General features: G+C 41.7%; 3 protein-coding genes across 6 annotated transcripts; 1 reads left to right on the top strand and 2 right to left on the bottom strand.

Moving 5' to 3' along the window:
• Window positions 1-10,811: 10,811 nt before the first annotated feature.
• LOC130291904 (protein shisa-1-like) lies at window positions 10,812-13,221 on the bottom strand. The gene is made up of 2 exons (XM_056541338.1): window positions 12,939-13,221; window positions 10,812-11,569 (listed from the first exon to the last, which is right to left on the bottom strand). The coding sequence occupies exons 1-2, from the start codon at window positions 13,219-13,221 to the stop codon at window positions 11,025-11,027; spliced, it is 828 nt and encodes a 275-aa protein (XP_056397313.1). The 3' UTR covers window positions 10,812-11,024.
• Window positions 13,222-19,524: 6,303 nt separating this feature from the next.
• Window positions 19,525-21,937, bottom strand: LOC130291903 (protein shisa-1-like). Its single transcript, XM_056541337.1, has 2 exons — window positions 21,655-21,937; window positions 19,525-20,282 (listed from the first exon to the last, which is right to left on the bottom strand). Exons 1-2 carry the CDS (start codon window positions 21,935-21,937, stop codon window positions 19,738-19,740), a joined length of 828 nt encoding a protein of 275 aa, XP_056397312.1. The 3' UTR covers window positions 19,525-19,737.
• A 58,042-nt stretch (window positions 21,938-79,979) lies between these two features.
• On the top strand, window positions 79,980-139,859 carry MTMR8 (myotubularin related protein 8). Of its 4 annotated transcripts, none has more exons than XM_056541516.1 (14): window positions 79,980-80,114; window positions 84,388-84,510; window positions 87,139-87,301; window positions 90,064-90,221; window positions 95,159-95,287; window positions 98,740-98,874; window positions 107,405-107,537; window positions 114,374-114,483; window positions 116,533-116,658; window positions 118,702-118,751; window positions 120,534-120,734; window positions 128,351-128,476; window positions 137,599-137,725; window positions 137,811-139,859. In XM_056541516.1, exons 1-14 carry the CDS (start codon window positions 80,058-80,060, stop codon window positions 138,108-138,110), a joined length of 1,938 nt encoding a protein of 645 aa, XP_056397491.1. In that variant the 5' UTR covers window positions 79,980-80,057; the 3' UTR covers window positions 138,111-139,859. The 4 variants fall into 4 exon arrangements, with proteins under 4 accessions (XP_056397491.1, XP_056397493.1, XP_056397494.1 ...); XM_056541518.1 differs by lacking the exon at window positions 137,811-139,859 and adding an exon at window positions 137,232-137,303 and having other exon boundaries at window positions 137,599-137,663; XM_056541519.1 differs by lacking the exon at window positions 137,811-139,859 and adding an exon at window positions 128,887-128,948 and having other exon boundaries at window positions 137,599-137,645.
• The last annotated feature ends 4,320 nt before the right edge of the window (window positions 139,860-144,179 follow it).

Genomic DNA, 144,179 nt, shown 5'->3' with positions numbered 1-144,179 from the left:
TGCTGTTCTGCTCACCTGCCCCGTCCTCCTTCGGCTCCAAACCGGCATGCGCAGCACCGCTGTCTAGGGCGTGCGCGCACCAGCTCTATGAAATTTAAAGGGCCAATGCACCACTAATTGGTACCTGGCCCAATCAGTGTATTACCACCAAACACTACATAAACCCACTTCCCCTTCCTGTCCTCGCCGGATCTTGTTGCCCTAGTGCCCTGACAAAGCGTTTTGTGTGTATCCCAGCCTGTGTATCCAGACCCTTTGCCGTTGCCCCTGACTACGAACCATTGCCGCCTGCCTTGACCTCTTGCTACGTCCGACCTTGCCTTCGCCTTATCCTTGTGTACCACGCCTATCTCAGCTGTCAGTGAGGTCGAGTCGCTATCAGGGGATATGACCTGGGAGTTACCGCCGCAGCAAGTCCATCCCGCCGCGGGCTCTGGTGAGAACCAGTAACTTCTTAGAACCGGTTCTCTGGTACGGCCCACGTCATCGCCTCACTGACACAGAGGATACACTACCCGTATCCTACCCGCTTACCAGTCCGGTTCCTGACACCTACGTTTGCTCCAGGGTTGGAAGCTGGAGAGCAGCCTGCCTGGAGGCCTGGAAAAGACTTGCTTCATGCCGCATGGCATGGTCTGAGGTGTGAACAAGCACCTAACAAGTACAGGTGGACTTTTTGTTACGTTTTCCTTTGTTCTGCATTTAAAGACTGTTTGCTGTGTGACAAGTGTGAATAAAACACTGAACTTTGATTTGGAAAATACTGCTTCCTTGCCTTTATACTGCAACCGCACCTATTTGCAAGAGCGAGCCATCACAATATATATATATATATATATATATATATATATATATATATATATTTATATAGATATATGGGATATATGGTGACCCAGTAAAGAATCACATGCTCTTTTGTACGCCTGCCCATCCTGTGTGGAAGATGCTGCTTTAATGTCCGTCATGGGCCTACTCTCCTCAGAACTCTCTATAATCTACAGTATTATGCAATGTTATATAAGGGTTAGTGTATTTGTATTTTCTATGTATTTGTTACCTTAAGAAACCTGTTGTCTAGGACCTTGTTGTTAGGGGAGTATGCAGAGGTGAACCAGGTGACTTATCCGGCCAATGGGATCTCTCTAAATTCCTCCCATATATAGTGAGGTCTCTTGAGCTCTTGCTCTAAGTACTGAGGTACAATTTGGCGAGGAGTGGAATCTGTCTGTGGGGTGATTTTTAAGTAGGCCTGAGGCCTAGTCCAGCAACCATGCATCTACTACCTGTTAACCCCACTAACCAGGTGAAAGTCAAAGACTTGCGGTAAGCACTACAGTCTTGGGGATATTTTCAAGTCAAGTACAGTAAGTTAGTCAAACTCAAGTCACTAAAGTCGGGTGGGCTGCATACAAGTCAAGCCAGTCATATACAGCACAATCAACTATAAGTCCCAGCATGCTGATAAGCTTATCAAAGTTCACCCTGTATCTCCTTCAGGCTAAGTTTCTACTTTTTATTTTTAATTTTTTTTAAAAGCCAAGAAAAACGCCAATTCTGCCGCACAGCGTTTTTTCGGCAAAAAAATGCTGCGGCCAGATGTTAGCTGTAAATCAATCAGAAATCGCTAAATTAATTTTCCACTTGGCGTTTTTTTTAATCCTGTTGGTATTTTTTCACTCTTTTTTCACATTTTTCAGCTCCTTGGGGATTTTGCAAAATCGCATCATGTTGAGCCACTGGTGTTTTTTTCCTGAAATCGTGGCGTTTTTTTTTCTCATAGAAGTCTATGGGAGTAAAAAAAAACTGCAAGAAAAATGCCATGTGGGTTTTAACTTTGGCGTTTTTTTTCAGGCGGTTTTTATTCTCTTTTGGACTTTAGCGATCCAAAAAAGTGATGGAGATATCTTTTTAATAAAATTTCGTAGGGTACCATTAAAAAAAAAAAGATACAGTAGTGATGGACAAAATTGTATGTAACAAAATGTATCTTTTTTATAACAACATTTTTATACATTTTTTAACAGGGATCAATTTATGTGGACGGGCGGAGACCTAAAAATGTAGCTGACAATAATAAAAATGTAGTGTGTGTACGTTTTTCACTTTTTTCTTTATTTTTTAAATTTTTTTATGTAGTACAACTACTCCCAGCATGGAACACACTGCTCCATGATGGGAGTAGCAGTACCTGTACTAATTGACAGATCGCCCGTTGCGATCCTCCTGTATAATGTATAGATGCGGCCATTCGTCCGCTCTTCTATGGTCCCCTACACTGACGTATATATATACACCTATACATATTTCCCGCAGAGAGCTGTGAACGGCCAGATGGTTCCAGTCAATCACAGCTCTCTGTGGGAAATAGGAATATGTGTATATATACGTCAGTGCAGGGGACAATAGAAGAGCGGCCGGCCCCATCTATACATTATATAGAGGACATCCACTGTTATCTTTCCTTAACTGCAGGTACTACTACTCCTAACATGGAGCACACTCTGCTCCATGCTGGGAGCTGTAGTAAATGCATTAATAGACAGATCGCAACAGGTGTCAGAAGTTACACTCGCTGCGATCTATCTATTAATGCAGGTACTACAGCTCCCAGCATGAAGCAGAGTGTGCTCCATGTTGGGAGTAGTAGTACCTGCAGGTAAGAACAGATCACAGCGGGTATCACTACTGACACCTGATGTGATCGTCCTATCTATTGAAGATGTGGAGCGGCTTTCTCCTGTACTCCGTATCTCTGCACTATGCTCCGGCCAGTGATATGAATAGAACATCACTCATTCATATTTCCCTCTGAGAGCTGTGATTGGCTGCAACCATCCGGCCCATCCCCACTCTGGGCGGAAAATATGAATGAGTGAAGTTCTATTCACATCACTGGCTGGAGTATAGTGCAGAGATGTGAGCGTTGTGTAGAGCCGTTCCACATCTCTGCTATATTATGGACGATCACATCAGGTGTCACGACTGACACCCGGGCGATATGTCTATTAGTACAGGTACTACTACTCCCATCATGGAACAGTCTGTTTCATCCTGGGAGTAAAAGTACTACCTAAAAAATTTAAAAAAATAGAGAAAAAAAGTGAAACACACACACTTTATTAAAAATTAATTAAAAATGTGTTATAAACATTTCGTTAAATGACATTTTTTCCATCACTACTGCATCCTTTTTTTTTTTTTTGTACCCAACAAATTTTGCGTACCATAAAAAACTGCCAAGCTGCAATTTCCACACAAATGAAAAAACACCAGAAAAAACGCCAGACGCAGGAAATTGCACTGGCGCATTTTCTTGCGTTTTTTTCAAACCAAAAAACGCAGGACAAAAAAACAAGTAGAAACTTAGCCTCACGCTAACCTGAGCTGTAACGGATTGTACCATCTTTCCAACCTCAGTAAAGCATGCCAATTATTCGTAACTTTGCTTCGGAGTGATTATTTGCCCAGTGTCTTGCACAGGTGAAGCTGGTGTAACTCTGCTGGTGTATAGTAGTGTTGCTCGCGAATATTCGCAAATTAGCGAATATTCGCGAATATCGCACTATATATTCGTTTTTTTTTTCCACAGTACACATCACAGTGATCACCCCTCTCTGCTTCCAGCTTGTGTGGTGTAAGAAGGCTCTAATACTACTGTGTGAGACTGGCGTGCAAATTTTCGTATGTGCGAAAATTTGCATATGCTAATTTTCACATATGCGAATTTTCGCTTATGCAAATTTTTTTATATGCTAATTTTCTCTTATGCCAATTTTCGCATACGCAAATTTTCGCAAATGCGAAAATAAAATGTGAATATTACGAATATGCAAATTTGGCTAATATATGACGAATATTCGTCCATATATTCGCGAAATATCGTAAATTTGAATATGGCCTATGCCGCTCAACACTAGTGTATAGTCAACCATGCCCTGGTGTCACAAAACGATTAACTACACATTACCCCGTCCGACACCACACACACACATATATATAAATATATATATATATATATATATATATATATATATATATATATACCAAAAAAAACACCCACTGAATGTTGGGACAGAAGGACGTAGTATACTAAGGAGGTGTTCATGATATTGTGATCAGCAATTGTATTCCGAAGTCTGTTAACTAACAGGTATTCTCTTCCTTATAAAATTTAAATTCCTCTATCTCAATAGAGGTATGTTATGGTATTGCTTGTAGTGATATACCTACAATAAAAAAAAAAATACTTCTACGGTCAAAGTGGACTAATAGATACACTAATATAAAAACCTGTCATCATTTGGGCGGCCTTTCAACAAGACTTGTCAGTCTGCACTTACATTGGATAGCTATCTGCCTGTGTAAAAGGATGTTTATAGCTCCATTATAAACTCTTGTCGTAATACTTTAAATCTATTTTTCCCTGAAAGGCCAACCATCATTGTCAGTATGTTCTTGGGTGCTGTTGTACCAGGCCATACTGTAGAGAATATAGGACAAACTACAGCCACTGAACAGTCTAGTTTGACAGCAGTTAAGCAATTGTGTCCAAAATTGTCAGTGATGCTTTTTGGAGGCAACCTGGTTGAAGTGTCTTTGGCTAGGAGGGACTTGATGGTAAATTAGCCGCACACTAGACATTTTAGACAGCTGTAAAGGCCAATTTAGACCATTTTCTACTGGCTGTCATCTTTTTTTGTAAGGTGAAAAGGTGTGATAAATGCCAACTAATACCTGTCAAAAAGTTGATCTGCTGTGTTGGGTTTTTTCAGCTATTGGGAGGTGCTGTAATGGCTTTCATGTTGAATAACAGATCTGCATCCCATACTAGATACAACTTAGGCCAAAGATCATTACAGAAATCGATAAATCTGTTGTTTTAACTTACAGCATTGTGGTCTGAGAAAACAGCCTTCACAGACCAACCCTGAACTACAAGTTATTCAGAAAACAGCTGTCTGCAATCCCTACTGTATGGCAGAGAAAGCTGAGAAAGACTACAGTAGTGTCACATCAGCTGTCGCTTCCAGACAACTTGAGGTGTATCTAAGTTATGTTGAAATGACAGCTGATCTGACACTTCTAAGGCTAAATTATACCTAATTTTAATCTGGTTCACCCACACTATACCCCACTGTATTGGTTTAGTGCAGGTAAACCATGTGTCAGTTTTGTTTGAACATATGCACCAACCTACAAAAATAGTTTTTTGGTGTTGATTGAGGCTTCCATTATTCTTTTAATATATTTTTACTAACAATATAAATCAATCACATTCACTGGGGCAAATGTATTATTAGCCTACGGCGGACACACAGTTCTTTCAGCCATGTTTTGGGTAGCGGGAAGGTGACCCCAAAACATCCCTTTTCTATACAAAACAATGGGCCAAAACCTAGTTCTACTAAACTCAATGGCAAAGCATCCCTTAGTTCAAGCATATCTTAATTTTATGGCCATAACTGTTTTGGTAGCAAAATAAAGCGGCAAGCCCCCCCTCGCCCCCCCCCCCCCTTTTTTTTTTTTAGCTATTTACTTGCCATAATATATTTGTATTTTTTATGTAAATGTGTCAAAAATGTCTCATCTGTTAAAAAAACAAAAAAACAAGATGATAAAAAAGACTTAAAAAAGCGCCCCAAATGCAAAAAAAACAACCCTTTTCAGACAAATTGTTATTGAAAGCCACAAACATTTATTGAGCTATATTTTTTTTGTTGTTTTAATTTATTTATTTTTATTTTTTTTGCAGAATGCATCCATAAACCCACATGGCACTGTAGCAGCAAGAAAAAACACAGTAATACAGATATACTGTATAGGATTTAGAGTACAAGAACTACATCTGTTTTAACACCTTTATTAATTTCCATGATTTTAGCTTTTTTTATTGTGAAATTCTCAACTTTGCATGTTTCTGTGGCCTGGCCGGGGTGCACCTGGAAATCATTTTAAGAAGAGAACTGCCGGACTGTGCACTGTGAATTCTGCTGCCAGTGAAAACTCTGCTGTTTACACAGTTGGTTCGAAAATCCAAGGGATTTCCTCACACTTCTATTGGCAGCACCTGGGGCTTAACTCTAGGAACAAAATCCCATGTGTAGTATTTACTTCAAGAATTAGAATAACAATACACGTGCAACCTAAGAACTGTTGTTAAAATGCTGCACCAAATATCAACATACACAAAAGCAGAACAGCGAGACATCGAGCTATATCTTCCTGGTGTACTGTAGAAAGCATAATACTTTCTTGAATTTTTAGGGGGAAGGGTATAAAAAAAGATCAATAAATACATATATATATATATATATATATATATATATATATATATAATTTGGTTGTGACATTTAAAGGGTTTCCACTTTTAAGCCCTTTATGCTGATGGATACGACAGGAGCACTAACATAGTGTAAACCTAGCCTAAGCATGTCCCTCAATCTTTTATTTTGCTTTCATGCCAGCATTCCACCCATTCGATCCATGGGGGAGATTTATCAAAGGATTTAGAATGGTTTTTCCCATCTAAAATTGTTGCACAGAAAGTCACAGTCTAAATATGTGCGACTTTTCCGTGACTTTTGCTTTAGAGGATTTTTAGTCCACAATACATTCTAGGTTATTTTAGACCGAAAAATGCATTGGTGCTGAATTTATCAATAGCGACTTTTCGGCAAAAATTCTCATCGGGTGAAAGTACGCTGAAATGTCAGACCATGCTTGAGTAGGTTTAACCCTTTAAGGACGCAGGGTTTTTTCAGTTTTTGCATTTTCATTTTTTCCTCCTTACCTTTTAAAAATCATAACCCTTTAAATTTTCCACCTAAAAATCCATATTATGGCTTATTTTTTGTGTCACCAATTCTTCTTTGCAGTGACATTAGTCATTTTACCCAAAAATCCACGGCAAAACGAAAAAAAAAATCATTGTGCGACAAAATCGAAGAAAAAATGTAATTTTGTAACTTTTGGGGGCTTCCGTTTCTATGCAGTTCATATTTTGGTAAAAATGACACCTTATTATTCTGTAGGTCCATACGGTTAAAATGATCCCCTACTTATATAGATTTGATTTTGTCGTACTTCTGGAAAAAATCATAACTACATGCACGAGAATGTATACGTTTAAAAATGTCCTCTTCTGACCCCTATAAAACTTTTATATTTTTCCACATACAGGGCAGTATTAGGGCTAATTTTTTGTGCCGTAATCTGAAGTTTTTATCGGTATTTTTGATCACTTTTTATTAATTTTTTAATGGTATAAAAAGTGACCAAAAACACGCTTTTTTGAACTTTGGAATTTTTTTACGTGTACGCCATTAACCATGCGGTTTAATTAACAATATATTTTTATAGTTTGGACATTTACGCATGCAGCGATACCACTTGTTTATTTTTATTGACACAGTTTTATATTTTTAATTGGAAAAGGGGGGTGATTCAAACTTTTATTAGGGAAGGAGTTAAATGATCTTTATTAACACTTTTTTTTATTTTATTTTTTTGCAATGTTATAGCTCCCATAGGGTCCTATAACATTACATACACTGATCTTTTACACAGATCACTGGCATGTATTAACACGCCTGTGATCAGTGTTATCGGCGCTTGACTGCTCCTGCCTGGATCTCGGGCATGGAGCAGTCATTCGCCAAATCGGACACCGAGGAGGCAGGAAGGGTCCCTCCCAGTGTCCTGTAAGCTGTTCGGGACGCCGGTCCCGAACAGCCCAACTGAGCAGTCGGGATAGTTTCACTTTCGCTTCAGATGCGGTGGTCAGCTTTGATCGCCGCATCTGAAGGGTTATTACAGGGCATCACCGCAATCGGTGATGTCCTGTATTAGCCGCAGGTCCCGGCCGTTGATGGCCGCCGGGACCGACCCGATATGGCATATGGCGGGAGCCGGCACAGGACTTAAACATAAGTTCTTCATCGTTAAGGAGATAAATACAGTCTAAACCGTAGATCCCAAAGTCCGTGCGCAAAATTTATCAAGAGCCGTGCGACTTTTGATAAATTAGGTGAACAATAGACTGGCCTTAGGCTCTGTAGGTTGGTCTATATTGATGCGGGAAATAGACAACTTTGACAAATCCCCCCAATGTGCAGTATACTCCATAAAGGGTTAATTCCTAGATACTTGTACTCTGCTGGGAGAATCTGGGAATGAGTTAGGGATCCACAGTTTTATCAAAATGTATACTACTGGATGTTAGTTGTTGAAACGGTGTTGTGAAGAAATAGATCAACGTACAACATGTGGATGTGCAGCTATGTCTGTCTGTCTTTTTCTGTGGAAAACTCACCTCATAAACTCATCTGCACAAAATCATGTGGATTTGCCACTGCAGATTTGTTAACAAAAACTATAGGGGGGAATTCATCAAAACCTGTGTAGAGGAAGAGTGGTGCAGTTGCCCATAGCAACCAATCAGCTCACTTCTTTCATTTTTAAAGAGGCCTGTGAAAAATGAAAGAAGCGATCTGATTGGTTGCCATGAGCAACTGCACCACTCTTCCTCTGCACGGGTTTTGATAAATCTCCCCCTATGTATTTCAAATCCACAGTTGCAGATTTTGACCTCCCCATCAAGGTCACAATAAACTCATTAAAAACAAAAATGAAATGTATTGTAATGGGAGTGAACATGACCCTGATAAAACTAAACTCGGGCTTCAATGATATCTTTGTACGCATCCACTTTCCTAAAGATTCTTTATAATTCAGACAGAAAAATAAATATATATTAAGCTGTATGTATAGTACATTGTTTCTAGGGGAGAATCTTTCTAGACATATTACGTCCAACAGAATCTGGTTGTCTTTACAAATGTGATTTCTCTCTGACAGAAGCTTGTCTTGTGTGAAATTCATGGCAAACTGCTCCTTTCTATTACGTGTGTGTGTGTGTATATATTTTAGTAAAACCTCTTTGGAACCAAGGATTTATTAAATGTTATGCATAGACTTAAAAAAAAAAAAAAAGGGGGGGTTATCCACTATTAGAAAAAAATATATTTCCAAATGTACAAAAATATGAAAACTAAAAAAAATAAAAAAATAAATAAAATGTACTCACCTGTGTGATCTTGCTTTTTAAAAGTGGATAACCCCCTTTAAAATATATACATTTTTAATTATTTCTAATAGGATTTTTTCAGTGCACATCAGGGATGGCCTTTTATAACAACATTAAAATATATTTTTTTTATAATATGAAATTTAATGAAAAAATTATCTTGTTTACTATCTGTATGTTCCTATGTTTTCAGTACCATCTACAAAACAATCATTGTTAACCATAGCAAATTTGTTCAGATAATTTCTAATTACCGTAATTTCGTTAAGAACATAAGACAGTAGTGAGGCACAAAGAGTGAGTCTTACAAGGTTTATACAGCAATACTGCCTTCATTCACTATAATGACCAATCCAGTCAAATTCTAAATAGTTTCTATTAGTTTTTGCATAAGCCTCTTAGTATGTAAAGCCCTTGGTCATCAGCACCTTAGTGAACACTATTGTTCTGGAGAGACTAGATAGCATCAAAACAAGAATCCTCAATTTTCATAGAGTAGAGTAATTGGAGCCGAGCTCTATGCTGGAGGCACCTGGATTGCCATAGTCAAGTCACTTCACCTTTGCCAGAGGGGGGCAGGTTGTGTAAACAATGGTTAATTTTAGCCACAAAGAAGCTATTAGAGGACCTTCAGGACATAATGAAAAGCACTGATTATCAATGCATAGCTTCTCCTGATGTTCTCCAGATAATGGAAAACCACTGGCTTGCAGACTGTAAAAGCTATTAACATGTAATCACTAGTACAACTATAGCCCACAATGACTAGTAAGCACACACACTTTAACAGTACATCTGTTTTATTTTACTGTAAAAAAATAAAGTGCAGTTAAACACTGTTACACAAGAACATAGAACGCTCCTTTTCCAGAAGCAAATACAAAACATTGAGAAAATTGTAGCTTTTTTTATGAGAAGTTTACAATCTCAAACTCCATAAGAGCAACAATTACAGAACAATATTAAATTAAAGGACTCAATAGGAGACTTGAACAAAATAGTCATTTCCAAGTTTTTCTTGTGTTCCAAGTGGAGTGCTAACACAGGAATACATTAGAAAGGGGCGTCAATGATTTATGGGCAAAAACAGCCTCACATCATGCTATTGCAGGGGTAAAATATGCATGTAACATGCACAATTTGCTGTAGATTAAACAATGCAATTTGTGGTAGATTTTTTTTTTGCCACGTTTAGACTATTACTAGACTGGGTTCACACATAGTATTTATATATGTTTAAGTGTGAACATTAAAAAGGACTTAAAATAAAGTAAAAAAAAAAATACTGTGGGAATATATTCTGAACATAGGCCTTTGGTCAGATTTTTTAGCTAAAATCTGAAGTGGGTAAAAAAAAAGTAGGATAAAAACCTTGTTTTGTCTAACTATACTGACCAAAGGACCATGTGTGAACCCAACCTTATACTAGTACTTTATTTCCAGGTATATACTTTGTGCAGCCAACCCCCCCCCCCAAAAAAAATAAAATAAAAAATTTACAAAGATTAAAAAACTGTGGGAACATAGCCTACATCATTTTTCCTTAAAAATACAATAATCTGTAAGGAAGGAGCTCCCACTGGTTAATAACTAAGCCTTAAAACTTTTTTTCTGTCATTTAGCATTTTTACATTTTTAATAAGGGGGAAAAAAGCCGCTTAGGAAACACAAGAAGGGGCAACTAATAAAGAGTGATTTTGACGTGATTTGCTCCAAGAATTGGTAGCATGGAGGACTTGGGTTGGTGGGAAGGTGGACGCGGCCTCACAGCACAAGTCATCTGTCACAAACATTACTAAAAACATAAGAGACGTAGCATTTACACCAGATATTGTGTCATTTCCATAAAAGCTTATTTTACCCGGCATAGTACCAAACTAGGTCCTGTTACTGTCCTTTGAGTCTCATCTAGTAAAACAATAAAACCTCCCCAGTGGGCTCAACACTTAGAAGGGGATTCATCTATCACAACCTGGTCAGTATGGTGGGCGAGTGGAAGGTAGTTTGTAGATTGGGGGTAGCTTGTAGATTGTGGGTAAAGGTTTCTGGCATCAATGTAAGAAGCTGGTGCCATTAATATGGTGTGCTCCCCTGGCACAGCATAGTTAATAAACTGTGGCTGTAAGAAAGGAGCGGCCGATTGCGCAGTGTGCATAAACTGTGCATTTGGCGGGCAGCCCATGACTGGAAATGCTTGTGGCATGTTCATATACAAATTGATATTTTCGGCTCCCAGACCACAGAGGTTTTGAGGACGAGCACTAAGCGATGCACGGGGGGCAGAGTTTGAGCTGGAGCTTGAGTGTCTTGAGACATCAGTAGATGGTTCGGTCTCCAAGAGTCGGCTTTGGGGAGCAGGCCCATTGATCTGGGTTTCTTCTTCAGGTTTAAGACATCTGCAACAGCATACTCCCACAAGAGCACCCACAATGACGAAGCTCACAAATATGGTGCCAACCAGAAGAAAGGGCAGGTATGTGGGCACTAGAAAGAAAAGAAAAATGGTTAGGAGGTGACTATGGTTAAAAAGGGATATTTAGGGTGCGTTCACATGCGGGGATTTTTTAGCGGGTTTTCCGCTGCGTATTTGAAAGGGGGCGGGCTCTTCTCGGCTGTCCGCAGCAGATTTTCCGCGGCGGAATTTACGCTTTGGAAAATCCGCCACAGTCCCTACTGACTTCAATGGGGCTTGTGGCAGATTTTCCGCAGTGTACATAACGCCGCGGAAAATCTTCTGCAGACAGCCGAGAAGAGCCCGCCCACTTTCAAATATGGAGCAGAAAACTTGCTAAAAAAAAAAAAAAAAAAAAAAGGGTGCGTGTGAACGTACCCCAACAACAATAGATTGGCCTGCCAATATATTAAGATAATATACTGGTCTTCCAGCCGTTATACTATGATATTCAGTTTTATGCATTTATAATACAATTACATAGGGGACAATTCCTGAACAAACCCCCATCCGACTTGGTTATGTTGCTACCCATTGAAGTCAGAATCCACAAGTGGATTTTCCTACAGCGAAAAAGTTAGGTACTCTAAAAAGAAATATACTGCAGAATATTTCATATATGTCAGACCCATAAGCATCACTCGCAGCTACTAGGCCCCATTGCAAAATCTGCATTAGGGCCCTCTGACAACCATGGGCCATTTAAAAAACACTGGTTATCTTATGTGGCAAAGGGGTATTGGGCCCATTTTTAAGATGGGAATACATTCAATGTTGGGAGGATGTCCAGCATAAACAGTAAACATACATAAAAACCAAGACATGAACACAGCATTGGGCTAGAATCACATATCTGGAATCAAGAAACAATTTCCTGCAATAAAACTTAATAAAAATATCGCTCTATTTCAGTGTTTCCCCAATCAGGGTGGCTCCAGCTGTTTCAAAACTACAACTCCCAGCATGCCCGGACAGCCGTTGGCTGTCCGGGCATGCTGGGAGTTGTAGTTTTGAAACAGCTGGAGCCACCCCGATTGGAAAACACTGCTATATATTTTTTTTTTTACGATTCCTTAACAGTACAAATATTTATTATATCACTGTTTTAGTACTATATAGACACATGAAATAACAGAAGACCAAAACGGGCACAAATGGGTGAATAATACAGATCTGACCAGTGTACTGGTAGTTGCTAAGGGGCCACACACACACCACAAGATATCTGCAATGACTGGCATTCCCTTGTGGAGTTAAAATTGCAATATTTTACATACATGTTCCTTCCAAGTAACAAAGTATCTAAAAATCTACTACTGTAGTGTACTAAACAAAATGTAACCTCCATCCGCTACTGTTCAATAGAGCAATTGTATACAAATAGCAACATTGGGCTTTTACCTGCAGCTGGCATCTCTACAGCCGACACTCCTTCCTTGAGTAGATCTTCCTGCTCCTCACTAGGACAGAGTCCTTGGTCCAGCCTGGCCTCACTGGCAGTACAGCAGTACCTTAGATTGCAAGACCCACAGCAGTAGGTAGATTCTACATGATCATATCTTTCTGGGCACTGAAACCCTGGGTGCCAACTTCCATAATTGTCCATCCATCCATGGCAGTACTCTCCAAACTGTGCCCAAGAACTACTTACATGCAGCAGCAACAGGATAAACAAAGGACACATGGTGCAAGCTGCAGAGGAAGACTAATAGCTTAGTGCTTATCCAGGGGGTAGATGAGTTTTATCAGCTGCTGCTATAACCCGCCTTCCCTGGGAGGGAGGGTCAGTCACCTTAGCCCCAGACACTCCACCCCTACCCCTCCTGTGCCACTTTTCATAAAGACATCAACACCTCAGAGCTGCCATCTTGTGTATTACACCTTACAACTGGTAGACTGTATAAACTGCTGAGCTTTTCATGCAGATCCAGTCTTATGGTAATTGTCCAATGATGTGCCAGCCCTTTTAAGTGTCCCTGAATTTACAAAGGGTTAATAACTCCAAATTGAATTAATACATGAGACTGACTCCCTTCTTACAGATAACAGCATCATTCTAATCTGCTTGTTCCCCCAGTCATGCAGTATATGTTACTGGTGCTGTGTGCTTTATCCTCACAATATGGCTTCATTCAGACTTTCTAAAAAACAAAACAAAAAACTATCAAATATGGATGTGTAATCATCATCATCATAAATAATCTGCTTGTCTCTGCAATCCGACAGTATATTTGTATTTTGATTTTCAAAAAAATTCCAGCCTGACATTCCGACAGGTTAGCACTAAGATTGCTCAAAAAACGTGCCTTCTATAGGGATTCGACAGAAAAAAATTGACATGTCAGTTCTGCAGAGTGCAGAACCGTAATTTCCACGAGCGATGTTTCCACCCTGTCAATTCCGCCATGTGCACGGTGCAGCTGAATCCCATTGAAAACAATGGGGCACATTTATCTAGGTATTTAGAGCCTTTTTTTTTTTTGCGTACAAAATGTCTCACAAAAAGTCTCACAAAAAGTCTCACATGCTCCTAAGCACTTTTTTGTGCGACTTTTGTGGGTAAATTAAAAAAGTTGCAATAAAGTCTCATCTGCAACATTTTTGTTTTGCTTATGTGCTCCAAATGTATCAATCCCCTGTGATAGTATGATAAATATGTAGCACATAAGCAAAACTAAAGCAAAAATAAATGACTTCAGAACTCGCTTACCAAAGCAACGATGATAAATATCGCCCCATGTGATTCTGCTGCAACAGAGTTTCCGTGCTGAATTTTTTTTAACAGATTCCACTCAAACTTGGTGGTGTTATTGGGGCCATAGGGTGTATTCACATACACCAGATCCGCACATCCGCACAGTTACAGATTTTACAAAGCGGTTAAAAATATATGAGTTGCCTTGTAAAATTTGCACTTGCTTATCTACAGTTGCAGATTTTACAACTATAAGGATAGGGTCACACGCAGGGCCCAAGGAATTTGGGACCCCAATCAACATAGACATGGAGGCCCCCCCTCCCTCCACACCTTATGCACGCAAAGCCTACAAAGCCTCTGAAATTCAAAACACTCTGTGCCCCCCATATATGATAATAATGCCCCCACATATAATAATTATAACCCATCCTGTTCCCCCCACACAATAATAATGCCTTCTGTCCTGTGCGTGCCCCTCGCATATAATGCCCCCTGTGCTGTGCCCTTCACATATAATGCCCTGGTCATGTTCCCCTGAGGGGTCATTATACGTGAGGGGCACAGGACAGGGGTAATTTAAGTGAGGGGCACATATCGGGGGGCATTATATGTGAGGGGCACATGACAGGGGGCATTATAAGTCAGGGGCACATGTCAGGGGGGCATTATATGGGCACATGACAGGGGGGCCCCCCTGTCATGTGCCCTCATATATAATACCCCCTGTCATGTGCCTCCACATATAATGCCCCATGTCCTGTGCCCCTCACATATAATGCCCCCTGTCTTGTGCCCCTCACATATAATGTCCCCCTTACATGTGCCCATGACTTATAATTCCCCCCCTGTTATGTGCCCCTCACTTATAATTTGCCCTTTTCTGTGCATGCCTCCCCCCCTCCCGCCGTTTTAATAATTCCCCTGTACCATAGTGCCCGAGCAGCTCACTCCAGCTGTCACCTTTCTCACACGCTGCTCCGTTCTTGCAGTTTGAGCCACGGGGACGTGATATCTGGGCGCCGGCACGATGACCTGCTGTGGATGGCGTCCACGTGGCTCACACTGCATGAATGGAGCAGCGTGTGAGAAATGTGAGGGAATGGTGGAGCGGGAAAGCTGACAGCTCCCACTCCACCATGCTATAGGACAGGAAGGGAAACAATCTCGGGGGGAGGGGCAATTAATGAACCTTTAGACATAAAATAAGTCAAGTGTATAAAACCTTTTATGTACTCAATACATGCACATGAGATCTGCCCTAAAATGTTATTCTTTTCCCTTGCACCATCTGGACCTTACCGAGACTCAGTCAGCTTTCTGGCTGGTAGTATTGGCTGGTAGTGCGGGGGACACTGATCAGTTTGGTCCTTACTGTGCCTGGATCCGCCGCGCCGTTCGGCCGTAATCTTCTATTTTCAGAATATACAAATGAGGTGCAAACTGGCACCGGCCTGGCTAACTGGTACTTTGACATCAGCGTTTCTGGCCGCAGCGCCGCCCAGCTCATCAATATTCCTCTCCTCCCTCCACCTCTCCCTCTTCTCCCCGCTCTGTAATGAAGAGAGAGGGGAGGAATGTTGATGAGCCGGGCGGTGCTGTGGCCAGAAACGCTGACATCAGAGTGCTAGTTAGCTAGGCCGGTGCCAGTTTGCACCTCATTTGTATATTCAGAAAATAGAAGATTACGGCCGAACGGTGCAGCGGATCCAGGCTTGGTAAGGACCAAACTGATCAGTGTCCCCCGCAATACCAGCCAGTACCTGGTTAGTGTGGGGGGAGAAAGCTGACAGTTTTCCTTTAAGGCTTGGTGGGCAGAATTCCTTTTCTTCTCTTTTACATGAAAAATATGCCATCCACATAAAAAGTGCATATAAATATGAAAATATGAATAAAACCATCTAAAATCTTAGCATTTTCTTTAAATGAGGAAATAATGAACTAGTACTGATGGATGTTAAATAAGGAAGTGTGAATGAGCCCTAAATCAATTAGCTTGTCTCCAGAGACATGTCCTCCAGATAATAGCATTAGTTCTGCATGGTTAATTGCACACTCCATAGCTCCACCTATTGTCTGGCATGTGCATGACACACTTATCTACCACATGATTTAAAACTACATTATACTAGTAGAGGGATGCAGAATCTCTGAAATAATCATTTTGATATGGATTTGGTGGGGATTTGCAGCTGCACATTTTAGGATGATTGTGCTAATATTTTTAAAGGAAAAAGTCAATTTATTTCAGTTCTGTGGATCCGCAGCAGCAGATTATGTAGTTCAACTTGCCCATTGAAATCCGCAATCGGTGATGTCCTGTATTAGCCGCAGGTCCCGGCCGTTGATGGCCGCCGGGACCGACCCGATATGGCATATGGCGGGAGCCGGCACAGGACTTAAACATAAGTTCTTCATCGTTAAGGAGATAAATACAGTCTAAACCGTAGATCCCAAAGTCCGTGCGCAAAATTTATCAAGAGCCGTGCGACTTTTGATAAATTAGGTGAACAATAGACTGGCCTTAGGCTCTGTAGGTTGGTCTATATTGATGCGGGAAATAGACAACTTTGACAAATCCCCCCAATGTGCAGTATACTCCATAAAGGGTTAATTCCTAGATACTTGTACTCTGCTGGGAGAATCTGGGAATGAGTTAGGGATCCACAGTTTTATCAAAATGTATACTACTGGATGTTAGTTGTTGAAACGGTGTTGTGAAGAAATAGATCAACGTACAACATGTGGATGTGCAGCTATGTCTGTCTGTCTTTTTCTGTGGAAAACTCACCTCATAAACTCATCTGCACAAAATCATGTGGATTTGCCACTGCAGATTTGTTAACAAAAACTATAGGGGGGAATTCATCAAAACCTGTGTAGAGGAAGAGTGGTGCAGTTGCCCATAGCAACCAATCAGCTCACTTCTTTCATTTTTAAAGAGGCCTGTGAAAAATGAAAGAAGCGATCTGATTGGTTGCCATGAGCAACTGCACCACTCTTCCTCTGCACGGGTTTTGATAAATCTCCCCCTATGTATTTCAAATCCACAGTTGCAGATTTTGACCTCCCCATCAAGGTCACAATAAACTCATTAAAAACAAAAATGAAATGTATTGTAATGGGAGTGAACATGACCCTGATAAAACTAAACTCGGGCTTCAATGATATCTTTGTACGCATCCACTTTCCTAAAGATTCTTTATAATTCAGACAGAAAAATAAATATATATTAAGCTGTATGTATAGTACATTGTTTCTAGGGGAGAATCTTTCTAGACATATTACGTCCAACAGAATCTGGTTGTCTTTACAAATGTGATTTCTCTCTGACAGAAGCTTGTCTTGTGTGAAATTCATGGCAAACTGCTCCTTTCTATTACGTGTGTGTGTGTGTATATATTTTAGTAAAACCTCTTTGGAACCAAGGATTTATTAAATGTTATGCATAGACTTAAAAAAAAAAAAAAAGGGGGGGTTATCCACTATTAGAAAAAAATATATTTCCAAATGTACAAAAATATGAAAACTAAAAAAAATAAAAAAATAAATAAAATGTACTCACCTGTGTGATCTTGCTTTTTAAAAGTGGATAACCCCCTTTAAAATATATACATTTTTAATTATTTCTAATAGGATTTTTTCAGTGCACATCAGGGATGGCCTTTTATAACAACATTAAAATATATTTTTTTTATAATATGAAATTTAATGAAAAAATTATCTTGTTTACTATCTGTATGTTCCTATGTTTTCAGTACCATCTACAAAACAATCATTGTTAACCATAGCAAATTTGTTCAGATAATTTCTAATTACCGTAATTTCGTTAAGAACATAAGACAGTAGTGAGGCACAAAGAGTGAGTCTTACAAGGTTTATACAGCAATACTGCCTTCATTCACTATAATGACCAATCCAGTCAAATTCTAAATAGTTTCTATTAGTTTTTGCATAAGCCTCTTAGTATGTAAAGCCCTTGGTCATCAGCACCTTAGTGAACACTATTGTTCTGGAGAGACTAGATAGCATCAAAACAAGAATCCTCAATTTTCATAGAGTAGAGTAATTGGAGCCGAGCTCTATGCTGGAGGCACCTGGATTGCCATAGTCAAGTCACTTCACCTTTGCCAGAGGGGGGCAGGTTGTGTAAACAATGGTTAATTTTAGCCACAAAGAAGCTATTAGAGGACCTTCAGGACATAATGAAAAGCACTGATTATCAATGCATAGCTTCTCCTGATGTTCTCCAGATAATGGAAAACCACTGGCTTGCAGACTGTAAAAGCTATTAACATGTAATCACTAGTACAACTATAGCCCACAATGACTAGTAAGCACACACACTTTAACAGTACATCTGTTTTATTTTACTGTAAAAAAATAAAGTGCAGTTAAACACTGTTACACAAGAACATAGAACGCTCCTTTTCCAGAAGCAAATACAAAACATTGAGAAAATTGTAGCTTTTTTTATGAGAAGTTTACAATCTCAAACTCCATAAGAGCAACAATTACAGAACAATATTAAATTAAAGGACTCAATAGGAGACTTGAACAAAATAGTCATTTCCAAGTTTTTCTTGTGTTCCAAGTGGAGTGCTAACACAGGAATACATTAGAAAGGGGCGTCAATGATTTATGGGCAAAAACAGCCTCACATCATGCTATTGCAGGGGTAAAATATGCATGTAACATGCACAATTTGCTGTAGATTAAACAATGCAATTTGTGGTAGATTTTTTTTTTGCCACGTTTAGACTATTACTAGACTGGGTTCACACATAGTATTTATATATGTTTAAGTGTGAACATTAAAAAGGACTTAAAATAAAGTAAAAAAAAAAAATACTGTGGGAATATATTCTGAACATAGGCCTTTGGTCAGATTTTTTAGCTAAAATCTGAAGTGGGTAAAAAAAAAGTAGGATAAAAACCATGTTTTATCTAACTATACTGACCAAAGGACCATGTGTGAACCCAACCTTATACTAGTACTTTATTTCCAGGTATATACTTTGTGCAGCCAACCCCCCCCCCCAAAAAAAATAAAATAAAAAATTTACAAAGATTAAAAAACTGTGGGAACATAGCCTACATCATTTTTCCTTAAAAATACAATAATCTGTAAGGAAGGAGCTCCCACTGGTTAATAACTAAGCCTTAAAACTTTTTTTCTGTCATTTAGCATTTTTACATTTTTAATAAGGGGGAAAAAAGCCGCTTAGGAAACACAAGAAGGGGCAACTAATAAAGAGTGATTTTGACGTGATTTGCTCCAAGAATTGGTAGCATGGAGGACTTGGGTTGGTGGGAAGGTGGACGCGGCCTCACAGCACAAGTCATCTGTCACAAACATTACTAAAAACATAAGAGACGTAGCATTTACACCAGATATTGTGTCATTTCCATAAAAGCTTATTTTACCCGGCATAGTACCAAACTAGGTCCTGTTACTGTCCTTTGAGTCTCATCTAGTAAAACAATAAAACCTCCCCAGTGGGCTCAACACTTAGAAGGGGATTCATCTATCACAACCTGGTCAGTATGGTGGGCGAGTGGAAGGTAGTTTGTAGATTGGGGGTAGCTTGTAGATTGTGGGTAAAGGTTTCTGGCATCAATGTAAGAAGCTGGTGCCATTAATATGGTGTGCTCCCCTGGCACAGCATAGTTAATAAACTGTGGCTGTAAGAAAGGAGCGGCCGATTGCGCAGTGTGCATAAACTGTGCATTTGGCGGGCAGCCCATGACTGGAAATGCTTGTGGCATGTTCATATACAAATTGATATTTTCGGCTCCCAGACCACAGAGGTTTTGAGGACGAGCACTAAGCGATGCACGGGGGGCAGAGTTTGAGCTGGAGCTTGAGTGTCTTGAGACATCAGTAGATGGTTCGGTCTCCAAGAGTCGGCTTTGGGGAGCAGGCCCATTGATCTGGGTTTCTTCTTCAGGTTTAAGACATCTGCAACAGCATACTCCCACAAGAGCACCCACAATGACGAAGCTCACAAATATGGTGCCAACCAGAAGAAAGGGCAGGTATGTGGGCACTAGAAAGAAAAGAAAAATGGTTAGGAGGTGACTATGGTTAAAAAGGGATATTTAGGGTGCGTTCACATGCGGGGATTTTTTAGCGGGTTTTCCGCTGCGTATTTGAAAGGGGGCGGGCTCTTCTCGGCTGTCCGCAGCAGATTTTCCGCGGCGGAATTTACGCTTTGGAAAATCCGCCACAGTCCCTACTGACTTCAATGGGGCTTGTGGCAGATTTTCCGCAGTGTACATAACGCCGCGGAAAATCTTCTGCAGACAGCCGAGAAGAGCCCGCCCACTTTCAAATATGGAGCAGAAAACTTGCTAAAAAAAAAAAAAAAAAAAAAGGGTGCGTGTGAACGTACCCCAACAACAATAGATTGGCCTGCCAATATATTAAGATAATATACTGGTCTTCCAGCCGTTATACTATGATATTCAGTTTTATGCATTTATAATACAATTACATAGGGGACAATTCCTGAACAAACCCCCATCCGACTTGGTTATGTTGCTACCCATTGAAGTCAGAATCCACAAGTGGATTTTCCTACAGCGAAAAAGTTAGGTACTCTAAAAAGAAATATACTGCAGAATATTTCATATATGTCAGACCCATAAGCATCACTCGCAGCTACTAGGCCCCATTGCAAAATCTGCATTAGGGCCCTCTGACAACCATGGGCCATTTAAAAAACACTGGTTATCTTATGTGGCAAAGGGGTATTGGGCCCATTTTTAAGATGGGAATACATTCAATGTTGGGAGGATGTCCAGCATAAACAGTAAACATACATAAAAACCAAGACATGAACACAGCATTGGGCTAGAATCACATATCTGGAATCAAGTAACAATTTCCTGCAATAAAACTTAATAAAAATATCGCTCTATTTCAGTGTTTCCCCAATCAGGGTGGCTCCAGCTGTTTCAAAACTACAACTCCCAGCATGCCCGGACAGCCGTTGGCTGTCCGGGCATGCTGGGAGTTGTAGTTTTGAAACAGCTGGAGCCACCCCGATTGGAAAACACTGCTATATATTTTTTTTTTTTTTACGATTCCTTAACAGTACAAATATTTATTATATCACTGTTTTAGTACTATATAGACACATGAAATAACAGAAGACCAAAACGGGCACAAATGGGTGAATAATACAGATCTGACCAGTGTACTGGTAGTTGCTAAGGGGCCACACACACACACAAACGATATCTGCAATGACTGGCATTCCCTTGTGGAGTTAAAATTGCAATATTTTACATACATGTTCCTTCCAAGTAACAAAGTATCTAAAAATCTACTACTGTAGTGTACTAAACAAAATGTAACCTCCATCCGCTACTGTTCAATAGAGCAATTGTATACAAATAGCAACATTGGGCTTTTACCTGCAGCTGGCATCTCTACAGCCGACACTCCTTCCTTGAGTAGATCTTCCTGCTCCTCACTAGGACAGAGTCCTTGGTCCAGCCTGGCCTCACTGGCAGTACAGCAGTACCTTAGATTGCAAGACCCACAGCAGTAGGTAGATTCTACATGATCATATCTTTCTGGGCACTGAAACCCTGGGTGCCAACTTCCATAATTGTCCATCCATCCATGGCAGTACTCTCCAAACTGTGCCCAAGAACTACTTACATGCAGCAGCAACAGGATAAACAAAGGACACATGGTGCAAGCTGCAGAGGAAGACTAATAGCTTAGTGCTTATCCAGGGGGTAGATGAGTTTTATCAGCTGCTGCTATAACCCGCCTTCCCTGGGAGGGAGGGTCAGTCACCTTAGCCCCAGACACTCCACCCCTACCCCTCCTGTGCCACTTTTCATAAAGACATCAACACCTCAGAGCTGCCATCTTGTGTATTACACCTTACAACTGGTAGACTGTATAAACTGCTGAGCTTTTCATGCAGATCCAGTCTTATGGTAATTGTCCAATGATGTGCCAGCCCTTTTAAGTGTCCCTGAATTTACAAAGGGTTAATAACTCCAAATTGAATTAATACATGAGACTGACTCCCTTCTTACAGATAACAGCATCATTCTAATCTGCTTGTTCCCCCAGTCATGCAGTATATGTTACTGGTGCTGTGTGCTTTATCCTCACAATATGGCTTCATTCAGACTTTCTAAAAAACAAAACAAAAAACTATCAAATATGGATGTGTAATCATCATCATCATAAATAATCTGCTTGTCTCTGCAATCCGACAGTATATTTGTATTTTGATTTTCAAAAAAATTCCAGCCTGACATTCCGACAGGTTAGCACTAAGATTGCTCAAAAAACGTGCCTTCTATAGGGATTCGACAGAAAAAAATTGACATGTCAGTTCTGCAGAGTGCAGAACCGTAATTTCCACGAGCGATGTTTCCACCCTGTCAATTCCGCCATGTGCACGGTGCAGCTGAATCCCATTGAAAACAATGGGGCACATTTATCTAGGTATTTAGAGCCTTTTTTTTTTTTGCGTACAAAATGTCTCACAAAAAGTCTCACAAAAAGTCTCACATGCTCCTAAGCACTTTTTTGTGCGACTTTTGTGGGTAAATTAAAAAAGTTGCAATAAAGTCTCATCTGCAACATTTTTGTTTTGCTTATGTGCTCCAAATGTATCAATCCCCTGTGATAGTATGATAAATATGTAGCACATAAGCAAAACTAAAGCAAAAATAAATGACTTCAGAACTCGCTTACCAAAGCAACGATGATAAATATCGCCCCATGTGATTCTGCTGCAACAGAGTTTCCGTGCTGAATTTTTTTTAACAGATTCCACTCAAACTTGGTGGTGTTATTGGGGCCATAGGGTGTATTCACATACACCAGATCCGCACATCCGCACAGTTACAGATTTTACAAAGCGGTTAAAAATATATGAGTTGCCTTGTAAAATTTGCACTTGCTTATCTACAGTTGCAGATTTTACAACTATAAGGATAGGGTCACACGCAGGGCCCAAGGAATTTGGGACCCCAATCAACATAGACATGGAGGCCCCCCCTCCCTCCACACCTTATGCACGCAAAGCCTACAAAGCCTCTGAAATTCAAAACACTCTGTGCCCCCCATATATGATAATAATGCCCCCACATATAATAATTATAACCCATCCTGTTCCCCCCACACAATAATAATGCCTTCTGTCCTGTGCGTGCCCCTCGCATATAATGCCCCCTGTGCTGTGCCCTTCACATATAATGCCCTGGTCATGTTCCCCTGAGGGGTCATTATACGTGAGGGGCACAGGACAGGGGTAATTTAAGTGAGGGGCACATATCGGGGGGCATTATATGTGAGGGGCACATGACAGGGGGCATTATAAGTCAGGGGCACATGTCAGGGGGGCATTATATGGGCACATGACAGGGGGGCCCCCCTGTCATGTGCCCTCATATATAATACCCCCTGTCATGTGCCTCCACATATAATGCCCCATGTCCTGTGCCCCTCACATATAATGCCCCCTGTCTTGTGCCCCTCACATATAATGTCCCCCTTACATGTGCCCATGACTTATAATTCCCCCCCTGTTATGTGCCCCTCACTTATAATTTGCCCTTTTCTGTGCATGCCTCCCCCCCTCCCGCCGTTTTAATAATTCCCCTGTACCATAGTGCCCGAGCAGCTCACTCCAGCTGTCACCTTTCTCACACGCTGCTCCGTTCTTGCAGTTTGAGCCACGGGGACGTGATATCTGGGCGCCGGCACGATGACCTGCTGTGGATGGCGTCCACGTGGCTCACACTGCATGAATGGAGCAGCGTGTGAGAAATGTGAGGGAATGGTGGAGCGGGAAAGCTGACAGCTCCCACTCCACCATGCTATAGGACAGGAAGGGAAACAATCTCGGGGGGAGGGGCAATTAATGAACCTTTAGACATAAAATAAGTCAAGTGTATAAAACCTTTTATGTACTCAATACATGCACATGAGATCTGCCCTAAAATGTTATTCTTTTCCCTTGCACCATCTGGACCTTACCGAGACTCAGTCAGCTTTCTGGCTGGTAGTATTGGCTGGTAGTGCGGGGGACACTGATCAGTTTGGTCCTTACTGTGCCTGGATCCGCCGCGCCGTTCGGCCGTAATCTTCTATTTTCAGAATATACAAATGAGGTGCAAACTGGCACCGGCCTGGCTAACTGGTACTTTGACATCAGCGTTTCTGGCCGCAGCGCCGCCCAGCTCATCAATATTCCTCTCCTCCCTCCACCTCTCCCTCTTCTCCCCGCTCTGTAATGAAGAGAGAGGGGAGGAATGTTGATGAGCCGGGCGGTGCTGTGGCCAGAAACGCTGACATCAGAGTGCTAGTTAGCTAGGCCGGTGCCAGTTTGCACCTCATTTGTATATTCAGAAAATAGAAGATTACGGCCGAACGGTGCAGCGGATCCAGGCTTGGTAAGGACCAAACTGATCAGTGTCCCCCGCAATACCAGCCAGTACCTGGTTAGTGTGGGGGGAGAAAGCTGACAGTTTTCCTTTAAGGCTTGGTGGGCAGAATTCCTTTTCTTCTCTTTTACATGAAAAATATGCCATCCACATAAAAAGTGCATATAAATATGAAAATATGAATAAAACCATCTAAAATCTTAGCATTTTCTTTAAATGAGGAAATAATGAACTAGTACTGATGGATGTTAAATAAGGAAGTGTGAATGAGCCCTAAATCAATTAGCTTGTCTCCAGAGACATGTCCTCCAGATAATAGCATTAGTTCTGCATGGTTAATTGCACACTCCATAGCTCCACCTATTGTCTGGCATGTGCATGACACACTTATCTACCACATGATTTAAAACTACATTATACTAGTAGAGGGATGCAGAATCTCTGAAATAATCATTTTGATATGGATTTGGTGGGGATTTGCAGCTGCACATTTTAGGATGATTGTGCTAATATTTTTAAAGGAAAAAGTCAATTTATTTCAGTTCTGTGGATCCGCAGCAGCAGATTATGTAGTTCAACTTGCCCATTGAAATCAATGTGAAAAATCAGTCATATAGCTGCAGCAGATTCTGCAGGTGATTTCGGCATTCTGCATAATTTTTCCTGCAATACGTGATTGAGATTTTTGAGATCTTATCCATTTTTCTGCTAATGTAAATGTTGCAGATTTTATGCACAGAAGTTTTGTGTGGAAAATCTGCAGGGAATCTACCATGTGTTAGGCTGGCAGCCAAGGCCAACTGAATCCGTCTGCTAGGACTGCATGGACATTGGTGATACCCATAGGCTGCAATGCATTATGCTCAGTATTCCAGTGAAATAATGAACAAGTTTGTCCTTTCGGTGAAGGAATTTCAGTAAGGGAAAGCACCACTGCTGAAATTCTGTAGTGTGCACTGTGTATTAGAATCCCATTCACATCAATGGGACTCTGCTGCACCGGAATTTCTGAGAGTAAATTCTAGACTGTGAACCCAGAGTTAGTTTATTACCAAAAACTTTTATGGACTTTTATGGACTGAAAACACTAATTTTACTGCCTAAAAAACACCAGAAGGAGTGCCCCTTTGATCCCCCATAATTGTTTTGGCCATATATTTATGTGCCAGGGACTTCATTTGGGTCATCGATATGCCAAAATATGGCCATCTTTTAGCATGTAATTTGGGACATGAAAACCTCTATTTTTTGGCTATACCTTTTGCTGTAGCTTAAAAGGGTATTCCGGGCAAAAACATCTTCTCCCCTATCGAAAGGATAGGGGATAAGATGTCTGATCGCGGGGGTCCCACCTCTTGGACCCCCCGCGATCTCCCTGCAGCAGCCCCCATTCTATGCGTAGCTGCATCTTCAGTTTCGGAAACCGCCGGGCTTCCGAGACGGGGACGTAACGTCACGTCTATGGGAGGGGGCGTTGCGGCCGTTACACCCCCTCCCATAGAAATTAATGGAGGGGGCGTGGCGTGACATCACGTCCCCGTCTCGGAAGCCCGGCGGTTTCCGAAACTGCAGACGCAGCTACGCAGGCTGCTGCAGGGAGATCGCCAGGGGTCCCAGCGGTGGGCCCCCCGCAATCAGACATCTTATCCCCTATCCTTTTGATAGGGGATAAGATGTTTTTGCCCGGAATACCCCTTTAACCCCTTAAGGACCGGAGGTTTTTCCGTTTTTGCATTTTCGTTTTTTGATCCTTGCCTTTAAAAAATCATAACTCTTTCAAATTTACACCTAAAAATCCATATGATGGCTTATTTTTTGCGCCACCAATTCTACTTTGTAATGACGTCAGTCATTTTGCCCAAAAATCTATGGTGAAGCGGGAAAAAAAATCATTGTGCGACAAAATTGAAAAAAAAACGCTGTTTTGTAACTTTTGGGGGCTTCCCTTTCTACGTAGTACATTTTTCGGTAAAAATGACACCTGATATGTATTCTGTAGGTCCATACGATTAAAATGATACCCTACTTATATAGGTTTGATTTTGTCGGACTTTTGGAAAAAATCATAACTACATGCAGGAAAATTAATACGTTTAAAATTGTCATCTTCTGACCCCTATAACTTTTTTATTTTTCCGTGTATGGGGCGGTATGAGGGCTCATTTTTTGCGCCGTGATCTGAAGTTTTTAACGGTACCATTTTTGCATTGATAGGACTTATTGATCACTTTTTATTCATTTTTAAATGATATAAAAAGTGACCAAAAATGCACTATTTTGGACTTTGGAATTTTTTTGCGCGCACGCCATTGACCGAGCGATTTAATTAATGATATATTTTTATAATTCGGACATTTCCGCACGCGGTGATACCACATATGTTTATTTTTATTTTTATTTACACTGTGTTTTTTTTTTTATTGGAAAAGGGGGGTGATTCAAACTTTTAATAGGGGAGGAGTTAAATTATCTTTATTCACTTTTTTTTTTCACTTTTTTTTTGCAGTGTTATAGGTCCCATAGGGACCTATAACACTGCACACACTGATCTTCTATGTTGATCACTGGTTTCTCATAAGAAACCAGTGATCAACGATTCTGCCGCATGACTGCTCATGCCTGGATCTCAGGCACTGAGCAGTCATTCGGCGATCGGACAGCGAGGAGGCAGGAAGGGGCCCTCCTGCTGTCCTGTCAGCTGTTCGGGATGCCGCGATTAGCCGCGGCTATCCCGAACAGCTCGACTGAGCTAGTCGGGAACTTTTACTTTCGCTTTTAGCCGCGCGGCTCAGCTTTGAGCGCGCGGCTAAAGGGTTAATAGCGCGCGGCGCCGCGATCGGCGCTGCGCGCTATTAGAGGCGGGTCCCGGCTTCACTATGACGCCGGGCCCGCCATGATATGACGCGGGGTTACTGTGTAACCCCGCGTTATATCAGAAGAGCAGGACCAATGACGTACCGGTACGTCCTTGGTCCTTAAGGGGTTAATAAACATTGAAAAAAGGGGTCACAAAACAGCCCAGATGCAAAAGCAAAAAAAAAAATATCAAAAAACTTCAAAGATTTTAAGCATGCTTTGCCTGTTAAAATTACAGATTTTTAGCCTCAAAATGAGCCTAAAAAATGGTGTGTAAACATAGCCTTAAAGGGAAAAGTGTAGTGTTATAACTGCATGTAAAATCATTTAAAAATACAAGGCCCAACCACATATCAGTTGATTAGTAAACAACTGAAGTCATTTCCATTATACCAGGTCTGATACAATTAGTTTACATGTTAAATGAGCACTGTCAGATACAAAAACTTTTGATATGTTGTAAAGCATGTAAAACCAATAGGTTTTGCAATTGCTTTTATTAGAAAATTTTCAGTATTTCATACTGAAAAAGCCAGTCAAACAACTGCCCCCCCTGCCTGCTTGGACACATACTAGTCCTGCTGTGTCCATGCGTCATCACCTATGTCATGGACACACTTCCTTGACTGACAGCTGTGAGCGCATGGCTCACAGCTGGAAGAAAAATCCTCCCACTGTCAGCTTGTGTCCCGCTACTGTCAGTGAGGATAAGCTGGGAGTTTTAGTTTTGCTAATGCTAGGGGAGATGTGAGCAGACAGCATACTGAGGGAGGGGGTGGAGACCTGCACAGTGAGGCCACGCCTCCTCCCTTTGAGAGGAATTCAGACTAGTGAGCTAAATTAAAAGTGTAATACAAAAATAAATAATAATGCTAGACACATAAAAATTAGATGTACCGTATTTACTCGAGTATAAGCCAACCTGAATATAAGCCGAGGCCCCTTATTTCACCCCAAAAACCCAGGAAAAGTTATTGACTCAATTATAAGCCTAGGGTGGGAAATACATCATCCCCCCATGTCATCATCCAGACCCCCGTCATCATCACCCTGTTATTTTCACCCTCGTCATCACCCCCCCCCTTCATCATCACCGCATGTCAATCCCTTCATCAGTGGTCTTCAACCTGCGGACCTCCACATGTTGCAAAACTACAACTCCCAGCATGCCCGGACAGCCATCGGCTGTCCGGGCATGCTGGGAGTTGTAGTTTTGAAACATCTTGAGGTCCGTAGGTTGAAGACCACTGCCGGGCCTTCATCCCATTTAATCATCCAGACCCCCACTCCTTTAGTTTTCTACTCACCTCCCCTCGGTGGGAAGTTAGGGTGAGCTGGTCCGGGCCATCTATGCTGCAGGGACCGTCCGGTGGGGAGGTTTAGTTGTTCCGGGCTGTCCATTTTCACCGGGCTGTCCAGGCATGCTGGGAGTTGTAGTTTTGCAACATCTGGAGGTCCGCAGGTTAAAGACCACTGAGAAGGGATTGACAGGCGGAGAGTTCACCCGAGTACAAGCCGAGGGGGGCATTTTCAGCGCGGAAAATCATGCTGAAAAACTCGGCTTAGACTCGAGTATATACGGTACATGGTTAGGATTAGGTACTGAGTGATATCTTTAAAAAAAATTTGTTGGATCTGACGGGTACACTTTAAGTCACTTCAAAGAAATCATTTCTTCTATGAAATGAACAGGATGTGCGGCATTCAGAGGCAGCATGTCAATAATTTGTCCATATTTATTTAGGATGGTTTTTAGGAGGACTGGGTTCTCTACTATTTCTTGGAGGAATCTTCCTTCAAAGATGATCACTCTGTAATCATTTCTGTGATCTTGCCATGATTTGGGCAAAATTACAGCAAAAAATTGCGCTATGTTACTGCCATTTTGTCAAAATAGCTGGAAAACCGCATCATAAATGTGGAAAAACCACACTGTGTGAACACAGCCGAAATCCTTTGTTACACTAAATCTAATTAATAAGCAAAGATATTATTACGTCAAATTTTTAACCACAACACAACATTTGTTATGCATAAAGGTGAAAAAAGCTGGTTAAATGTGTTCCTATAATGAAACCTGAAATCTTCCCTTCCTGCATGCTGGCAAATTGCTATTGTAATAATGTGATCTTTGTGACATTTCTAAAATAGGCAAGTGAACATGTGTCGGCTGAATCATTTGTTGCCCAGAGGGTTTTAGCAACTACGAGAGTTGGTATTAATGACTTCCATGTGGATACTTATTGGATATAGCTTGGACTATTCTAAAGTCTATTGTAACTTTGAAAAGCGTGAAATTGTGGACAGTGCTCCTGACCTTCTTTCTACTGGCTCTTTGGGTTATCTAAAATATCTGAATGTATGGACAGCTCAACAACAAAAATTGTATGAGGTTAACTGAGTACACCTATACCCGCAGGTCTGGTAAATAGTGGAATATAAAGAAAATCCCAGTCCCAGTCCTCTAATACCTCAACCAAAAATGGATGTACAATGGATATTTGATAAAAATTAGAATTTAATAATTCATTAAAAAGGTCACAAATAAACAGTCACAGGGCCCTTGTGATGTACAAATAGCCAATATTACAATAATTAAGAAGAAATGCAGGATTTTTTTCTTTATTATTGTAATATTGGGTATTTGTTCAGCACAAGGGCCCTGTGACTGTTTATATACTTTTTAATGAATTATTAAATTCAAATTTTCATCAAATATCCATTGTACGTCCATTTTTGGTTGAGGTATTAGAGGACTGGGACTCTGATTTTCTTTCTATTCCATCTTTGGGGTATTTGCTCACACAGGTCTGACAGTGAGTTTTATGTTCATACACATGAGAAGACCACACTGGGTGAAGCCTGTAATGTCTGATGGCAATCAATATGTATATGGCCGGGTCTCCACTGAGTAATTTTTCGCAAAAACGCTGTTAGAAAACACCCATTTTGCCGCATGGCGTTTTTTTTGCGAAAAAACGCTGCGGCCAGATGTTAGCTGTAAGTCTATAGGAAACTGCAGAAACCCTTATCCACTTGGCGTTTTTGAGTTTGGCATTTTTTTCAATCCTTTTGGCGTTTTTTAGTGATTTTGGTCAAAAACGCTGGATTTCAAAAACGTCTGCTTGCTGAGGGTCTGGCGTTTTTTTCACAAAAACTTTGCGTTTTTCCCCATAGAAGTCTATGGGAGTGAAAAAACGCAAAAAAAAAAAAACGCTATGTGGGTTTTAACTTTGGCGTTTTTGCAGGCGGTTTTTAATCTTTTTTGAACTTTAGCGATCCAAAAAAGTGAGGGAGATACCTTTTGTATTTAAATTTCATAGGATAACATAAAAAAAATTATAAAAAATATACATTAGTGTTAGAAAAAATTGTATCTAACGAAATGTATATTTAAAAAAAAAAATTCTATTTCATTTTGAAACAGTAAGCAATTTATGTGGGCGGGCAGGGCACTAAAATGTATTTGACAATTATAAAAATATAGTGTATGTGAGTGTCTTTAACTTTTTTATTCATTTTTAGGTAGTACTACTACTCCCAGCATGGACCACACTGTTCCATGATAGGAGTAGTAGTACTTTGACTCACTGTCAGATCGCCCGGCTGTCACATTTGTCAGCCGCGGCGATCCTCCAGTATACTGTATAGGCTGGCCGCTCTCCTCTGGTCCCTGTACTGCCGTATATTTACAAATATTCACATTTCCCGCTGAGATGTGATTGGCCAGAGGGTTCTAGCCAATCACAAATGCCTGGGAAATAGGAATATTAGGACATATACGGCTGGGACCTTAGAGAGGCCGGCCGGATCTATACTTTAAACAGGATGATCGCAGCTGATGTCTAGAGTGACATCAGCTGTGATCATTTCTACTACTACCCCCAACATGGAGCACACACTGTTCCATGATGGGAGCTGTAGTACCTGCATTAATAGATCGCAACAAGCGTCACCTCTGACACCTGTTACGACACCTGTTGCGATCTGTAAAAGTACTACAGCTCCCAACATGGAGCACAGTGTGCTCCATGTTGGGAGTAGTAGTAGAAATGATCACAGCTGTTGTCCCTCTAGACATCAGCTGCGATCATCCTGTATAAAGTATAGATGCAGCCGGCCAGCCGCTCTTCTAAGGTCCCTGCCGTATATGTCCTAATATTCATATTTCCCAGACATTTGTGATTGGCTAGAACCCTCTGGCCAATCACATCTCAGCGGGAAATATGAAAATTAGTAAATATACGGCAGTACAAGGGACCAGAGAAGAGCGGCCAGCCTATACAGTATACAGGAGGATCGCCGTGGCTGACAAATGTGACAGCCGGGCAATCTGACAGTGAGTCAAAGTACTACTACTCCTATCATGGAACAGTGTGTTCCATGATGGGAGTAGTAGTACTACCTAAAAAATGTAAAACATAAAGGTTAAAAAGTAAAAAAAAACACAAATACACTTTATTAAACACATTATTAAAAACATACTTTTTTTTTACATCCCTACAGCATTCTTTTTTTTTTTTTCTTTTTTTTTTTTTTTGGTACCCAACAAAGGGTACCAAAAAGACGCCAAAGTGCAAAAAAAAAGCTATTTCCAAATAAAGCCTCAAACACAAGAAAAAACGCCAGAAAAAAAGCCAAGAACGCACGCTAGTAAAACACTGCAAAAAACTCAGTGGAGACCCAGCCTTATGGTTTCATTTGGCATTGATGGAGATTTCTGTAAATAAAAAGCTGTTTAACCCCTTAAGGACCAAGACCACTTTGGCCTTAAGGACAAGGCCAATTTTGTTTTTGCATTTTAGTTTTTTCCTCCTCGCCTTCTAAAAATCATAACTCCATCCTCATACCCATATGAGGGCTTGTTTTTTCCGTCACCAATTTTACTTTGCAATGACATCACCCAAAAATATTTATGTGAGAAAATTGAAAAGAAAACAGCAATTTATCAAATTTTGGAAGGTTTTGTTTTTACGGTGTTCACTTTATGGTAAAAATGACATGTTTTCTTTATTCTGTGGGTCAATACAATTAAAATGATACCCATGATATATGCTTTTCTATAATTCTACCGCATAAAAAGAAATCTCAAACAATTTTAACAAAATTAGTATGTTTGAAATTGCCCTATTTTGAGCACCTATAACTTTCTCAATTTTCCGTATATGGGGCGATATGAGGGCAAATTTTTTTGCACCATGATCTTTCGTTTTTATCGATACCACACTTTTGCTTAGGTTTTACTTTTTATTAAAAAAATTTGGAATAAAATGTGACAAAAATGCAGCAATTTTGGACTTTATACCGTTCACTGTATGGAATAATCAACAATATATTCTGACAGTTCAGACTTTTACGCACACAGCGATACCAAATATGTTTATTAATTTTTTTTTACGCTTTTTGGGGGGTGAAATGGGAAAAACGGATGATTTATATTTTTATTGGGGAGGGGATTTTTCACATTTTTTTACTTTTTACATTTTTTACACTTTAATAGTCCCCATAGGGGACTATTCATAGCAATCATTTGATTGCTAATACTGTTCAGTGCTATGCATAGGGCATAGCACTGATCAGTGTTATGGGTCAGAAGATGTCGGGAGATGGACGGAGGCAGGTGAGGGGACCTCTGTCCGCCATTATGGATTATCGGATCCCCGCAGCAGCGCTGTGGGCGATCATCCATTTAAAGTACCGCACTGCCGTAGATGTCGTGATCTGTACTGATCACGGCATCTGAGGGGTTAATGGCGGACATACACGTGATCGCAGATGTCCGCCATTACCGGCGGGTCCTTGGCTGCTGATAGCTGCCGTGACCTGCAGCCCATTACGCGAACACCGGTCCAGTGCTCGTAGTCATGGCAGAACGTAAATGTACGTCATGGTGCGTTAAGTACATTTACCACCATGACGTACATTTACGTCCATTGTCGTTAAGGGGTTAAACGCCAAAAGGCCTCTTCGCTATAGTTACCTTTCTTTCCGCAAATCAGTGGCAAGCCATGTTCAAGCAATCCAACTTGTTTATTTAGGACCAAGATGCAATGCGTTTCGCTGCGCATGCGCAGCGAAACGCATTGCATCCTGGTCCTAAATAAACGAGTTGGATTTTACCCTGGCTCCTCTCAACTTCTTCCTGGTCAGCGCCATCATATTCCCACCTGTATGTAAGATCATATTTACTCTATTTTCCCTTTATGTATGCGGGACAACTACAGTGTACTATTGTATAGTACTGAATGGAACACATGTCAATCATATAGATAGAGAGCAGTCATTGACCATCCTCTAATTAGGGAAAACACCTTTATCACAAATCAGGCGTGTAATGAGGCTTTTCATTGAAAACATTGCATCTATTGTACTGGTTTAGGAGGAAGCCTGTATTTACACCACACAGCCCCTGAGGCCAGCCATGTGTAGGATTAGCAATTGCTGCAGGGCTTTACTTTTCTTGAAGGGAAATAGAGGGAATCATTTCTGCTAAAAAGTTTCATTGTTTTCTAGAGGCATCCTCTGGCGTGGAGGTTGTCTGTACATAGGGGCTAGCCTTTTTCCACATTTGATTAATCAAAGTTTACAGAAACGGTTTCACCCATGGCGTCTAATTTTGTAATATACCTTCTAGGTCCTTACTACGTTATTGCTTATGTCAGACGTATCTGTCGGAATGCCTCCAAAATGGGATGCCGATGTATACTGTAGCAGAGGACAACACATGCCATTCATTTCAAAGGCCTGAACGTGCATTTTTTTAGGCAGACTAAAAAGCCTGGTCTGCTGTATTGTCCAGTCTGCTAAATATATGTTCCAAACAAAGTCACTAGAGATGAACGAACTTACAGTAAATTCGATTCGTCACGAACTTCTCGGCTCGGCAGTTGATGACTTTTCCTGCATAAATTAGTTCAGCTTTCAGGTGCTCCCGTGGGCTGGAAAAGGTGGATACAGTCCTAGGAGACTTTTTCCTAGGACTGTATCCACCTTTTCCAGCCCACCGGAGCACCGGAAAGCTGAACTAATTTATGCAGGAAAAGACAGCAACCGCCGAGCCGAGAAGTTCGTGACGAATTGAATTTACTGTAAGTTCGCTCATCTCTAAAAGTCACTAATAGAGGGCATCCATTGCCCTGTATTACAGTTTTTGTTGGCATGCTGATGGATACATCTGATGGAAGCTCTAAAGCGGTGTGGACCTATCCTTAGTTAAGTGTATTGTTACCTGAAACCCTACAGAGATTAAAGGGGTACTCCGGTGGAGCAAAAAAAATTCAAATCAACTGGTGCCAGAAAGTTATACAGATTTGTAAATTACTTTGATTAAAAAATCCTAACCCTTCAAGTAATTATCCAATACTTAATCCTTCAAATATGCTCCAGAGGAAGCTGTGTAGTTCTTTCCAATCTGACCACAGTACTCTCTGCTGACACCTCTGTCCATGTCAAGAATTGTCCAGAGTAGGTGCGAATTCCCATAGCAAACCTCTCCTGTTCTGGACAGTTCCTGACACAGACAGAGGTGACAGCAGAGAGCACTGTGGTCAGACTGGAAAGAACTACACAACTTCCTCTGGAGCATAAAGCAGCTGATAAGGGCAGGAAGGATTAAGATTTTTTAATTAACCCCTTGACGACGCAGGACGTATATTTACGTCCTGCGCTGGCTCCCGCGAATTAACGTGGGGTCAAGCGGTGAGCCCACTTCAGATCGGGTCGGACCTGGCACCTATCAATTACCAGGACCTGTGGCTAATACTGGACAGCATCGATCGCGGTGATGTCTGGTATTATCCCTTTGGACTAAAGTGAAAGTAAAACCTTCCCGGCAGCTCAGTCGGGCTGATCTGGACCACTGCTGTGAAACCGCAGTGTCCTGATCAGCTGTACAGACATGAGGAGGGACCCTACCTGCCTCCTCATTGTCCAATCGCTGAATGACTGCTCCGTGCCTGAGATCAAGGCAGGAGCAGTCGAGCGCCGAAAACACTGATCAATGCTATGCTATGGCATAGCTGTGATCAGGGCAGGCAATCAGTGTAATGCATGTTATTAGTCTCCTATGGGGGCTATAACATTGCTAAAAAAAAAAAGTGAAAACAAAAAAAGTTAATAAAGATGATTTAACCCCTTCCCTAATAAAAGTTTATTTCACCCCTCTTTTCCCACTTAAAAAAAAACTGTGTAAAAAAAATAAATATAAACATATGTGGTATTGACGCATGCATAAATGCCCGAACTATAAAAATATATTGTTAATTAAAGCACGCGGTCAATTGCGTACACGTAAAAAAAAATTCCAAAGTCCAAAATAGCTTATTTGTGGTCACTTTTTATACCATAAAAAATAAAGAAAAAGCATACATCCCCATAAGAATTGCAAGACCAATAAGAAACACAGGTACAGACACTATATAATGAACTACACTAACTTTACAGCCCCTGTAGCATAGTCAAATAAAAAAAAAATCCTGGAATACCCCTTTAACACATGCATTTTTGCCATGTTTTTCCACTAATGACTTATCACATTTTGCATGATAATGGTAAAACATGTAATTTTCACCACAATTACAGACATTTGTGGCAAAAACAAATTTGTTGCGGTACCGCTAATTAGCCGAAACATGTGAACACAGCCTGTGGCTTACAAATTAATTATAGGAAATTGGAGTGTCTTTCTAGAAATATCCCTATTTGCTATAATTGCATGTTGAGGCTAATAAGCTGTACCTCAACTAATTACTGCGTGGCCATATTCGCAGTACTTAAACAAGTTAGCCCAGATGCAGGGTTTAAAGAGTACCTGTCACTAAACTAAACTTTTAATATATTGTTATATATGTAATTATACAACACTTTGCTGTTTACTTGCTGTTAAAATTCTCAACCTTTATATGTTTTTAATGTGCTTGAAAAACAGCTACTAGGTGGCCACTAGGTTTTTTAAAGGGGTACTCCCTTGGAAAAAAAATTCTTTAAATAAACTGGTGCCCGAAAGTTGAACAGATTTGTAAATTACTTGTATTAAAAAAAATCTTAATCCTTCCTGTACTTATCAGCTGTTGTATGCTCCTTTCTTTTTGAATTTCCTTTCTGTCTGACCACAGTGCTCTCTGCTGACACCTCTGTCCAAGTAAGGAACTGTCTGGAGCAGGATAGGTTTGCTATGGAGATTTGCTTGTACTCTGGACAATTCCTAAAATGGACAGAGCTGGCAGCAAAGAGCACTGTGGTCAGACAGAAAGGAAATTCAAAAAGAAAATAACTTTCTCTGGAACATACAGCAGCTGATAAGTATTGGAAGGATTAAGATTTTTAAATAGAAGTCATTTAAAAATATGTTTAACTTTCTGGTACTTGTTGTTTAAAAAAAAAAATCCACGGGAAGTACCCCTTTAACCCCTTAACGACACATAACGTTCTCATAGGTCTCCATTTCCGAGTCCTTAAGGACACATGACGTATGAGAACGTCATGTGTTTTACCGGCCCCCCGCAACCATCTGGAGCGGAGCCGGTGCCCGATGCCTGCTGAAATCGTTCAGCAGGCATCGGGGCATATCGCCCAGGGGGGTCATTATAACCCCCCATGTCGGCGATGGCCGCAGATCGCTGGACAATTCAGTCCAGCGATCTGCGGCGGATTCCGGGTCAATCGTGTCTCCAGTGACCCGGTGACCCGGAATTATTGACTGATCGGGGCCGTCAGAGCCAGAGCCAGCAGGGGTGAGGTGGCACTGGTGCCACCTCACGATCGCCCTGATTCGTCGGCCGGATTACCGGCCGACCAATCAGGGCCCTGCTGCGGGTGTCACTCCCGCAACCCGCTCCGCCCCTCTTCCGGAGGACGTGAGCGGGTGCGGGACGTGCACCCCGGGTGCTGGGGACCCCGATCCCCGGCGTTAATGTTGGGATCGGGGCCCCAGGAGCAGCGGCGGCGGCGGCGACGACGAGGGACTGACCTGTGCGGCGAGGATCGTTGGAGGTGAGTGACAGCCTCCTGCTGTTGCTTAGCAACAGCTCCCAGCATGCAAAAAGGGCATGCTGGGAGCTGTAGTTATGCAACAGCAGGAGGCAGACCACCACAACTCCCAGCATTCCCTTATGGGCATGCTGGGACTTGTAGTTTTGCAACAGCTGGAGGCACATTCTTTCTATGGAAAAGTGTACCTTCAGCTGTTGTATAACTACAACTCCCAGCTTGCACAATAAGCTAAAGTGCATGCTGGGAGTTGTAGTGGTGCATCTGGTGGTTGCATAACTACAACTCCCAGCATGCCCGTTGGCTGTCGGTGACTGCTGAGAGTTGTAGTTTTGCAACAGCTGAAGGCACACTGAGTTAAGTAGCAAACCAGTGTGTCTCCAGCTGTTGCATAACTACAATCCCCAGCATCCCCAGCCAATGTAGTATGCCTCCAGCTGTTGCATAACTACAAGACCCAGCATGCCCTTCCGCTGTCCGTACATGCTGGGGGTTGTAGCTTTTGCAACAGCTGAAGGCACACTGGTTGCAAAACACTGAGTTTGTTACCAAACTCAGTGTTTCACAACCAGTGTGCCTCCAGCTGTTGCAAAACTACAACTCCCAGCATTCACTGATAGACCGTACATGCTGGGAGTTGTAGTTTTGCAACAGCTGGATGTTCCCCCCCCCCCCCCCAATGTGAATGTACAGGGTACACTCACATGGGCGGAGGATTACAGTACGTATCCGGCTGCAAGTTTGAGGTGCGGCAAAATTTCTGCCGCAGCTCAAACTGCCAGCGAGAAACTATTGTGAACCCCCGCCCGTGCGACTATACCCTAAAAACACTACACTACACTAACACACAATAAAATAAAAAGTAAAAAAACACTACGTATACACATACCCCTACACAGCCCCCCTCCCCAATAAAAATGAAAAACGTCTGGTACGCCACTGTTTCCAAAACGGAGCCTCCAGCAGTTGCAAAACTACAACTCCCAGCATGCACTGATAGAACGTACATGCTGGGAGTTGTAGTTTTGCAACAGCTGGATGTTCCCCCCCCCCAATGTGAACATACAGGGTACACTCACATGGATGGAGGATTACAGTAAGTATCCGGCTGCAAGTTTGAGCTGCGTCAAATTTTCTGCCGCAGCTCAAACTGCCAGCGAGAAACTACTGTGAACCCCCGCCCGTGTGACTGTACCCTAAAAACACTACACTACACTAACACAAAATAAAATAAAAAGTAAAAAACACTACAACCCCCCTCCCCAATAAAAATGAAAAACGTCTGGTACGCCACTGTTTCCAAAACGGAGCCTCCAGCTGTTGCAAAACAAGTACTCCCAGTATTGCCAGATAGCCGTTGACTGTCTAGGCATGCTGCGAGTTTTACAACAGCTGGAGGCACCCTGTTTGGGAATCACTGGCGTAGAATACCCCTATGTCCACCCCTATGCAAGTGCCTAATTCAGGCCTCAAATGCGCATGGCGCTCTCACTTTGGAGCCCTGTCGTATTTCAAGGCAACAGTTTAGGGCCACATATGGGGTATCGCCGTACTCGGGAGAAATTGCCTAACAAATTTTGGGGGTTATTTTCTGCTATTACCCTTTTAAAAAATGTAAAATTTTTGGGAAAACAAGCATTTTAGGTAAAAAAAATATATATTTTTTTACATATGCAAAAGTCGTGAAACACCTGTAGGGTATTAAGGTTCAAATTACCCCTTGTTACGTTCCCCGAGGGGTCTAGTTTCCAAAATGGTATGCCATGTGGTTTTTTTTTTGCTGTCCTGCACCATAGGGGCTTCCTAAATGCGGCATGCCCCCAGAGCAAAATTTGCTTTCAAAAAGCCAAATGTTACTCCTTCACTTCTGAGACCTGTAGTGCGCCAGCAGAGCACTTTTCACCCCCATATGGGGTGTTTTCTGAATCGGGAGAAATTGAGCTTCAAATTTTGGGGGGTATTTTTTGCTATTACCCTTTTTAAAAATGTAAACATTTTAGGAAAACAAGCATTTTAGGTAAAAAACATTTTTTTTTTTACATATGCAAAAGTCGTGAATCACCTGTAGGGTATTAAGGTTCACTTTACCCCTTATTACGTTCCCTGAGGGGTCTAGTTTCCAAAATGGTATGCCATGTGTTTTTATTTGCTGTCCTGGCACCATAGGGGCTTACTAAATGCGGCATGCCCCCCAAAAACCATTTGTCGCTCCTTCCCTTCTGAGCCCTCTACTGCGCCCGCCGAACAATTAACATAGACATATGAGGTATGTGCTTACTCGAGAGAAATTGGGTTTCAAATACAAGTAAAAATTTTCTCCTTTTTACCCCTTGCAAAAATTCAAAAATTGGGTCTACAAGAACATGCGAGTGTAAAAAATGAAGATTTTGAATTTTCTCCTTCACTTTGCTGCTATTCCTGTGAAACACCTAAAGGGTTAATACACTTACTGAATGTCATTTTGAATACTTTGGGGGGTGTAGTTTTTATAATGGGGTCTTTTATGGGGTATTTCTAATATGAAGACCCTTCAAATCCACTTCAAAACTGAACTGGTCCCTGAAAAATAGTGAGTTTGAAAATTTTGCGAAAAATTTCAAAATTGCTGCTGAACTTTGAAGCCCTCTGGTGTCTTCCAAAAGTAAAAACTCATAAATTTTATGATGCAAACATAAAGTAGACATATTGTATATGTGAACCCCAAAAAAATATATTTTGAATATCCATTTTCCTTACAAGCAGAGAGCTTCAAAGTTTGAAAAATGCAAAATTTTCATTTTTTTCATCAAATTTTGGGATTTTTCACCAAGAAAGAATGCAAGTTACCATAAAATTTTACCACTAAGTTAAAGTAGAATATGTCACGAAAAAACACTCTCGGAATCAGAATGATAACTAAAAGCATTCCAGAGTTATTAATGTTTAAAGTGACAGTGGTCAGAATTGCAAAAAACGCTCCGGTCCTTAAGGTATAAAATGGCCTGGTCCTTAAGGGGTTAAGGGCAGGAGGGGTGTTACGAGTAGTTAGGGAATATAATCTAAGTTACTTTAGAAAATATGGTTTGATGACAGGTACTCTTTAAGAGAATATGGAGGGTTCAATTTCCAACCCCCTCCCAGAGGTATCCCAGCATTTTTGCTGTCTGTAATAGCTTGGAATTTCAGAATATAAAGTGGAGATAAAAACATAAGGCCAGCAGAAATCAGCAACCTGTGAGCATAACCAAAGTGCAGTAAGACAGGGTCAAATTCGTAGAACCAGAAGTCATGGTAAGCCAGGGGTTAAGCAGAAGAATCAGCAAGACATTCTAAAGATCAGCAGTAATAAACAGAGTAAGGCTGGGTTCACACCACGTTTTGTTAACTACAGTTTCCGTATACGGCTGGGAGGAGGGGGGCGGGGCTTAATCACGGCGCCCGTATTCGGGAACCGTATTTAATGCATGTCTATGAGCCGACCAGAGTGAACCGCAGCCTCCGGTCGGCTTTGTTTTCGGCCGTATGCGGCTTCCCGACCGCAGGCAAAAACGTGGTCGACCGCGTTTTTGCCTGCGGTCGGGAAACTGCATACGGCCGAAAACGAAGCCGACCGGAGGCTGCGGTTCACTCCGGTCGGCTCAAAGACATGCATTAAATACGGTTCCCGAATACGGCTGAGTGCGGGTGCCGCGATTAAGCCCCGCCCCCCTCCTCCCAGCCGTATACGGGAACCGTAGTTAACAAAACGTGGTGTGAACCCAGCCTAATAAACCTGGCAAGATCTACAGGTTGGTAAAAAAAAATTTAGGCTGCTGTAACATCACCTTAGGGCATTGGCTTTGTAATTGGATGTCTGCATATGATCACCTAGTGTCGGACTGGGGTACCGAGGGCCCATCAGTGAAACTAATCCTGAAGGCCCAGCAATGAAGAACCAGTGAGGGACAGCATGCCACCTTGGATTCATCTGTTGTGAATAACAAGCTTTTAGTAAACTACAACTCTCAGAATGCCCCAAGCTTATAAAGATCTCAGGGTATGCCAGGAGTTAAAGTTTCTGAAAGGACAACCCTTTTATTAAATGAGGACACAAAGAGGTAACTGAGGGTTATTTAGAGGGTTCCTAATGGGCATGGAATCTGTGGTTCATAATCCCCTTAAAGGGGAACTCCAATGGAGAAAAAATGTTTTCAAATGAACTGGTGCCAGTAAGTTAAACAGATTTGTAAACTACTTCTATTTACAAATCTTAATCCTTCCAGTACTTATCAGCTGCAGTAGACTACAGGTATATTACAGGGAAATTTGTGAAGTTCTTTCCAGTCTGACAACAGTGCTCTCTCTACTGACACCTCTGTTCGTGTCAGGAACTGTCCAGAGCAGGAAAGGTTTTCTATGGGGATTTGCTTCTAATCTGGACAGTTCCAGACACGGACAGAGGTGTCAGTAGAGAGCACTGTGGTCAGACTGGAAAGAACTTCACAATTTTCTCTGTAGTATACAGCAGCTGATAAGTACTTAAAGTCCACTTGTTTCCACCAGAGTTCTCCTTTAAGGTCCATCAATCTTTCTACAGTGTCAGCAGTTATCAAAGGAGCATATCCTCAGAGCTGTTGTAGTTGGAGGGTCTTAAGTGCATTTTATACTGGATGCTTTGTGGAAGAAGAGAATTCCTAGTTCTGTGAAGGCTCACTGTCTGTAAGTGGCCCCAGGACATCACTAATAGGGTAGAAAACAAGTAAATAGACTACACTATTACTGTAAGACTATGACTAGATAATAGTCATACAGTTACCAAATAATATTACTATACAAGGAACAAATATTATGACTTTACATATCACCATCATACTGTTACTGACCAAATTCAGACCTAAATTACTAATAATACCAGTATACAAGGGACAAATAATACTGCCATATTCTGACCACTACCATTACCACCACATAGTGACTAATACCACCATACTGCTACTGCATAAAATCTACCATACAAAGACCAATATTCCCATAGACAGAGACCCATATAGAGGCAGACACCAAATTTACACAGGCTTCGAAGACCAAAGTTACTACAGTGCAATTACATCCAGTGACTCCCAGGGGGCATCTCCTTGGTGTGAATCACAGGTGACATTTTCTCTGAGCGGGGTTGAATTTTCTTTTCTTCAAGACAAACATTTTAGGCTCTTGGACCATGCTCACCTCTTTACAAACTCCCCACTTGCACTACCCCTCACAGTTGCAATGTTGACTTGAAGGACCCATACAGTAGGCCATACAGTTTATCCCCTCTGTATCCCCCCATATAGAAGATATGACCCCCACCCCCCTTTGCTCTTCCATATGAATTAGGCCCCCTGTGTTCCCATATTGAAGTTCACTTTCAGGTGAAAACATTACATTTTAGACCATTCACAGCTTGGAAAAATTGTTGAATTGTTACCCAGAGAACACCAGTGACTAGGTGACCTTGTTAGTAACCTATGGACTCCTTGCACAGCCCCCCCCCCCCCCTTTATAAGGAAGGGAGGAGCTGCAATCTCTCTCTTGGGATTCTTTCCTGCTGAAGTCAAGTCCAGTCATCTGTCCCAGTGCCTGTGTCCAGCCATTGGAGGCCTGAAGCCTAAAGTCTGCACCCACCTGTCAATTGCAAGTAGGCTCAAGTCATCTAATAGTCAGTCATCAAATGAGTCAAGTCAAGTCTACTGTCTAGTCACCGTGGCCTGCAAGTCCCAGCAAGGTCTCTCTGTGTCACTGGCCACCTCTCTGGGATAATGGCTGAACTGTATAGACTGTAACACCTGTGTAACCTCAGTAAAAACTATCGTTACTCTTAACCTGGCCTTGGACTATTTATTGCCCCTGCCTAACCTAGGACTAGCGGTACTACCTTTGGGTGGTTACATAGGCAAACCATGCCCTCGTGTCACAAACACAAAAGGGGTTAATACCATCTACCCCTGGGCAACACCATCTGCCCCTTACCCCTCAACTCACACCCCGTGGAAGCCTTAGAACATGACTTGGAATGGAAGCCAAGCCAGACAACTTTCAAAGGGAGAGTACACCCACCTGTAGCCTGCTATTTCAGGGTTATTGCCTTTGACAATACAGAGCAGGGTACTGGCTGACTGCAAAGGGGCCTTTTGTCATTGGACCAAAGGGAAAATTTATCTCCTTGAGGAGCGCAGCAAAGAGTAACATTATTTCTTTGGCCCTATAATGAAAGGCCTCTCTGCATCCAGCTAGTACCCTGCTCTGTGCTGACAAAGATAATAGGACTTTAAACAAATACAATTTCCCCAATTAGCCTTATCCATCATCATTCTTAGTTTTTTTTTTTCCCATTGACTTTACTAGGCAAAAACACAGCGTGACAACCACATTCCATTAAGACTCTGCACTACCACCTCTTGGCACTTTGTGGTACTGCAGCAGCTACATTTTTTTGAAGATTAAATTTCTGAACCTCTCACCAACGCTACAATATAATCTTTTTTATTAGAACTATAAATAAAGAATACTTGTCAATTTACTAGTTCTCCCTTTAAAATGTCATTTTCAGATTGTTATACGTGCTGTATAATTCATGTTTTCTATCTGTATGAATACTTTGAAGAGATGCCGTTACCAATTACATTGTTTAATGTATATACTCTACTATGTCATTGAATGCTCTAAAATGGTAAACACAAAAGATCCTTACGCAAGAGAAAAAAAATTGTTACATCTTATAATGCATAATTTCTGGCAGGCTTTTTAGCCTGATTTGTAAGTGCCAATGCCAATAAAATACATAATAAATATGGAATCCAAAGTATGCCTATAAAAAATAATAAAATGAAAATAATAATAAAATCCAGAGTGCCCTATTGGCAATAATAAGAATAAAATTCAGATTGTCCCTATTAGGCTAAGTCTCCACTTGGTTTTTTGCACTACGTTTTTAGGGATTAAAAAAACGCCTGAAAAATCGCCAGTGCAAGTGACGTCATCATGCGTTTTTTCTGGCGTTTTTTCCGGCGTTTTTTATTCATTTGTGTGGAAATTGCACCTTGGCGTTTTTTTTTTTTTTACCCAAAATTTCTTGGGTACCAAAAAAAAAAAAAGGATGCAGCAGTGATGGAAAATGTTTTATTAAACGCAATGTATATATTTTATAACCCAATTTTTATTATTTTTTAATAAAGTGTGTGTTTCACTTTTTTTTAAAATAAATTTTCAACATTTTTTATGTAGTACTACTACTCCCAGCATGGAACAGACTGTTCCATGCTGGGAGTGATAGTACCTGTACTATAGACATATATCATCCATAATATAGCAGAGAAGCGAGTGGGGTCTATACATCGCTCGCCTCTCTGCACTATCCTCCGGCCACTGATGTCAAAAGAAATTCATATTTTCCGCCCAGAGCTGTGATTGGCCTGATGGTTTCAGCCAATCACAGCTCTGAGGAAAAGATGAATGAATGAGTTGCCGGCCCGGAGTATAGTGCAGAGCAGGGATGTGAGCGATGTATACAGCGTGATGTATACAGCCGCTGCATCTTTGCTATAGACAGGACGATCACAGAGGGTATCAGTAGTGACATCCACTGTGATGTGTCCTTAAGCAAGCACTACTACTCCCAACATGGAGTACACTCTGCTCCATGCTGGGAGCTGTAGTACCCGTATTAATAGACAGATCGCAGCGAGTGTAACTTCTGACACCCGCTTCAATCTGTCTATTAATGCAGGTACTACAGCTCCCAGCATGAGGCAGAGTGTACTCCATGTTGGGAGTAGTATTACCTGCAGTTAAGGAAAGATCACTGCGGGTATCACTCCTGACGCCCGCTGTGATCCTCCTGTATAATGTATGGATGCAGCGGCCGCTCTCCTATGGTCCCCTGCACGGCAGTATATATAGACATGTTCCTATTTCTCACAGAGAGATGTGATTGGCTGGAACCATCTGGCCAATCACAGCCCTGCGGGAAATATGAATAAGTGTAAATATACGTCAGGGCAGGGGACCATAGAAGAGCGGCCGCCGCATCTATACATTATACAGGAGGATCGCAGCGGGCGATCTGTCTATTAGTACAGGTAGTACTACTCCCATCATGGAACAGTGTGTTCCATGCTTGGAGTAGTAGTACTAACTAAAAAAAACATGTAAAAAATAAAGCAAAAAAGTGAAAAACACGCACACAATACATTTTTATAATTGTTGGCTACATTTTTATTTCCCCGCACACATAAATTGATCCCTGTTTAAAAAGTAATATATATATTTTTTTCAATAATATACATTTCGTTAGATACAATTTTTTCCTTCACTTCTGTATATTTTTGAAAAAAAAAATGTAATGGTACCCTACGAAATTTTATTAAAAACAGCTATCTACATCACTTTTTTGGATCGCTAAAGTCCAAAAAAGATTAAAAACCGCCTGCAAAAACGCCAAAGTTAAAATCCACACAGCGTTTTTCTTGGCGTTTTCTCACTCCCATAGACTTCTATTGGAGCAAAACGCCACGATTTTGACAAAAAACGCCGGTTTGAGGGAACTACAGTGTTTTTTTCAAAACGCCAAAGAGCGGAAAAAAATGCAGAAAAAGTGAAAAAACGCCAAAAGGATTAAAAAAAGCCAAAGTTAAAAAACGCAAAGTGGAATTCGAAATGTGCGATTTCTCATTGACTTACAGTTAACATCTGGCCCCATGCGGCAGATTTGGCGTTTTTCTTTGCGTTTTGCAAAAAAAAAAAAAAACAAGTGGAAACTTAGCCTTAAGAGTAATAATAATCAAAATTCTGAGTTCCCCGTATTGACAATAATAAAATCCATAGTGTCCCTATTATAATTAATAATAACGATAATAATTATAAAATTCTTAGTGCGCCTAGTGACGATAATAATTATAAAATCCAGAGTGCCCCTAGGAATATTAATAATAAATTCCAGAGTGACCCTATAAATAAAAATTTAATCCAGAGTTTCCTTATAAATCACGTTGCCCTTAATAATAGTGCCCTTCCTCAGTGCCCTTTTATTATACTATACATCAGGTAACATAGTTCATTAGGTTGAAAAAAGACCAGAGTCCATCAAGTTCAACCTATAACCCTAATGAGTCCCTACTGAGTTGATCCAGGGGAAGGCAAAAAACCCTCATACTAGAGGCTCTGTCACTCACTGTTTCTTCTCAGTTCAGCTGTATCCTACCCCTGTACTGTCCTCCAGACCTCTCTGTCCTCCTCCAGACTCTGTTCCCCCAGACCCCATAGGGTCTATTCACATGGCGGAATTTCACTGGCAGAATTCCACCTGAAATGAAATCCCAATACACTTCTATGGGATTCCACACTCCCGTTGACACTTCGGCATTTCCGAATTTCAATTCCAAAGTGTCAACGGGAGTGCAGAATCCCATAGAAGTGTATTGGGCTTTCATTTCAGGCAGAAAGAATAGGCATGTCTATTCTTTCTGGTAGATTCCTGTGGAATGAAGATAATATATATTCCTGTGGGATGAAAGTATTAGTGCCAAGCGCTTTTTATAATCAAAGGCAATTACAGTGCATTCTCACAGTACCTTCTATGAAGGCTCCTTCTGTCCGTTCCGTCCGGAAGTTAATAATTCCTATGGAATGAAAGCTAGCGCTGAGCGCTTCTCAATGCTCCCGGAGGGTCCCATGGTGCTCTCACAGTTACCCTGTAGGCTTCAACCAAAACGCCTAGCCGCTGCCTGGTTAGGCTTCATTCACACTCCCGTTCAGACATGGCAGTGTGACATCCATCAGGGAAGTTGGGGAAAATAGCGGGAGGAAAAATACATCATGCAATGCTTTTTCCTCCAGCTGTCGAAAAACAACAATGCCCGATGGACCCCATAATAGTAAATGGCATCTGTTGACACCCGTTGTTTCCCGTTGTCCCCCGTCAAAAGGAACGTCCGTTAAGGCACATACAAAAAAAAATTTTTTTTAAAGTGCTTGACGTACATTCTCCAACAGGGCACAATGTCAGTGTGAAAGGGGCCTTAGCAGGTCGCTGAAGTGATGTGAGTGCAGGGAGGGAGAGGTCTGATAATGCTTGCAGTAGTAGTTGGGAAGCAGGTAGCCACGGCGGCATCTTCCTCATGAGGTGGGAGGGAAAAAGCTGGCGACCAGATGTAGATGGCAGAGTACTGTGTTAACATTTATTACATGCAGGTATCAATATATTATTAGGCTAAATGCATTTCGAAGCCCGCTTGAGTCATAATGTTATTGAAAAACAAGGCCAGGCGTGTTTGAAGCCTACAGGGTAACTGTGAGAGCACCATGGGACCCTCCAGGAGCGGTGAGAAGAGCTCAGCGCTATGCTTTAATTCCATAGGAATTATTAACTTCTTTTAAAGGAACAGACAGAAGGAGCCTTCATAGAAGGTACTGTGAGAATACATTGTAATTGCCTTTGATTGCAAAAAGCGCTTGGCACTAATACTTTCATCCCACAGGAATATATTATCTTCATTCCACAGGAACCACCGGTTACAAGCGTTCATCCTCCGAATCTATCCTGGGGTTATCTACACCAGCTCCACAGTCATTTATACCTGCCTTTCATTGGGCTATATGCACAGAATATTGTGTGGAACATGCAGCACATCCTACGGTCTATTCTACTAGGCTCTTAAGCTGGTTATTATCAATGGAGGTTCACACTCACCACTGTCTCCAGGACATTATACAGTCCTCATCCACACTAAGGAAGCTTATGTGGACACATCAAATTAGTTATTGACACAATTGCATCCTATTCAAGTCTTTTTCTTATGTCTTATTCAGAAACATACAAGTGACCAAGCTTATTACTTTATTACTTATCAACGCCTTTGGTTATTGGGCACATAACTTAGAATTCTTTTTGTCTGATTATATACATATATATCTCTACTAGACCATAGATGAGAGACAGTTTGGTGTATACCAGATAGGTTATCACCCCCATCTATATATATAAACACATTTGACTGCCTCTGACTGTGACCGACATTTACAAAATTTCACATTGATTTTATATGCTGTATTTCTACCTCAAGCATTTATTAACACTTTTCACTATACTACCTATGATTTGTTCAGATTTTCTCCTCCCTCCCTGATGAACCCATCTTAAACATATGGGAGAAACGCGTAGGAATATGGAGCATGAGAAATTTGTACATAGTATTACCACTAGTTAATTGTATTCTAATCTAGTGGTTTATGCTTACCCCTTCCCCTATCCCACTTATGACAGTCAGGGTAATGGTTATAACAGGTAGGGAAATTTATGATCAGGCTACTTACCTGTATCCTTGTTCCCTCCCAGTCAGCCCACTTGCTGACACCATCCTTTGTTATAAATTAGGCATAAATCTGCCTTTTGTATGTTTGCTGAGGTTTTATGTAAATAATTGTTTTCTTTGTATACAATTTTTATAAGTATCTGGTAAAAGTTATATTTTACATTACAATATTTGCGCCTGATTGGTGGAGTTTCTTCTGATAAATGTTCCACAGGAACCTACCATATTTTATAAGTAAACGGCTGCCAGGGCCTTGCAGCTAAACATACAAAAATTTATTTTTATACAATTTTATAACAAATAGCAATTTTAATAAATAATCTCCCTTTTAACTTCACTTACCGTATGTCTATCTTTTTCGACATTTCCTCCCCACCTTATATTTTTATATATTCTTTCACATATTAGTTTGATATTTATCTCTATACTGGTTATCTTTTTTATCACATCTTTATTACACCATACACCCATAGGATAGATCACAGTAATAGACAGACAGTAATAATTTGTCTCTTGAATATTTGCATAGAATATACCACTTTTTTACCAGTCCTCTTCAGGTCTTGCGCCAGCAATTGTATTTTGTAATGACATCAATCATTTCACCACAAAATCTACGGCGAAACCAGAAATAAAAATATTTGTGGGTCAACATTGGAAAAAAAAACACCATTTTGTAGCTTTTGGGGGCTTCTGATTCTACACAGTGCACTTTTCGGTAAAAATGACACCTTATCTTTATTCTGTAGGTCCATACAGTTACAATGATACCTAATTTATATAGGTTTTATTTTATTTTACTATTTTATAACTAAATTAGTATGTTTAAAATTGTCCTCTTCTGACCCCTATAACTTTTTTATTTTCCACATACAGGGAAGTTAAACAGATTTGTAAATTACTTCTAATAAAAAATCTTAATCCTTCCAGTACTTTCTAGGGGCTATATACTACAGAAGAAATGCTTTTCTTTTTGGATTTCTCTGATGTCACGACCACAGTGCTCTCTGCTGACCTCTGCTGTCCATTTTAGGAACTGTCCAGAGCAGGAGAAAATCCCCATAGCAAACATATGCTGCTATGGACAGTTCCTAAAACGGACAGCAGAGATCAGCAGTGAGCATTGTGGTCATAACATTAGAGTAATCCAAAAACAAAAGCATTTCTTCTGTAGTATATAGCCCCTAAAAAGTACTGGAAAGATTAAGATTTTTTTAATAGAAGTAATTTACTAATCTGTGTAACTTTCTGGCACCAGTTGAAAAAAAGTTTTCCACGGGAGTACCCCTTTAACTCGAGGCTGCATCCGACTATAAGTATTCGCCACGAAACCAATTAGCTCATCCAGACGACGGAAATCCGTAGTATTTCCGAAACGCGTCGATCAGCTTTGTGGACCAGAGAGCCACCATAGTGACGTCACTATTCATCGCTCACTACATCGACAACTTACAGCGTGGACGCAGCTTGGTCGAGGCGTTACCGGCTGGAGCACTCTCCCATTGCCCTTCCATACCCAGGAGATTGGATAACTACCTTGAAAACCCCACCGGAATAGATCACCATCATCAAGGGACAAAAAGGTACCCCCAATAGTAGGGATATTGTGCAATCGTACCCAGCTCTTAATACAAGTGTATAATAGACCGAACTCTAACATCACTTGCAGCACTGGAGTACCATGGAACGGCCCACTGAGCAAGTGACTGAAAGATGCTTTTTATACAGTGCGTATCCGTTTACTGGTCCCTTGTTTTATGCTTAAACCTGTCAGGTATTTTACATGCAATGTAATAGTTTTATACAATTTAGCAGACCTCTTGGCATGTTAAGCTAGTTTTATACTCAACATATGATCTTTTCCTAGCTTGCGTTTATTACATCATCATTTTTTTGAGCATTCAGTTACTACAAGCACCTTACCAATAAGGTAGGTTAACACCCTCACCATTTGATACTCATTTGCTTCTTACCCTATTGTATCTTATCCCACACAGCACGCACTCTTATTCAATATTTGAACAAGTTACACAAATGTTTGTCCATCACCAAAGTAGTTCAGATGCATTCCTTATCAAAGTTACCTGAAACTCTGAGGTTCCTTGAAACCTAGTGAGGAGTTCCCCAGAAGACAGCAGCAACAAAAGCTGTCACTTTTACAGCCGCTTTACATGGGTAGAGGCAAAGTGTTCAGCAAATCTGGGCCTAAATATGAATTACAAAATACAGTACTTTACAGTTTTATACACCAAGAGGAATAAGGGGTCCCTGGAGTTACAACATTTTCAAGGGTTCTCTATGGTAATAAGGTTAGTGTAACAGTGTGCACTCCGGATGCTTCTCCTGGCCGCGAGCGCACTGTTCCTCTCTCCCCTGTTGCAGGCGGGGCTGGGATTCGCATCACGGGATGCGCCCGCATGCGAGTCCCAGCCCGTCACTTACCTCGCTTCTCTGCTGTGACTTCTTCCTCCACCTCTCAGCTCCAGTGCGCGCGTCCCCGTCTCTTAGAGCACGCGCGCCGGAGTTCTGAGATTTAAAGGGCCAGTACACCCATAATTATGTGAAACACCTGACACCATGTTATAAGTTCCTGCACCTCCCACACCTCCCTTCCAGATCTTCAGTGCCTATTGCCTGAGAGAAAGCGTTCCCTATTGCCTGTGTGCCATACCCGTGTACCCAGACATTCCTGCTACATTTCGTGACTACAAACCTTTGCCGCCTGCCTTGACCTTCTGCTACATTGACTACGCTTCAGCCTCATCCTTCTGTACCTAGCCTTGCCCAGTTACCTGTGTGGTCAAGCCGTGTCGGGGGTAGCGACCTTGGTGTCGCCTGCCGCAGCAAGCCCATCCTGCCTTGCGGCGGGCTCTTGTGAAGACTCCACTCCCCGATACGGTCCGAGTCATCAGCCACACAGGTAGAGGATCCACATCCTGTTCGTGACTGCCTACATCCTGGTACGTGACAGTTAGAATCATTGCCTTTGTGTTGCTGTCCATTTGTTCTGGACATCAGGGGTCTCAGGGGTTTACAGTCCATGTTCTTGAATATTAGAATATTTCACGTCATATGTAAAAAATAAACATTAAAAGCTCTTTATGTAAATACTAAACAAAATGGAAATGTAAATTAGTTAAAGGAATTTTTTTTATTTGACTATGCTACAGGGGCTGTAAAGTTAGTGTAGTTCCTAGTATAGTGTCTGTACCTGTGTGTGACGGTTTTTTCACAATTCGTTTGGGATTTTCACCCCAATATTTATTTTTAACAGCATACAAAATGAATGTTGTCTCAGATTTTTCCCAGGTTGCAATGCGGCCGGGACCTGACTCACTTGCCAGCTGATGACAGGGAGCCTGTCTGCTTCAATGGGTGGAGCGATCGCTTGGTGGGAGAGAGATCAATCTACAACTAATGCAACAGATGTAGGCACATTGATTGAAAACCACAGGTCTTTTGAATGGATGCAGCTTATTTATGTTTCAATGGGTGGGGTGGCCGATGTGTGGGAGGGAGGAAAATGGAATTATGGGATTTGTAGTAAAAAAAAAGAAAATTAAAACAGGAAATACCAGTTCACAAAAAGCTAGCCACAGTATTATGGTAATCTCACAACATAGGCATTTAGCCCCAAGACCAGCGCAGATCCTTCCTAAGCATGTCCACTACTGCCTGCCAGGTACGTACTAAAATCACCTTAAGGACTCAGGGTTTTTCCGTTTTTGCACTTTCGTTTTTTCCTCCTTTTCTTTTAAAAATCATAACCCTTTCAATTTTCCACCTAAAAATCCATATTATGGCTTATTTTTTGCGTTGCCAATTCTACTTTGCAGTGACATTAGTCATTTTACCCAAAAATGCACGGCGAAACGGAAAAAAAATTATTGTGCGACAAAATTGAAGAAAAACGCCATTTTGTAACTTTTGGGGGCTTCCGTTTCTACGCCGTGCATATTTCGATAAAAATTACACCTTATCATTATTCTGTAGGTCCATACGGTTAAAATCATACCCTACTTATATAGGTTTGATTTTGTCGTACTTCTGGAAAAAATCATAACTACATGCAGGAAAATGTGTACGTTTAAAAATGTCATATTCTGACCCCTATAACTTTTTTATTTTTCCACATACAGGGCGGTATGAGGACTCATTTTTGCGCCATGATCTGAAGTTTTTATCGATATGATTTTTGTTTTGATCAGACTTTTTGATCACTTTTTATTCATTTTTTAATGGTATAAAAAGTGACCAAAAATGCGCTTTTTTGACTTTGGAATTTTTTTGCGCATAAGCCATTGACAGTGCGGTTTAATTAATGATATATTTTTATAGTTCGGACATTTACGCATACGGCGATACCACATATGTTTATTTTTTTATGGGAAAAGGGGGGTGATTCAAACTTTTATTAGGGAAGGGGTTAAATGACCTTTATTAACACTTTTTTTTTTTTTTTAATTTTTTACACAGATCTTTTACACAGATCACAGGCGTGTATTAACACGCGGCGCGATCCCGCTTCAAATCGCGGGAGCCGGCGCAGGACGTAAACATACGTCCTGCGTCGTTAAAGGGGTACTCCAGTGAAAAACTTATTTATTTTTTTAAATCAACTGGTGCCAGAAAGTTAAACAGATTTGTAAATTACTTCTATAAAAAAATCTTAATCCTTCCTGTACTTATTAGCTGCTGAATACTACAGCAGAAATTCTTTTCTTTTTGAAACACAGAGCTGTCTGCTGACATCATGAGCACAGTGCTCTCTGCTGACATCTCTGTCCATTTTAGGAACTGTCCAGAACAGCATATGTTTGCTATGGGGATTTCCTTTTACTCTGGACAGTTCCTAAAATGGACAGAGATGTCAGCAGAGAGCACCGTGCTCATGATGTCAGCAGAGAGCTCTGTGTTTCAAACAGAAAATAATTTCCCCTGTAGTATTCAGCAGCTAATAAGTACAGGAAGGATTACGATTTTTTTTAATAGAAGTAATTTACAAATCTGTTTAACTTTCTGGCACCAGTTGATTTAAAAAAAAAAAGTTTTTCACCGGAGTACCCCTTTAACTTCTCCATGTTCCTGCCATTAAAAAAGAAGACCATGTCTATAATGGCTAGGAGTACTTTTATTTTCTCTGTACTGAGCCATCCATGGCCATTTCTTGCTGAGCTCTGCACAGTTCCAGCAATCTATTTAATTATTCAATATAGGATTGAATGCAATTACATAGCAAAAGTGACCTTGTCTTTTTATTAGTTTCAGGTTACATTAGCATAAAATAAATTCATTTATTGATTGCATTATAACTGGATCTGATCATGTCTCATAGTTCAATTAAATATCCATTTTATTGGCTCAGTTAAAACATTAAAGAAAATTAGCATTGCAAAGTGTATAAGAAAATATGATCAGGGAAGCTGAGTTTAATATCAGGACTCTTTCAAAGTTTAATATAAATTGTTCATTTTCAAATATTAAAAGGGTATTCTAGTATCAGCAAACTGTATTGAAATATACCAATCATCACATAATATCTAACTTAACCCCTTAAGGACCCAGCCAATTTTCAGTGTAGGACCCTGCCATTTTTTGCACATCTAACCACTGTCACTTTAGGCATTAATAACGCTGGGATAGTTTTACCTTTCATTCTGATTTCGAGATTGTTTTTTTGTGATATATTCTACTTTATGTTAGTTGTAAAATTTTGTCGATACTTGCATCATTTCTTGGTGAAAAATCCCAAAATTTAATAAAATTTTTTTACATTTTGCATTTTTTTTTTACTTTGAAGCTCTCTGCTTATAAGGAAAAAGAATATTCCAAATAAATTAGATATTGAATCACATATACAATATGTCTACTTTATGTTGGCATCATAAAGTTGACATGTTTTTACTTTTCGAAGACATCAGAGGGCTTCAAAGTATAGCAGCAATTTTCACATTTTGCACAAAATTTTCAAAATCGAAATTTTTCAGGGACCAGTTTGAAGTGGATTTGAAGGGCAATCTTATTAGAAATACGCCATAAATGACCCAATTATAAAAACTGCACCCCTCAAAGTATTCAAAATGACATTCAAAAGGTTTGTTAACCCTTTAGGTGTTTCACAGGAATAGCAGCAAATTGAACGAGAGAATTCAAAATCTTAATTTTTTACACTGGCATGTTCTTGTAGACCCAGTTTTTGAATTTTTACAAGGAGTAAAAGGAGATAAATCTTCCAAAAATGTGTAACCCAATTTCTCTTGAGTAAGGAAATACCTCATATGTGTATGTCAAGTGTTCTGTGGGTGCAATAGAGGGCTCAGAAGGGAAGGAGCGACTTTGAAGAGTGAGTTTTTCTGAAATGGTTTTTGGGGGGCATGTCACATTTAAGATGTCCCTATGGTACCAGAACAGCAAAAAATCCCCCCCCCCCCCATGGCATACTATTTTGGAAACTACACCCCTCAAGGAACGTAACAAGTGGTACAGTGAGCCTTAACACCCCACAGGTGTTTGACGACTTTTTGTTAAAGTTGGATGTGTAAATTATTATTTTTTTCCACAAAAATGCTGGTTTTCCACCAAAGTTTAAATTTTTACAAGGGGTAATAGAAGAAAGTGCCCCCCAAAATTTGTAACCCCATGTGTGGACGTCAAGTGCTCTGCTGGTGCACTACAATGCTCAGAACAGAAGGAGTCACATTTGGCTTTTGGAAAGCAAATTTTGCTGAAATGGTTTTTGGGGGGCATGTCGCATCTAGGAAGCCCCTATGGTGCCAGAACAGCATGAAAAAAACACATGGCCTACTATTTTGGAAATTACACCCCTCAAGGAACGTAACAAGGGGTACAGTGAGCCTTAACACCCACAGGTGTTTGATGACTTTATGTTAAATTTGGATGTGTAAATGAAGAAAAAAAAATGTTTTCACTAAAATGCTGGTTTTTCCCAAAATTTTACATTTTTACAAGGGGTAATAGGAGAAAATGTCCCCCAAAATTTGTAAGCCCATTTCTTCTTAGAATGGAAATACCCCATGTAAGGAGGTCAAGTGCTCTGCTGGTGCACTACAATGCTCAGAAGAGGAGGAACACCATTGAGCTTTTGGAAATAGGATTTGTTTGGAATGGAAGTCAGGGGCCATGTGCGTTTACAAAGCCCCCTGTGGTGCCAGAACAGTATACCCCCCCCCCCCCCACACACACACACACACGTGACCCCATTTTGGAAACTACACCCCTCACAGAAATTTTTCATTTCACGGACCACTGTTCCAAAAATCTGTCAGACACCTGTGGGGTGTAAATGCCCACTGTTCCCCTTATTACATTACATGAGGGTGTAGTTTCCAAAATGGGGTCACATGTGGTGGGGGGAAGGTCCATTGTTCTGGCCTTCAATTCCTGACAAATTTTCTCTTCAAAAGCCCAATGGCGTTCCTTCTCTTCTGAGCAGTGTAGTTCGCCAGGAGACTACTTTACATCCACATATGGGATATGTTCTTACTCAGAAGAAATGGGGTTACACATTTTGGGGGGCTTTTTTTCCTATTTTCCCTTGTGAAAATGAAAAAAATTTAGGGTAACACCAGCATTTTTGTGACATTTTATTCCCCCCCATCCAACTTTAAAGGGGTATTCCAGGCCAAAACTTTTTTTTATATATATTAACTGGCTCCGGAAAGTTAAACAGATTTGTTAATTACTTCTATTAAAAAATCTTAATCCTTCCAATAGTTATTAGCTTCTGAAGTTTTCTGTCAATGATGATGTCACGTCCCGGGAGCTGTGCATGATGGGAGAATATCCCCATAGGAACTGCACAGCTCCCGGGACGTGAGTCATCAGAGAGCAGTTAGACAGAAAACAACAACTCAACTTCAGAAGCTAATAACTATTGGAAGGATTCAGATTTTTTAATAGAAGTAATTTACAAATCTGTTTAACTTTCCGGAGCCAGTTGATGTATAAAAAAAAGTTTTGGCCTGGAATACCCCTTTAATGAAAATTCCTCAAACACCTGTGGGGTGTTAAAGCTCACTATATCCCTTGTTACGTTCCATGGGGTTGTAGTTTCAAAAATGGGGTCACATGTGGGTATTTTTTTTGCGTTTATGTCAGAACCGCTGTTAAATCAGCCACCCCTGTGCAATTCACCAATTTAGGCCTCAAATGTACATAGTACACTCTCACTCCTGAGCCTTGTTGTGCGCCCACAGAGCATTTTATGCCCACATATGGGGTATTTCTGTACTCAGGAGAAATTGCAGTACAAATTTTGGGGGGCTTTTTTTCTTTTTACCTCTTGTGAAAATAAAAAGTATGGGGCAACACCAGCATGTTAGTGTAAAATTATTTATTTTTTTTTACACTAACAGGCTGGTGTAGCCCACAACTTTTCCTTTTCATAAGGGGTAAAATGAGAAAAAGCCTCCCAAAATTTGTAGTGCAATTTCTCCCAAAATGCCCCATATGTGGCCCTAAACTGTTTCCTTGAAATACAACAGGGCTCCGAAGTGAGAGAGCGCCATGCACATTTGAAGACTAAATTAGGGATTGCATAGAGGTGGACATAGGGTTATTCTACACCAGTGATTCCCAAACAGGGTGCCTCCAGCTGTTGCTAAACTCCCATCATGCCTGGACAGCCAGTGGCTGTCAGGAAATGCTGGGAGTTGTTGTTTTGCAACAGCTGGAGGCTCCGTTTTGGAAACACTGCTGTACAATCATTTTTCATTTTTATTAGGGGGGGGGCAGTGTAAGGGGGTGTACAGTGGTCGCTCAACATACGATGGTAATTCGTTCCAAATGAACGATCGTTAGTTGAAACCATCGTATGTTGAGGGATCTGTGCAATGTAAAGTATAGGACAGTGGTCTCCAACCTGTAGACCTCAAGATGTGTCAAAACTACAACTCCAGGCATGCCCGGACAACCAACGGCTGGAGGTACGCAGGTTGAAGACCACTGGTATAGGAGGTTATTCCTCACCTGTCCCCACCGCTCACCGCTGCCCTGGATGTCACCCTCCATCGCTGTTACCGCGTCCCCGGACCGTCTCTGCTGCGTCTCTTCATCACGTCGCTGCGCACACCGCTCCTATTGGATGATGGGACGGCGTGCACGATGACGACGATGGAGAGCGCCGGCAATGCAGAGGATCCCGAAGAGAACGGTCCGGAGCGGCGGGGACAGGTGAGTGACACCCATCGAACCACACGGGGCACCTTAAACGGCTATACGGCAGCAGCTGAAGCAGTCTGCGCTGCCTGATAGCCGTTTATGCGATGGCCCCGACATAAAAAAGCATCGTATGTTGATGCTGCCTTCAACATGCGATGGCCTCTGAGAGGCCATCGTATGTTGAAATGATCGTATGTCGGAGCCATCGTAGGTCGGGGGATCACTGTATATGTAGTGTTTTACCCTTTATTATGTGGTAGTGTAGTGTAGTGTTTTTAGGGTATATTCGCACTGGCGGGTTTACAGTGAGTTTCCCGCTAGGAGTTTGCGCCGCAGCTTAAACTTCAAGCAGGAAACTTACTGTAAACCTGCCCGTGTGAATGTACCCTGTAACTGCAACTCCCGGCATGTACTGACAGACCGTGCATGCTGGGAGTTGTACTTTTGCAACAGCTGGAGGCACACTGGTTGGAAAACCATCAGTTAGGTTCTGTTTCCTAACTCAGTATTTTCTAACCAGTGTGCCTCCAGCTGTTGCAAAACTAGAACTCTCCCAGCATGTACTGATCGCCGAAGGGCATGCTGGGAGATGTAGTTATGCAACAGCTGGAGGTACCCAACTACAACTCCCAGCATGCCGAGACAGCTGCTTGCTGTTTGGGCATGCTGGAATTTGCAGTTTTGCAAGATCTAGAGGGCCACAGTTTAGAGACCAATGCACAGTGATCTCCAAACTGTAGCCCTCCAGCTGTTGCAAAACTGCAAATCCCAGCATGCCCACACAGCAAACAGCTGTATGGGCAAGCAGGGAGTTGTAGTTTTTCAACATCTGGAGGGCTACAGTTTAGAGACCACTGTATAGTGGTCTCAAACTGTAGCCCTCCAGATGTTGCTAGGCAACTCACCAGCTTCCAGGGAGCCGCATCACCGTCCTCTTCTGCCGCTGATCACCGCCCGCTGCCGATGGGTAAGTGGACCTTCGGCGCCGGTCCTCGTCGGTTACCCCGTTCTGCCCAGCATAGCAGGGTGCCTGCATGGGTGTTCTGGGCATTTATGCAGGGTGCCTGCTGATCGATATCAGCAGTCACCCCGGTCTGGTTCCTGCCTGGCACGCGGCGGGGACAGAAATTCCCATGGGTGGACAAGTACGTCCGGGGTCCTTAAGTACCAGGGTGTCAGGATGTACCCCTATGCCCTGGGTCCTTAACTGGTTAACCCCTTAAGAACGAGTGCCGTAAAAGAAGTACTTAGCACACAGCGCAGTATATTTACAGCGCAGCTTTCCTGGATCACCGCGTCTCCGGACACGGTGATTGGAACGGGATGACTGCTGATATCTATCAGCAGCCATCCCGGCATATCACCCAGGGGGGTCTTGTGTCAGTGCATGCTGGGAGTCGTAGTTTTGCAACAGTTGAAGGTTAGCCACCCTCCATGTGAATGTACAGGGTACATTCACACGTACGGAGGTTTACAGCGAGTTTCTCTTTCAGTTTGAGCTGCAGCAAATTTTCCGCTGCAGCTCAAACTCCCAGCGGGAAACTCCATGTGAACCCTTGCACGTGTGAATGTAACCTAAAAACACTACACTATACCCCCTTACACTGCCCCCCCACCCCCTAATAAAAATTAAAAACATCTCATACGGCAGTGTTTCCAAAACGGAGCCTCCAGCTGTTGCAAAATAACTCCCAGTATTGCTGGACAGCCATTGACTGTTCAGGCATGCTGGGAGTTTTGCAAAAGCTGGAGACACCCTGTTTGGGAAAAAATATTGTGTCCGTCCCTATGCAATCCCTAATTTAGGCCTCAAATGCGCATGGCGCTCTTTCACTTCGGAGCCCTGTCGTATTTCATGTCAATAGTTTAGGGCCACATATGGGGTATTTCCGTACTCAGGAGAAATTGCACTACAAATTTTGGGGGGCTTTTTCTCCTTTTACCCCTTATGAAAAGGTAAAGTTGGGGTCTACACCAGTATGTTAGTGTAAAAAAAAAAAAAAAAAAGTACACTAATATGCTGGTGTTTCCCCATACTTTTCATTTTTACAAGAGGTAAAAGGAAAAAAAGACCCCCAAAATTTGTAGCATAATTTCTCCTGAGTACGGAAATACCCATTATGTGGGCGTAAAATGCTCTGCGGACGCACAACAAGGCTCAGGAGTGAAAGCGCACTATGTAGATTTGTGGACTGAATTGGTGATTTGCACAGGGGTGGCTGATTTTACAGCGGTTCTGACATAAACGCAAAAAAAAAATCACCCACCTGTGACCCCATTTTGGAAACTACACCCCTCACGGAGCGTAACAAGGGGTATAGTAAGCCTTAACACCCCACAGGTGTTTGACAAATTTTCGTTAAAGTTGGACGTGAAAATTAAAAATCTGATTTTTTTCAATAAAATGCTAGTGTTACCCCAACGTTTTTATTTTCACAAGGGGTAATAGGAGAAAAAGCCCCCCAAAATTTGTAACACCATTTCTTCTGAGTAAGAAAATACCCCATATGTGGATGTAAAATGCTTTGCGGGCGAACTACAGGGCTCAGAAGAGAAGGAGCGCCATTGGGCTTTTTGAGAGAGAATTTGGCTGGAATTGTATGCCATGTGTGTTTACAAAGCCCCCATGGTGTCAGAACAAGGGACCCTGCCCACATGCGACCCCATTTTGGAAACTACACCCCTCATGTAATGTAATAAGGGGTACAGTGAGCATTTACGCCCCACAGGTGTCTGACAGATTTTTGGAACAGTTGTCCGTGAAAATGAAAAGTGTAATTTTTCATTTGCACAGCCCACTGTTCAAAAAATCTGTCAAATGCCAGTGGGGTGTAAATGCTAACTGCACCCCTTATTTAATTCTGTGAGGGGTGTAGTTTCCAAAATGGGGTCACATGTGGGGGGGGGGGTTCCGCTGTTCTGGTAGTACTGGGGCTTTGTAAACGCACAAGGCCCTTGACATCTATTCCAACCCAATTCTCTTTCCAAAAGCCCAATGGGGCACTCCTTCTCTTCTGAGCATTGTAGTTCGCCTGCAGGGCACTTTACATGCACATATGGGGTATTTCCATACTCAGAAGAAATTTACAAGAAGTTACAAATTTTGGGGGGCTTTTTCTCCTATTACCCCTTGTAAAAATGAAAAATTTGGGATAACACCAGCAATTTAGTGAAAATTTTTTTTTTTAATTCTCACGTCCAACTTTAGTGAAAATTCGTAAATCACCTGTGGGGTGTTAAGGCTCACTATACCCCTTGTTACATTCCTTGAGGGGTGTAATTTCCAAAATAGTGTGCCATGTTTTTTTTTTTTGCTGTTATACCCCTTGTTACATTCCTTGAGGGGTGTAGTTTCCAAAATAGTGTGCCATGTTTTTTAGTGTGCCATGGGGGCTTCCTATATGTGACATGCCCCGCAAAAACCAGCAAAATGCTCTCCAAAATCCCATTGTCGCTCCTTCCCTTCTGAGCCCTCTAGTGCACCCACAGAACACTTTACATCCACACATGAGGTATTTTCTTACTCGAAAGAAATGGGGTTACAAATTTTGGGGGACATTTTTACCTATTACTTCTTGTGAAAATGATTTGGGGTTGCACCAGCATTTTAGTGATAAAAATAACATTTTTCATTTTCAAATCCAACTATAATGAAAATTCGTCAAACACCTGTGGGGTGTTACGGCTCACTGTACCCCTTGTTACGTTCCTTGAGGGGTGTAGTTTCCAAAAATAGTGTGCCTTGTGGGTTTTTTTTTTTGCCGTTCTGGCAGCATGGGAGCTTCCTAAATGAGACATGCCCCCAAAAACCATTTCAGCAAAATTTGCTCTCCAAAATCCCATTGTCGCTCCTTCCTTTCTGAGTCCGCTAGTGCACCCACAGAGCACTTTACATCCACATATGGGGTATTTCCTTACTCGAGAGAAATAGGGTTACGTATTTTGGGGGACATTTTTGCCTATTACCCCTTGTAAAATGAAGAAAAATGGGTTTACAAGAACATGTTAGTGTAAAAAAGTAAATTATTTAGAATTTTCTCCTACACTTTGCTGCTATTCCTGTGAAACACTTAAAGGGGTACTCCAAAGGATAGGGGTTAAGATGCCTGACTGCGGGAGTCCCGCCGCTGGGGACCTCCGTGATCTTGCACGCGGCACCCCGTTTGTAATCAGTCCCCTGAGCGTGTTCGCTCCGGGTCTGATTACGGGCGATCACAGGGCAGGCGGCGTGTGACGTCACGCCTGCGCCCCCGTGTGACGTCACGCTCCGCCCCTCAATGCAAGCCTATGGGAGGGGGCATGATAGCTGTCACGCCCCCTCCCATAGGCTTGCATTGAGGGGCGGAGTGTGACCTCACACGGGGGCGCAGGCATGACGTCGCACGCCGCCCTGTGATGGCCCGTAATCAGACCCGGAGTGGATACGGATAGGGGATAAGATAACTTTCTGAATGTCATTTTGAATACGTTAAGGGGTGCAGTTTTCATAATGGGGTCCATTATAGGGTATTTCTAACATAAAGACCCTCAAATTCACTTAGAAACTGAACTGGTCCCTGAAAAAATCCGATTTTGACATTTTCATGAAAAATTAGAAAATTGCTGCTAAACTAAAAAGGTCTATAAAGTCTTCAAAAAGTAAAAACATGTCAACTTTATGATGCAAACACAAACTAGACATATTGTATATGTGAATCAACATATAATTTATTTGGAATGTCCACTTTCCTTACAAGCAGAGAGCTTCAAAGTTCGAAAAAAGCTAAATTTTCAAATTTTTCATGAAATTTTGGATTTTTTCACCAAGAAATGATGCAAGTATCGACAAAAATTTTCCACTAACATAAAGTAGAATATGTCACGAAAAAACTATCTCAGAATCAAATTCATAAGTTTAAGCATTCTTAAAGTGACAGTGGTCAGATTTGCAAAAAAAGGCTGCGTCATTAAGGGGTTAAAGGGGTACGCTAGTGGAAAACTTTTTTTTTTTTTTTTTTTATCAACTGGTGCAAGAAAGTTAAACAGATTTGTAAATGACTTAAATCTTAATCCTTCCAGTACTTATCAGTTGCTGTATACTACAGAGGAAGTTCTTTTCATTTTGTTCTCTGCTGACATCCCTGTCTATTTCAGGAACTGCCCAGAGCAGGAGAAAATTCCCATAGCAAATCTATCCTGCTCACGACAGTTCCTGACATGGACAGAGATGTCAGCAGAGAGCACTGTGGTCAGACAGTAACGAAATTAAAAAAGAAAAGAACTTCCGGGAACATACAGAAGCTGATCAGGGGCAGACTAACAAAACTCAGGGCCCCGTTCCAAAAAAAGCAAGGGCCCCCTGCGATGCTCTGCCGCTGGTCACATTTCTGCCCCTATTCCACCCAAATCCCTCCACCACCCCTACACACAAAATAGACTAAATTCTATATATAAGAAATGCTTTAAGGTAGGTAATATAATTATACTAAATATATTAAATAAAACCACTATACACAGACCAGTAGACCACCATGCATGGAAAAAAAAAACTCTGCTCCAATATGCTCGCCCACCTTTACATATTCATGGAGGACCATTTGCTCCAATATGCTCGCCCACCTAATAAATATTCATGTAGGACCCTTTACCCATGTGAGAGAATTGTTTGCAGGCATATTGGAGCAGAGGGGACAGAGGTAGGGAAGCTCTGTATGCCAACTCCTGGTTCCATTTAGCAAAGGATGGCATAGCATCTTAGCAATGGACCTGTCATGTCTGTCTTGGTCTGTGTTCACACACAGCTATTGGATTTGGTTGTGTTTTAACAGTGATATGTTCCCCAGTCAGGGAATAGTTAAAGCCTTTGGCTTTCCATCCAATAGCTCTTAGGGTGTGTCTACATAAGGTGAGCCCAGTCTAGGCTGGTGATTACATATTGACATCTTGACTTCTTGACATGCTGCTATGGAGCTCTGGGTGAAAAACTTCTTGTTTGAGCTTTTAATCTACTCTCTCTGTTTTAGCATGCACCATGCATTTATCTTTGATGTGTTCTGGGCTTTTACCCATGGTTAGATAGCATGCTCATAGTAGATTTTAATCCTTGTTGGTATAGTCGGTTTTAGGATTTGTATGTCCCTTCTGCTATGAATCTGTTCACACTGTGTTTTCTCTTGTATCTGTTTTCTGTGTTATTATAACTAGATATCCTTGTTACCAGTCCTAGGGGAGTCTGGGAGATTGATCCTGTGTCTACTGGAGGTTTTCTAAGGGATTGCGATTATTCCTGTCTTGTGTTCAGTGTGAACAGTGTTCTATAATTATATCCTGTTGTATCCGTTTTTCTGAGTTGTAACTTGGCATCCCTGTTACCAGTCCATGGGGACTCTGGGAGATTGATCCTGTGTCTACTGGAGATTTTCTGAGGGATTGCGATTATTCCTGTTTTGTAATAGATCCCGTTTACCTTTGTGTAGGGGACTCAGAGGGTATTGTTATTCATGTGTCTACCGGAGGTTTTCTAGGGATTATGCTATATTTCTTTTTGTTCCTGGAGTCTGCTCAGACTCATCCATTTTCTTGTCTTGTGTTCAGTGTGAACAGTGTTCTATAATTATTTCCTGTTTTGGGTTCAGTGTGAACAGTGTTCTATAATTATATCCTGTTGTATACGTTTTTCAGAGTTGTAAATAGGTATCCCTGTTACCGGTCCATGGGGACTCTGGCAGATTCATTCCTGTGTCTACTGGAGGTCTAGGGATTGTGATTTTTTCGGTTTAGCGATAGATCCCATTTACCTTTCCATAGGGGCTCTGGGGAATTGAGAATTAATACAAGATAGCTCCATGCTCCATCCTGGACTCTGGGAGATTGAGTTTTAGTGTCAAGACATTCCTGTGCCTACTGGAGGTTTTCTGGGGGATTGTATATTCCTGTTTGTTTCTGGAATCCATGTTGACTCATCTGTCTTTCTTGTCTGGAGTTTTGAACTCTATTTGTTTATTAGTTCTTGATTTCAGATCTTTGGAGTTTTTGTACATGCACTGATCATACATGATCACTTTGCTAGTGTTTTCCTCTGTGCTTTACCATTGGTCGATAGTGTCCTCTGTGCTGCTCCCTGATCTGTGTCCTCTGAACTTAATCTGTTTTGTGTTTGTTATCTGAGTCCAGTTATTATAGAGTTCTATGTTCCTGTTATGTTTCTGTCTTGTGACCGACTGTTTATTAGTATGTGTTTTTAAGGCCACTGCACTTTAGCTCAGGGAGGGATCGGCGCCCAGTTGTCAGGTGTCAAGTAGGCAGGGAGAGTGGTTTTAGGGTCAGTTTAGGGCTCACTCTCCCTGTCCCCTGGTCGGTCCCTGACAGCACCCTAATACTTCTTGTATTTTTTGATCAACGTCACCGATCAGAGTAAGTTATATCTGATTTAAATCCGGTTTACCTGCACTGTAACCCTGTGTATTGGGTTTAGTGCAGGTGAACCAGCAGTCAGATCAGATTTTACCCTATATAACTATTGGCAAAACTTTATATATGTGCATTCCTACCGTGACTTTCTTACCGTGACCTTCAGACCGTCAGCTATAGTGAGGATACTCAAAAGGTCCAGCTCGGGCTGTAACCATGCCTACTACTAAATACACTGCACATTTGTACTGCTTTACACATCTGATTTGACTAACATTGCTTTTTGCTTTTACACCATGTTCTACTGTATGCTTTTATTTTTAGATATGTTGAAAGAAAATTGAACAGAATAGCTGTAGACTGGCCTTACAGGAAACCGGAGAGGGTCAGGAAACTGTTTATCTTTTATAGCACATGGAAAAGGAAGAGTCCTTTGTTTTTACCAATTCAGCTTTGTAATATCTGTCTTGTGATGGCAACATCAGCCAGAGAGTGAACATCATTACTGAGAAAATAAGTAACAAGTAATTGAAGCAACTTGATAAGGTCACCATGGAAACAATTAAACCAGCAAGTATAAATTTACATAAATAGCTATATAATATTATGATATCGAGCCCAGCTATATCATTCTATTATTACACCATGAGATTAAATAAGTGTATTATATATTTTCCACTAAACTGCATATATTTATCTACAAATGGACAAGAGAACACATAACATAAAAAAAGAGCTGAGATACAGTGCTATGGGTTAGGCCCTGTTTACACGTCCGGAAAACCCATGCATTTTTGAAACTTTTGTGCATTTTTAATGGGAGGGGTCTTGGGTGGGGACTTTAGGATGCAAATGCGCATGTGCAAAGTAAAAACCGTATACGGTTTCCCGTATGGAACCGTATACATGTGCGTTTCTCATTGACGTCCATGTTAAAATAAAACATATGCGGTTGCAGTACGGTTTTTAAACCGGAGACAAAACCGTGGTCAACTGTTTTGAGTACGGGAGAAAACCGTATTGCAAGCAAACCGTGCGCAACCGGATGCATCCGGGTGCATACGGTTTTCCATTATTTGTCTATGTATACGGTTTTCAATACGGTTCCATACATTTTCAATAATGAAAACGTATACTGGAAATGTACTTGAAAAACGTGGTGTGAACCCACCCTTACACAGTTTGAGAAATTAGGGCCTAAGTGTGCAGTTACATTCAGTGACACAGGTGACGTCTTTTTAATCAGAGTCAGTCCCTTTTTCCTTTTGCGTATCCATACGGCCCTGATTGCCAGGAAGTTTTCTTTTGGAAGCATCTCAGCAAAACCTCACAGATAAACATCTTAGGCTCTGTTTATAATTCTGTTTATTTAGAGAGTCTCTTGAGTCTAGTGTTGTGCTGAGGGACTGGCACAAGTCGAATGGGATGCCAAGCTTCAAAAGGGAATCCAGGTCTTTCCCAGGAAATTATAGAAAAGTAAGTTTAACATCCATTGTGGGAAAACTATTTGAGGGGCTCATAAGGGACTACATACAGGAATACATAGGGGGTAATAGTATTATAAGTGATAGCCAGCGTGGGTTTACTAAGGAAAGAAGTTGTCAAACAAACCTAATGTGCTTATATGAAGATGTGAACAGAAGCCTGGACAGAGGGGTGGCTGTGGATATATACGGGGACATTTATCATCGTTGCTTTGGTAAGTGAGTTCTGTAGGCATTTTTTTTTTTGCTTTAGTTTTGCTTTTGTATCACACATTTATTATACTATCATAGGGGTTGATAAATTTGGCTCACATAAGAAAAAAACAATCAATCACTTTTGAATACCCTTTTTTTAGCACACATAAACAAAAACCAATAAATGACTAAGAACACCACTTGAAAAAAAATGTGCGATATATATATATATATATATATATGTATATATATATATATATATATATATATATATATATGTGTGTGTGTTTACTACATTCTCATTACAGATCCGTGTATTCTGTGGATTACTTTAGATCTGGAGGAATACGATGACCAGCATTTTTTTTATGTTAATAAAGTGGTTAATGAGGGCTTGTGGGGGAGTGTTTTTTTTTTATGTGACAGGCTTAGTAGTGGAAGCGGTCTTGTAGACGGAGTCCATTAGTAGCCGAGCATAGAGTAAGTCACAAAAACAGCTAGCGATAACCCTCAATTATTACCCGGTACCCACCGCCTCTGGAAAGAGCCGGTAACAACAGGCCCAGAGCATCAAAAATGGTGCTCCTGGGCCTAGGTGGTAACAGGCTGGTGTTATTTAGGCTGGGGAGGGCCAGTAACAATGGTCCCGCCTACCCTGGTAACATCAGGCTGTTGTTGATTGGTTGGAATCTGGCTGAGAATAAAAATAGGGGGAACTGTATGCTTTTTTTTTCATAAATAATTAAATATAAAAAGAAGCAGGGTTCCCCCTATTTTTATTCTCAGCCAAATACCAACCAAGCAACAACAGCCTGATGTTACCAAGGTGGGCGAGGGCCATTGTTACTGGCCCTCCCCAGCCTAAATAACGCCAGCCTGTTACCACCTAGGCCCAGGAGCGCCATTTTTGACGCTCCGGGCCTGTTGGTACCGGCTCTTCCTGGCACCACTGTGGCTGTGGGTACTTGGGTAATAATTGGGGGTTAGTGCTAGCTGGTTTTGTGGCTAACACTAAGCCAGGCTTAGTAATGGACTCCGTCTATAAGATGGCTTCCACTACTAAGCCTGTCAAGTAAATAAAAAATTAAAACACAACACGTTTTAAATTTTTTTTTTTTAAAAGCATTCCCCCCACAAGCCCTTGTTAACCATTTTATTAACATTAAACAAAGAAAAAACGGGGTCATCGACGTAGTCCACCGAATCCAAAGTAATCCACAGGATACACGGATCTGAAATGAGAAGAAAAAAAATACGAAAAATAGGTCAATACATTTATTGTCACCCGCTTGCACATCTTCCACGCCGCATGAATACAACTCCCAGCATGCCCTTACAGTAATATGTGCGGGCGAGTGACAAGCTTGTCACCTGCCCCCCCCCCCCCGCTGTAGGACTATAACTCCCAGCATGCCCTTACAGTAAGGACATGCTGGGAGTTGTACTGTAGTTGTGCGGTGCGGGTGATGTGCAGGCAAGTGACAAGCTTACTGTAAGGGCATGCTGGGAGTTGTAGTCGTGCAGCGCGGCGGTTGACTAGCAAGCAAGGGAAGCGGGTGGTAATGCACTCCGCTCCCTGGCCGGGGGTGATAAGAAAATCACTGTAATTTCAAATTTCCTGCCGGGTCTCGTGACACAGGACCCGGTGGGAAATTTGAAATTACAGTAAACTCCGCAGCACCGTAGCAAAGGGAGCCAGGGCTGACATAACACTGCAGTCGCCCAGGACTCCCGTAGGCCATCCCTGCCATCCCTCAGTGTGTACCGCAGCGCTGAGGGATGGCAGGGACGGCTCCTGCACATCTGCCAGCCGGTCTGCAGGAGTCCCAGGCAGCTGCAGAGTGACATATTAACATATAACAGAGCCTTGAAGTTTCTATATCGCCTACTGTAATATCATTGTTTGCTTTGGTAAGCAAGTTCATTTTTTTGCTTTAGTTTTGCTTATGTGATACATATTTATCATACCATCACATGGGTTGATAAATTTGGATCACATAAGCAAAACAAAAAAGTCGCAGCTGAGACTTTTGTGAGACTTTTTGTTGCAACTTTTCAAATTATGGCCGTTTTGTACTCCAGGTCAGGCCTGAAGTAGACTTGCGACTTTTTATAAGGGATTTGAGACTTTTTTTTTTTTTTTGCTTTCATGCGACTTTCGCACATCATATATATCTGACCACTGCAAAATGAAAACTGAAATTTGCTTAGGTAAGGCTGTTTGTAGCTTTTTGCTTACTCACAAAAGTCACACAAAAAAGTGCTTAGGCACATGTGAGACTTTTGTAAGCAAAAAAAAAAAGGCTCTAAATACCTTGATAAACATTCCCCATATGGATACATGGATAGAGATACTCGCTGGTGCAGTTGTGTGTTAAAAGGAGCCCGGGCTGGCATCACTTTTTCCTAAGCCAAGGTTTGGCTGGAGTATATTTAGTAGGTTTTTAAAGCCTTTGTGCCTTTTTTGCAAATGTCGCGGTTGATAAATTTCTGACTATGCCAAGTCAAAATGTTAAAAACGCTTATGTATGCTGATTTGAAAAAAAATGCTTTTCTCGCATTCTCGGCAGATTGTCACGCGAAAAAAACAGTGGCGCAGTTGCGAATTTTTTGCGACAATTTTATGCGAAAAAACTGCGAAGTCGGTTGATAAATGTCTGTCAGTGTCTTCAGTGGCGACAAGCCTTCTTTACGATAAGAACTGCAAATTTATGGAACCGTCTACCTGAGGAACTGGTTACAGCACAAATGGTTGATGACTTCGAAACAAAGTTAGATGCATTCTTGTAACTAAAAAACATGAATGCATTTTGCATAAATATTATGTGATATCTTCTCCCCTTTAGCCACCTGTATCCCTTCCCTTCACCTCCTTGGATGAACTTGATGGACATGTATCTTTTTTCAACCTTATTAACTATGTATAGTGCCCCAAACAGTAATAATGCCTCCTTGGCATCCCACACAGTAAAATGGGTGCAAAAGTGGCTTGGATGGGAAGGTGTAAGTACAGCGAAGGAAAAAATTATTTGAGCCTATGCTGATTTTGTTAGTTTTCCCACTGACAAATAAATTATCAGTCTATAACCCCTAGATGATACTGGGTGTACCTGTAGGGCCTTGCCATATGGGACGTAATGCACAAGGGAGCATTAAATGAATATAAAGTGAGCGCAGGAGTGCGCTTGCTTCATAGGCAGTGAGTGACAGCTACTATCAGTAGCTGGGTATTCACCGCTAAAGATAGGCTATAGTAATCCTGCTGCTGCCCATCATTAACCCTTTAGACATCATGATCAATGCCGATTAAAAAAAAATACAGTTACCTGTGGGTTGGTAGCACTTATCAGACCCCCTGTAGTGCGATTGTGGGGGTCCGATGAGTTAAAATGGAGTCAGGGTCCATTTACCCTCTTGCTGCCCAATTGGTTCTCTTATGATACCTCCTAGCAGAACCAGGCTGTATCAGTAGAGTGCTGATCTCCCTGTGATATGCGCTGCCTCCCCAGTAGGTAGTTTTCTCTATAGATAGCCTCTAACTATGTAGTTTCTCCCTGTAGAAAGGTCCAAGTAGTTAGCCACCCCAGTACATGGTTTCCCCTCTAGATATCCCCCAGTAGGTAGTTTTGCCCTATATATAGCCCCACTAGGTAGTTTCCCCTGTAGATAGCCCACCAGTATGTAGTTTCCCCTCTAGATATCCCCCAGTAGGTAGTTTTCACCTCTACATAGCCCCACTAGGTAGATTCCCTTGTAGATAGCCCTCCAGTACGTAGTTTTCCCTTGTAGATACCCCCATTAGGTAGGTTCCCCACCCCCAATATGTAGTTTCTCCCATTGTGAGACACTTTTTACTGTAATTGCATCCTTAGAGCAAACTTACAGTTAAAAGCAGTTCTCACACAAGTAATCCACCAAACAAAAGTACACACCCTTGGTAATGGCTTGCACACCCCTGTTCTGCACCAATACTCAATCTCAGTGCTCTGCAGAAGCAACCTGGGTCCCTGGCAGCCAAGTCTGTCCAACCTCACAGAAGTCACCTCATTATGAAGTCACAGGGGTAGCCTTGGACTCTTTCACAAAACTGTTTAGGATCAGTTTTCTGTTATTCAGGATCAGATCCCCACCATTACATTTACTATATATATTATAAAATAATCCTTAAACCTAGCAGTTTTTATTCTAGCTGCTAAGCCTTATAATAGTCTTACACTATTTATTCTGTAGGAAAAACATTTTAGCAGACTTCTCATTATGAAAAGCAGAATTACAATGAAATATGAAACCAATATATAGCTAAGTTAAGATCAAGCCTTTGGTGTTGATCCTGACCTAAACCTTGTTGGTGACCTAGCTCCTGTCTTTTCCTTAAAACTGTCAGCATGGTACTTGCAGCTCTTCTTATGTCTCTGACCCTTGATTTAATTCCTGACTTTGCTCACATTTTATCCTCTGGACTATTTCATCCTGACTTTTCTCATGGTGGCTCCATTCTTGACTACACTACTATGCCATCTGTGCTACCAATGTTAACTTGTGCCTATTCTTTGGTGGGCAACCCTGTTCTGTGGGTTCTGTTGCAGTATCCATTTACACTTGTGGGGTTTAAAGATAAAGAACAGAGGATTCTTTAGACTTTGCACCCCTCCCTCCGCCTCTTCCCCCCCTCCACGCTCTGTAAGCGCTTTTATTGCACATGTGCCGCTTCCTAGTTACACCCAGAAACGGCCTTAATGTAGCTCCATTACAGCAGTGGCCATCTTTGGGAGTGTACCCAGGAAGCGGCACATGCACAGTAGAAGCACTTACAGAGCAGGGAGGTGGGGGAGAGGCGGATGGAGGGAATGAATACTCATTACCTGGGCCGACGACACAGTGCCCGAGGCTCGGCTCATAACACCGCCCATGCCACTTGTGCCTCATTAGCATGTTTAGAAAAAAGAAGTAAATGGGCGAACACAGGGACGGATCCGGGCATGGTAGGTATCATTTTAATCAGCGTCACCTGCACTACCAGCCAGTACCACTGGTTACCCGCACTACCAGCCAGTACCACTTTGCTGACAGTTTTCCTTTCCATGATTGGAGGACTGTGGAGAAACTCCAGAAGATCCTTGTGACAGAAGAGACAGTAATAAAAAAAGAGACAACTTGCTAATATCTCTGAAAATAGAAAGATCTACAGGAAATAAACTTCACAATCAAAAGAGGGATTTTAGACAAGGCAAGACAAGCAAACACTCACTTGAGTGATCACTGGGATCCTGTGGTCCTAAAAATCACTACTAGTTGAAAGCACCTCTACCAGTGTAAAAGTGTCAACAGGAGATGTGTGGCTGACTACTGCAAGTGAATGGCCACACTTGCAGAAAGGTCAATTTTCTGCTGTTTACAGAGAATTGAAAAATGACTCAATTTTGTGCTAAGACTGTCTTGGATCCAATTCATCAAGCATATTCAGGAAAGATATACCGAAAAAGTGTTCGAAAACGTGGTCCTGAAACTTATGACAGGGGCCAATCACCCTTTTTCCTCTAAATATACGATACTGCATAGGGCCATGTTACAGCTATGCGAATACAGCTTTTTATACATTTCTGGAAGTTCTAGAAAGATCACAAGGAGCGTATGTATGTGAAAAAAATAACTAGAAATAAACATTAGCTAGATGAAGAGTACTACCCACAACACAAGGCTCAGTATAAAGGATATTTTTGTGTCCTCCTCTACAGCTGTTAGACAGCTGGCACCTCTGTTGGGTAGAGGCACACATTCAGTACACAGCAGAAATGTTGTAAACTGCCATATACTGACACCTATTAACTTTAAAGTGTGAACCAGAATCTAGCACTCCGCATTAAAAGTCTATCTTCTTTAGAATCTTAAAATTTTTACATGTAGCAGATATAAAATATTGCGATGGTTCTCAAACACTTTCCGGATTCCACACGTATTGGACCCTTTCGGTCCTTTGTCAAGCATAACATTAATAATAACACACACAATTTAAAAACACTTATGAACAGTCATTATGCTATGCACATGCTGGGCATGACTATTCAAACAGGCCACAGCAGAAGGTAAAGCGAACAATTTTATCAGATATAACATGTACATTGCAAAAATACAGTAGACCATATCATATGATACGAGCAATGCCCACCTTAACCCCTTAAGGACAAAGCAATTTTCATTTTTGCGTTTTTGATTTTCCTCCTTGCTTTCTAAAATCCGCAACTTTTTTATTTTTCCATAAACAGATCCATACTGGGGCTTGTTTTTTTTGCAAGAACAATTGTACATGGTAATGACACCATTAATTCTACCATAAAATGTACAGCGCAACCAAAAAGTATTATTTTGTGGGGGAATTGAAAAGAAAACCGCAATTTTGCAACCTTTGGAGGGCTTTGTTTTCACGCATGAACTAGTAGCTAGTAGCTTGCACATAACCAGTGTCTCTGAAGTGTCAATCGCAGAGCAAGGTGGCTCTGCTCTGCTCTGAGCTTTCATTTGACCAGAGCTAAACTGTAATTGATTGTAATGGGCAAAACCAGATAGTATTGGTTTCTGGCAGACTGATTAATGTAGGTCGTAGGGAGGCTTTATCATTGTGTAAATCACATAAGTACAGTTGTGCTCCAAATTTTGCATACTCTGGCAGACTTTTAAAATATTGGCACTGATTTGGCATTTAAAAATACACTGCTCAAAAAATAAAGTGAACACTTAGATAACACATTCTAGATCTGAATGAATGAACTAATCGTATGAAATACTTCCGTCTTTACATAGTTGAATGTGCTGACAACAAAATCACACAAAAATTATCAATGGAAATCAAATTTATCGACCCATGAAGGCCTGGATATGGAGTCCCACTCAAAATCAAAGTGGAAAACTACACTACAGGCTGATCCAACTTTCATGTAATGTCCTTAACCCCTTAAGCCCTATTAACCCTTTAGCCGCGCGCTCAGAGCTGAGCCGCGTGGCTAAAACCGAAAGTGAAAGCTGCCGGTTAACTCAGTGGGCTGTTCGGGATAGCCGCGGCGAAATCGCAGCATCCCTAACAGCTTACAGGACAGCGGGAGGGCCCCTACCTGCCTCCTCGCTGTCTGATCGCCGAATGACTGCTCAGTGCCTGAGACCCAGGCATGAGCAGTCAAGCGGCAGAATTGTCGATCACTGGTTTCCTATGAGAAACCAGTGATCAATGATAAAGATCAGTGTGTGCAGAGTTATAGGTTCCTATGGGAGCTATAACACTGCAAAAAAAAAGTGAAAAAAAAAGTGAATGAATATCATTTAACCCCTCCCCTATTAAAAGTTTGAATCACCTCCCTTTTCCCATAAAAAAAACACAGTGTAAATAAAAATAAACATATGTGGTATCACCGCGTGCGGAAATGTCCGAATTATAAAAATATATTATTAATTAAACCGCTCGGTCAATGGCGTGCGCGCAAAAAAATTCCAAAGTCCAAAATAGTGCATTTTTGGTCACTTTTTATATAATTTAAAAATTAATAAAAAGATCAATAAGATCAATAAGTCCTATCAATGCTAAAATGGTACCGTTAAAAACTTCAGATCACGGCGCAAAAAATGAGCCCTCATATCGCCCCATACACGGAAAAATAAAAAAGTTATAGGGGTCAGAAGATGACAATTTTTTACGTATTAATTTTCCTGCATGTAGTTATGATTTTTTCCAGAATTACGACAAAATCAAACCTATATAAGTAGGGTATCATTTTAATTGTATGGACCTACAGAATAAAGATAAGGTGTCATTTTTACCGAAAAATGTACTACGTAGAAATGGAAGCCCCCAAAAGTTACAAAATGGCGTTTTTTTTTTTCAATTTTGTCGCACAATGATTTTTTTTCCCGTTTCACCGTAGGTTTTTGGGCAAAATGACTGACGTCATTACAAAGTAGAATTGGTGGCGCAAAAAATAAGCAATCATATGGATTTTTAGGTGAAAAATTGAAAGAGTTATGATTTTTTAAAGGCCAGGAGCAAAAAACGAAAATGCAAAAACGGAAAAAACCCCGGTCCTTAAGGGGTTAAAACAAGTCAAAATGAGGCTCAGTAGTGTGTGTGGCCTCCACATGCCCGTATGACCTCCCTGCAAGGCCTGAGCATGCTCCTGATGAGGTGACACCAACTTCTGGACAGTCTGTGGTGCAACGTTGGTGGATGGAGCGAGACATGATGTCCCAGATGTGCTCAATCGGATTCAGGTCTGGGGAATCGGCGGGCCAGTCCATAGCATCAATGCCCTCCTCTTGCGGGATCTGCTGACACACTCCAGCCACATGAGGTCTAGCATTGTCTTACATTAGGAGGAACCCAGGGCCAACCGCACTAGCATATGGTCTCACGAGGGATCTGAGGATCTCATCTCGGTACCTAATGGCAGTCAGGCTACCTATGGCATGCACATGGAGGGCCGTGCGGCCCCCCAAAGAAATGTCACCCCACACCATTATTGACCCACCGCCAAACTGGTTATGCTGGAGGATGTTGCAGGGAGCAGAATGTTCTCCACAGCATCTCCAGTCACATCTGTCACATGTGCTCAGTGTGAACCTGCTTTCATCTGTGAAGAACACAGGTTGCCAGTGGCGAATTTGCCAATCTTGGTGTTCTCTGGCAAATGCCAAATGTCCTGCACAGTGTTGGGCTGTAAGCGCAACCCCCACCTGTGGACGTCGGGCCCTCCTACATCCTCATGGAGTCTGTTTCTGACCGTTTGAGGGGACACATGCACATTTGTGGCCTGCTGGAGGTTATTTTGCAGGGCTCTGTCAGTGCTCCTCCTGCTCCTCCTTGCACAAAGGCAGAGGTAGTGGTCCTGCTGCTGGGTTGTTGCTCACCTACGGTCTCCTCCATGTCTCCTGATGTACTGGTCTGTCTCCTGGTAGCGCCTCCATGCTCTGGACACTATGCTGACAGACACAGCAAACCTTCTTGCCTCAGCTCGCATTGATGTGCCATCCTTGATGAGCTGCACTACCTGAGCCACTTGTGTGGGTTGTAGACTCCGTCTCATGCTACCACTAGAGTGAAAGCACTGCCAGCATTCAAAAGTGACCAAAACATCAGCCAGGAAGCATAGGAACTGAGAAGAGGTCTGTGGTCATCACCTGCAGAACCACTCCTTTATTGGGGGTTTCTTGCTAATTGCCTATAATTTCCACCTGTTGTCTGTTTCATTTGCACAACAGCATGTACAATTGTCAATCAGTGTTGCTTCCTGAGTGGACAGTGTGATTTCACAGAAGTGTGATTGACTTGGAGTTACATTGTGTTGTTTAAGTGTTCCCTTAATTTTTTTGAGCAGTGTACACGCTGAACAAGAACACACAGTAACCCCCCGACCTACGATGGCCCCGACATATGATAAAATCGACATACGATGGCCTCTCAGAGGCCATCGCATGTCGATGTCAGCATCGACATACGATGCTTTTATATGTCGGGGCCATCGCATTAACTGCTATCCGACAGCGCAAAATGCTTAAGCTGCTGTCGGATAGCAGTTTAAGCATCCCTGGCAGGTTCGCCTACCTATTCCCGCTGCTCCGGATCCACTTTGCGATCCTCCGGTGTCTTGCGCATCTTCTCCACGCTTTCCGGCGTCGTTATTACGTCACTACGCACGCCGCGCCGGCGCAGCAGCGTAATAACGTCACCAGAAACCGAGGCCCGGACCCTGCAGAAGATGTGGAAGAAGCCGGAGGATCGCGAAGAAGACACCGGAGCAGCGGGACAGCATCGGGAGCCCCTGGGACAGCATCGGGAGCGGTGAGGACCTGGTCCGGAGCGGCGGGGACAGGTGAGTACAGCTTCCTATACTTTACATTGCACGGATCCCTCAACATACGATGGATTCGACAAACGATGGGTCGTTTGGAACGAATTACCATCGTATGTTAAGGGACCACTGTATGTTATTAATCTTAAAGGAGCACTACCGTGCTGACAACTTATCCCCTATCTAAAGGATGGGGGATAAGTTGCCTGATCGCACGTGGTCCCGCCGCTGAGGACCCCCGTGATCTCGCACGCAGCACCCCGCTCTCATCAGGCCCCGCTCTGGGTCTGATGACGGGACCGGTGATCGTGGCGTCACAGCTCCGCCCCCGTGTGATGTCACGCTCCGCCCCTCAATGCAAGTCTATGTCTCGCCCCCTGCGATACTCCGGCCCCGTGAACGGCAGTCATCAGACCCGGAGCGATGTTCGCTCCGAGGCCTGATGAGGCCTGAGATCGCGGGGGTCACCAGCGGTGGGACCCCGTGCGATCAGGCAACTTATCCTCTATCCTTTAGATAGGGGATAAGTTGTCAGCACGGTAGTACCCCTTTAACCTCTTCACTGTCAGATGGACCCTCTAGCAATAAAGACTCCCTTTGTTAAGTGCCTGGCAAATGCACAATAGCATAATCCTAACCTATACTAAGTGTATATATATTATGGTTGCTCATTGTTTTATTTTATGCCTGGCATCAAAATGTAAATGGTGTGAAAAATGCCACTTTTACTAATAGCACTATCCTCCATGCGAGAGTTGGTTTCATATTAAAATAAATATGTTACTTTATCTTAATAAATTACAATCACAATATAGAAGCAGTTATTCTATTACTCCCACAGATGTGCCACATCATCATGGATCTCACGCTGTTTCCACTGTTGCTTCTGTACAGCAAACCAAGTACAACCTGTCTCTATGTGCGAATACACTGCTCAAAAAAATAAAGGGAACACTTAAACAACACAATGTTACTCCAAGTCAATGACACTTCTGTGAAATCACACTGTCCACTCAGGAAGCAACACTGATTGACAATCAATTTCACATGCTGTTGTGCAAATGGAACAGACAACAGGCGGAAATTATAAGCAATAAGCAAGACACCGCCAATAAAGGAGTGGTTCTGCAGATGATGATCACAGACCACTTCTCAGTTCCTATGCTTCCTGGCTGATGTTTTGGTCACTTTTGAATGCTGGCGGTGCTTTCACTCTAGTGATAGCATGAGATGGAGTCTACAACCCACACAAGTGGCTCAGGTAGTGCAGCTCCTCCAGGATGGCACATCAATGCGAGCTGTGGCAAGAAGGTTTGCTGTGTCTGTCAGTGTAGTGTCCAGAGCATGGAGGCGCTACTAGGAGACAGGCCAGTACATCAAGAGATGTGGAGGAAGCCATAGGAGGGCAACAACCCAGCATCAGGACCGCTACCTCTGCCTTTGTGCATGGAGGAGCAGGAGGAGCACTGCCAGAGCCCTGCAAAATGACCTCCAGCAGGCCACAGATGTACATGTGTCTACCTAAACGGTCAGAAACAGACTCCATGAGGGTGATATGAGGGCCCGACGTCCACAGGTGGGGGTTGTGCTTACAGCCCAACACCATGCAGGACGTTTGGCATTTGCCAGAGAAGACCAAGATTGGCAAATTCGCCACTTGCATCCTGTGCTCTTTACAGATGAAAGCAAATTCACACTGAGCATGTGACAGACGTGACTGGAGATGCTGTGGAGAACGTTCTGCTGCCTGCAACATCCTCCAGCATGACCGGTTTGGCGATGGGTCAGTAATGGTGTGGGGTGACATTTCTTTGGGGGGCTGCACAGCCCTCCATGCGCTTGCCAGAGGTAGCCTGACTGCCATTAGGTACCGAGATGAGATCCTCAGACCCCTTGTGAGACCATATGCTGGTGCGGTTGGCCCTGGGTTCCTCCTAATGCAAGACAATGCCAGACCTCATGTGGCTGGAGTGTGTGAGCAGTTTTGGCAAGAGGAAGGCATTGAAGCTATGGATTGGCCCACCCGTTCCCCAGACCTGAATCCAATTGAGCACATCTGGGACATCATGTCTCGCTCCATTCACCAACGCCACCTCATCAGAAGCATTCCCAGGCATTGTAGGGAGGTCATACGGGCACGTGGAGGCCACACACACTACTGAGCCTCATATGTAGTTATGATTTTTTTCCATAAGTAAGACAAAATCAAACCTATATAAGTTGGGTATCATTTTAATCGTATGGACCTACAAAATAAAGATAAAGTGTCACTTTTACTGAATGCACTGCGTAGAAACGGAACCCCCAAAATTTGTTGCACAATTAATTTTTTTTCCATTTTGCCGTGGATTTTTTTGGTAAATTATTAATGTCACTGCAAAATAGAATTGGTGGCGCAAAAAATAAGCCATCATATGGAATTTTATGTGCAAAATTGAAAGGGTTATGATTTTTAAAAGGTAAGGAGGGAAAAATTTAAGTGTTTGATCGTGGGGAGCTGCCGCAGGAGACATCTCGGGGGTCCTGCTGCTGGGGACCCCTGCAATGTCTTCTGCTGCAGCCCTCCCCCTCGATCAAGGGGATATGATGTCCAGGGGCGGAGTGCCCCTTTAAGTCCAAAATGGGCTTGGTCCTCAAGGGGTTTAGTTGATTTGTTCATTTTTATTTGTTTTAGAAAGATTTTGTTTCAGTTATAGGGAGGACATGACGGTTCAGACACTTGAGTTAACAAGCCTTTCCCACAGATTGACATTTATCTGATGTATTTGTATGGCCTTACATAACAGGACTGTCACTGACAGCAAGCAGAGATCTTAGAAATGTTAAGAAACTAACAAAGTGCCTTATAAGAACTGTCTGCAACCAGACTGCACGTTCTCGTGTATATGTATATATAATCATCTGTAGTGGCGCTACCACATTAATCTCCGGCTGCTGTAAAACTACAACTGCCACCATGCCGGGCAGCCGATGGGAGTTATAGTTCCTCCACAGGCTGGAGACCACCGTGTACAGCCCGGTTTCCGTCTCTATGGTAACGCACTTGTGTACAGGAAGTTCACGGCGCTCAGAGTTGTCGCGAGCTTTGTTGTGGGTCGTGACGTGAGATCAGCTGACTTAGAGGAGGGCGGCAGGAAGATGGTGGGCGGGGTGACGGCGGGAGGGGTGTGGGGATGGAGGAGGTGAGAAGCCCGGGGCAGACGACCATGGAACACATCTCCACCCCAAAGGTGAGGGGCGCCGGGGCTGTCATGTCTAATGTGTCACCCACCCTGTGTGTATATGGGAAGTTCTGTATTCTGGGTGCTGTGTGGCAGGGGCACAGTGTAGGTGGGTAGTGTCACTGGAGGTGATGCCATTCAGTGCCCCTTTATAGTGTGACTTGTCATTGTGGGGCAGGCTGGCTGTGCCTCTCCTGTAAGTCATCTGCTTGTACTGTGGGTCCTCATAACTCACACATGACCACTCCTGTCCTTTATAAAAGTGTGCAGGTGCTGAGTGACAGGAACAGGTGATGTGATGGACGCCCCTGAAGATAACACATCACCACTCAATTTAGTTGCTGAACGGAGGAGACCAAGATGGACGAACCCTTTAACGTTTTTAGACTGTCTGCGGTTGTGTTTCCCAACCAAGGTGCCTCCATCTGTAGCAAAACTACAACTCCCAGCATGCCCGGACAGCCTTTGGCTGCTTACCTTTTAAAAATCATAACCCTTTCAATTTTGCACCTAAAAATCCATATGATGGCTTATTTTTTGCGCCACCAATTCTACTTTGTAACAACGTCAGTCATTTTACCCAAAAATCTACAGAGATACGGAAAAAAATAATAATTTTGTGACAAAATTTTAGAAAAAACACCATTTGGTAAATTTTGGTGGCTTCCATTTCTACGTAGTACATTTTTCGGTTAAAATGACACCTTATCTTTATTCTGTAGGTCCATACGATTTAAAATGATACCCTACTTATATAGGTTTGATTTTGTTGTACTTTTGGAAAAAATCATAACTACATGCAGGAAAATGTATACATTTAAAAGTGTCCTCTTCTGACCCCTATAACTTTTTTATTTTTCCACCTATGGGGTGGTATCAGGGATAATTTTTTTTGCGCCGTGATCTGAAGTTTTTATCGGTATAATTTTTTTTTTTTGATCGGACTTTTTGATCGCTTTTTATTCCTTTTTTTTAATGGTATGAAAAGTGACCAAAAATACGCTATTTTGGACTTTGGAATTTTTTGGCGCGTACGCCATTGACCGTGCAGTTTAATTTATGATATATTTTTATAGTTCGGACATTTACGCACGCGGCAATACCACATATGTTTATTTTTATTATGTTCATATATTTTCTTTATGGAATTTGGGAAAAGGAGGGTGATTTAAACTTTTAATAAGGAAGGGGTTAATGTGTGTGTTTTTAAACTTCATTCACACTTTTTTTTTTTTTTATTATACACTTTTAGTCCCCTTAGGGGACTTTTAGGAGGAATCATTTGATTCCTCATACAGATCAATGGGATTACATACAATCCCATTTATCAGTGTGCTCTGCGCTAGGTTGATTAAGCCTGGTCCTGCCAGGCTTTATCATTCTTTATCATTTGACAGCGGCGATCTAAAGGGTTAATAGCCGGCCACAGCGATCACCAAATGTCAGCTATTAACACCGGCCCTCAGCTATAGGAATCAGCTGGGGGCCGGCCAGTATGACGCGGGCTCGAGTCGATAGCCCGCGTCATACCCCGTTAACGGCCATTGGACGAGAAAAGACGTCCATTGTCGTTAACGGGTTAAAAGGACAGAACCACACAGGCCCAATCATAAGACTCCGAACTGTGAAATGACATACCCCAATGGAATCTGACGGACCCTATTAAGCTGGTTCCATCTTGGTGTCCATTCTTTTGATGAGAACAATAGTGCTGTGTACTGCACGATTCTTTCCATTTAATCTGACAGGGCTAACTGTTAAGTCTGAAAAGTGGCGCCATTGCCGATGGCAACATATTAGATTGCTTCTTTTACTTCCAGAGGCCTTTTCAAAAACTAAGCAAGCAATCTGATTGCTAGACAACCTTTCAGGCTTTACTCTGCACAGGTTTTGATACAATTTTTCTATGTATCTCTCTTCTTTTTAGGTTGTTGGCTATAAATAGAACAAATCCTAGAAAACAGGCAAGGATAAGTGTTTATGGAGTGGCCTTATTATTTTCCATTTCATGATTAAAAGCCTACCTGTAATTATATAAAAAAAATAAAAATTGTCAAGTTTTTTAATTTTTTTTTAAACGGTGCAGACCTCAACTGATCAGTAGTAAGAGGGATGGTTCTATGGACTAAGGTTATGAGGGCGTCCTGTTCTTATGACAGAGAGGCAGGAGAGAACACTTTGTAAGTGTATGTTAATACTACCAAATCTCTGGGAGGCGTTCTGATCAGGGAGCAGTGCTGAGCTTGTCTGTGTCTCTGCTGCAGTCTGAGATTTAGGACCCCAGCATGAGTCTGAAAGCTATAAAAAAAATAAAATAAAAAAAATAAAAAATAAATAAGGCTTGTGGTCAGGACTGGTAGGGAGACCCCTTGTGGTCATTTTTTTTCAAAGTGAAAAATTAAATAGAAAGAAGCATATTTTTTTAATAACATGCTATTGGAAAGTTATTCTGCATACATTAATCTATAATATATCAAAAGTTTTTTTTCTTTATGAAAGGTACCCTTTAACCCCTTAAGGACACATGACGTACTGGAACGTCATGTGTCCACTCCCGATCTATCTCCCGGGTCATAGCGGGTCGGGCCCGGCCTCTAACAATGGCCGGGACCCATGGCTAATAGCGCGCGGCATTGATCGCTGTGCCGCGCAATATTAAAGTTGAACGCCGTGTCTAAAGTGAAACCAAAAGCATGCCGGCTAGCTCAGTGGGCTGTTCGGGATAGCCGCGGCGAAATCGAGGCATCCCGAACAGCTTACAGGACAGCGGGAGGGCCCCTACCTGCCTCCTCGCTGTCCGATTGCCGAATGACTGCTCAGTGCCTGAGATCCAGGCATGAGCAGTCATGGGGCAGAATCATCGATCACTGGTTTCTTATGAGAAACCACTGATCAATGATGATCAGTATGTGCAGTGTTATAGGTCCCTATGGGAGCTATAACACTGCAAAAAAAAAGTGGAAAAAAAAAAGTGAATAAACATCATTTAACCCCTTCCCTATTAAAAGTTTGAATCACCCCCCTTTTCCCATAAAAAAAAAAACAGTGTAAATCGCGAAATCGCAGCATCCCGAACAGCTGACAGGACAGCAGGAGGGCCCCTACCTGCCTCCTCGCTGTCCGATCGCCGAATGACTGCTCAGTGCCTGAGATCCAGGCATGAGCAGTCATGGGGCAGAATCGTCGATCACTGGTTTCCTATGATAAAGATCAGTGTGTGCAGTGTTAAAGGTCCCTATGGGACCTATAACACTGCAAAAAAAAAAGTGAATGAATATCATTTAACTCCTCCTCTATTAAAAGTTTGAATCACCCCCCTTTTCCCATAAAAAAAAAAAAACACCGTGTAAATAAAAATAAAAATAAACATATATGGTATCACCGCGTGTGGAAATGTCCGAATTATAAAAATATATCATTAATTAAACCACTCGGTCAATGGCGTGCGCGCAAAAAAATTCCAAAGTCCAAAATAGTGCATTTTTGGTCACTTTTTCTATCATTTAAAAATAAGTCCTATCAATGTAAAAATGGTACCGTTAAAAACTTCAGATCACAGCGCAAAAAATTAGCCCTCATTCTGCCCCATACACGGAAAAATAAAAAAGTTATAGGGGTCAGAAATGACAATTTTAAACGTATTAATTTTCCTGCATGTAGTTATGATTTTTTCCAGAAGTACGACAAAATCAAACCTATATAAGTAGGGTATCATTTTAACCGTATGGACCTACAGAATAATGATAAGGTGTCATTTTTACCGAAATATGCACTGCCTAGAAACGGAAGCCCCCAAAAGTTACAAAATGGCGGGTTTTTTTTTCGATTTTGTCGCACAATGATTTTTTTTTCCGTTTCGCCGTGCATTTTTGGGTAAAATGACTAATATCACTGCAAAGTAGAATTGGCGACGCAAAAAATAAGCCATAATATGGATTTTTAGGTGGAAAATTGAAAGGGTTATGATTTTTAAAAGGTAAAGAGGAAAAAACGAAAGTGGAAAAACCCTGAGTCCTTAAGGGGTTAAGGGGTTAAAGGACACCATCTTTACTGCCATTGCAAAAAATGATAGCGATCTAGCCATGGTTATTCTCTATGCTTACTGAGCACTTACTGTATGCTTATTGAGCACTCAGACCTTGACTGACAACAATTTTTGATATTTTTTTTATTTTATTATGACAAGTACACTTAGAGGGGAAAAATGCCCAATATGTGCTATGAATGGTCTGCAATGTCTGTATCCAGTGCTTCTCCTTTACTGTCTTCCTCTTTTTGTTAGGTGGAGAATGTTAAGTTATTAGACAGATACACAAACAAGAGGCCTGCCAACGGCACCTTATACCTCACTGCCACCCACCTCATCTACGTTGATGCTGCTGCCGGTGTACGCAAGGAAACCTGGGTATGTATATAGACTGAAAGAAATGGGAAACTGCAATAACTCTTATCTCCTTACACAATTGGTGTTTTTAAATTGTTACTTCTCTACCCAGCCTTAAGATGGGGCACAGAGAGATGCAGCTCTATGCTAGGCAGTTGGGTTGCCCAATGGGTACAATGCTCAGCAGGTTTCATGCACAGCTTCTGTTCTAATTGATAGGAACCATATATGAAACTTACGGGACATTGTGCGGTTTCCTAGCAGTTGTTCTGTATCCAATCTGAAAATTTAATGGGAGAACAACGTCGAAGGAAAGGCTGTGAACCATTTTCTATTAAAGGGTAGGGTCACGTGTATTGCATGGTATTTCACCCTGCAGGAAATCCTCTGCGGATTCTTCTATGAGCAGACACACATGGACCAGAGTGATGCTGTTTATGCAAGGGTGGGGGGAGTAGCCATTTTGAAACCCACTTTGAGGCTTGTTTATGCTGGATAATGGTTTTGTCAGGGAGAGCCATATTTTGTTATTGTTTAAATGAATAGTCTGTTTTTAATGAGAATCTGTCAACAGTCTTGTCCCATCAAAACTGATGACAGCGCTTTACAGGGGAAAGAGAGGTGAGTGTAATGATACCTTCAAGAAAAGTGTTGTTTTGTGTCCTGGCCATCACTATAGTAAGGCTAGGTTCACACTGCAGAACTTCCGAGTGTAATTCCACACATTGGGGGAGATTTATCAAGACCTGTGCAGAGGAAAACTTACCCAGTTGCCCATAGCAACCAATCAGCTTGCTTCTTTCATTTTTCACAGGTCTTCATAAAAATGAAAGAAGCGAGCTGATTGGTTGCTATGGGCAACTGGGAAAGTTTTCCTCTGCACAGGTTTTGATAAATCTCCCCCATTGTGCTCAAAAATTCTGGGGCAGCAGAATACTGTCAGTGGGATTTTAAAGAATGGTCTTGGTCATTCTTTAGGTGGAATTACCCCCCTTCTCCATGTATCTCTATGGGAGAGCCGGAGATACCAAAACACATATCTCCGGATCTCCCGTAGAGATACATGGAGGGAGCATGTCAGCCGCCACTTTGTACAAGTTGTGTCGTGTAGGAGATTGTGTATCCTTTGGATAGGGGATAATTGTCCTTTGATAAAAATAAAAAATGGGTCTGTTCACACATACAGCAAAAAGGGTCTATTCACAGGTACAGCATCAAACATGCGCAGGATTTGAAGCTGTCTTCACTGTGTTTAGTTTACATTTAAATCTACAACATCAAAGATCCACAGGTTACTTACTGTACATGTGAATACACCCTCAAAAAAATATTCTATTAAAGTCACTCAATTGGACTATTCCTAGAACTGCTTAGTTTGTACTGCATGTAAAATATATCTGTTTGTTTTAGAATTTTACATTGATGTGTGTACTTATGGGTGAATGGGTGTTCACATTGTGACAGTGTGGCAAGGAAAGGGTGTATTTCCTTTGCTGAGCCTGGAGGAACCTCCACCTGGGGTCTAATCAATGAGGCAGCAGAGAGGGGAAGTATGTTTAAAAGGAAGTCAGACAGTGTAGTCTGAGCTCTCCCCAGAAGACAGCAAGGTGGCTTTGGGTGGAGGCAGGGGTCCTGGTGAGGAACACACAGCCCGAGCTGTGAGTGGCCCCAAGTGTGGACGAGACACACAGCAAGAGGTTACAAACGCTGTATGTGAACAGTGAGTCGAAGGTAGCAGGAGGCATACGTTTACCTGGCTGGGAAAAGCCCACCAGTTGATAGTCAGGGCATGCTGGATTGTTTAGTTAGTGACTAGACGGTCTAGGGTTTTGTTTGTTCCTGTCTTATGTTTTTATTTATCCTGCAACCTGTCTAATAAAGCTGGTGAGGGACCAGACTTGCATAAAGAACTGTTGTTTGCCTACTGATTGAAGTTGAAACATGTCCTGTGGCGGTGTCAATGATGATCCCAGAGCTATCCCCAGGGTGAAATCCTTACAACATGTTCAAGTTTTAAATTGCAAATATTGAATACAGTCAGAAACATATTATATATGGAGGAGACATATAAAGAAAATCTTCTCTTTTTATATCCATTCCAGGCTTTGTATTTAGTAGTTGCAAGTAAAAACCTGAACTATGTCAGAATATTCTACTCTCAAATAGAACCTCAAACTGATACAAAATGAAATGATTATAAATAAAATAAAGCAGCAGCAACAATCCCAGTATTACTCATCCTGATCCTGCACGTCACATACTGAAATGAACATCAAGCCTCTGCATGTAGCAGATGCTTCTTATTGAGCTCTGTTATGCAACAGGCACTGCTGCTCCAGTACTTCAGGCTGTGCGGGAAATACATTACATAATACATTGGCATTATATCTGACTGGGTGCCTCCCTTGCTGGCTGTATATGGCTTTATAGTTATTGTTATCAGCAGCATTTAGGGGAGGTGTTGTAGATTTTGGCACAGTTCACAACACAGTACAGCACCCAATTCACATGCAATGTAAAATAACACAAATAGCACATGTATATACAGTACAGAAACATAGGTGTGAACCTCCTTTTCAGTCATCTTATTTATATACCCCTAGCTTTTGAATACGGACATAAGACTGGTTTCCATTTGCTGTTTCTTAGATTGCTCACCACCACATTTCCTCTGTTGAGAAGCAGCCTCTTGGCACGACCGGATGTCCACTGATCATTCACTGCAAAAATTTTCGAGTGGTTCATTTTGTCATCCTGCGGGAGCGAGACTGTCACGAGGTGTACACTTCACTGCTCAAACTTTCACAACCAGGTACTTTCTCTATATCTCTGCACCTGTACATGCAATGAGCTGTGGATGGGGGTGTAAGTGTACTTTGAAAAAGCTTCCATGTTCAGTATATGTTATGTGTTTTCTAATTTTGTCATTTAAAGGGGTACTCCGCTGGAAAACAAAAATTCTTAAATCAACCAGTGCCAGAAAGTTAAACAGATTTGTAAATTACTTCTGTAAAAAAATCTTAATCCTTCCAGTACTTATCAGCTGCTGTATACTACAAAGGAAGTTCTTTTCTTTTTAAATTTCCTTTCTGTCTGACCACAGTGCTCCCTGCTGACATCTCTGTTCATTTTAGGAACTGTCCAGAGTAGAAGCAAATCCCCTTAGCAAACATCTCCTGCTCTGGACAGTTCCTGACACGGACAGAGGTGTCAGCAGAGAGCACTGTGGTAGAATACAGCAGCTAATAAGTACTGGAAGGATTAAGATTTTTTTAATAGAAGTAATTTACAAATCTGTTTAACTTTCTGGCACCAATTGATTTAAAAGAAAATGTTTTCCAGTGGAGTACCCCTTTAACTATGCAATGCCTGACTATCAGATCTTCTGGATTATTGGATATATAATTGTGAAGGCTTCTCATGTGTGGTACTCGTCAGTCCTTTACTGTCAGCGTCACTGCCCTAGGATAGGGGTTAACAATCTAATCCAGTGTTTCCCAACCAGGGCCCCTCCAGCTGTTGCAAAACTACAACTCCCAGCATGCTCGGACAGCCAAAGGCAAGTTGTAGTTTTGCACCAGCTGGAGAGACCCTGGTTGGGAAACACTTATCTAATCAATGGAAATCTGACCATTGGGACCTGCCGAACAATGAAAACAGAGATAAAATTTCTTCTGAAGTGAATTGAGTGCACCGCATATGTGTAACCAGCACTCCATTCATTCTTTATGGGCTGCCAAATATATTAAAATTTCAGGGACAATGTTACTTTTTTGTAACCTGTCCGTTGAAGAAACCGATGTGGAAAGATTGCAATCTATAGCTTCTCAGTTAGCCAATAAAGGTATCATTGCTACTCCACTTATCTCCTATATTTCTAAGGCTAACACGGTACCAACACTTGTCCTGCTTTTCATTTTTGGGATCAGTAGGACCATTCCCTTCCCACCAACTTGTAGTACACTGCTCAAAAAAATAAAGAGAACAATTAAAGGGCTACTCTGGTGGAAAACTTCTGTCCATTTTAGGAACTGTCCAGAGCAGCATATGTTTGCTATGGGGATTTTCTCCTACTCAGGACAGTTCTTAAAATGGACAGAGATGTCAGCAGAGAGCACTGTGCTCGTGATTCAGCACAGAGCTCTTTGTTTCAAAAAGAAAAGAATTTCCTCTGTAGTATTCAGCAACTAAAATGTACTGAAAGGATTAAGATTTTTTAATAGAAGTAATTTACAAATCTGTTTAACTTTCTGGCACCAGTTGATTTAATAAAATAATAATAATAATAAAAAATAAATAAAAAATTTCCACTGGAGTACCCCTTTAAACAACACAATGTAACTCTCAGTTCCTATGCTTCCTGGCTGATGTTTTGGTAAATTTTGATTGCTGGTGGTGCTTTCACTCTAGTGGTAGCATGAGATGGAGTCTACAACCCACACAAGTGGCTTAGGTAGTGCAGCTCATCCAGGATGGCACATCAATGCGAGCTGTGGCAAGAAGATTTGCTGTGTCTGTCAGCATAGTGTCCAGAGCATGGAGGCGCTATCAGGAGACGTGGAGGAGGCCGTAGGAGGGCAACAACCCAGCAGCAGGACCGCTACCTCTGCAAGGAGGAGCACTGCCAGAGCCCTGCAAAATGACCTCCAGCAGGCCACAAATGTGCATGTGTCCACTCAAACGGTCAGAAACAGACTCCATGAGGGCCCGATGTCCACAGGTGGGGGTTTTGCTTACATCTCAACACTGCAGGACGTTTTGCATCTGCCAGAGAACACCAAGATTGGCAAATTTGCCACTGGCGCCCTGTGCTGTTCACAGATGAAAGCAGGTTAACACTGAGCACGTGACAGATGTGACAGAGTCTGGAGACACCGTAGAGAATGTTCTGCTGCCTGCAACATCCTCCAGCATGACCGGTTTGGCAGTGGGTCAGTAATGGTGTGAGGTGGCATTTCTTTGAGGGGCTGCACATCCCTCCATGTGCTTGCCAGAGGTAGCCTGGCTGCCATTAGGTACCGAGATGAGATCTTCAGACCCCTTGTGAGACCATATGCTGGTGTAGTTGGCCCTGGGTTCCTCCTAATGCAAGACAATGCTAGACCTCATGTGGCTGGAATGTGTCAGCAGTTCCTGCAAGAGGAAGGCATTGACGCTATGGACTGTCCCGCCCATTCCCCAGACCTGAATATGATTGAGCACATCTGGGACATCATATCTCGCTCCATCCACCAACAGACTGTCTAGGAGCATGCCCATGACTTGTAGGGAGGTCATATGGGCACGTGGAGGCCAAACACACTACTGAGCCTCAGGATCAGCCTGTAGTGTGGTTTTCCACTTTGATTTTGACTCCATATCCAGACCTCCATGGGTTGATAAATTTGATTTCCATTGGTAATTTTTGTGTGATTTTGTTGTCGGCACATTCAACTATGTAAAGGCGAAAGTATTTCATATGATTAGTTCATTCATTCAGATCTAGGATGTGTTATCTTAGTGTTTAAGATACGACTTTAATTCAAAATTTACTCATTGGAATTGTTAACAGATAATGTTTATATGTTTTATCAGTAAAATATGAAGACTTGTATGCCTTCTCCTACAATCCCAAGTCTGATCAAGATGAGCGCCTTATGGAATGGAAGTTAATTGACCTGAAAATGGAATACATGCGTATGGGAATCCCTAACAACTATTGGGTGCTTAGTGACATCAACAAAGATTTTAAGGTCTGTATATGTAGATAATAAGATATCATAAGCATGGGTACCATCAGCCTTTAGCTGGAGTTACCTAGTTGGCAAAAGTTGGCTAAACCTGTCGATAACCTTATGAGAGAGTGGAGGGTAGCGAGACTGTCCTGTGGTGTCTGCTATCCTGGGGTAAAGAAGGATTAGACATGTGGCTGATTTGTCTCCTTTTGCCTATTAAAACCATAATGCACACTTTTCGACCGTACTAACTATGTAACTTAACCAGTCTGAGGGTGCACGTTTATGGTCAAGTCTGGGGTCATGGCTGTTGGCTAAATGTCTTATATTTGTGAAAAGATCTAAAAAATGTACATACTGATGCTTCATAGGGTGGGCAAACCAATGTGCAAAGATAAGGTGCTCATCAAACATACCTATCTTAAATGGTTGTGGTACAATTTAGTCAGAACTCCAGCAAAAATAATTAGGGCATCATCCGTTTTAAGGGATCTTCTGTGGTTGTATCAGAAAAATGTATTCCCCCCCCCTCACTATGAAAGTCTCTTGATTTATCAGATACGAGGAATTTGGAACACTATGGCCCTCATTTACAAAGACTGGAGTGTCGCTTAGGTTTTTTTTTCAGTGTACTCATCTTTTTTTTTCCTTGTGATTTACTAATCTGTCGCCCAATTTCCCTTTCTTTCTGTCGCAGTTTTTTTTTCTGTTGCACAAAATGTATTCTGTGCGACAGAAAAAAGTCTCTGCAAATTCTGACTACATTAGTGCTTGTACTACTACCCCCATCATGGAAGAGGGTCTGTTCCATGTTGGGTGTAGTAGTAGAGGGGCTGAGGGATTGATCGCACCGGGTCTCACTTCTGAGACCCGATCAGATGTTATTAAGGAGGGGAGCGGGCGGCATGTTCCGATCCCCTGCAATGTACAGTAAACTTTCATTTTTAAATTTCCCACCAGAAGCCCTGAATGGCCGGGACCGAGGAGCCAATCAGGGCTCCTGGCAGAGTTTTAATATAGAAGCACTGTGGTGGGCAAAGATGTATAGAATCGCTGGGGGGGTATATATCTGGCCCCTCCAGCGTTTCTATATATCTTTCCCCCTGCTGCGCTATATCAAACTTAGTGGCCGCTGCGCTTGAATAAATGTACTGCCCCCCCCCCCCCAGCGCTATTATATATCTATACTGACCCCCGCTGCGCATATACTGACCCCGCTGCGCATATTTATATATATATATATACTGCCTCCCCCCAGCTGCGCATATTAATCTTCATCTTCTCCCTCCCCTGGCTGCCAATGAATGAAAACTCTATTAGCGGGGGAGCGGAGGGCTGCCGCCCGCTCTCTCTGCTAAGAGTTTGACATTCATAGCGGGCAGCAGCTGCATATCATGCTGTGGGGGTCAGACATATGGATATATGTCTGACCCTCACAGCATACATATACAAATGCCGGCTCACCGCTATGAATGACAAGTAAGCTATTGGCAGCAGCAGCGGAGCCTCCGCTCACTGCACTGCTTTACTTGTCATTCATAGCGGTGAGCCGGCACCTGTATATATAGATGCTGTGAGGGTCAGACATATATCCATATGTCTGACCCCTACCGCGCATCTATATATACAGGTGCCGGCTCACCGCTATGAATGACAAGTAAGCTATTGGCAGCAGCAGCGGAGCCTCCGCTCCCTGCACTGCTTTACTTGTCATTCGTAGCGGTGAGCCGGCAGGTTTTCCTGTGAGTTTTCTTCACACTCGGAGTGTTTTTTCTGTTTTTGTCGGGTTCACGCCCCTTTTCGAGTAAAACACACCCATTTTGTAGGTAAAAAAAAATCTCGGAGTGTTTTAAGAAAATGTAGGTTGTGCGCCTAAATTTAAGTCGCAGATTTGGTTGCAAGCGGGATGCGACCAAATTTTAGGTGCAATAACCGAGAAAAAGCGTTGGTTATTCTTTAGTAAATGAGGGCCAATGCGTTTTCCGCAGACAATAAATATTTGTGCTGGATTCTGTGTATTTCATTGCTTATGGGGATTATTTTGTTTTTGTTTTTTTCTCTGCCTCCTTTTGGCGTGTATGTGGCAAAGAGTAGATGAGTGTTTTCACTTAAAGTGACAGTCTAGTGAGCTCAGGAATGATAAGTCAGCATTTATAGTCGATGCCTTCCTACTGTTTATTTTCCTCAGATCTTACTGCTTAACTACTCTTTAGCTCCGCTGTATTAGGAGATAGCAGTGATCTGTGCCAACAGTTTAGCTACAATGTCTACAGGGAGCCTAAGATGCACCTCTTGTCTTATCATTGGTCCACACTGATGCTAACCCTGCCCCCTGGCTGCAGTGTATTAATACAAGGGTCCTAAGTGTAAAGAGCTGTCTACTTTACAGCAGGGGCTGAATGGTTATAGATTTCAGATCATGAGACGAAAGAGAGAAAAAGGAAATTGGTGGAGACTCGACATGGGATTAGGTTACTAGGAGTGGTGTGGAGATGGACGTTTATCTGCAGCATAAACCATGTGATGAAGCCACATCAGCATACCGTTATTTTGGCTTAGTTAAGACAGTTCAGTCATTATGTTAAAAGCACAATATACTCTATTGCACATAGTCAATGTAGTGCAGTACTACAACCACAACAGAACATGAATATGTGGCCTATTCTACTGTACGCCTATTACTCTGTAAGCCCCGCTCGGTGTCCTCGGTGCACAGAGCCCCGCTCGGTGTCCTCGGTGCACAGAGCCCCGCTTGCCCTCGGTGCACAGAGCCCCGCTTGCCCTCGGTGCACAGAGCCCCGCTTGCCCTCGGTGCACAGAGCCCCGCTTGCCCTCGGTGCACAGAGCCCCGCTTGTCCTCGGTGCACAGAGCCCCGCTTGTCCTCGGTGCACAGAGCCCCGCTTGTCCTCGGTGCACAGAGCACTGCCCTGTTATATGGTTGGAGGAGCTGAGAAGATTGATAGACATGCTGTGGAAGATGTTCCAGGATCATTTATTAATTCATGTAAGCCTTTGCTAATTAATTCATACTCATTCTGTGCTAAGATTTTTTGAATGTCTTTTTGTAGGAAGTAAAAACCTGCAAACAGCCTTTCAAAAGTCATTTTCAGTTCTTACTTTGCAGTGGCAACAGATTTCTCAAATGCAAATGTCAAACAATAAGTAGTAACCCCCTTCATAACTGTCTTTGGAGAGAACTTCAAAAAAGTCGCACATTTTTGCGCAGCTGAGACTTTGTGCAAAAAGTCCTAAAACTTTCAATCCTGCAGATCAAGTATGCACAGGATATTGTATATGTGGATAGGCCCTAAAAGATAAAACACAAATCATTGAATAGAAGGAAAAGGTACTTCACAATGAAAAAAGAGAATTCTGTAGAATATCCCAATGAATCAATCACTGCAATAAGGATGGGATATCCATCCTAACCATCAATATGATCATAAAATAGTTCAAATAACAAGGTGTAGTGGTTATAGTCTCTAGAAAACAGACGAGAGACAGAGTGAACATATCTACAGTGACCTGCCTGAGGGGGGGAACTCTGACCATCCGTCCTGCATTCTGAGTGAGTGGTCCAATTATGGGCCATTGGGATTAGAGATGAGCGAACTTACAGTAAATTCGATTTGTCACAAACTTCTCGGCTCGGCAGTTGATGCCTTATCCTGCATAAATTAGTTCAGCTTTCTGGTGCTCCGGTGGGCTGGAAAAGGTGGATACAGTCCTAGGAGACTCTTTCCTAGGACTGTATCCACCTTTTCCAGCCCACCGGAGCACCTGAAAGCTGAACTCCTTTATGCAGGATAAGGCATCAACTGCCGAGCCGAGAAGTTTGTGACAAATCGAATTTACTGTAAGTTCGCTCATCTCTAATTGGGATATTACTAACTGCATGGAATTATATTTGATAATCCATATCCATTTAAAACACATTTGTACTGTGTGTTACACTGCAGTTTGTCCTCTATGCTATCCACTGATGAACCCCATATTTCAAATGTCAGTATTTTTTGCTGGGGGTCAACCGTGTATACTGGGGGCAGTATCGGTAGTTTTCTAGAGACTATAACAACTACACCCTAATACTGCATGACCATATTGACTGTTATGGTGGATACCCCATTATTATTACAGTGATTGATTAATTGTGGTTATGTATAGAATTTTGTTTTATATTTTAATGTTTATCCAATAAATGTTATGTTTTAGGTAGAGCTTTCTTTCTTAGTGATCGTTGTTCGTTGTGACTTTACTAAAAGCATCCCAGATCATTTAATTTTCATTGATTTCTACAGGTGTACATAGGTGAACAAAGAAAAATGGTCACCACCCCTCTACCCACACTAAACCCAATACACCAGGTTATAGTGTGGGTGAACAGGAGCCAGATACAGTCTCTCTCTGACTAATATACATACTTTCAGCAAGGTACCCGGCCCCTCTGAAGATCGGCTTCTATCTGCGCTAAATTGCGCGCTGGAGGCGGGCCCGCTGGCTGGATTTGAATATCTATGGTCGCTGATCAGGTGATCAGCGACCATAGATATTCAAATCCAGCCGACGGGCCTGCCTCCAGTGTACAATTCAGCGCAGATAGAAGCCGATCTTCAGAGGCACCGGGCGCAGGACTGAAGGTATGTATATTAGTCAGAGAGTCTGTATCGGTCTCCTGTTCACCCGCACTATAACCTGGTGTATTGGGTTTAGTGTGGGCAGACGGGTGACCATTTTCCTATGTACACCTGTAGAAATCGATGAAAATTAAATGATCTGGGATGCACTATAACCTGATGTATTGGGTTTAGTGTGGATGAATGGGTGACCGTTTTCCTTTTAAAGGAGAAAACAGCTATCTGTACATGTGACAGAGACTTGGCTAACCTTGAGACAACAGTGCACTTAACATTGGTATACTTACTCTCATTAACCAGAAATGTGCATGCTTTTGCAGGTGTGCAGTACCTACCCGACTTGCCTGGTTGTACCTAAAGAAGCCTCTGAATCTACGATTATTGGAAGCTCAAAGTTCAGGAGCAGGGAGCGGTTTCCAGTGCTATCGTACTATTACAGAGACAACAATGTGAGTCACATGTGCTCGTAACACTGACACACTCGGTTATCTGTGGTGCTATTTAGAAAAGGAAGCGTAGAGTTCCTGATCCTGATAAAACAGGAAGCTGATAAGTGGTAACTACTGTTACTTAACATGGCCAGATAATTCGTAGGCACAAATTATTGCACTTCATTAAAAGCTGTTTTGTTTTGTTATTAGTAGATAAACTATTCTTACACCTCCTGCTGTTAAACAATAATTTCTCTCCCCAGCAGTTCAAATAGGGGATCTATAGGCAGACACAATGCATGCAGATTATATGGATGTGCATATGTCAACAAATACTGTCCAACTTAATGGATATTATAAAGTTAGAGCAGCACATGATCTCTTTTATTATACCTGTACTACTGTAAAAATACAGAAAGCATTGGTTGTTCAACATACAATATTTACATAGCAAGTGTGCAATATTTCAAAAGTGATAGGGTAGTGTCACATGAGGCATCAGAAAAGCAAATACTGTAAAAGACAAATAAGATTTGCAAAAGCATTAGATGGAGGAAAAAATATCTGTGTAAAAGTAATCCCCACATTTATTGGAGATATTAAAGGTGTACTCTGCCCCTAGACATCTTATCCCCTATCCAAAGGATAGGGGACAACATGTCTGATCGTGGGGGTCCCATCTGTGCTGCACCAGGCGTTCGTTTAGAGAGTTGGGTTCAGCGCAGGAGACTGGTGACATCACAGCCGCGCCCCCTCAATGCAAGTTTATGGGAGGGGGCGTGAGAGCCGTCACACCCCCTCCCATAGACTTGCATTGAGGACCAGTCATCCGGCATGGAGCAAAGTTCACACCGTGCACTGGATGTCTGGGGTGCCGCAGCCGAGATCACAGGGGTCCCAAGCAGCGGGACCCCCACAAACAGACATCTTATCCCCTATCCTTTGTATAGGGGATAAAATGTCTAGGGGCGAGTACCCCTTTGAAGCGTATTATCTAGGGATCGACCGATTATCGGTGTGGCCGATATTATCGGCCGATAATCACGATTTTGGGCATTATCGGTATCGGCAATTATCTTGCCGATAAGCCGATAATGCCCCGTCCCCCGCACCGCCCCCACCGCACCGCGACCGCCACCTCCTCGACCCACCGCACCCCCGACCCACCGCACCGCATCGCACCCCCCACCGTGATGCTAGGCGGTATACCGGTATGGATTTTTTCCCATACCGCTATACCGGTCGGGCCCCTCCCCCACCCTCCGAGTCAATAAAAATGTTTAACTTACCCGTAATGGGGGTGGTCCAGGCCATCCTTCCTTCATGTAGTGTCCGGGGGTGTTCCGGGTGGAGGGTGGTCCGGTCCGGGCTGTCCTTCTTCTCCCACGGTCTTCTTCTCCACACCGGGCAGGCTCCGGCCTAGTACGCTGCATAGACGCCGCTACGCCGTGACGTCAGGTGCGTCGCTGCGCACGGGCGTCTATGCAGCGTACTAGGCCGGAGCCTGCCCGGAGTGGAGAAGATGACCGCCGGAGAAGGACAGCCCGGACCGGACCACCCTCCACCCGGAACGCCCCCGGACACTACATGAACGATGGATGGCTCGGAGCACCCTGGCAGGTAGGGGAGAGAAGCGGGTGGTGGCGGCGGCGGTCTATGGCCCCGCAAAAGCCACTGCAGATCATTGATTTAAAGTGCCCGCTTTAAATCAATGATCTGCAGCGGTGTCGCAGGGGGTTAAATAGCCGATAACTTATACCGGAATATCGGTATAAGTTATCGGCTATCGACCCTAACCTGCACCGATTATCGGTATCGGCCCTAAAAAAACGATATCGGTCGATCCCTAGTATTATCTGTAGTGGTGAATCTGCAGAGGACTGTTCTGTTGTGCTAGGCCATAGGCTTTCAGATCAGATGTTCTACAGCCAGCCATGTTTCTCTTGTGGGATCATTTAGAATATATGATCTAGAAAAAGTCTATAAGTTGCAACAAGGAAGAAATATATTTTTTTTAACCATTTTAGCTTGAAGATAGAAAACATAATCTTATAAAGTAGAACAATCTATCCAAACTCCACTGTGTGAAATGTAGCTCCTGCATCCATGATGTGAGGTTCTTACATTCTCACAAATCTATGAGCCGCAATTTATTACTGTCTGGTCAAAGTCCCTTCATGAAGAACTTGCTACATCTACAAAGTTTAACTATTTTATTTATTTAGTAACCTAATAAGGAAGCTAAAGAAAAAGGTACAAGTCCATCAAGTCAACTTAAAGTACCTGTCACCAAATAAAACTTTTAGTATAGTGTTCCTTGTGTAATTAGCAGACACTTTCCCATTCACTTGCTTCACATTATCGACATAAATATGTTTAAAATGTAATAGAAAAATCGGCCACTGGGTGGCTCTGTTCTGTGCCACAATTAATACAGTGAGTTTGGTCTCCTCCCAGCTTGGCAGTAGACCAAACTCAGGAAGTGTTTCTGTGCACCGAGCCTCACTGAAAGCTACACAGAGCCTCACTGAAAGCTACACAGAGCCTCACTGAAAGTTGCACAGAGCCTGAGGTCTTCTATTCATCACAGCACTGCAACGAGGTGAGGGCGGAAGTGGTCCCCCAGCAGGCTTCAATGATGTCATGCCTGCTGGGAAACGCCCACTTTCTCCTGCTGGGAGATTGCACTTTGTGAGCAAGAAGAACTGTAAGATACAGAGCTTTTTAAAGCTCTAAAAAAATGTTTTTAACAGCGGAAGGGGTGTTAGGAGTAGTTAGGGAACATAGCCTGAGTTAGTTTAGAATAGTTTATTTCGTGACAGGTACTCTTTAATACAGAAAAGGCAGAATCCTATATAAATATATATAATCATTATTAATTATGTGAATTGTGGTGTGCGGAAGAGAACAGCACTACTTCTTTGGTTGCGAACCACATAAATGTTCAACCACAAGAGAATTTCTGAGTTTGGCCTTGAAGAGATGTTACCATTTGAGACACACATGGTGTATCCACAGGATATGCCATAAATGTGCCCTACAGGCATGTTCTCCTCTGGGACCCTAATGTGTCTTGAGATGGAGGGGTCTCTATCCCTCTCTAGTCTACTTGCAGCTGCTGGAGGTGAACAGGAAGCCAAAAACAGTGCAGCAGGCTGTTTTATGCAGTTTGTAGAACTATTATGGCTTTAATGGGATTTGCATGAACAGCTCCGCGCCATGAAGTATGCAACACCAGGCAATGTGGTCACCGTAGCTCACAGTACTTCTCTGTTTACACAACTCCCAATAAAGTGTAGTAAAAAAAGCTGTATGGTTGTATTTGGCTTCCCGACCACTTTTAGCAAGCCGGCAGAAGGGGACCAGGGAGCCCTTGTTCCCAGATGTAAATATCCCTTTATTGTCTTTGCCCTATAATTGTGTTCAGAACATTCCAGATTTCAGATATGTGTTTTTTATCTTCTTTCTAGGCCGTGATTTGCAGATGTAGTCAGCCACTATCAGGATTTAGTACTCGTTGTGAGGAGGATGAGAAGATGCTAGAGATAATCAGCAAAGCCAATCCAGGAAGCCCCTTCATGTATGTTGTAGACACGAGGCCCAAGGTATCAGTTATTGAGAATGGGTGGGGGCATACTCTGTTATCTTGTTACTGCTTTCTGCATGCTTGATTTCTGAATGTAAATGCAAACTTATTGTTTGATTGTTGTAATAATTATTTAATATTTACTAACTTATATAGTAAGTTAGTAGGCAGTTAGGAGCTCTATGCCAGTTAACCTCTCCTCTTCTGGCCTGACTGTGCAATTGCCGGGTGCCGATTGGTTATCATGGCAGCTGGGGGCCTTCAGAAATTTTCCATAGCTGCCATCATTGTACTCCTATTAATATTGTAATAGAAAATTAGCAAAGTGGCAGTTCACTGTAATACAGTATTGAAGTGTCACTGATATACTTCAGCAACCTGTCAAAAAGAGATACCGACATATAACATATATGCTCCCAAGATCACATTAAAGAGGTATTCTTAATGCCCTTAGATGCACTTCCTCCTATCCCTTAAACTGCTGTCCTCAAGATACAACTCATTACCAGCTTTAGTACCTTGGTATTCAGATAACCCCCTCTTGGTTGGTCATGCTAACTTGCCGAAAATGGTGCTGATGCCCAATTTGCTGTATATCTTTTAAAATTCTGCAGTGTGGATTGTGGTTTTGTAATTTAAAAGGATCCAGTGTCTCTCTAGAGCCTCGCAGTTAGTGTGTGTGTGGGGGGAAGGGGGGGGGAGAGGGTGTTGGGGGGTTGTCCATTTGCCAGAATTAGTTTAGAGACTTTGCAACGGGAGGAAGTCTCAGGAGGGTTTTCATTGCCTAAGCCCTAGTTGTACATTCTTGCCTACCAGCTTTTCCAATTTAGGGGCTGGATGGGCATCCCATGGGTTGGTTGTTTATGGCTTTATGGGTTGTTTATGGTGGTTGTGTACCTCTTCATATTCTATAAATTGACAAACTCACAATACTTATTGTGTACGATTTAGGGCATCCTAGGAATTACTAATGGCATTAAATTTACATAATTGTGGCATAACCCCAGTTTGCCTGATCTTTTCACGATTCCAGAAATTGGGAACAGAGTAGGACATCAAGATTGGGACAAATGTGTGTAGATGGTGTTCAAGGCTCAACTCAAGTTGCTGCGTTCCTCCTTTTTTTCAGTACCGGAAGCTTAGACATGTCTTTGAGGTGCAGCATAGGTTTAGGTACCTGGAGATTCACTCTAATGCCCTATTAAAGTCTGATGTTTCTTTTTGTGATTCCTCTGGAATTATATCTTGGTTCTATAAGTAGCTTCTGCATTTGTTTAAAGGGTTACTCCGGTGGAAAACATTTGTCCATGTCATAACTGTCCAGAGCAGAATAGGTTTGCTATGGGGATTTTCTCCTGCTTTAGACAGTTCCTGACAGAGGTGTCAGCAGAGAGCACTGTGTTCGGACTTCCTGTGGAGCATACAGCAGCTCATACATTTTGGAAGGATTAGGATTTTTTAATATAAGTAATTTACATTTCTGTATAACTTTCTGACACCAGTTGATTAAAAAAAAAAAAAAAAAATGTTTTCCACTGGAGTACCCCATTAATGAGAAATTTCCTTTGTTGGTTTGCAGCAAATGGGGGCTGTCTTGGGACCATTGGCTGATGAGGAGTGGCCTACCGCCCTGTCACATTTCTCTCTTTCTATCACATGACTCCATTCTAAATTCAGACATTTCTATAATTTTTATATTTTCTGTCTTTCTTATGCCTATTATGGTGCTCTCCTTTCCAGACATGTCTTAAATATGATTAAATTATTTGTTCACTATGTACCACTACATGTATACTTCATATATTACCTATGACCACTATTTGTTATTGTCCTTGATATTGATTACACTACTTCTGCAGGACGGTACCTATGGACATGGTGCTTTGGTGCACATGGGTGGATGTAACTGGGGAGAGTTTTTGGTTTTATGTGTTTGTTTCTCAAAAATTGTTAAAAAGCTATAAAAATAATTTAATTATTATATATATTTTTTTGGCTTTGAATTATCTGAGCATAAAAGTTATTTATATAATATATATATATATATATATATATATATATATATATATATATATATATATATATATATATATATATATATAAAAATTTTTTATTCATTTTCCAAAATGACAAATACACCTTAACACTGTCAATACAATCCAGTAGATCTTGACCCCCTCCCATACCACTCCCCTTAGTCCCCCTTTTTTTCTTTCCCCCCCCACCCCCCTCACCCCTTCAGCCAGCCGTTTTTACAGATCATTCACCCATTCCACTTCTTCCGACCAAAACAGATTTTATTTCCAGCTTTGGTTCTTTTGTTACTTATTATTTCGTACCTCTTTATTTGTTCCACCACATTACTCCATTCTTTTATATTTGGTACCCTGGGAGCAAACCATTTTTCAAGTATTTAAGTTATTCCTAACAATTTGAGAATTATTGGATTATTTTTGGATTTTCTGAGTCCTATTCTAGCATGAAAACATAATTTTACTTTTAGCTGTTGCTCTATCTTCAAACATATTTCTGCCCATCATTTTTGGATCTGCACACATTCCCAGAGCATATGACTTAAGTCTGTGTTACCCTCTTGACATTTAAGGCACTTTGCATCACCCCTTTTACCAATACTATGTAGACATTTTGTTGTATATGGTAGCCTGTGTATTATTTTTATTAATGAAATCTTATGAATAGTATTTACTGATGATTTACTTATATTATGAAATATTTCTTCCCATTCTTCAGCGCTTATAGAGCCTACTTCCTTCACCCATTTGTTTTTCTTTTGTGTGCAATCTTTACTTATTGATTCCTTCACTAGGCCTTTATAAATTCTTCCTAATATCTTTTTAGAATTACCATGAATATTGAATATGTAGTCCATCAGTTCATGTCTACAGATCTCTCATCTGGGATTGTTCCTATCCTTAGCCCAAGCACTGCAAACCTGTAAATATTCAAAAAACCTTCCACTTTTTAGTTTATATTTCTCTACCAGTGTATCCCAAACTACTAGTGATTTATCAGTAACTAAGTTCATTACTCTTCTCACTCCTTTCTGTTCTCCTTTTACATAATCGTGTAATTTATATATTTCGGGAAAATTTCAATTTTAACATAACAATGTGTATATTAAACTTCCCTTAATACCTAAAATTTTGGTAGTGCTTTCCCATATGTTATTAAACATTCTCCCAACGGGAGTTTTATATACCCTTTTGTGCTTCAGTCTCCCCCCTTCAACTAATTCTTAAACATTTCCCTCACTACACTCCAACTTCGTGAAAAACTGTTTCTTTCCCCATAAACTCTATTTGTGCTGCTATATAATACCATTCCTCCTTCTTTTAATGATGAACTCAAAAATTCAGCTCTCATACGGATTTGTTTCCGTCCCCACACCAATTCGTTAATTTCTCTCTGTAGTTCTTTAAAGAATTTGTCACTTATCCATACTGGGGCGGATCTAATTATATGCAGTGACATAGGAAATATTATCATCTTTGACAATAATATTCATCTGCCATATTCATAGGTAATTTATTCCATACTGTAGTTTTATCTCTTATTTTCCTTATTAGGGGCTTTATATTCAATTGTACAAATTCTGCCGTCTCACTACTAATTTTGATCCCCAGATATTCGAGACTCTCTCCCTTCTGAATTGTTGGTATCCCATCCATAACAACTTGCCCCCCTTCATCCTATAGCAAAAGTCCAGACTTGCCCCAGTTTATCTTAAATCCCGATAAGTACCCAAACTCCTCTAGAAGATTAATAATCTTCAAAATCTTATTCTCTGGGTCTTTAATACATAATATTATATCGTCAGCATATAACAATATCCTTTCCTTTATCCCGTTAATGCCAAATCCTTCAAAACTATGTTTCCCTTATTTTCTGCACTAATGGTTCCACAAACAAGGTGAATAGTAGGGGGGGAATAATGGACATCCTTGTCTTGTTCCCCTCCCTTGTTCCACCACTCCTCCCGTCACCCTATTGTTTAAATTGATTTTTGCCTTTGGCGCTTTATACATATCACTGCTTTCAGCTAGTTCTCCCCCAAGTTCATCTGCTGTATAACCTTGAAGAGGAATACTCATTCCACCCTGTCAAACGATTTTTGCATCTCTAGCGACAGTATGGAGTGGGTCCCCTCCCCTCGTGGGCACTGCATGTTAAGGAAGACTCTTCTGATATTACTGTATATTTCTACCCGGGACAAAGCCTTTCTGCTCTACCCCCACTAATTTATTAATCACTCCCTATAAACGTCTTGCCCATATTTTCTCAAAAATCTTCTGATCTGTGTTTAGAAGGGATATTGGTCAAAATGCATCCATCTCTATATTATCCTTCCCTTTTTTTGGGATCCGCATGATTATAGCTTCTGACATTGATGGGGGCATAACCCCTCTTTCCAAGGATTCATTAATTGCTTTATAAAGGAAGAACAATAAATGTCAAATATCATCCCGTCTGACCCTCAAGGAAATGAGTTCAATGCTATTTTAATTTCCTCTAAACTAATATCTCTATTTAATTCTCTTTTCCTCTTCATTTAAAGTGGGCAGCCTGAGTTTTTGCAAATATTCCCCAATTTTACTCTTCTCCTCCTGACATTCTTTCATATACAATCTTTGATAGATCCACTAGAGAAATAAAAAATTCCCCTGGAATACTATTACCTCTTCTCCATTATGATTTTTGAGTATATAAATTTTCTTATTGTCTTTTAGATTTTTAATTGTTCCTATTAAAATGTTATTTGGTTTCCCTACCTCTGTATGTAGTTTTTGACCCCCAAAAAATAGCATTTTGGGCTTTTTCTATAACAATTTTTGATTCTTGTAAAGATGTAAATTTTTCCCAGTTTTCTGTCGTTGATGCGCCCCCGTACTCTTCCTCTGCTTTTCTAATATTCTCCCTTATCTCCATTTCTTTTGCTTTACACTTTATTTAAATTTTGCAATATTTCTACACAGTATTCCCCTCAAAAAGGCCTTAAGAGTATCCCATACAATGAGCAGGTCCGCAGATCCTTTATTAATTTCCCAAAAATTATTAATTTCTTCTTTTAACCCTTGCACCTCCTCCTCAGTTGTCAGCCAGTTGTCAGCCATGCTCCTAACCACAGCTATTTATTTTACCCTTCTATGAATAGAACACACCAACATGGCGTGATCAGATAAACCTCTAGGTTCGTATCTCACTTCACTAATTTCACCCATCGCTTCTTCATTCACAAGCACATGGTCTATTCTTGATGCCATTTTATGTGAGGGATTAAAGCAGGAGAAAACTTTTTTTTTACCAGGGTGGAGTTCACGCCACGTGTCTATCCAGCCCACCTCTTGGCACCAGTTCTGCAGTAATGTCTTAATCCCTCCAACTTTTTTACCTTGACAATCCAATTCCCTATCCATTACACAGTTTAGGTCTCCAAGGACATAAAACGCATAGTTTTCCATATCCTCAATAAGATTAATTAATGTCCTCAATGTTTCAACTGTGATTGGTGGAGGAATATAGATAAAGGCAATAACTGTTTTTCTTCCCTCCCAAATTGCCTGCAAAAATATATATCTTCCTCTTCCATCTATTGCAGACTTTAATACAAGAAAATCCACCCCCCTGTGTATTATCCCTGACACCCCAGATGAATAATTAGAGAAGGTCGAATGATATGTCTCCTTCCCCCACCTTCGCCCCAATAGACAGACTGTTTCTTTTGTAAGATGTGTTTCCATTATACATACAATTGCAGGGAGATATTTATTGATCCTATCAAACATTGCTACCTGTTTTCTCTTATCCTTAACCCCTCTGATATTCCACACTATTATTTTTTTATCCTTCCTCAAACTCATTTTTATTCTTCGGAATTTCTCCTCTTCTCCTCCTATATCTCTTTTTTTTCCCCCTTCTCTATGTGGAAACTAAAGATGCAAAAAATACAGATAACGGCTGGCTTCCTTCCCTCCCCACCCCCCCTTTATTGATCCACGCCATATGTGTGAATCTCTTGACTTCACTTACTCCTTTCCCACTCCTTCCATCCCTTCCCCCCCCCCCTCCCCACACCCCCTGCAATTAAAACTTAACTTATTCCCTGTCCCTCCAACCATTTATATACTTCTGCCCTCATGCATTATCCTCATTCTTGCAGGAAACAAAAGCGAGAATTGAATGCCCGCCTGATGCAACTTCTTTTTGACTGCAGAGAATGCCATTCTTCTCTATTGTGTGGCCCTAGAAAAATCAAGGTACAGGTATACATTTTAGTTCCCCACTGCTACAGCCCCTTTTTCCCGAGAGAGTCTCAACCATCTATCCCTATCTTGGGAACATAGCATCTTAATCAGCAGAGTTCCCAGGGGAAGTCCAGGTAGCGGTTTCTTCGCTGGAATTCTGTACGATCTTTCCACATGGAAAAGTGATGAAAACTCCTCCAAACATTTTCTTTCAGCCATATTTCCACAAATATGACTGGCTTCTCCATCTCTTCCCGTTCTGGAAGTCCTACTATCCACACATTATTACGACGTGATCGATCTTCTAAATCCGATATTTTTTCTTTGAGCTGTTTATTATCCTCCATAAATTCCACCCATTCCTTCTTTATTTCCCCCATCTCCTTCTCTATCCGGGGAACTGATTTCTCTATCTTTTTCACTCAGTCTTTAATTTTATTTGTGTCTTCTCGGATCAAACTAACGTCCACACTGATGGAGCCAAACTTACCTGTTGGATCTTCCATTGCTTTATTACACCTCTCAATGCCTGCCAGGATTGAACTCAGTACTTGAGGATTTATCCCTTCTCTTTCCACCTCTCCAAACTCTCCTCTAATTGCAGAACTGTGTATCGTGATCAACTTGTACTCTCCATATCTTGGCCTATTTGCTTTTGTGTCCTTGTTTTAATTGTCTCAAGTGATATTTTAAGTATTTGTCCATCCTGACATTATATGCGGCCTCACTTCCACCCCCACCTGACTTCCTCATACACCTGACCTCCTCATGTGATTATATTATGTGAGATATTATTAAAGTCTACTTCTTAATTATCCATCCTCTCCAGCCCAAGTGTGATGTGTGGTGCGCTTTTTATACCTTTAGCCGTGGTCTATTGTACTTCCACCTTTCTAACGGTGCTTTACTTAAGACGTTTATTAATATCTTCTTTCAACATGTGTTGCATGATATTATGAACATTCCATACACACATTGCAGCGCGCTCCTGAGCAAGCTTTAGCTGGAAAAGAAGCAGACCTCATGTAACCGACCTCGCGATTTCTCTATATCCTTTCCTTATTATTCCATACTGAGGCAAACAGAAGAGAGGATTTGGGGGAGGGGGGGATCGGAGGAGAGGGAGGGGGGAGCATGGTTGTTGCATCATTGTTCACATTTTTATAGTCACTGCTCCCCTTCCCTTTAAGTCCATCCAGAGCTTCACTTATCATTACAGTTCCATCCAAGCTCCTTCGGAATGCTTTCTCACTACCTATCTTTTTCCTATCGCCCTCAACATGATTTCATATATTATGCGCCCTAGGCGCATGGGACCAGACTGTGAGGCTCCATCCACATTTACACTGCAGTATTTTTAAAGTCCAAGTGTCCTCTCTATTTATTACAAATGGTAAGATTTTTTAATCCTCCTCCAGCATACCCCTTCCCCACATTTTAGTCACTTACTGCTCCGCCGGCTGCACGCGCCCACAGATCACCTCACGACCCTTCTCCTACTGCTGAGGTGGCATCGCTCAGCCGCGGCGTCTTCCGGCTTCTCAGTCCAGTCACGTGACTTCAGCCCGCAGCAGCATCTGTACTCTGGTCTCTCTGGCCCAGGAGGACCAGAGCGGGTCAAGGAACATTACAGAGTGGCCGGCACAGACCGGGGTAAGCCAAAACTTTTCCCCTCTTCTTTCCCTAGCCGCCCCCCCCCCCCCATCTTATCCAGCACCGCTGCAGCTACCGCGGCCATGACCGCAGTGACCAAGGTTCTATATGGGGGCCGCACCAACCTCAACCGCACAATGCTCTCAGGGACTCTCATTCCAGGTTCAGGGTCCAGGCTCAGGATCCTTCGAGGGGTAGGGGGAGAGGTACTCGGACGGGAGGATCGGAGTTGCCGCAGGAGTCGGAGCGGACTACCTCACATCCTGTCATCACGTGTTACATTCCTAGATCTTATTCCCAGGGTTTACTTTTTAAGTACCGTGTCTGTTATACAGCATTAGATGTTTTTTTGTTTTTGCTCTTGCCCACATTAATCTATTGATGTCTGTCTTAGATTATATATATATATATATTTTTTTTTTAAATAGACATTTTGTGAATATATCTTAGCGCATCTTCCCATTGATGTCTCTGAGCACAGTAGGTCTGCAGGCTGTCTTGTATGGACATGGGTGTGGAGATAATACATTTTATACAGATATCCCCAAGCTAATGACTGGTACTGCAGTGTCTTCTTGCTGAAATATAGGGTAATGTTTTGGTTGTTACCAGTCTGGTATTTTTTCCCAACAGTTGAATGCCATGGCAAACAGAGCTGCAGGAAAGGGCTATGAAAATGAGGACAACTATCCTAACATCCGCTTCCAGTTTATTGGAATTGAGAACATACATGTGATGCGAGGAAGTCTACAAAAGCTATTAGAAGGTATGCACATAGCATGGACAACTTATTTTTCTGGCTTTCTTGGTAGCAAAAATAAATGTATACATATCTAAAAGTAATAATGTCGTTTTGTAAGGGTATGTTCACACTGAGGAATTGGAGAGGAATTTCCACGAGTAATTCTGCTCGCTTATTCCTCTCCAATTCATTCAGCAGTGCCATACCCCATAGTATTTAGTTAAGTTTCCTCTCCTCAGTTCACACTGAGGAAATTCCGCTAGCGGAATTCTGTCACAGAATTCTGTTCCGCATGAAGAATGAACATGTACTTTCTTCATGCGGAATTCGGCTTGTAACTCCATAGAAGTCAATGTAAAAAATGTTGGCAGTCTGCCACGCTTCCGCGCGGAATTTGCGGGGAATTCGCGCAATTACTGTGTGTCCCATCCTTTCATTTCCGCAAGGAAATCAGAGCGGAATTCCGCGCGCAATCCACACGGGAAAAAAACCTTTTTTTAAGCAAACATTCCGCTCACGCCTTAACCAGTGTGAACATATCCTAAGTCTTAGGAATTATACAGTTTAAGAAGTTATCTGAACATAAAGCTGGTCAAAAATCTCTCTGTCACAAAGGTTATGTATTATTGCATGGTGATCTGGCTAATATAGGGACATTTCAACCAGAATCCCCCCCCCCCCCCCCCCCCCAACCACCTATTTTGAGGGGCATATAGATGGGGTCTGTCTTTTTTTTTTCATTTAAATGATGAGCCCTGATGATAAATGTTGATTCCCCTGGGAATGAGTCTTTAAGCTCCAGAAGGTAGGTGTTCACTGATGGCTTTCAGAAGTCACATTCACTGTAGGTAAGCAGGTCTTAATTAAATGTAGATCAGAACAACTTACATAACAAAATCAAGACTTAAAAGGCACTTGCCATGTTTATAATCCACAGTATTCTGACTCAGATTGTTGTGATAGTGATCTATCCCTTGTAAGACCTCTATGCCTGGCCTGAATTAGCAGATATAACCACTGCGGACAATCCTTATCAGATAAGCTGAACTCACCAATACTGTTTTCATCCACAAGCTAGTTAATTCTGTACATCAAACAGGAATACAGCAGAATGAATGGATTTCAGTATTATGCGGTCAAAAGATGATGCTTTCCTTAGCTTAGCATGCAGAATACATGATTCCCTGTTACATGTGGCAGATGCATGCAGCCATGACACAGGAAGTGATGCACTAAGCAGGGGTGTGGTTACATACAAAGGAAATTAGTCATAGCTTTCAGGAGAGAGAAACATGTGCATTACCAAAAAAGGCCACAAGTTGACAGCAAATAACTAACCATAGAAAAATCCATAGGAAATGGATTAAAGAATAAACTATGTAAATTCCATCTACAATAATGAGAATATTAAGGTGTAACAGCATGCACAGGCATAATCATCATGGGAGCACTGAAGAGACCCAAGTGCTGTACTCAGGCATCTCCAGCGCTTCCATAGAAATAAATGGAGTGTGTGCCGTCTGCAGCATGTGCTGCTCTCAGAAAGCCAGTGTCCTGTTTAGGAGATAGTGAAGGGTATCGGCAGTCAGATCCCCCACGATCAGTGGATAGGGGATAAGTTGTCTTTCACTGGACAACCCCTTTCCTGAATATCATAGGTATTTAGACATTTTGTTGAAGGGGTTGTCCCAGGTCGCTCCTTGCGGTTTTCTCCATTGCTGTGGCCTGTTTGCAAGCCAAAAGCAAGTGAAGCAGGGAAGTTACTCGATTTTCTGTTGCTTCCATAGACTTTATTGGGAGTTATGTAAACAGCATAGTCCCATGTGCTATGCAGAGTTCCGTAAACAGAGTATCCCATGGAGCTACACTGGTTGCCGGGGGCCGCCGCTAATAGCCAGCATGCGGCGATCGCCGCGGCTGGCTACTAACCCTTTAGATCGTAGGGGGGGGGGGAGATCCACTATAGAGGTAGCCGGAGGGCTTACAGCTGTTCCCTGGTGTCTGTGGCTCTGTCATTGATAGAGCCTGGCTGGACTAGGCTCTATCAACGGATCACAGAGCACACAGATCTATAGAGTTCAATAGAACTCTATTGATCTGTATGAGGAATCTAATGATTCCTCCTAAAAGTCTAATAAAGTGTAAAAAAAAAAAAGTATACATTTTAAAAGACACACATTAATCCCTTCCATGTTAGAAGTTCAAATCATCCCCTTTTCCTATATAAAAAAACATGCAAACCTAATAAACATATTTAGTATCGCTGCGTGCGTAATTGTACGAACTATTAAAATATAACCTTATGTATCCCATACGGCAAATGACGTAAATGTAAAAAATAAATCAAACCACAGAATTGCAATTTTTAGAATATCCCAGAAAAAAAAAAGTAAAGAAGTGATTAAAAAGTCAGATCAATACCAAAATGGTACCGATACAAAAAACAGATTCCGGTGCAAAATATGAGCCCACATACAGCCTGGTATGCAGAATTTTTTTTATTTAAAAAGCTGCAGGGGTAAAAAAAATGGCAATGAAAAAATTGTAAAAAGTTCAGAATTTTTTTTTTTAATTAGTAAAACATGACAAACTATACAAATCTGGTATTGCTGTAATAAGGCGACCTAAAGTATCAAAACATGTTAGCTCAACCACAAGGTAAATGGCGTAGAATAGAAAACCACCAAATTTGCAAAATTATCTTTTACTATTTCAATTTAACTTCACCGATTTTTATATATATATATATATATATATATATATATATATATATATATATATATATATAATATAAAATTATAAAAATATGTTGTTCGTTTTGTTTCGGAGAATGTTATTGAAAAATTAAAAGGTATCATTATAGTAGTTAGTTAGTTATGGCTATTATAGGGCGAGGAGGAAAAAAACGAGAGTGTATAAGCGAAAATTGGCCCGGACAAGTGGATCGTCATTGTCCGTGGATAAGTTTTTTTTTTAAATTAAATTCCCACATCCCTGCACACTTACACACAGTATCCTGTACATATTTGATGTGCAGGATTTAAAGCTGCAGATTTTAATTAGGGATATCCCGATACCATTTTTTTAAGACCGAGTACAAGTACCGATACTTTAATTCTAGTATAGTCACCTGCACTATCTACTTATAAATATTGCTGTAATATTGCCTTTAATAGTAGTGAGTATAGATAGGTGCAGACATTAGTGACAGGCCTCCCCCCCCTTGTAGATGGCAGGCCTCCCCCCCCCTTGTAGATGGCAGGCCTCCCCCCCTTGTAGATGGCAGGCCCCCCCCCCCCCTTGTAGAATATGCCCCCCAAAATTTGTAACCCCATCTCCTCTGAGTATGGAAATACCCCATGTGTGAACGTCAAGTGCTCTGCGGGCGAACTACAATGCTCAGAAAGAAGGAGTCACATTTGACTTTTGGAAAGCAAATTTAGCTGAAATGGTTTTTGGGGGGCATTTCCCATTTAGGAAGCCCTTATGGTGCCAGAACAGCAAAACAAAACCCACATATTTTGGAAACTACACCCCTCAAGGAACGTAACAAGGGGTACAGTGAGCCTTAACACCCCACAGTTGTTTGATGACTTTGGATGCGTAAATTATTTTATTTTATTATTTTTCACTAAAATGCAGTTTTTCCCCCAAATTTTACATTTTTACAGGGGGTAATAGGAGAAATGCCCCCCAAAATGTGTAACCCCATCTTTTCTGAGTATGGAAGTACCCCGTGTGTGGGCGTCAAGTGCACTGTGGGCGCACTACAATGCTCAAAAGAGAAGGAGTCACATTTGCAAATTTTGCTGAAATTGGGGGGGGGGGGGAGGGGAGGTGCGGTGCATGTCGCATTTAGGAAGCCCCTATGGTGCCAGAACAGCAAAAAAAAAAAACACATGGCATACTATTTTGAAAACTACACCCCTCAAGGCACGTAACAAGGGGTACAGTGAGTCTTAACACCCCACAGGCGTGTGATAAATGTTCATTAAGTGGGTTGTGAAAAGGTACATTTTTTTATTGTTTTTACACTAAAATGCTGGGGTTACCCCAAATTTTTCATTTACACAAGTGGTAACAGGAGAAAATGTCACCATGAATTAGTAAATACATTTCTTTGGAGTAAGGACATACATCATATCTGGGCGTAAACAGTTCTGCGGGTGCAAACCGGTCACGGAAGAGCAGGAGCACAGTCAGGGGCCTTGAGCTTCTACATAGCTGCCTATGGAGCCAGAGCAGTGGGACCCCCCCCCCCTCAAGGAGCGTTACATGGGGTAAATCACTAAAATGGGGTACACTAACGTTACTAAAGTGGGGTACAATGGGACGTAAAATCATAAAAAAGGTTATGTTCCCAGAATGATAGCCAGCACAAAAAAATATGCCCACCCCAAACTCTATGCTCTGAATCATCATTCTGGGAATGTAATGTGTGTGTGTGTGTGTGTGGCCGTCCCTAAACTGTGGTGCTCGGCGGGGACCGAAATTCCCACAGGCGTACAGGTATGCCCTGGGTCCTTAACTGGTTAAACTGGACGAGTGAAGCCATATTCATATTGACATACACCAGCCACAAACTGACACCAGGTTCCTATGCACTTTACCAATTACCTTTTTTAATCGCTCCCTTACTGTTCCACTGATTAAACTAGCTACACCCTGGTGGAAACACTTGTTTGGTTAGAAACGTGGCAACAAAATTATTATTTGTATTTTTTTTTCCTCCCATAGTATTTTTGGAAACTGGTGTCATTAGGGTCATCATGGGGGTTACACATTTTTTTTTCTTTGGCCTGGTCTATTGTGCAGTATATTGATTTTTCTATTAAATGGTACCCATTTTATTTGAAATTATTAAAAGTTATGTTTTAAGGGCATTTTATACTGGGGGCTAGTAACCCATTCCCATCCCATGACATACATGTACGTCATGGGTCAGGTGAGCGGACATGAAGCAGGCTCTCAGCAGCTGACATCTTCCGTTAATGACGTTCATCGGAGATCGCTTCCATGTCCATCATTTAACTGGTCAAATACCGTGATCTATACAGATCACTGCATTTAAACATTAAAGGGGTATTCCAGGCAAAAACTTTTATTTTATTTATTTATTTTTTATATCAACTGGCTCCAGAAAATGTATCAGATTTGTAAATTACTTCTATTAAAAAATCTTAATATCCTTTCAATAATTATCAGCTGCTGAAGTTGAGTTGTTTTCTTTCTTGTAACAGTGCTCTCTGATGACATCTCTGCTTGCACAGAGTAGAATAGGTTTGCTATGGGAATTTGCTTCTAAAGTGGGCAGTTCCCGAGACACGTGTCATCAGAGAGCACTTAGACAGAAAATAACAACTCAACTTCAGCAGCTCATAAGTACTGAAAGGATTAAGATCTTTTAATAGAAGTTATTTACAAATCTGTTTAACTTTCTGGAGCCAGTTGATATATATATAAAAAAAAAGTTTTTTCCTGCATGACCCCTTTAAATGCTGCTATTCTGTGGTGTCTAGTGGTCCTATAGAGCTATGGGTTGCTAGGGAAGCCCGTGGTGTCTTCCATGGCTCTTTGGCAGCCCTTAGCAATCGAATACAGATTTCATGGATCAATGTAATGCAATAGCATTACATTGATCTATGCAATCCATCTAATGATGGTTTATGATAGGCCCATAAAGTGTGTTTAAAAAAAAAAAGAAAAAATTCTAATTTCAAATTCTCATCTTTTCTCATTTTTTAAATAAAACACTCTGCGAAAAGAAAAATATACATATTTGGTATCGCCGCGTGCGTAATTGTCTGAACTATTAAATTATTATGTGGCTGATCCTGCGCGGAGAATGGCGTAAATGCATGCCAAAAAATTCCAAACGCAAAGAACAAACCCTAACACACCTCCATAAGTTATAGTGGTGACAGCATGGTAATGAACAAAGTTTTTTAGTTCAAGTTTTTCTTTTAACCATAAAACAAACATAAACATAAAACATAAATTATTTTAAAAGAACAAAGTAGAAACTGAGAACTGACCGGATAAATGTTTGTCTTTATTCCATCTTCCACGAGTACATGGTGTGCTGGAGACTCCAGCACACTCCTGCTCCCCCGCACGCCATATACTCGTGGAAGATGGAATAAAGACACACACTTATCCGGTCAGTGCTCCGTTTCTACTTTGTTCTTTTCAAGTGATGTGTACTGCCTAGCACTTTTCACGTTGAGCGCTACATTACCGGACAGGTGTCATAACATAGCTGTGGTGTGAATACTGTTGCAACGCTGCACTAGCCAGGTTCTATACAGAAAGGTGCAGGGTCCATTCTTTTTACATTGGACTGATTAAAGTATTTTAAGTTTGGCATCATTGGAATCATACTGACCCATACAATGAAGAAAGCATGTCCAATTTACCAGATCCATTTCAATTATGCCCTACATATAATTTTTCTTCTGGCTTCGTAATACATTGTATGATTTAAAAAAAAAGGTGTATCGGTGGAAATTACAAAGTGTCACTCAGAAAATAAGCCCTAATACAACTTTGTCAGCTGAAAAATTAAAAAGTTATGGGTCTTAGAATGCGAGGAGGAAAAGAATGTGAGACAGAAATAAAAATGTGCTGGGTCATGAAGGGGTTAATTATTTGATGTGATGCTATTACTATATAGGGCTAATTTTTAAGTTGCTCATTCATAAAAAAAAAGCAGCCACTGGGATTTTCGGAGAAGAATATTTATAAACTTGTATAATATATCTTATGTGTATTCTCATAAAATCATGCTCCCTTGGAAAACAGTGGTTATAGTATTTTTTATAATAGTATTGCTTTTTTTTTTTATTTTTTATATAATTTAGCTTGTGAACTTAAGAATCCCTCCGTGAGTAACTTCCTTACAGTCTTGGAAAACTCCGGCTGGCTGCGGCACATAAAAGCAATAATGGATGCTTCAGTTTTTCTAGCAAAGGTATGTGAGGTAACGGATTTCTTTGTCACATGATGCTGAATAAAATCTTAGTTGCCTATTTTTTTCTTTACAGTATAGCGGTAGCATGCTACATTAGTAGAAACATCATTATCATTAATAGTTGGAATCCAGTTGCTATGGAAACACCACTGTGTTATCAACTCTTTTTCATGTTACCCCATACCTGACTGGTCTTATTTAAAACGGTATTGATTTCCTTATAATGTTTCTATAGTAACAGAATGTGGTTTCCCTATTCCCTATATAGCTGTTTATAGCAATATCGGAGCCTCACACTGACTAACCCATAATAAAGCACTGCAGCCAGATTCATATTGCCCTTGCTTCTTCTGGTATAATTGTTTCCTGTTTTTATACAAAAAAAAATCCCAGTACTCCATCCATTTTTACCAGTGGAAGAGCAGCGCAGGTAATGTAGGTAGCAGTGGGGATCATTGGTCTTCAAGAAGTGCAAAGGAGATCGGAGTACTATGGAGAATGGTTGGTTGTTAAACATTTATATAGGGCTGGGCGGTATACCGGTTCATACCGAATACAGAAATTTATGTGCTGCACGATATGAATTTTAACCCATACCGCAATACCGGTTTGGCCCCTCCCCCTCGGGAATGAATCAGCCCAGCGCTGCGCTGTCCCCACATCGGGGAACTACTCACATGTCACCTGCGAGCGCTGTTCTGCCCACCCAAGTAATTATTAGCCCAATGCTGTCTCCATCAGGGTACTACTCACATATCCCCCGCATGCACTGCCCTCCACGTCTTGTTTGTTGCGGCCGCCGGCGCTGACACTCTATACCAATGGTCTCCAACCTGCGGACCTCCAGATGTTGCAAAACTACAACTTCCAGCGTGCCCGGACAGCCGTTGGCTGTCCGGGCATGCTGGCAGTTGTAGTTTTAAAACATCTGGAGGTCCGCAGGTTGGAGACCACTGCTCTATACTGTGCAGTATCCCTATGCCCGGGCTGCAAAAAATAAACAAAATAAACTTTAACTCACCTCCCGTTGGTCCGGTATCGGCCTCACTTGTTTCCTGGGGGCGGGAACGTCGGACAGCCGTCAGCCTATCACCAGCCGCAGCGATGTTCCGCCTCGGCCAGTGATAGGCTGAGCCCACTGTCATGTAAGAAGCCGCCCAGAGCTTCTTACGTGACAAGGCCGACATAGGTGCATTAAAGTTTACTTTGTTTAAATTCTGCAGCCCGGGTATAGGGTTACCGCACAGTATAGAGTGCCAGTGCCGGCGGCCGCAACAAACAGGACAAGGAGGGCAGCGCATGCGGGTGATGTGTGTATTGATGTGGGCTGGTAATTAATTTGGGGAGGGGGGGGGGCTAGGAAATACCATTATATTCGTGGGACCGCCAAAAGGTTAAAAAAAATCTGTGATACACACATTTTGTCATACCGCCCAGCCCTACATTTATAGCTCTTCCACAGGGTAGGTGTTATCTAGTCGATAGGTGGGGGGTTCAATTCTGCTATTTTTAGACATCCCATAAAGAATGAAAGGAGCAATGACTGAGCATGGACTCTGCTGCTTATTTTACTTGGAGACAAAGGGCCCTCCTTTCTTGTGATCGGTGGAGTCCTAGCTGTCAAACCCCCACAGATCTGCAGCTATAACCTGTGGATAGCTAATAGTTTTTAAACTTGGAATAGTCCCTTTAAATGCTTAGCTAGGTCCTTTCTGCTCTGCCCTGTTCTTTAGGTCTGGAGTTCACTTTTTTTAGTGCCCAACTGCAAGGTTTCAACTGAATTGATAAAAAATGTAGCCTTATCACATCTACTAATGCTTGCCGCCTGTTGCTTGCCAGTGAATTGATTTTCCTCAATATCCATAATGGCATTAGTTTTGCCTTTATTGCCAAGTTTTTAAGCCTTTACATTGCAAGAGGGGAAATCTACAACAATCCAGGGTGAATTCACACCAAAAACCAATATGGGAAGACTTGCTGATTGTGTCACAGATTTGCCAGTGACATACATTTTATTTTTTTTATTAATTTCCACCTTGTTCTTGGCAGGCAGTAAGAGATGATAATACCAGTGTCCTGGTTCACTGTTCAGATGGTTGGGACCGCACCGCACAAGTTTGTTCGCTGGCTAGTATTCTTCTAGATCCATTTTACAGGACTATCAAAGGATTCATGGTAAGGCCCCTAAATGTTTTCTGTTTGCTTTATCAGAATGTTCAGCCTTTCATGTATGAGAGAAATGCAACTTTGTGTCAGATTTTTTTTATATTGTGACATAAAAAAATGCATACCGACAGGAAATGGAAAAAATGCTGTAAAGTCCGGTGATGACATTCCCATACATGGGACACTGCAACCAGCTTTTGGCCTCCGCAGTCTCTTCTATATGTTCTGCACATGGCTGCTCAGGTCAGAGACTGCATCACATGCAGTGTAGGGAATGTCATGAGGGAAAACTGAGGAGGTAGCAAGGTGAGAGGTCAGTATAGATATTTCATTACAGTTTTTTTTTATTTTTTATTATAATGGGGTGTTCTAATCTCTATACGCTTAAACATTTTTCACCAAGTTATGTAAGTAGAAAAAGAAAACAAAGGTGTGCTCCTAGTGTAGAGGTCTCAGGTAAGCGGGTGCCCCCAAACAATATGTAGTAAGCTTACCAGAGGTTGTTGTGCTACGGGCACAACGCCGTGGATTGTATGTACAATCGCAATGAAGACAGAGATCAGCTAGCCGTGGTGTCCTTCTCAAGTGGCTCTGGGTCACTTCAGTATTTGATAGGCATCAAGTGGATATAGATGCGGAAAACAGGACTTTACCAGGCGCTTCTCCTCAAAGGAATGACAGCCCAAACCACACTGGCTGCAGCTACCTCAGCGCTCGGAGATATTACTGAACAAGCCCACAATATATGTAACAACGTTCCTTGGTCTCCACATCCCCTCCAACACTTTGGAGAGGAGTCTGGAAACATCATTTGTAATCGAGAGGGCGACATAAAACTTCAACCAGCAGGTAGTGTAAATACAGTACGTTTAGCTGATACAACTACATACCATATATAGTCGAGTATAAGCCGACCCGAATATAAGCCGTGGCCCCTAACTTCACCCCAAAAACCCAGGAAATGTTATTGACTCGACTATAAGCCTAGGATGGGAAATACATCATCGACCCCCCTTTCATCATCACCGCCTGTCAATCAGTGGTCTTCAACCTGCGCACCTCCAGATGTTGCAAAACTACAACTCCCAGCATGCCCAGACAGCCATCCGCTGTCCAAGCATGCTGGGAGTTGCAGTTTTGAAGCATCTGGAGGTCCGCAGGTTGAAGACCACTGCCGCCTTCGTCATCATCCAGACCCCCCTTTAGTTTTCTACTCACCTCCCATCGGTGGGAAGGAAGGGCGAGCTGGTCCGGGCCATCTATGCTGCAGGGACCGTCCAGTGGGGAGGGTTAGTCATTCCGGGCTGTCCATTTTCACCGGGAGGCCCTCTTCTCTGCGCCGGCCCCAGACTAGTGACGTTGCCTTGGCGACGACGCACAGGGAAGTTCATGCGCAGGGACGTCTGCTGCGCACGGACTTCCCTGTGCGTCCCGGTGAAAATTAACAGCCTGGAACAACTAACCCTCCCCACCGGATGGTCCCTGCAGCATAGATGGCCCGGACCAGCTCACCCTTCCTTCCCACCGAGGGGAGGTGAGTAGAAAACTAAAGGGGGGTCTGGATGATGACGAAGGCCGCAGTGGTCTTCAACCTACGGACCTCCAAATGTTTCAAAACTACAATTCCCAGCATGCCCGGACAGCCATTGGCTGTCCGGGCATGCTGGGAGTTGTAGTTTTGCAACATCTGGAGGTCCACAGGTTGAAGACCACTGAGAAGGGATTGACAGGCGGAGAGTTCACTCGAGTATAAGCCGAGGAGGGTGTTTTCAGCACGAAAAATCGTGCTGAAAAACTTGGCTCTAATGAAAACCTTTTTACCATAGATAGCGAGTTACCTGCTGAATAAAGAATAGAAAAACAATATATAACCACCCAGAAAAAAACTGTAAATGTAGCCACTTATCCCATGGCCAGCTTTAGTTACCTCATCATATAGTAAATGTTCATGAGCTTTCTTGGTTTGTTATTGCTAATCTTTATTTTCACAGTTAATTTTTAAATTTAGAACATTATGTGGTTAGAGTAAAGTCGAACACCTTATTTCCATAGGTACTTATTGAAAAAGAATGGATTTCCCTTGGACACAAGTTTTCTCAAAGGTATGCATTTAAATAGGACCTATCAGTATTACTGACATATCTGTTGTAGTAAAAAATGTTTGTGTTCTGCATTGTGCCGCCCAGAGCTTCTTACGTGACAGTGGGCTCAGCCTATCACCGGCCGAGGCGGAACATTGCTGCGGCTGGTGATAGGCTGACAGCTGTCCGACGTTCCCGTCCACAGCGTAAGGCCGACATAGGTGCATTAAAGTTTACTTTGTTTAAATTCTGCAGCCCGGGTATAGGGTTACCGCACAGTATAGAGTGCCAGCGCCGGCGGCCGCAAAAAACAGGACAAGGAGGGCAGCGCATGCGGGTGATGTGTGTATTTACCCCGATGGGGATGTGGGCTGGTAATTAATTTGGGGAGGGGGGGGGGGGGGCTAGGAAATACCATTATATTCGTGGGACCGCCAAAAGGTTAAAAAAAATCTGTGATGCACACATTTGGTCATACCGCCCAGCCCTACATTTATAGCTCCTCCACAGGATAGGTGTTATCTAGTTGATGGGAGGGGGGGGGGTTCAATTCTGCTATTTTTAGACATCCCATAAAGAATGAAAGGAGCAATGACTGAGCATGGACGCTGCTGCTTATTTTACTTGGAGGTAAAGGGCCCTCCTTTCTTGTGATCGGTGGAGTCCTAGCTGTCAAACCCCCACAGATCTGCAGCTATAACCTGTGGATAGCTAATAGTTTTTAAACTTGGAATAGTCCCTTTAAATGCTTAGCTAGGTCCTTTCTGCTCTGCCCTGTTCTTTAGGTCTGGAGTTCACTTTTTTTAGTGCCCAACTGCAAGGTTTCAACTGAATTGCGACCATTTCACCTTACCAAAGCTCATTGGGATAGATGAGTTGTAGTTTTTTTAGCAATATTAAAGGGGTACTCCACTGGGAAACTTTTATTTTTTTTAAATGAACAGGTGCCAGAAAGTTAAACAGATTTGTAAATGACTTCTATTTAAAAATCGTAATCATTCCAGTACTTATCAGCTGCCGTATGCTCCAGAGGAAGTTCTTTTCTTTTTGAATTTCCTTCCTGTCTGACCACAGTGCTCTCTGCTGACACCTCTGTTCATTTTTGGAACTGTCCAGAGTAGGAGCAAATCCCCATAGCAAACCTCTTCTGCTCCTAAAACGGAGAGAGGTGTCAGCAGAGAGCACTGTGGTCAGACAGAAAAGAAATTCAAGAAGAAAAGCACTTCCTCTGTAAGATACAGCAGCGGAAAAGTACTGGAAGGATTAAGCTTTTTAAATAGAAGTAATTTACAAATCTGTTTAACTTTCTGGCACCAGTTGATTTAAAAATAAAAATGTTTTCCAGGGAGTATCCCTTTAATACATAAAATGCATAATGCCTAGAATGTGTGTCCTTGCTCTTCAGTTTTTCATCAAAAATATCAAGGGAGAAAAACTAGAAAAAAGTCAAGAAAATATATGTATTTATAATACCAGTGTCAAATTATAACTTTATGTACAAGACTGTTATAGTGGAAGAATTAAAAGGGGTTATCCCAAAATAACCTCAGGCTAGGGAATAACTAGCTGATCGGTGGGGATCCCATCGCTGGTACACCAAATAGAGCATCAGCACACATGCCTAGCCACCAAAGCATTCGCCATCCATCAGACTTCTGAACTTAGTGGAGTTCTTCTCCTGCAAAGGTTTTAAATTCCCATAGAGCATGAATGGAACGGCAAATAAGTGTTGGTACAAAAGCTCTTTTTAAAATGGCTGACTAGATATGCAGCTTATATTTATCACTGTTTTCTTTACTGCAGATGTCATCATTTAGAGTTTGATCCAAAAGAAGTGTCTCCCGTGTTTACCCAGTTTTTAGAATGTGTGTGGCATCTTCTAGAACAGTTCCCTTGTGCCTTTGAGTTCAGTGAAAAATATCTGCTGGAAATTCATGATCATGTCTTTTCCTGTCAATTTGGAAACTTCATTGGGAACTCCCAAAAAGAGCGTCAGGAACTTCAGTAAGTATCTGAAAGAATCAGGGAGTCAACCATGTAGATATTTTATTAATAGCATATTACATTCTAGATATACATTTAACTTTTAACCCCTTAAGGGGCCAGGGTTTTTCAGTTTTTGCACTTTCAATTTTGCACCTAAAAATCCATATGATGGCTTATTTTTTGTGCCACCAATTCTACATTGTAATGACATCAGTAATTTTACCCAAAAATCTACGACGAAACGAAAAAAATTGTAAATTTTGGAGGCTTCCGTTTCTATGCAGTACATTTGTCGGTAAAAATGACACCTTCTCTTTATTCTGTAGGTCCATACGATTAAAATGATACCCTACTTATGTAAGCTTAATTTTGTTGTACTTCTGGAAAAAATCATAACTACATGAAGGAGAATTTATACGTTTAACCCCTTAACGACAAGGACTTAGATTTACGTCCTTGGCCGGCTCCCACAATCTAACGTAGGATCACGCAGTGACTCAGTGTCATATCGGGTTGGTCCCGACATGTAACTGAAGCCGGGACATGGGGCTAATAGCGCGTGGCAGCGATCGCGGTGCTGCGTGCTATTAACCCTTTAGACGCGGCGTTCAAAGTTGAACGCCGCATCTAAAACGAAAGTAAAAGCTTCCCAGCCGCTCAGTGGGGCTGATCGGGACCACCGCAGTGAAAATGCGTTGTGTCTCGATCAGCTAGGACGTGAGCGGAGGTCCTCTTACCTTCCTCCAGCGCGTCCTTTCGGCAATTGATTGCTCCAAGCCTGAGATGCAGGCTTGTGCAATCGACCGCGGATAACTAATCACTGCAAAGCTATGGCTTTGCAGTGATCAGTTTAAAAGATCAGTGTGTGCAGTGTTATAGCCCCCTATGGGAGCTATAACACTGCAAAAAAAAAAAGTTAATGAAATGTGATTTAACCCTTTCCCTAATAAAAGTCCAAGTCACCCCCCTTTTCCCATATAAAAAAAAAATTTTAATTAAAAATAAATATAAACATTTGTGGTATTGCTGCGTGCGTAAAGGTCCGAACTATAAAAATATATCATACACGGTAAAATAAAAAAGGTATATGGGTCAGAAGATGACAGTTTTAAACGTATACATTTTCCTGCATGTAGTTATGATTTTTTCCAGAAGTACGACAAAATCAAACCTATATAAGTAGGGAATCATTTTAATCGTATGGACCTACAGAATAAAGATAAGGCGTCATTATTACTGAAAAATGTACTGCGTAGAAACAGAAGCCCCCAAAAGTTACAAAATGGCGTTTTTCCTTCAATTTCATCGCACAATTATTTTTCCCGTTTTGCCGTAGATCTTTTACATTGGTCAATGGTTTCTTATAGACGCGGCGATCAACTGTGAATGCTGCGTCTAAAGGGTTAATAGCACGCGGCACCGCAATCAGTGCCGCGCGCTATTAGCCACGGGTCCCGGGCCGTTGTTAGAGGCACGGTCCGACCCGCTGTGACGTGGCCCCGCGTTATAGAAAGGGAGTGTCCTTAAGGGGTTCATTTTCAACATCTATTTACAAGTTATAATTTGGTTCAGCAGCTCATACACTTCCTGTGCAGCAGTGTTTTGAACTCCCTTCCTATTTGATTCTGCTTTTTTCAGCTCCTTTTATAGCTAATGGATGCCGACTATCACACATGCACTCATGCCATCTACATTGTACAATTGATGTTTGTCTATGGATTGTCCTGAGCGGCTCAATGACTTTTAACTTGGCACTGTTTGTTAAAAGTTAAGCAAGTAAATTACTTCCTTGCTAAAACTTCCCTAGGATAAGGTACTGCTATGGCTTCCGGATCACTTAAGAAGCAAAACTGGTGTAACTGTAAAGAAAATTATTCTAGAAAGTGGAGGACTGCACCACCTCTAGTATGGATGTCACAGAGCCTAAGGAGTAGGAATCCCAAACTCTACACCATCCATAATGAAAAAGAAACGGGTGCTCGGCATCTTTTCAATGTTTAGACCCTTACAAATAGTTAGGTCTTTGTCCAGCATTAAGCCAGGCTTGACAAACGTCCATCTATTTTTGAGGGTTAAAATGTTGCCATGTTTTTTATGTAAGTGGTAGAAAAAAACAAGGATTGCGTTCAAAAGGATGCTGGAGCACCTGTCTATTTTTTTTTTCCTGTGACTGCTTGAGGAATAGGGGACAGAAATGTGTTCCTTCAAGGTGGAAACGTTGCTGTTAGGACAGAAAGGCAAAGTGGGAGTGGGTATGGATCTGTTGTGTCTACTGTTGGCACTACTATCAAAGGGTTACTTCACTGGTCAGCATTCAGAACTAAATGGTCCGAGCTCTGTTTTCACGCTGCGGGGTTGGTCATGCCCCTTGTGACGTCATTGCCACGCCTCTCAATGCAAGTCAGTGGGATGGGGCGTGACCATGACGACACGAGGGGCGTGGCTGACCCCTGCAGCGCAATAACAGCGTTTGGAACACCAAACGCTGGCCAGTGGAGTACCCCTTTAAGCAGGGAGCTCAGTTCAGCTGTGTCCTCTGTGGGCATAACATTTTTCAGTTGCCTTTCATTTGGTGAAGATTGTGTGTCAAATGTGTTTGTTTGTTTCTAAGAGCTGTAATACACATTTGGAAAGCTGTTGCGGTATGAAAGCAAAGTAAAGAGTACTTCAGGGAAGATGTCAAATTTTATTGGTTTCCATTATAACCTAATGTATATACACCTAGTGTATTATAGTAGTGGAGGCAAGGCAGGAAAAAACCCTTGAAGTCTGCGCTGCTGACTCTTGTGAGAAGGAAGAGGTAATGAGAAGTCCTCAGCAGGACATTTGATTAAAAAAACAAAAACTAATGTATAGGATTACGCGTTTTGGGATCCCTCCCTTCCTCAAATGAGGGTGAGGTAGTAACATCAATAGCAGGTTTATATAGCCCAGAAAATGGGTGCCAAAACGGGGAGGGTGTACAGTAAAATGTTAAAGTCAAGGCCAGTGTAAAATAAACAGTAAAATTACACCATGTATATTATGCATATACATAAACAAACATATTCGCTATAAATATGCAGGAAACCAGTTTAAACTTTTTATAAACAGATGTAATTCTCAGCCGCTGTAGAACCGCAGTGGGACGGAAGTGACCTGCTGCGGTGTGTGAATAGTGTAAACAAACGCTCCAGGTGTGGAGCGCAGAGCGCTGTATTCGCTCGCTGCGTCAGGCTGGTTGCTCAGGACGCGTTGCTATGTTTTGTGGCCACGTGATCCGCGTTGAGCCAATCAGGTGATCACCTACTCAGTGCTTGCTTGTCAGTGCAAGCTGTTTTGAAGGATAGCGATGTCTGTGCAGTGCGCTTAATTGAATGAATCGGCGGAAAGACAGGGGTACAAATAGGATAATTTATAGATATAATACAGGTAGCAATGTAAGTGTTGTCTACTGTTTTATCAGAATGTATCGGCGGTACAGCGATAGTGTGATTGGAACAGTGTGCAAATCTCACACAGGGGAAGTGGAGCCACAAATAGTTCAAATAGGTATTGGTAGTATCCAGTTATAATAAATATATATACTCTATAGTAGAGCTGTCTGATAGGGGAATCCAGTCACCCAGGATCCAGTGGAGTGTGTACTCTAAGAATATGTCAAGCTCAAAAAGCACCCCAAAGGGGGGAATGAGGGGTCCTAAGACACAATAACTACAAACCCCAGGGCCGAAGCCCAGGAGTCACTAACTCCCCTCTTAATTAATCCCCTAAAATATAACTTTTATTGGTATGATAAAATATTCCCACTCAATTGGTTAAAAATAAATGTCAGAGTGTTGCTTGAACAATGAAAAATAACTAGTGGGGGACCCCCTATCTGATAATGTAACTGTTTTAGCGGCGCTGCAGCCTGCCGCAATGGCAACACTGTGACGTGCAACTTAAAATATAAGCACAGCCACCCCCGACATGTTTCGCTGTTGAGACAGCGTTATCAAGAGGTAATGTGGCTACATAATATACTTATACTATAAGAATATGTATAACATTTATAGAGGTAGTTATTAAGATTTTTAGAGCCGTTTAGTAGAGGAACCCAGAATCAGGTACAGAGTGTAGAATCAAGATATTTATACAATATAGGGGGTAAACTATAGTAAACAAATAATATGGGATATGTGACTGAAGTATGTACAAATTATTATTAAAAAAATGGTATCAATAAACTACCGACACAACGTGGTCCTATATAGCACATCATAAGGATATAGGGGGTGGGTATATGGCAGCTGGAATATAGCGAGTGGCGTGAACCACTAGCATAGGTGTGGGTAGCCAAGATAGTATATACAGTGGTCCCTCAAGTTACAATATTAATTGGTTCCGGGACGACCGTTGTAAGTTGAAACCATTGTATGTTGAGACCATAACTCTATGGAAACCTGGTAATTGGTTCTAAAGGCACCAAAATGTCATCCACAAATAGGAAAAAGTGAGGATTAAACAAAAATAAGTAGATGACTAATATAGATAAAGCAAGTCCTTACATATAAAAGTAAGAAAGAGGTGCTGTGAGTTGTAAAACATTGTCTATGTCAGTGTTTCCCAAGCAGGGAGCCTCCAGCTGTTGCAAAACTACAACTCCCAGCATACCCGGACAGCCTTTGGCTGTCCGGGCATGCTGGGAGTTGTAGTTTTGCAACAGCTGGAAGCTCCCTGCTGGGGAAACACTGGTCTATGTAGAGGACAGGAGCTTCTTCAGGGTCCTTTACAATACACGCAATGTCCTAAAAAAGTAACATGGAGCTGCCCTCACCTGGTGTCCAAAGGAGCAGCTAACCCTGGCACAGGTAAAGAGTACAGAACATGTAATACCTCTCTGTACTGTAGGGGGCGCTACCAGACATCAGTCAGTGCATACACTTCAGTAATACAGGGGTTTTACCAGTGAATGCCCATTCTGATCTTCCAGCCATTCACATGTTTCACAGATCTGCACTGTCTGTACATTGTATGTTGAGTCTGGTTTCAACTTACGATGGTCCAGAAAAGACCATTGTATGTTGAATCTATTGTATGTTAAGGCCATTGTAAGTTGATGGATCACTGTACATGTATAGTGCCAGTGTGATTATATGGTCAAAGATTGCTATGGTAACATATGTAGAGGTGTATCAAAAATTACCTTGGTACACAGGATTAACCCCTTAAGGACCAGACCAATTTTATTTTAGCATTTTCGTTTTTTCCTCCTTGCCTTCTAAAAATCATAACTCTCTTATATTTCCATCCACAGACCCATATGAGGGCTTGTTTTTTGCATCACCAATTGTACTTTGTAATTACATCACTTATTTTACCATAAAATGTACGGCGCAACCAAACAAGTATTATTTATGTTGGAAAATTGAAAAGAAAAACACAATTTAGCAAATTTTGGAAGGTTTTGTCTTTCTTTATTCTGTGGCTCAATACGATTAAAATGATACCCATGTTATATGCTTTTCTATAATTGTACCGTAAAAAAAATCTCAAACCATTTTAACAAAATTAGTATGTTTGAAATTGCCCTATTTTGACCACCTATAACTTTCTCATTTTTCCGTATATGGGGCGATATGAGGGCTCATTTTTTTGCGCCATGATCTGTAGTTTTTATCAGTACCACTTTTGCTTAGGTTTTACTTTTTTTTATAAATTTTTAGTTAATTTTTTTTGGAATAAAATGTGACAAAAAAGCAGCAATTTTGGACTTAATTTTTTTACGTTTACGCCGTTCACCGTACGGGACACATTGTGTGTTGGCAGTTAATTCGTACCATTTTTTAATAATAATTTGTTCATATTTCAGTCACATTATCCCGTATTATTGGTTTAATATAGTTAACCCCCTATTTTGTATAAATATCTTGATTCTACACTCTCAACCTGTATTATATCTATAAATCAACCTATTTGTACGCCGATTCATTCAATTAAGCGCACTGCACAGACACCGCTATCCTTCAAAACAGCTTGCACTGACAAGCAAGCACGGAGTAGGTGATCACCTGATTGGCTGAACGCTGATCACGTGGCCACAAAACATAGCAACGCGTCCTGAGCAACCAGCCTGACGCAGCGCGCACATACAGCGCTCCACACATGGAGCGTTTGTTTACACTATTCACACACCGCAGCAGGTCACTTCCTGCCCACTGTGGTTCCACAGCGGCTGAGAATTACATCGGTTTATAAAAAGTTTTAACTGATTTCCTGCATATTTATAGTGAATGTTTGTTTATGTATATGCATAATATATACAGTGTAATTTTACAGTTTTTTTTTTTCTTTTTTTACACTGCGCCTGATTTTAACTTTTTACCGTACACCCCTCCCCATTATTTTGGCGCCCATTTTCTGTGCTTTATAAACCTGCTATTGTTGTTAGTACCTCACTGATCTGAGTAAGGGACCGAAACCCGTAATCCTGTCCATTTGTTTGTTTTTTTAATAAAATGTCCTGTTAAGGACTTTTCTCATTAACTCCTGGCATCTGCCTCATCCTTCTCACAAGAGTCAGAGTCAGCGCTTACTTCAAGGGTTTTTTTCTCCTGCCTTGCCTCCACTACTGAACTCCAGGACGACCTTGTCTTCTCCTGCAACTCTTTGGCTCAGTAGCTGCTCGCTTTACTGGTACCCCGATCTTATCATGGGTTATATGCGCATTTATTAGCATTCTAAGGTGAGCGGCCATCTGTAAGCTCTGCAGGGTTGCCCCCCCCCCCACTCACCACTCATTGCCCCGAGCGACTGTAAATAGTATCATGTCTATAAAATTGTTAGAAGTACACCTCTGCATAACACTGTATCCTTATTAACGTATATGAGGCTCTGTACACTGACGACAAGCGGGGCTCTGTACACTGACGACAAGCGGGGCTCTGTACACTGACGACAAGCGGGGCTCTGTACACTGACGACAAGCGGAGCTCTGTACACTGACGACAAGCGGGGCTCTGTACACTGACGACAAGCGGGGCTCTGTACACTGACGACAAGCGGGGCTCTGTACACTGACGACAAGAGGGGCCTGTACGAGAGAGAGCAGGGCGGTGGGTGCACTGCTCGGTGGCACAGTGAACTCCTGTGTGGCGCGCTGCTGCGCTTAGACGTGAGGTCACGTCACCCTGGTGACGTGACCTCACGTCTGAACGTAGCAGCGCGCCACACAGGAGTTCAAAGCGCCTCTCCCAGGCAGCCACACTGACAACCCAGGGCCGTAAGTAAGATCCAGCCGTAGAGTTGCTAGGCAACCGACGCCGTGTGGGACGCCGCTTGCGAGTGAGTCGGGCCCCCCCTTTACGGAGCCTCGCGCCCCACTATTTGAGAAGCACTGCCTTAGGGTAATACACGAGGTGCCTTCCGTCGGTCCTTTCTTTTTTTATTTCAACGTAGTGTATTATAGAATCCATGATGCTAGAATAAATGTCAGAAGTGTACTTCACATGTATCCTTTTATTAGCTCAATTGCATACATTATTTCTGTGTAAAACATTTAATTATATTTTTGCACAATCATTGTTATACCTACTCTGCCCAAGCTTTAGAGCTTACATGAAGCCAGAATCTACTGTTCAGATATTAATTTCATTGCTTGTTCTTTCCAACAGAATTTTTGAAAATACTCATTCATTGTGGCCATTTCTTCTACAAAGAAAGCAGGAGTTTGTGAACCCCTTGTATATATCAAATGCATATAAAACACTCCAGCCAAATACTTTCCCTTTTTGCTTTAAGTAAGTAAAACAACATATAGCTCCTGATGTTTGTCTTTCTGAGCTGCTCCTCCAGAGGAGATTTAACAAACCTTGTGCAGCGGACCATTGGAGCAGTTGCCCATAGCAACCAATCAGATTACAGCTTTCATTTTTTTAGAGATCTTTAAAAAGAAAATAAAGAAGCAATCTGATTGGTTGATGTTATGGAAGCACAGACAGAGATATATGAAAAGTACCATGTGTCCTTGTCCTAACTGCTATCTAACAGCGTCAGCTGTTTGGAATGTAGATTGCAACTGACAGGTTCCCTATACAATCACAAGTAAATGTACAATAATTTTCACATGCAAAACAGTCTATAAAAATGGATAAATTGTAATTAACAAATTCAAAACTATCCAGTTGAGTACGATATTCTTTAACTGAAGGGAAAACACATCGGTCAGACACAAAAAGCATCTATGAAAAAGGGAGAGAAAAGAGGATGAAGGTCAGACCTTTTTTGTTAAAATTCTTCAATTTAAAATAATTTTATGGGTTTAAAAAAAAAAAAGATATATATATATTATATATATTTTACAGGCTGGAAGCGGCATAATATAGAAAAAACCTTAACTTGTCCTTAAATCTATTGCTGCCACAACTCCCGTATCCACAGCTGACGTGACTTTACATACATTGTCCATGTGACACCACAGTCAGTTACTGGGCTCTGGATGCAGGCAGAGACAGATGAAACCAGCGATTGGCTGCAACGTCACATAAACAATATAAGATATAGAACTGCATAGGCAGCAGGAATAACGATCACCTTGGCGCTCTCCCAGTGAGGAATGCAGAATACCGAAAGCGGACAAATGGTGTATAAAATAAACAAAAATATTTTTTTCACAAAGAGCTCTGGACTACGCGTTACAAGGGGCGGGACCCCCTCTTCATCAGGTCCTCTGATTGGTACAACTGTTAACGTGTCATATTTATATGAAAAAAAACCGCAAACACATTAGCGGGTTTTTGTAACAAAATAGCAATACATAGACAATTCAAAATTTAGCATATAATAAAACATTATTGTCGATAATAAAATATTTCTAGAGTGGAGTGATAATAAAACCATTCTTATGGAAATATTCAACATTATTAAAATGTATTTAAAAATCAAATAAGGAACTTCCATTCAGCAATGGCATTTCTAGTATTGTAAGTGTGGACAGTGTATATAGAATGGGCAGATTATCCTCCGTGTCCACAGCGGAACTACACAGATTGCACTACGGCTCAAAATGATATGGGAGACCGCCGGGTGCTCCCCGAGAGGAACAACGGAAACAACCCTGGAGGGATCAGCATTGTGGCAGGTATCGTAATAACAAACTATTAATTCTATATATAAAAACAAAGGTATAAGAATACCCCAAAAATTTGTTTTTAAAGGCATCTGATAATAAAATTAACAGTGAATAACTACAAAAATTAAATAGATCAAATATGTGAAAGCTAAAAAATAACTCACAGCCTAGGTAATTCAAGAGAATTATTGTCAGTATCATTCAGGGGATTTTTAACACATTCTTCTTTCTTTTTAATGTGACATTAGTTACCGATCTTAAACTGATTGACAGTGTATCAGTTTTGGCCTTTTTAACATATTAATTCGGTAATTTCATTTAAACCATATGGTTGCAAGGAGTGTAATGTGTAAATCCAGTACATCTCCTTTCTTACTAGAACCTCAAATCTATTGGAGAATAGATTTGAGGTTCTAGTAAGAAAGGAGATGCACTGGATTTACACATTACACTCCTTGCAACCATATGTTTTAAATGAAATTACCAAATTAATATGTTAAAAAGGCCAAAACTGATACACTGTCAATGTGTTTGCAAGTGTCAGTGTTTGCAAGTTTTTTTCATATAAATATGACACGTTAACAGTTGTACCAATCAGAGGACCTGACGAAGAGGGGGTCCCGCCCCTTGTAACGCGTAGTCCAGAGCTCTTCATGAATAAAATATTTTTGTTTATTTTATACACCATTTGTCCGCTTTCGGTATTCTGCATTCCTCACCAGGAGAGCACCAAGGTGATCGTTATTCCTGATGCCTATGCAGTTCTATATCATATTGTCTCCGACCGCCCTGAAAACTTCAGAGACGGGCACGATCCAGGCTGCACTCCTGACATCCACCCAGAGATTGGTGATTCAAGCTTCAGTAGCTGTTATGCTCTAAGCATATCGTCAGGTTAGCACAACTATTTTGTTGCTAAGGGTTACCACCTTTTTTTTACCAGAGTAACTGCACATGATTTGCGCTTTTGTCTGCTTTTTTTTCTCTCTTTTCAAGTGATAAACAATATAAGGGCCCTTTTACATGGCACATCTTTGCCCATATAACTAGTACCGATCTCGCTGATGTGCGGTCGTTCGCAGAGCTATGCAAGGCTTAATTAATCATACAGCTGGGCCGCACAAATGGACCTTTTAGTTGTTTCTCTATTGTATTTACACAGGGTGATTTGCGGCCAATAAAGATGCTTTTATTAAGTGCTTAAAAGGTCCAGTCATCTGACAAGCCAACAAGCATTTTCTCATGCATTGGCTGATCACTGGCATTATTACATGATTTAGTTATTGGGAGCATCTGTTTCTTTTTCTCCTGTGACTGCTTGAGGAAGAGGGGACAGAAATGGGTTCCTTGCAGGTGGAAACATTGCTGTTACTACAGGAGGGTAAAGTGGTAGTGAGTATGGACCTACTGTGGGCACTACTCTTAAGCGGGGAGCTCTGCTCTGTCCTCTGGGGGCATAATATTTCCACCTCGTCACAATACCACCACCAGAGAGATGGACTCCTCCGCCAGGAACAGGAAGCCTAGAGTCCAAAAAGGATGCACACCCCTCTATGCCTCAATGGTTTCCTATCCCTGTAGGAAGCTTAGAGTCAATCCATACCTCTGGTAGTGTGGGTGATGGTGGGGAGGTCCTGGGAGACTTCATCTCCTAGTTGGGAGAGTGCAGGGCCTCTTATACCCCCTGGTTGGAGGATGACTTCTAGTTACGCCCTCAGCGCAGTGTTCTGGCGCTGCCACCCGCCTCCGTTTCTCCCAGCTCTGTCCCGCATCCTTCCTGTAGTTGTGGGACAAGGCTGTGGCATTTACCTGTTTCTTAGGGCGGCAGTAAGCTGGGAGAGGTCCGGAGCGCCTGCCGAGTTGCGCGTGGATCTCCGGTGATCGCGGCCATATTAGAGGTGGGGTTGGGATGTCGCAGAAAGTGACTGCTGGGGAGGAGAGGGGCCGCCGCCAGCGGCGGATGTGATGTCAGGTGCCGCAGCCAGGCCTTCCAGAGAGGGAGATTTAAAAAGGGGATACTTTTTCTGCTGCTCTGCCTCCACTGTGCACTAGAACAGCCATTGTCTGTGAAGCAGAAGCTACAGTTAAGCCTCCAAGAGGGTGAAGTATATGGAAGATGGTGAAGTATCTTCCAAGCGGGACCGGGCGGAGTCCAGGAACCCGTCTAAGGTATCTTGACTTGCGGTGGGGTGAGTATTTGACTCCATTTTATTCTTCATCTGATGTAGTTTATTTTTTGTTTCTTAGACGGATACTCCTAGGAAAGCAACCAAGAAATCTAAGTAAGGAATTATGTGTAGAATTGCATTATCACCTGATTATGAAAAGCCTAATAGTTCGGTCTGCATTGGTAATGCAGCAGGTGGTTGCAGGTGCTTAGTGGATATATATATTTTTTTCTTTATGGTATTGGAGTTGTTTTTTTAAGGTCTTTTGTTATTAATCTCATAAGGTCATTGATAGTACAGATGCAGGAGATGATAAAAAAGCAGATAGAGTCCTCTCTTAAACCGATCCTTCCTGTAGTTCCCCCTCCGCATCCGGTTGTTACCCCTTCTGTCCCGATTGATGTTGAGGGGGAAGAAGGTGGGGTCTCTGCTCACTCTAATTCAGGTATCTGGTCTCTGCTGAGTGTTATTTTACTATGGGTCCTCATAGTTATATGTTCCCTACAGGGGACGATTCTCAGACATTGGAAGATGATTTATTGGGAAAGCCTCTTTTCTTGGCAGAGGATACTGAATAGTTAGTGATGGCTATGAGATCAGCTATGGGTCTGGAAGAGGCTAAAGAACAAAAATCGATTCAAGATGTTATGTTCGAAGGCCTTGAAGTAAAAAAAAAACTAAAAAATATTTTCCCTGTACATAGAACCATTTCACAATTAATCGAGAGAGTGGGAAGTTCCTGATAAGAAATCGTTTATTTCCCAGAGCCATCAAAAGGAAATATCGATTTTCCGAGTCCGATACTAAGTGTTGGGATCATCCTCCTAAAATTGATGTTTCTGTTGCCAAGGTTTCCAGGAAAGGGTCCTTACCTTTTGAAGATTTGGGCATTTTAAAGGATCCTATGGACAAGAAAGCAGAGACTTTTCTTAAAAGGGCATGGGAGACTGTGGGAGCTACTCTTAAACCTACTGTTGCTAGTACCACAGTTGCAAGGTCTCTGCTCTTGTGGATTGACCAATTGTCTACAGATTTACAGAATGATACACCTAAAGAACAAATTATTTCCTCCATTCCAGCTATTAGGAAGGCAACTGCTTTCCTAGCAGACTCTGCTTCTGACGCAGTCAGACTATCCGCCAGATCAGCAGCCCTTACTAACTCAGCCAGAAGGGCTCTTTTGGCTCAAGAATTGGTCAGGTGACAGTGGCTCAAAAAGTAAGTTATGTGCCATTCCTTGTGAGGGAGAACTTTTATTCGGTTCTGTGCTCTCTGATGTATTCGAGAAGGTGGGTTCCCAGCTTCTCAGCCTCCTAAACAGAATAGGCCCTTTAGGTTTCAGGGGAAAAGGGGTAATCTGAACAAGAATAAGGATCAACCTCAAAGTGGAAATTTTCCTGCAAGGGGAGCGGCCTTATGTTTAATCAACCCAGAACTTCTACTAAAAAATCCAGTCCCCAATAACTGGATCTACGTGTAGGTGGCAGGGTTAAAAAGTTATTCCCAAAATCCGTGATGGTCTCAAGTTAGAATTTGTCTGCCTCCTACTCATTTTTGTAATTACAAGGTGCCCCTCAGGTCCTACTAGTCAATCTTCCCTACAAGAGGATGTTCTTTCTTTGATTCACAAAGGGTGTTGGTCCCGGTACCTAGTCAGGAACAATGTCAGGGGTTCTATTCAACTTTATTTTTGGTAGGAAAACCCAATGGGACCTTTAGAGTTATAATTAACCTTAAACCTCTGAATTGTTTTCTTGTCTCCATCTTGAAACTGTTATATACAAGAAAATCCACAGTCAACCTGTTCAAGGATTGTTTTGTCATCCTTAGATTTGCATGTTCTAATTCATAAAGACTATCAAAAATATTTGAGGTTAGCGGTGTATGTAAACTCTCAACTCCTTCGCCTAGAGTTTTGCGCTTTGCCTTTCGGAATTGCTGTTGCTCAAAGAGGTGTTCAAGAAGGTGGTAGCAGAAATGGCGGCTCATATCCAAGAGGGAGAGGACATTTTCATACCCTATCTAGACGACTTTTGGCTAGTAGCAGAATCAGAGGTAAAAGTGCAGTTATTTCTGAATGGTGCTATTGAAATCCTGCTCAAACAAGGCTGGTTAATTAATTGGGAGAAGTCTTCCCTTAATCCTTCTCAACAAAAAGTTTTTTAGGTGTTTTTTTATTTGATTCTTCTGTTCAGAAATCTTTCCTTTCTTCATCAAAGAGAGAAAATAATTTCCTCAGTCAGTGACATTATTAGCTCTCCCCGGATCTCGATCAGTAAAGGGATGTCTGTCTTGGGGATTATTTACGGCAGCCATTCCGGCAGTCCCCTGGGCTCCTCTTCTCTCTAGGGGTCTAACAGTTAGAACTGATAAGTGCTTGGGATGGTTCCCAATCTGATCTAGACAGGCGTATTGAGTTGTCTCCCCCTGTGCTTTCCTCTCTCCGGTGGTGGTTAGTATAAGAAAATGTATCTAAGGGTGTAGACCGGAGCTGTCAGGACCCTGTTGTTATCACTACTGATGCCAGACCTTGGGGGTGGTGTGCACATTTGGGAGAACTTAATTTTCAGGGTCCTTGGGAAGAAGTAGTATTTGATCTTCTAATTTTAAGGAATTATTGGCAGTTTTCAGAGCTCTTGAATCAGCTAGAGAATTTATTAGTGACTCTAATGTTAAAATCTTCTCAGACAATACCACTACAGTGTCTCATCAATAGACAAGGTACCACGAGAAGTCCTTCCCTAATGAATTTATCTATCCAGGTCCTGTCCTTTGCAGAAATCCATCTAAAATCAATCTCTGCAGTGCATCTCAAAGGAGACCTCAACATCAGGGCAGACTTTCTAAGTCGTCAGCCGATACGTCCGGGAGAATGGTGCCTAAATCAAAGAATTTTTCAAAAGATTTCAGCCTTGTGGGGAACTCCGCAAGTGGATCTGTTTGCTACCAGGCAGAACAGACAGGTCAAGAACTTTCTTTCTTTGAATCCAGCAGACAGACCTCTGGCAGTGGATACATTGTCCCAGAAATGGGATTGGGACTTAGCCTATACCTTCCCTCCTCTAGCTCTCATTCCCAGGGTCATAAAGAAAGTCAAGAAGGACAGAGCTACAATTATCCTGATTGTCCCATTCTGGACTCGGAGAGCTTGGTTCTCCTGCCCAAGGACCATTGGGGAAATTTATCAAAACCAGTTGCCCATAGCAACATATCAGATTGCTGCTTTCATCTTCAGAGGCCTTTATGAAACAGAAAAAAAGCAATCTGATTGGTTGCTATGGGCAACTGGCCAACTTTTCCTCTACACAGGTTTTAATAAATCTCCCCCAATGTCTTTAACAGATTCCTGGGTTCTCCCGGAAGACCAGGATGTTCTCAGTCAGGGGCCAATTCTTCATCCGGATATCCATAATCTTCATTTGTCGGCTTGGCTTTTGAGAGGCTAATTCTTAAATCTAAAGGTCGCTCAGGTGCAGTAATATCCACACTATAGTATAGTAGGAAGCTGGTGACTACTAAATTTATTTTAAAATCTGGAAGAAGTTTCTGTCTACTACATTGGACTCTACTTTATTGTATTTGAAGAAACCAAACTTTGCCTTCATTTTGGATTTTCTACAAATGGGTCTTGAGAAGGGCTTTAGGGCTGCTACCCTCAAAGTGCATATAGGGGCTCTATATAGCCAGCAAGTTGCAAATCACCTTTGGATTGTTAGATTTTTCAGGTCTTTTAATAAGTTACAGCTGTCTAGTCCTCAGGTTGTTCGAGCTTGGGATCTTACTCTTGTCCTTAATTCCCTCTGCCAGAGAAGTAAGAGTAGTAAGAAAAGAGTAGGGGTTAGGATTCGAGAAATTAGATCCTTTGAGTTTCTTACGGCCTCCTTAAACAATGCTATACCCTCCTTTCTGACGGTCTGGGAGCCTTGGGATCGCCTCTCTGATAGTAAAGAGTCAAGGCGGTTGCCTATCTCCTCCCATCCTTTTCCACCCTCCCTATTCCTTAAAGTATTTACCCTCCTCCCTGTTGTCGTTTGTTTGTCTTGTCTTGTGGGTCATTTGTTTGTTTTTCCACCTTACCCTTCCCTTGTTGTGAGTAACTATGCTATTTTAGCTATGCTACCTGATGGATATATGCTTAACTGCTCACCCTCCTTCCCGTCTGTGGCCTTAGGGGGGGGGGGTGACTTTTGCTGGCAGCCGTTGCCGCGGTTCCTAGCGGACCTCTTTGAATTGTTTTCTTGTCAGCTTGTTTTGCTTTATATTCTGGTGGCTTATTTTGAGCTCATGTTCTCATGCCTTTTATTTTGTGTTATCCCTGGAATTGTATCCCAAAAATCTTAATAAAAATTACAGTTTAAAAAAAAGAAAAGAGTAGGGGAGTTAGCAGCTTTATCGATCAGGGAGCCCTATAGTCAGTTTCTAGATGATAGAATTATTTTAAAACCAGATCCCGCTTTTTTGCCTAAAGTAGTGTCGGAATTTCACATGTTGCAGGAGGTAGTCTTTCCATCCTTCTGTGTGAATCCATCTTCAGAAGGGGAGACATTGTTTCACATGCTAGACGTTGTGTTCTAGAATATATTGAAAGAATTCAGAAAATTTGTTTATTCAGTTTACAAGTCCCAATAGGGGAAATAGTGTCAGAGGAGATACCATTGCTAGGTGGGTCAGGCAAGTTATTGTGGCAGCTTATTTTTCTGCAAGTTTATCTCCGCCTCCTAACCTGAAGGTCCATTCCACTCGAGCTATTGCTTCATCATGGGCAGAGAAAAGAAGTGCCTCTACTTCTCAGATCTGTAGGGCGGCTACTTGGTCGTCCCCATATACCTTTTTTCAACACTATAGGCTCAGTGCTGATGATCTATCCTCTCTGGCTTTTGGGTGCAAGGTTTTCCAGGCTGTGGTCCCTCCCTAATTTTTCTCTTGTATTCTCTCTGGTGGTCCTGTCGTGACGAGGTGGAAAGCCGGTAATTACTCACCGGTAATTCTGTTTCCTCATTTTCACGACAGCACCACCTCCTATTCCCACCCTTTTTTGTGTTTCTTCTCACAGAGGTGTGTTGGTGGTGTTGCAAAAAAAAATAAATAAAAAAGAATTATATATTTTTTTAAAATTCAATATTGAGCATATTTTTTGCTGTTATTCAGTACTATGTTATGTGTTATTATTACTTGTTTAACCATTTATAGTATGCTTACTAGGTCTCGGTAATTTACTGAGGCAGAGAAGGGGTGTGTATCCTTTTTATACTCTAGGTTTCCTGTTCCTGGGGGAGGAGTCAATCTCTCTGGTGGTGCTGTCGTGACTATGAGGAAATAGAATTACCAGTGAGTAATTACCGGCTTTTCCAGTTTCCTAGGAACGCTTATTTGACTAATATTCCGCCCCTATAAAATGGCCGTAGGTGATAAGGGGTGAGTAAAGTTATTCATTCTTCTATTTTATGCTGCCTCCAGCCTAGATTTCCTAAAAATCCCAGTTCATATGCTATCACGTTGTGGGCCAGTTATTTTAGGGTGAGCCAAAAAACAGGAGTAGGAAAAATGACTTGTCTTTCAGAATCTAATAAGTATAACAAAGGCAGTAGATCCCGTTTGTTATATGTATTATATGTTGTTCCAGGTTTTGGTGTGGGATGTACAATCGATTTGACAAGGGAATGCACCCAAGACAATCTGTCCTGGACTACCTGCTTGAATGTATGAACAGGAAGGCAACTTTAAAAACCAACGAAACCGACATAGAGGATGTAAGTTGTTTTTTGTGGCAGAAATGCCTGTTTCTGCCTTATTGATATGGTTAATAGTGTTTAACTTTGTTCTGTTCTAAACCAGAAACTTCTTAAACAAAACACCTCCCTTAAAGATGCATGCAGCTTGACAAAACACTTAGAAGACAACCCACCAGTAGAAGAACTTTTCGATGAGCTGATTCCAGGAGATGTGAAAGAAGTATTTCCTGCTCATGTTTCCAATGGTTCTGTGGCAAACAGTGATGTCTGTTTAAAAAGTGAATTGAAAGAGGAACATGATGAGACCAGTATCAATAACCAACCTCACAAGGACCTGTCGGCACTACCTTCCGCTGACATAAGTAGAAATAGCAGTATCATTGTGCCGCAACAACTACCATAACCGATGAGTAGAACAAAATGTCAATTTTTTTTGATGATAAATAAGGGAAAGCTATATTGACTAAAGCTCAGACACAAATAGCCTTCATGATCATTCATGTACAATGTATGCCATATACCAGAATCCTGGACAGGCTGGTGGTCAATGAAGATTCAGTGGATTTGCCCATTACTGAATCTTTATTTCCCCACAATTGTCTACAAGCAGCTAAATCTTCGGAATCGCAGGTAAGCCAATGGGCAGGATATATGGAGCAGTGGAGATGAGCATCATATTCTTCAATGGATTCCTTATAAATCACCTGAATGTTCTGCTCAGCCTTGATCTTCATATTAACTGCCAGATTCCAGCCAGTAATGCTGATTAAATTCTAGATCTTTGGTATAAGTGTCAATACCTATATACCATGATATACTTGGATTTTGACCCCATATTGAAATTGTTACATTTGCGGTGTTTATCCAGGAGTCAGATCGGAATAGATGCATTAAACTGAAAGGACACAGAAGACTTTTTCCTTTTCTATAAAGTATGATTAAATACCTCTGCACCCCTCCCTTGTTCCTTGTAATACTCCAATAACTTGTGATTGCACTTTTTACCTGTCACCAGTGAAACCTCCTGTTTTTAATCCAAGAGCACTTCTTATGTAAATGTAAAGGTCAAAGTGTTGCGATTCGTTGTTTGTAATATGTAATGTGCAGTAATACATACAAGAATAAGATATTTCCTTGGGCAATAAAGTACAAAAGCTGTTATTCTGAATATGCAAAACGCTAAATCTTATTGCCATGGATCCCACCGAAATATTCTTACATCCACATTTCCTTTTTTTGTGATTTAATGTTTACACACCATTTTGCATATAGTAGGGAATATATAAAGGAAAAGACAAACTGTACATTATTTTTTCTTTTTTTTTCTATTCTAAATTATGATGTAATTTAGTTTTATAGAAATGTTTTATGGAAAATGTATGATGCTCCTCACAGAGACATGTATTAGATTGTATGTATACATTGTAGAAGTATGTTCTGTATAGAACATTGCTGTATAATGTGAATTCTCATGGATTCCTCTAACAATACCCAAAGCTGCATGAAAGTGTGGATTTGTACAGGCGGGAGGTGTCATGGATAGAAATGCCATCAGTTCTGATAATAGAAGCCAAGCTCCATCTTACTGTGCGTATGAATGTTGGGAGATGATGGTAGCCAAACCATTAGTTTGTCTGTATACTAGTTTGCTTGCATGATCCCTCCATCTAGAAATATTGGAATGTTTTAATGGTAACTCAAGGGAACTTGAGTTGTTAATTTACAAATGGTCAGAATTGTCAGACAAAATACAGTTGAACTCTATAGTTTTTTTTTATTTAGCATCTAGGTTGTTATATATTGTTTAATAGAAAATTTTCTTACACATATGTTCAATATATTGAGCTAGACCATTAAGACCATGTTGTCTGTTTTGTTTTATATAAAACAAGGGAGTGTGTATAAGGTTTTAGATTAACTAAGACCATACATGTTAAACTGGGGTTTCTAAATGTCTTTAAGTTATTGTCACTAATGTCCATAAGCCGAAAAGCTGTTAAAAGGGAAGTGGGTAAAGTTCAGTCACTGCCTTTGTATTTTCGTATGTTAAAGGGGTATTCCGGCCAAAAACATTTTATCCCCTATACAAAGGATGGGGGATAAGATGTCTGATCCCGGGGGGGCGCTGCTGTGACCCCCCGCGATCTCCCTGCAATGCACACATTCTATGCGGGGACTGTGCCTCTAGTTTCAGAAACCTCCGGGTTTCCGGGACTGGGGACGTAATGATACACCACGCCCCCTCCATTCATGTCTATGGGAGGGGGCGTGGTGTCTGTCACTCCCCCTCCCATAGACATGAATGGAGGGGGCGTGACGTCACGTCCCCAGTCACGGAAACCCAGAGGTTTGCGAAACTAGAGACTCAGTCCCCGCATAGAATGCGGGCGCTGCAGGGAAATCCCAGAAGCGGGCCCCCCGCGATCAGACATCTTATCCCCTATCCTTTAGATAGGGGATGAACTGTTTTTGCCCGGAATACCCCTTTAAGCTAAATGCTTGGGAAGGATAAGTGGAACACTCAGAGCCCAGGCTCACATTACTTACTGTATTCCCATTGTTAAAACTGTAGTGAGTGAAGTCTAAGCTGTCCCCAAACACCTTATCACTTTTCTAGACTCTTTCTGGAGGAACTCCTCTAAATTCAGTTAGAAAGGCCTGACCCACTTACAGATTTCATCTCATATGGAGGGGGTATTAAGTTTTACTATAGCTGTATTTGTTGCCAATTTAATAGAACTTAAAATATTTCATGACCCACCTGTTTTGCTATTTTCATAAACTTGTCTTTTGAAACGTTTGGCTCTTCAGTGTTAATCTAAAGCTCCCAGCATGCCCTGACTGTGACAGGCAGGCAGTTCTTTGCCTACACACGAACAGGGTACGCCGGGAGTTATTGCTGAACAGCTGGAAAAACCATGGAGGTGGTGGAAATAAGTAATACATGCAATGAATGTCTTAAAAACTAGGGACTTTTTATGTGGTATTAGAAGTCTGTATTAAATGGAAGCATATAGTGAATTTAATTGCATTATAGTGAATTTAATTGCATTATTCCTTAGTCTTTTACATTGTTTGTCTCTCACATTTGTCATATGTAACAAATAGTTGTTTCATATTTGACATCACTGAATGTCGACATACAAAATCTGAATGCAAAATGTTCTTAAAGACTGAATGAAGCTGCCTGATAAGTGTATAAATGTTATTACCATCCTACAAAGGGTTTCTCTTGGAATTAGAAACTGGTGCATATGCTAAAACAGCAGTGGAGACCATAAGGACAGCATTGTAAGGAGGTATCTACAGTTAACTGCCAAAATACATACGACATAGGGGAATTGATAGTCTGTCAAAGAACATCCCAGACTTAATCACAGGAGGTCCATTTGGAGGCTTCACTGAATTTTTATGCATTCATACAGGACTGCTTCTGGCAAGCCTTCACCTTATGCAGCGTTAATCTCAATGTACCATTGGGAAAATGACATCACTTTATGAATTGGAATAGATATGACACCACTACTAGAGAACCCCTTCCAGCTAATATGGTCTATCTACTAACTATCCGGCAATACAGTTCTAATGTTTAAAATAAAGCGGTAAACTGCCTTACTTCATGTGTATTGAAAATGTTATCTAAAACTTTAAAGGGGTACTCCACTAAAAAACATATTTTTTAAAAAAAAAATCAACTGGTACCAGAAAGTTAAACATATTTGTAAATTACTTCTATTTAAAAATCTTAACCCTTCCAGTACTTATCACCTGCTGTATGTTCCAGAGGATGTACTTTTCATTTTCAATTTCCTTTTTGTCTTACCAGAGTGCTCTCTGCTGACACCTCTGTCCATTTTAAGAACTGTCTGGAGCAGGAGCAAATCAATATATAACGAACCTATTCTGCTCCAGACAGTTCCCAATATGGGCAGAGGTGTCAGCAGAGAGCACTGTGGTCAGACAGAAAGGAAATTCAAAAAGAAAATAACTTCCTGTGGAGCATACAGCAGCTGATGAGTACTGGGAGGATAAGGACTTTTAAATAGAAGTAATTTACTAATCTGTTTAACAATCTGGCACCAGTTGATATAAAAAAAAAATGTTTTCCAGGGTAGTACCCCTTTAAAGCTTAAAAAGTTGTATGAGATTTAAGAGATTTTTTTATTCCAGAACTAGCGCCACTTGTTTATAGGCTGTGTCTGGTACTTCAGCTCACAATCAACACTGGGATAGTTACTTGCACTGCAGTTTTTTTTTTTTTTTTACTCCTGACCTCTCGCCACGCCCCTCATGATGTCACGCCAAGCCCTCTCAATGCAAGTCTATGACTTGTCACCACGCCCCTTCCTATAGACTTGCATTGAGGGGGCGTGGTGTGACGTCACAAGGGGTATGGCCGAGACATCACGATCCTCGCCGCCTGCACCCAGCATTCTAAACGAAAGCTGGGTGCTGAACAGAGATCATGGGGGTCCACGCAGCCGGACCCCTGTGATCAGACATCTTATCCCCTATCCTTTTGGATAGGGGATAAGATGTCAAGGGGCGGAATACCCCTTTAAACAGAACTTTTAGCATTTAGGGGTGATTATAGCCATGTATAAGTCCTTATTGGCTGGGGTATTTTATAATCCTTTCAAGAGTATCTCTAGTAATAATTTTCAGTAAAGGCTTATTCTATACAATAAACTTCAGTTCCATGAACAAAACTAAAACTAGTATACTCTAGGGATCAGTGCTCATTGCCTGGTAATACGATGAACTAAAGTTATTAAAACGAAGGTGAATCTGTTGTCTTGGTGCATGTCCTGCCAGTCCTACCTAGTAGTAGATTAGAGCTTTTTAAAATCTTAGAAACTGAAACTGGATCTTTGTTTGCTTCTTTGATTTATCTACCTGAACTTTGCCAATGTTGTAAATGCCTTGTAATGAAAGTCTGTATATCGGCTGCACTGTACCCTTTTGGGTCCTCCATTGTACCCTACAATTCTACATGCATTTAATTTGAACCTTATATATATATTGTGTTTCTTAACAAAAATAAATAATTTTCAGCACTTTTAAAGATAAACTTGTTATGTTTGTTTACTAAAATCGTGTTATAAGTCTTATAACTGATTATAATCTTATAACACTTTTTAAGACGATAAGTTACAATCTTGGTGGTGGAAAGTAACTCATAAAGTACTTATATCCAAAGGTAGAGTCCTACCTCTTCCTGATAGAACCATCATGTGAGTGAAGCCTAGTACGGTAAGTTGGCTGCATTTTTATCTGCCATGATAGATCTTATGTAACATCCTAAATGGACAATGGTATTGGGACATACTTCTTAGTCATTGAATTTAGGTGTATAAAATCCTAACAATGCAGTAGGATTTACTAACATTTGTGAAATAATGGGTCATTTTAAAGAGCTCAATGAACTCTAGCATAGTACTGTAATAGGATTCCACTGATGCAACCATTAGTAGTAGTATTACCCCTTAAAGGGGTACTCCGGTGCTTTCACATCTTATCCCCTATCCAAAGCATAGGGGATAAGATGCCTGATCGCGGGACCCCCGGGATCATGCACGCGGCACCCAGTTTGTAATCAGTCCCCGGAGCGTGTTCACTCCGGGTCTGATTACGGGCGACCGCAGGGCCGGCGGTGTGTGACGTCACGCCTCCGCCCCCGTGTGACGTCACGCTCCGCCCCTCAATGCAAGCCTACGGGAGGGGGCGTGATAGCTATCACGCCCCCTCCCGTAGGCTTGCATTGAGGGGCGGAGCATGACGTCACACACCTCCGGCCCTGCAGTCACCCGTAATCAGACCCGGAGCGAACGCGCTCCGGGGACTGATTACAAATGGGGTGCCATGTGCGTGATCCCAGGGGTCCCCAGCTGCGGGTCTGCCGCGATCAGGCATCTTATCCCCTATCCTTTGGATAGGGGATAAGATGTGTAAGCACCGGAGTACCCCTTTAAGGACCGAGGTAATTTTCACCTCAAGGACCAGAGCATTTTTTGCAATTCTGACCACTGTCACTTTAAGCATTAATCACTCTGGGATGCTTTTACTTATGAATTTGATTCAGAGACATTTTTTTCGTGATATATTCTACTTTTATCATAGTGGTAAAATGTCGTCGATACTTGCATCATTTCTTGGTGAAAAATTCCAAAATGTCATGAAAAATTTAGAAAGTTTTTCATTTTTCTAACTTTGAAGCTCTCTGCTTGTAAGGAAAATAGACATACCAAATGAATGATATATTGATTCACATATACAATATGTCTACATTATGTTGGCATCATAAAGTTGACATGTTTTTACTTTTGGAAGACATCAGAGGGCTTCAAAGTTCAGCAGCAATTTTTCACAAAATTTTCAAAATTGAAATTTTTCAGGGACCTCTTCAGTTTTGAAGTGGATTTGAGGGGTCTTCATATTAGAAATACCCCATTATAAAAATGGCATCCCTCAA

This window comes from Hyla sarda, chromosome 9, assembly GCF_029499605.1.
Source record: "Hyla sarda isolate aHylSar1 chromosome 9, aHylSar1.hap1, whole genome shotgun sequence".
Classification (NCBI taxonomy): Eukaryota; Metazoa; Chordata; class Amphibia; order Anura; family Hylidae; genus Hyla; species Hyla sarda.
Note: the sequence above shows the minus strand (reverse complement) of the source record. Positions and strands in the feature narration are given on the sequence as shown.

Coding starts and splice junctions, on each gene's coding strand:
- LOC130291904 (XM_056541338.1), bottom strand. CDS start 13,221: ATGTGTCCTTTGTTTATCCTGTTGCTGCTGCATGTAAGTAGTTCTTGG. Junction 11,570..12,938: donor TGTAGAGATGCCAGCTGCAG/GTAAAAGCCCAA, acceptor TTTTCTTTCTAG/TGCCCACATACCTGCCCTTT.
- LOC130291903 (XM_056541337.1), bottom strand. CDS start 21,937: ATGTGTCCTTTGTTTATCCTGTTGCTGCTGCATGTAAGTAGTTCTTGG. Junction 20,283..21,654: donor TGTAGAGATGCCAGCTGCAG/GTAAAAGCCCAA, acceptor TTTTCTTTCTAG/TGCCCACATACCTGCCCTTT.
- MTMR8 (XM_056541516.1), top strand. CDS start 80,058: ATGGAGGAGGTGAGAAGCCCGGGGCAGACGACCATGGAACACATCTCC. Junction 95,288..98,739: donor ACTATTACAGAGACAACAAT/GTGAGTCACATG, acceptor TCTTCTTTCTAG/GCCGTGATTTGCAGATGTAG. Junction 116,659..118,701: donor GGACTATCAAAGGATTCATG/GTAAGGCCCCTA, acceptor TTATTTCCATAG/GTACTTATTGAAAAAGAATG.